At 41.6% G+C, this 141,858-nt stretch overlaps 1 protein-coding gene across 10 annotated transcripts; it reads right to left on the bottom strand.

Annotated features, from left to right (window-relative positions):
• Positions 1-22,793: 22,793 nt before the first annotated feature.
• MBNL2 (muscleblind like splicing regulator 2) lies at positions 22,794-135,487 on the bottom strand. 10 transcript variants are annotated; one of them, XM_069879016.1, is made up of 10 exons: positions 135,446-135,487; positions 96,594-97,450; positions 57,606-57,770; positions 54,404-54,604; positions 52,984-53,247; positions 47,325-47,378; positions 46,518-46,671; positions 43,170-43,205; positions 41,640-41,734; positions 22,794-25,752 (listed from the first exon to the last, which is right to left on the bottom strand). In XM_069879016.1, exons 2-10 carry the CDS (start codon positions 96,765-96,767, stop codon positions 25,738-25,740), a joined length of 1,158 nt encoding a protein of 385 aa, XP_069735117.1. In that variant the 5' UTR covers positions 96,768-97,450; positions 135,446-135,487; the 3' UTR covers positions 22,794-25,737. The 10 variants fall into 10 exon arrangements, with proteins under 10 accessions (XP_069735117.1, XP_069735125.1, XP_069735109.1 ...); XM_069879024.1 differs by lacking the exon at positions 135,446-135,487 and adding an exon at positions 122,726-123,033; XM_069879008.1 differs by lacking the exon at positions 135,446-135,487 and adding an exon at positions 118,247-118,476.
• Positions 135,488-141,858: the final 6,371 nt, after the last annotated feature.

Raw genomic sequence — 141,858 nt, 5'->3', positions numbered from 1 at the left:
GGGGTGCGGGGCGGTTGTCTTCCCACCCCCTCATCGTCCCAATAGGTGGGTGGGAGTGAGGGAGGCCTTCCCGAGATTCTACTCCCCGGCGTGCTAAGTTCCTGGTGCTTTGGTCCTGGCAGAAAGCGTGTGCAGAGAGCTCGAGGTCAGCGTGTTAATCCCATTCTTGTATACAAAAATAAACGGGGTACGTAAAATCTAACGCATCAATCCTGTCGTTGTTCCCTTGTGGCCTGTGGTTGTAAGGGATGCTGTTAGGAATTTGTTGGTGGGTGTCACCTGCTTATACTCTTCTGGTTGCAGCTGAGGGCTGGGAAAGATGGTGGTAAAGTTTGAGAAAAAATATGACAAATAAATAATAGCATGAATTAAGGTGGCTGATGAGGCAACATAAAAAACTTATGGCAAATGGTATCACTCTGGAAAGATGCTCGCATTTGTGTACTTGTCTTTTGACTAGGGCAGAGACCTTAACCCTTCTTGTTTTCTTTTCACTCAAACACCTTTGGTTGGAACGATTTGATATTGGAAGAAAAGACTTTATTTCCACTAGAGGCCTAAGGTTCAGTCAGAGCCATTGGTCTGCTGTTCAGATGAAATGTTAAGATTTTCTGCCTGAAAGCTGTCAAAAAAGGAGCTTGCTCCTGGGGTTGTGTTCTTATTGTACTGTCTTCCCCTTCGCATTGTTGTGTCTTCATCTTCGGTAAGGCCTAAGGTGTCAGCCTGCTTTCTAGGCAAGTCGAGGCCTGCTTCCTTGTGGGCATGTTTTCATGTTTCTGAACCTAACTGGGAATTTTTGAGTAGCAGATATATTTCTGGCATTTTGGAGCACATTTTTTTCTCTGAGTCTGTTGGTTAAGTGCTTGCCATGTGTGGTGCTTTGAGCTTTCTAGTGTTTTGCTTGGGCCTTCTGTTATAGTTTGGCTTTTCCTCTGTGTTTTGAGGGTACTTGGGGAGTTTTTTTGAACTGTAAAGGTTCAAAACAAGTTTGTCCTAGTGGGATGCCCATAGCTTTGGTCTGTGTAGAAGCAGAAACATTATTTGCTGGCTTCTTGTAATGCCCACAAAGCCAAAAACCACCAAAGCAAGCCCACACCCACACTCATTTGTGTGATGTAAATACATTCAACACCGAAGAGATAGACAGAATTTTTTATGGGACTGTCAGAATCCATTTGTAAATGTTGCAGAGCCTGGTCAGTCTAGTCAGTAATGAGTAATAATTTCAATGAATAATCTCACTTCTCTTGGTGAGTTGAGACCTTTGAGCAATAAAAACGAGCCTACAAGAACATGCAACAGCACAAAATGCAAGATACTGCATGTATGGATTAATAACTCTTTTGTTGCATAAATCCAGGAACCCTCTGGCAGAGGAATGGGAAAATACCTGTGTGTATCAGTTGACAATGAAAGGAAGCTGCCAATTTACTGTAGTTGTGAAAAAACAAATATGACTCTGGTGTGTGCAGAGTTGTGGGTGACTAGTGAGATGGTTCTGATAAGCCACGTCCAGGAAAGAGGAACTTGCACAGAAATACACCCAGGAGGGTTACTGGAAAAGAATAAAGCTTATCTGCAAGAGTACACTAATAATATTTGTCTGATTAACTTAGGAAAAGCAAATGCAGAGGAGGTTTGTGAGTAACTAACAAGCTGGGGTAGAGTCAAATGCAAGCAAGTAGGCATTTAAGCTGATGAACGACACTGATAGAAGAGCATAGATCTACTGATCATAATCTAATAAGAAAATTAAGAGCTATCTCAGAGGACTGAGGGTTTCGCCTTCCGTTAAGAACAGTGAAAGATGAACGTGTCTAACAGGCTTTAATATGTTTTGTTTTTCAGAACAGGAAGATGGTATACAATAATTCAAAATAGATTTAAGCGATTTATGATGAAAGGGGGAGATTTGGTCTTCCTTTCTTACTCATCCTGAGACTGGAGCAGTTTCCTGATGTTCCGTACTTCTCAGAAAGAAGCTGTCAACTGCCAGTTTGTGATGAGGATGATGATTAGAGTGAGAAGGCAATGGTTCAGAAGAAGGTAACAGGGATGTTCCCACTGGAAAGATTTACACCAGGTGTTAAAGCCTCATAGATTGCCAAATTTAATGGTCAGTGAAGCATTTTTTTTTTCACTTAATGATAGTGAGGTGGTGTGTGCAGGGACTGAAGAAACATGTACAACACTGAAATATAGAGGGACAGTATATATAGCATGGAGGTTAGAAGGAATGGCCATAAATGGATGATGACTGTTCCCTAGGATCTCAGCCACTTCATTGTTGAGGCTGAACACCTTACTATTGCTCTATTTTTCTAGCCTTCACCCTTGGCTGATTTTGATTAATCTGGGGAAAGGACAACATTGAAAAGTCAGGTGATACCTGCTGGAGGCTTGGCCCTAAAAACAAATACGGGGTTACTTATAGTGAGGTGGAGAACATGGGGCTATTTAAGTGCTGCCGGTCTTTCCTTTATGCACATTACTTAGTCTTTTGCTGTTTACCAAAGAGGTGGAGGGGTGGTGGTGGTGAATGAAGAAATTTTAGTGGAAGAGAAGCTTTCTGCCACGGAAGATTGAACTGGAGAAGGCTCGCCATGCAAATATCTCAGCCCACAGCTTGCCTTCCCAGCATGACATTCTTTGCAGCTTCTCACAGGATACTTGGGAGTCACCTAGTCCCTCTGTGCTGTAAAGTTTCTTCTGGCTTTGTGGGGTTCAGAAAATTCAGTTTTATTGCTCACTTCTCAAGTCTTTTTATGTCTTATATGGAGCTGTCTTATTTCAAACTTCAGCAGCCTGCAGCTAACCACACTGTCTTATGATAGGCTGGAGTTTCTCAATGAATATTGAATTTTTATCTTACGCAGAAACCAACACACTGTTTCCTGAGTTTTCTTGCTAGCTGTTGTAGCCTCTGACTATACAGTAGAGTATGTATATAAAAGAGGAACAAGGCTTTTAAGATCTATTTTCATTTCAAAGCCTGGGTCTGCCAATTCCTCAGTAGCAACAGTGCCAGTAGCAAGTTATAAACTGAAGCAACATGAAAAATAGGAAAATCTATAGCCCTCTCCCTCTGAAAGCTGATGATGATCTCCTGACACTGAAGCATAAGAGAATGTGTGAAATGGGTCCTGTCTACTCTTCTAGTATCTATTTGTTCTCCATAGTAAAGAGCTCTTTTAAGTGCATATGAGTAGGACAACAGGGATTTCCTATCTTTGCCTACTGTCATCTTTTTAAATCCAGGCTGGCAGTGCAATTCTGTCATCACATGGACTGCTCCTGACCATGTGTCATGACAGTATTTTCGGAAGTGCAGCCAGCGTTAAGGATTGCGATTACATTTAGTCTTTAATATTTCTTGCTAAATTAATTGTCTTATTTGAATTGCCTATGAAGTTGTTACCAAATTCAGGATGCAACTAACTGGAGTGAAGGTGGCTGACTTTACTTATGCTGCCCTTAGCATTTTCAGGTGATCACGCTGTTAATTGCTCTTTTACCCAGCAGTAAGATTGTGCCTTTTTTTTTTTTTAATACTGACTGCAAAATTGTAGGTGTTTGACATCTTTGTTCATGAAAGTATCTTCTCCCTAGAGAAGAGCAGGAACCACCAGAGAGCACTGGTAAAGAGATAGGAGGCTAGACCTTTCCGTCCTGTTTGGCAGCAGTTGGGTTGCAGCTCTGATGGCCCAAGAGCCCAACTGGTGACAGCAAGCACCATCTGTAGCCTGGTGGAGAGTGGAATGGATTTAACTCCCTGCACTGGAAAAGCATGTTATGGGAGCTAGGTTTCATTAACTTCATTGCTTGCAGACCAGTTTGGGTTTGTCAAGTTTTTTTCTTTTGTTCTTAGGGAAATCTGAGCCCTTGGTTTTGAAGGTATAGTAGGTGTGCTTTTGTTTTGTAGTTGTAAAGCCTAATGTAAGTGCTGAGGTGACTTTTGTGTCTGTATTAAGCCCTACTGAAGTAAGGGGTGCTCTGTGCAAAGAGGAGATAGCAGCTCTGCACAGACCTCATTGTAAGAGTCAAAATTTGCAGCTTTGAATTGCAGTTGTCAGTTGTCTGCATTGATTGGGGTAACAGTTCTCTAAGCACAAAGAGTTGCCGGTGTACTGTCCTGGGCTTGGCAACCCAAGCTGGTAAACTAGGGTGCATGGGGACTACATGAGTGTAGGTGATGAGCATTGCCGTGCTATTGTTCTGGTACCTGGTTTTGGGAAGACAATTCACAAAGCTGAGGTAAGTGCTGCAAAATTCTCGGCAGAATTGAGATTTTTGGCACTTGGATTCCCAGCAGTCAAGCATGCTGAGCAGGGAGATCTTAAACCAGCTGATCAGAAACGTTGCGTGGGCAGCCCTTTTCTCCTCAATTTAAATTACTTGCAGCCTTCATTTAAGCATGTTTAGCGTCAGGGAGCCAAAATCTGTATTGGTCTCTTGCATTTTCTGCGACTCTGTAGAGGTGTAAGCAGACCCTGCCTGCTTGCTGTGTTAGCTCCCCAGCAATACCTGAGCCCACAACGCCTTTCTCCTACTTATACCTGTTCTGGGCTATTTCAGCTCACTGAATTTGTAGAAAGTGAATCCAGACTAGAGATGCAAATCGTTTTATAATTGTTAGCTGCGAGGTACTCAACCATGAAAGAGGAACAGAGTTAATGTCATCCTCAGCTTGAAACAGTTTAACCCCCCCACCTATTGCTTCCCAAGAGACTGTTTTGTTTTGTGAAGGAAAACAAACTAGATTATATTCCAGCAGAACAAGATTCAATTAATGTGTTTTACCTTACAAGTAGAGAGGACAGCAAGTGCGAACACAATTACTTTGGCTCCACCGATAGATACTCGTTAAGTTGCCATACCTGCCACTTTAAATTGTGTGCTCCAGTCCCCAGGGTTTGGGATTTTTGTTTCTGACAGTTTGAAAGAGATGGAGGCAATAGGAGTAGGCATACTAATGTCTCCTCTCAGTCATAATTTAATTTTCTAACCAGAAAGGAGCATTAAGGCTTCAGTCCCGTGGGTTTATTTCCGAGGATGGCTAGTTTGGTAGCTCTGCAAACCAGGACAGCTTTCTATTGCTATTATCTCATTGATGTTCTTTCCTGACATTGCAAATTAACTGTTCAAAGGAAGGGGATCACTTGTTGAAAGGTAGGGCTGATGTTTTTTTAGCTACTTTATATGGTCAGATAGCCACCCCTGTCGTGTTGTAAGGTCATCATGTTTAATTGAAGATGGTGTTAAATTTAAAAAGAATAATTGCTCCTGGCTCTCTTTTTATTAAGAGTAAAAATTTGATTGAGCCATTCCCCAAAGCACCAAGAAATCCAAGTGAATATATTACAGTTTAGCTTGTGACCTGATTTTTATGTTTTTAGTGGAGTTTTGGTGGACTTCTGCTGATGTTTTATGGCATTTCAGGACAGAGTTGTCTTTGCTTCTCATGAAAGCAAACAGGAAACCCTGGTGGTGTTATTAATTTTAATGAAAAGCTTCCTTTGCATGTCTAACTTTTGTAAGAAATACGCATCTGCCAATAAAGTGTTAGATAGCTGTCGTTCAGATGTAGGTTCAAAACAAGGGAAGTCAGTTTCAGGATAGTAAAAAAAACAGTAAAATAAACTAAGAACAGCTAATTTATTATTCCATTTGACTCGTTGTTTCTCCTTATGATGTTCAAAAATAAATCAATTCAATCGCAAGACTTAAGAGAAAGTGAAGATAATAATAGTCTTTTTTATTAAGGTACAAAAGTCTTGCAATATCTGTCACAAGTCACACAACCATTTTTTTTCTGAGTCAGACTTGAAAGGAAATGAGTTTAACTCCTCCTTTTTAATAACCAGAGCACAAGCATCAGGGACTTGTCATTAGATTTTGTAGGCGTCAACACAAATTTAATATTGCAGTTACAATAATGTTTTCTTTTTACATGGTTATTTTGAACTGAGTTAAAGTTATTTCAGAACTGAATTAAATCATAAGATGCTTAATTGCCGAATTACACTGTAAATTAAAATAAGAGTTCCAATACACCTTTCACATATTTATTTCTTACATATGTATGTTTTTTAGAAGGGACGGCATTAATTCTTCACCTCATATAGTCAAATCATTACTGAGATCGGTTCTCTTCAGTATGTGTCCAAAAAACGAGTAGCGCATTTTGATGCACGTCCTAATAGGTGTGTTTGTCCTGGATGTTTGGGTTTCCATCATCTGTTCTAGGCGGTGAAGCTGGTTGCTCTGCAGAGCATCCAGATAAAACAACGAAAGACCCCTGAGAGGTCCCTGAGGAAGGTAGGTTTTAAGGACAGACCACAGAGAGGTAGGTTTTAAGGTGGCTGACGACTGCCTGAGGATGTGAGGTCTCCTGAAAAAGACTCGGCAACCAGTTTGTCAGTAAATGCTGACCGCATCTCCCTAGACAAATAGTGGGACAAGTGTGCCCAGCTCAGGCATGGGCCCAAACTCTCTCCCTCAGCACATGTGCTGATGTAGGTAGGAGGTGATTTGGGGATATGGGTGTGGGGAGGCAGGTCTCACCTGTAGGGTAACTTGTCTCTTTCTACCTGAAGGTCTTCTTCTGGAGTTCCCACTTCTGGGAGCTTGTTGAGCCCAGCCTATAATTAGCAGAGGAGGAGGTTTTAACTAAATGCTTCAGAATCATGAGTTTTCATTTATGATCTTTATCAGCATAGGAGTTGCTAGCTGCTGGCCTTCAAAGATAAACATTAAAGGCCTGAAAGTCATAAGGGTTTGTGTCCCAACACTGACTGTTGGATTTGCCTTTTGGTCTTTTGATATTGTTGCTTCTTTTCACTGCTTCCTTATGTGTTAAATGTGTGGGTTTTTTTAACAGAAGCCAGGAGTGTCCTGTTCTTGACTCCAGTAGATGGTGCTTTAAGAAGACCCGAACAAGAACAAGTCTTATGAGGAGCGGCTGAGGGAGCTGGAGTTGTTTAGCCTGGAGAAGAGGAGGCTGAGGGGAGACCTTATTGCTCTCTACAACTACCTGAAAGGAGGTTGTGGAAAGCACGGAGCTGGCCTCTTCTCCCAAGTGACAGGGGGCAGGACGAGAGGGAATGGCCTCAAGCTGCACCAGGGTAGGTTCAGGCTGGACATCAGAATCAGAAAAAAATTTTTCACAGGAAGGGTCATTGGGCACTGGCACAGGCTGCCCAGGGAGGTGGTTGAGTCACCTTCCCTGGAGGTATTTAAAAGACGGGTGGACGAGGTGCTGAGGGGTACAGTTTAGTGATTGATAGGAATGGTTTGACTCAATGATGCTGGGGGTCTTTTCCAACCTTGTGATTCTGTGATATCATGCATTCGTGATAAAATCAGAAGTTTTGGCAACATTGTCTATAGATGGAGTAAAAATAGCTCAGTAATCATTCTGAGCCTGGAGAAAAGATTCATGCAAGGGAAAACAAAAAAGAAACTGAATTTATGAGGTTTACAAAGCTCTCAGACTCTTCTTTAGGTCTTCGGTGCTGTACATGAATGCAACCCTGTGACTACTGCTTTTGAGTAAACTTTAAGAGCTGTGTTACAGTGGGAGGCCTATCCTACAAGCATGAGATAAATATATGCTACTTTAAAGAAGAGTTGCAGCTCATTTCTTGTGAAGAGAAGATCACAAAGAATTAGCTCCAGCCTCTTTGTATTTCCTTGTAGGTCTCCAGTTTGGGCTCGTATAATTGCAGATAGATTCTTTCAAAACAATTTGGGAGCAACTCAGGACACACCAAACAAATCCATAAAATTAGGTTTTCCAGAATTATTCAGAAGATTTCATGTAGATTTGATCCCACTGCACAGAGCGGAACTTCATCAGGATAGCTTTTGTGGGGCAGATTCCAACAAGATTTCCTCGTGGGTTTGGAATGAACATACTAGAAGACTGATGAATTTAACTGCTCAGTGACAGTCTTCTCAAGGCAGTCAGTGTCTGTTAGTTTCTCTCTGCTTCCTGGTTCTCCTGTCATCTTCCAAGTCAATACTTTTCTGACACTTTGGTCTCTTTTCCAGTTACTCAGCAGTGGGGGAAAAACTGCATAACATTTTGTATTTTTTTAAGGAAAGTGTTTGATGCAGCAGTGCAGCAAAGGGATTATCTCTTGGTCTTTTTTTTTTTTTGTGGTGTCATAATTCTCCGTTTTATACTTGCTGCAAACTTCCTCATGTGGCTTCTTCTTGGCTTCCTTCTCTTTTTAATGCAATGTCCTCACAACTCCTTTTCCCCAAGGCAATGCTTTCATGGTATGTTAGCTATGACAAGGAAACTAGATGACCAAATTATTACTCTTCCCCCGTAGCTACTCACCATATCATCCCCCAGCAATATCTCATCCAGTTAGCACAGAGCCTTTGGTCTCTACCACACCACAGCTCCTCCTCATTCAGTCACTGCCTGCAGGGCTATTGCTGCAGTTTGGGGAGTTTTAAGGATGAAATTGGTACTATTCTGTTTTTTTATTGTGATTGCATTTGTGATCGGTATTTTCTATCTTTTGGTACAAAAACCCCACCAACAATTTGATTAGTTCAGCATTTGCAAATTCTTTGGCTGTATCACACCATGATATCCCAGCCCTACAAACATTCACCAGTTCGTATAGCTCTTGGTGTCTGAAATCATCCATGAGGGGGACTACTTCTACCCCTACAGAGGGACAGCTCTGAAGTGCCTTACTCAGGAACGTTGACATCCTTGCCATGAGCAGCTACAACTGAAACAGATTGGAATTTCTGTAGAGGCACAGGGAAAAATAGGCTGATGAGTGGATTCTGAGATCACATAGGTCATGCTCTCCTGTAAGGCAGTTTGAGTGCATCAGGGTGAATCCTGATGAATGTCTTCACAGTTGCTTCCTAAAGACCTCATGCGATAGAGGTGCCAGACAGCCCTAAGCCTCTTCCTGTGCATTGCTGTCTGTGCTGTGCTAGTCTGAGGTCTGCCTTGAATCTCCCATTCTGTAGTTTAACACTGTTACACCTTGTCCAGTTCACTCAGATTGTGAAGCTGCATGTTCTCTTTTTGGCAGACTTTTAGGAACCTTAATAAAATCAGATCTTCAGGTCTTCTCCAGGATAAAAGTGCCATGAGCAATACTGTCTTGACCTCTGATCGAATTTACATCTTCACTGCAGTTTTTCTGACTACAGCGTCCTCCTCCTGAAGCAGAGCATCCCAGACTGGACATGGTACCTCAGCTGAGGCCTTCCCAGAGCGTGAGTAGGTAGGACTCACCTTATTGGCAGGGTAGGCTTCTACCTGTACCTACCAGTATAACCTGGAACTTCTCTTTACAACAAAACCAAGGTAGAATTAATTTGTGTTAAGCTTGTGATCTATAATTAACCTTCCCCACCCAGCAACTTCATGAAGAACTTTTGCTCATCTAGTTGCATCTCATCCTGGTTTTGTGAAGCTGATTATTTTTTATCATAGAATCATAGAATAGTTTGTGTTGGAAGGGACATTAAAGATCATCTCGTTCCAACCCTCTGCCATGGGTAGGGACACCTCCCCCTGGACCAGGCTGCTCAAGACCCCATCTAACCTGGCCTTGAACACCTCCAGGGATGGGGCAGCCACAACTTCCCTGGGCAACCTGTGCCAGTGCCTCACCACCCTCACGGTGAAGAAATTCTTTCTTATGTCTTACTTTTATGTAAGTGCAGTACCTTGCGTTTGTCTTCACTGAATTACATCGTGGTTTCTGTACTGTTTTTTCCCAATTTGACAAGACACTTTTTAATTCTAATTTATTCTCAAATGTACTTCTCAGCTTCTCAAGTCCTTCTCAGCTTTGTATCATCCTCGGATCCAGTAAGCATCATCTATTCCAATGGATGCAACACACCAATAAATGACTGGTTGCTGGATTGTTCCATAATCCACTAAGTATTTATTGTCTTTGCTGTTATTAACATAAAACACCTAGATTTTAGCAAGTCCAGCAGCAGTGTGTATCAGATACAGCTTAGAGGTATCTGCTCTGTGACCACAGAAGTGATGGCAATGCAGAGTACAGAGACCTGAGCCCCAGCATAGATAGCACATAAATATTTACTAACCTTGAAATAGAAATTAGTAGCACAATTTGCAGTTCCCCGTCTAATTCTCTAAGTAGTGGTGGGGTTGTTTTTTTCCCCAAGAAGCTATAAGCAAAACTTGCTGCCCATTTACGTACGGCTGCAGCATTGATCATGTGCCCACTGAAAAAAAAATCATTATTTAGTTAAAAATAGTGATGGCTCAGCTTTTTCATGGGATGGGACATATTTTGCCTCAATAGCCACATCCCATCCAGACAGCTGTTAGTAAAATATCATTGTTTAATAAAAGCTTAATTAATAATACATGTCACCATATAACTTTCTTGTGTTTACTTTTGCTTCCTAAAGTTTGCATTGCTGTGTCATCAAATGTACTCTTAATTCAAAGCTACTGATTGCTTACAAATCAAGTTATTTTGCATTCACACAAAAGAAAAAAGATCCTGAAAAAAAGTCCAGAGTTGCCTTTACCACTGTCTTTGTATAAAGATGTGAGTCTCCAGTGTGAATAGAGAGCGCCACAGAGACTTAAGGGAACCCTGTGGGAGACCCACACAGAGTCTGAAGACCTGTGAAGGTGGTTCAGGAGCCCCCAAGTCATTCAGGTGTTTGAAAGCCATTTTCCTATATAGGTTTTTGGCTACAGTCTCTAATGGGATGCAGCAGGGAATTTCTGTCCCTGAAGTAATTTAAAAGTTGTTTGGAACAAAACCCAGAAAATAACTGTTTAGGTCTCCAAAATAATTATTTGCAAGAAGAAATTGCTGAATTTAAACGTGGGAGGAAAAGAAACCAAGTCAGCAGTAGCTCCAAATCGACATCAAACAAATGTGCTGCATTTCAGATGGTGATACATCCTGCACAGCACGGTACCTATATGTCTCCACTGTGGTATAGATATGGTTGCAGTTGATATTGGGGCTAACTGTGCGTGTGGGAACTTTGGCCATGCAGCCGGGCACGTGTGTGTGTCCAAGGGAGGATAACTATGTCACCCCTGCTTCTCATCAGGTGCAGTGGGTCCTGGAGCTCCACCTCACTTGAAGGTGAGGTGGAAGTGTGTCTTTGTTAGCTGTGCTGTCTATGTGGCACTGTACTGCCATGCCCCACGCCTGTTTTAGAGAAAATACATTTCTATCAGGTAGCCTTAGATTTTTCTTTATACAGAGGGAGATACAAACGGTAAAAGTTACTGGTCACTGTAGTCATGACGTGCTGTAAATTATACAGATCAGCTTCTGCATATCTAGTTAAGCTTTTCATAAAATGGTCTTAAAAGCAAAGTTTGGAAATTATTAAAAGTGTGCTGGAAAAAACAAAATCAGCATTGTATTTTAAAAGGTGGTAATTCAATTTGCATGTATTACCTAAGCATCTGTGTGCATGTATGTGTAAGTGTAGTGGGAAGAGTATGTGTGTAAGTTAGTAAGTAAATGGGCTCACACTCCATGGAGTTTTATATAAACCAGGTTGTGATCCAGAATTGATTCGAGAGTCATTAATTCTTACCCATTTGAACCAGAAATATTTTTTTTCTCCTGTTCTGAATTAGATAGCTGTCCAGATAAAAATTATTATAATACTGTTAACACATGCAAACACAACCCAAATGCAAAGAAAAGACAAAGCAGTGTGTTTTGGTCAAATGGACTATTCATAACTCTTTCTGTGCTTTTTCATTATTTCCTTCATTTTGGTGTTTTAGTTAAGGCCTAGGAATTGGATTTTCTCTCATGCTGATACATCTTAACGCAGAGCCATTTGATTAGAAGAAGAAACGTCTATTTAGCAACACATAAAAGAAATTAAGGAGCAAGAACAGTATTTAGCTGCAGTATTTTCCGTGGCCTGGAAAACCTTCAGTCAGAGTCTCAGCTGCTATCAATTGGCATAAACTCTAATATCTTAAAGCTGCTTTGGTTTATGTGACCTCAGGAGATGGCCTCTGGGATTTGTGGGACCACTGTATAAATACCAGAGCTTTCTGCCTGCCAGGGTCAAAATAAATTATGTTTTTGGTCCATTCCTGGTTCCATGCTTACATGTCACTGCTTGATTTGAGCAGCAGAAGGGAGAGGGGAGCCTTCAGTGGCTCTGTGCTTCTCCCCAGCAAAACCCCTGCCAGGGTGTTGCCATTTTCATCTTTCAGATGAGGGAACTAACGAAGAGGAAAGCAGTTTTAGCTGAAGGGGTGAGGTGCTGCTCTTGTAGCGCCACAGCGCTCCCCTTGCAGCCACATGGATGATTCAGTCATGTGAAGTCAAAACAAATTGAATTGTTGCTCCCCCACCAGCTCTTCCCAGGCCGTCGTGCCCATCTGCAGTGGGTGGGCAGATGGGACACACAGGGACATGACTGGACAAGCTAAATTGTTAGGAATGTAAATGCCTGTGGAATGGGATTTTTTAATCATGTTACTTTTCCCCTGAGATAAAAGAGGCAATGATGAACTCAAACCGTGGGAGCTGAGGACTGGCAAAAGGTGCCACTTGGAGCTTTATCCAGAGAAAATAAGCAGCGACCTGTGAGGTGCCAGGGATGCTCCTGGCAGCAACGAGGAGCACAGAGCAATTCCTCCTCGCGGCAGGTTTGCTGTACCAGCAGGTATAGCTGCAGGCAGCTATCATCAACCTCCAGCTATTTTCATTTCCTAAAAACAAATGCAAAGTTTATCCCTAAACAGGTACAAAATGCTCTAAAAGGATCTTAGGCTTTTTTTCTGATGCTGGAAAGATGCAGTGAAGCAAGCCCTGCATCTTATACCTATGTGGGGAAGGTTTATGGAGGGATGCTGGGAAGGGCTGAAGAGCTTTTGCTGGGGACCTTGGTTGAAGCGGTGAAAACTGCTGAAGACATGAGCCTGTGTCACAGAATTGTCATAGAATGGTTTAGATAAGAAGGGACCTTAAAGATCATCCTTGTCCAACCCCGCCCCCTGCCATGGGCAGGGACACCTTCTGCTAGAGCAGGTTGTTCAATGCCTCATCCAACCTGGCCTTGAACACCTCCAGGCATGGGGCATCCAGAACTTCTCTGGGCAGTGTGTTGCAGTGCTTCACCACCCTCACAGTAAAGAATTTCTTCCTAATATGTAAACTAAATCTCCCCTCTTTCAGCTTAGAATCATTACCCTTTGTCCTATCACAGTAGTCCTTGAAAAGGAACCCCTCCCCAGCCTCCTGTAGCCCCCTTGCAGTACTGAAAGGCTACTATAAGGTCTTCTTGGAACCTTCTCTTCTTCAGGCTAGCTGTCTCAGCCTGTCTTCGGATGAGAAGTGCTCTGGCTTTCTGATCGTCTTTGTGGCCTCCTCTGGACTTGCTCTTACAGATCCACGTCCTGTGCTGAGGGCTCCAGAGCTGGATGCAATATGCCAGGTGAGATCTCACGAGAGTGGAGTAGAGGGGGAAAGTCCCCTCAACCATGCTGGTCACATTTCTCACGCAGCCCAGGATATGGTTGGCCTTCTGGGCTGTGAGCGCACATTGCCAGCTCACGTGGAGCTTCTAAGCCAGCAGCAACATCAAGTTCTTCTCTCCAGGGTTGCTCTCAATCCATTCTCTCTCTAACCTGTAGTTGTGCTTGGGATTGCCCTTCCCTTGGGGCAGGACCTTGCACTTGGCATAAAGACAGTAGGACAGTTGCAGGGTTGAGGGCATAGGGAAGGGGATCTGGAAAATACAAGGGAGTAGCCTGGGAAGAGGCTGGGGCAGCTTCGGTGCCTTACATGAAGCAAACATGCCGGTTGCAGTACGGAGCAGTTCAGACAGGGATGTGCCAGACAGGTCAGGCTGAAGACGTGTACCCTAGGCTGAGTCCTCTCCTCTGGGCCTGCCCCTTGCTTCCAGCTCCACCAGGACATTCCTCTAGTAAATCTAGCAGTCCAGCTGGTGGACAAAACTGCTCTCTTTCACTTGAGAACCTGTTGGGAACTTCCATGGCTTGTACGAATCCAACGTGGTCATCTGTGTGCTGATTGCCACAGACAGACACCGTGGGATCCTAAAAAAAATCTATTACACTTTAAAAGTTGAGATGCTTGCTTCCATTTTCAGCAGCCAGGGTACTTTTCACTGCAGAGCAGTAACCCACAGCTCCTACAGCGCATGAGGAAATGGGCAGTCTCCATAAATCCACACACTACCTTATCCTAATACCCTGCTCAAGTAACCCAGCCCAAGTTTGCTACTTTCAGCTGCACATTCAGGTCCAATGGTAAATTTCTAATCCCAGCAAAACACAGCTACCGAAGAGCCCCAACACATCTCAAGCTGGTTCAATGATCATCAGCCCCATTAACAAGAGCTCCTGACACCACAATGCTGCAGCATATATTTTTAGATAAAATTCATGGTGGGACAGGTTTCCATCCCTGAGAACAATGAAATCCAAGTTCTACAAATACCAGATCTTATCAAGGCTGGTTTCTTATCAGCTTTCTTGCAAACTGGCTCAAGTGTATGGACTCTGAAACGTGAAGCCACATGCAGTTATGTCTTAGAAAGAAGCTGAAAAATAAAGGAAAGGCAGCTGTTTATTGCTGCAGTATTTGTGAGGCAAGAATAGTAACAATAAAAGGAAGTAAAATAGAGCAGCTTCATTGTGACTTTTTTAAAAAAAGTAAGGGTTCAATTGGATATAAAATTATCATTGATTTTAGGCACTTTGATGGGCTAATGTTTGATTCTAACAGTCATTTTCTAAGAAGAGCAGAAAGAAAGCTGTGTTGAGAGGAACCAACCCTCACTTTGTACAGAGAGGTGCTGCTGAGTAGCACTGCCGGAGTCCTTTATTTAAACATGAATAATTATACTGCACAGGAAACTTGGATTCGAAAGCAGTTCCTCTGATAATTACTCCTGAAGAGGAATGTATCTACTACATTCACCAAAGCCTGAAGGCTGGTCTCGTATCACAGAGAATCATCTGCATTGTGGCTAAAATTAAAGTAAAGGGAGAGGAAGCAAACAAGAAAGCATATAAAACTCCCAAACGCCATGTCCAAAAAGAAGTCTTTTCCACCAAGAAGTGGTGAAATGTCTCATATACTGAACATCTCATGTAGGCAAAAGTGAGAGGCAAATAAGAGAATAATTATGTCAGATTTGGTTTCCACTTGAAAAGGAATCCCTACTGGCTCCCTGTTGTATGAAGGAGATTGTAGAGAGGAGGGAGCTGGCTTCTTCTCCCAAGTGACAGGGGACAGGACAAGAGGCAATGGCCTCAAGCTCCACCAGGGGAGGTTCAGGTTGGACATTAGGAAAAAAAAATTCACAGAAAGGGTCATTGGGCACTGGAACAGGCTGCCCAGGGAGGTGGTTGAGTCACCTTCCCTGGAAGTGTTTAAGGGACGGGTGGACGAGGTGCTGAGGGGCATGTTTAGTGTTTGATAGGAATGGTTGGACTCGATGATCCGGTGGGTCTCTTCCAACCTGGTGATTCTGTGATTCTATGTCTCTGCGCTGCTCTATGCCTTCTGCTTTCCATTGGGTTTCCACCGTACCAACTCATCAAAACCTTTCCTATGGACAGCATTCATTGTGAAAGATTGAAAATTCCTCTGGCCAAATACTTGTAAGCAGAGAGCTGCCTCTGCTGCTGAAGTGAGGTTTCTTTGCAGTCAGCCTGGATCACAGTTTGCCCTCTCCATCTTCTCCTTGATGTTAAAATGTGAGACAGAGCAGGTGAGGCACTGACTACATGAAAGTTGGATCCTCTCTCGGAAGGTTTAGACCACTCTACCTTCCATGCGAAGCAAATCCTTAATTAAATGATGCTTTAAATGCTCAGACTGTTGTGGTTTCCTGCTTTAGTTATGAAAAGGAAGACCATCTGGTCAGTCCCACTAGAAATGACTTTCACACAGGCTTTTGTAAGATTGCAAGGAACTTCCTTGCATGGTCAAGAACAGTGTGGCTTTTAATTTGGCTCCAAGGGCCTCCTGAGGAAGGCCAGCAGAATCAAATGGTTGAAGATGGAAGCCTCTGCACTCAGTTTATATCAGGGTTGGCTAATACTTCTTATAAGTAGCAATAAGACATTTCCCCCTGAAGGCACTTTGTGCAGTGAAGGGTTTGTATTAACGTGCATGTATAGTGGTGAGGAGAGGTATTTGATTACTGCAGAACAGGTCACACAAATCACTTCCTTGCCTTCCAGGCAGCACGATCAAACTGCTGGAAAGAGCAATCAATTCATTGCCACTAATAGGCCTAAATGACCTGTTCGAAGCACTGCGATGGCGCAAGAACCGAAACGTGCTCCTCAACCACGTTATGGCAAAAAAGCCTGTGTCATCTCTAGAGTGAAAAGAAGAAAAGAGGAACAAGAATCCTTAAAAGAAAAATGACCTTCAGACAAAAGTAAAGGCACAGAAGCTGGCAGGCAGAATGGTGCACATAGACTTAGAAGAGAAGCTCATGTGAAGGCCAGAGCAAGGAGGATGTGGCTCTGGGGGCACAGGCTCTGCCTGTACACAGAAAAGGATGCCAAGAAGAAAACAATCATACTGTTTAGGCAACGCATAGAAATACTGTGCTGCATCTGGCAAATGCAGTGGTTGTGTATGAGGTTCAACAAGGCCAAGTGCTGAGTTCTGCACCTGTGACACAACCCCATGCAGTGCTACGAGCTGCCCAGTTTAGTAATGGGCCGGTGTGGTTGGACTTGATGATCTCAAAGGTCTTCTCCAACCAAATGATTCTACGGTTCTAAGTAAGAGAGTGCAGAATTGGCTGATAATTTAATGTAATTTGGTTTCATTTCCTCTATAGGCTCTCTTCGTGTGTTATTATAAATTGTTTTTTGGATTGTCCTTCATAAAGCAGAATATTTGAAATGCCTTGCCGCAGAGTCAGTTCTGTGAAGAGCAAGAGGAACTGAACTGAAAGACAAATGAGCACATCTGAAATGTGCCTTTAAAGATGACTGAGGCAAACTTGAAATATAAGTAGTCTGGCCCTTCAAAATTGCAAAAGACACATGATCAATCTAACAAATAAGTTGGGGAGAAAAACACCTGCAAAAAATCCCTGTATAGACTGCCAATTCCAGGTAAAGCTGGACTGGAAGAAGTTCAGCCTCTCCCATCATCTGATTAAAAGGAAATAAAATGCAAAGGCCACAGGCCACCAGAGGTGTTGCCAGGGTGCTTCTGCTGCCGCCCATATGCACTTACTTTAAGTAAATAACTGACTTTAAGATGACAGCTGAGGAAAGGGCAGTGCCATCAGCTCAGGGACTTCTCCAGTGATTGGTCTGGATCTGAAAGTTCAAACTCATGGAGGAAGGCGCTGATTCCCTATTAGAAGAGTTCAAATCATTTATGTCCTTTAGGATAGCTGTAAAGTAATTACTTTTAAGGTCAGCAGAAAGGGAAAAAGCTTTTGATCACATCTTGTAGTTAGAAAGCCTACTAACATCTGATCAAGACTGACCATTGAGTCTTCCTTTACTCATATTTGCTTGCGTGGCTTTTCTTTGGATTATATTCAGCTTAAAGAGGACATAAAATAAGATTCTTTCACCTTTTATTTCAAATGTGGAAATGAATGTGTGGGCTCTACCCAAATGCCTGTCAAAGGACAGCTTGTTATCAAGCCTTACAGAGAGAGAAATTAAAACAACATAACTACATTGCCTAGAGTAGGGTATCATTGTTTCATGTGAAACATTTGAACATAACACTTTACTTGCATACAGGGCCAGTCTATCCCATTGCAGCTGCATTCAGACTAAGTTACACTCATAACAGGACACCTGTAATACGCTGGTATAATAGTAACTGAATAAAGCCCATGTGAAGATTAAGCCTGAAGAAATGCTATTACATACCAAAGGGTTACCCTATTTCTTCATTCCTCCCTATAACATGGTAAGAGATAAGAACAGGTTGAATTCACCACATCTGTAAAATAGGCGTTATCAATTTGGGAGACTTTCAAGAATGTTATGGGCAGCTCTTTACCTTCAAGAGCACATGGGCACCTTAGGTGACACGAAAAAATTTCTAGGCATAATTGGAGGAGAGAAAAAGCTTAAATATGCAAGAATGTACTCCAAATACCTCCAGAGATGAACATGGTTTTTAACTATCAAGGCAAATTCAGGATTTTGTGATTTTTTGGTGCATGAGCATTTTAAAACCCATCAAAACCATTGTTACCATTGGCAGTCCCTTGTGAAAATAGGTGGGATTCACTGACTAAATTCATTGGAGGTGTAGTGTTTCTGAGACACTTGCATGGGGCTGGCAGACTTAAGATATCCATCCAGACCTGTGCTCCTCCACAGCAGCAACTTTAAGCCAAGTGGGTACCCTGCAGAGCTTGAAATGATACTCAGAAGCTACTTTCTCTCTTTTCTACAGAGAGAAAGCTGGATCCCACTCTAACAGCTTTCCACGTGTGAAAAACTTGCTTGCTTGCAGTCCTGAACTGTGGTATCAGATACCAACTTTAGTGTCTCTGAAAGCTGGCATTCAGTGTGATGACTACAGACATAAAACAAGGAAATTAAAGTATTTCTTCCTTCTACCCCCCACACAAAGGAGAAGCATTCACGGCACATGTAAACACAGCTCAGGTTTAGCACAGGCATGCACCTGTGTGACTGTCCCTGGGGGCTCTTCCTACAAGATGAACCTCACGCTAATGTGGTCAACCTCATCACCACCATATCCTAGCGTATGCTTGGTCCAATGGTCCTCTGAGGAACCACCTACCATGCAGGCTACGCCCTGACTGTTTTGTGACAGTTAAGACTAAGGTAGACACTCACCAGAATTTGTTTTCCTTAAAAGTAGTATCCAAATCCAGCTCTTTGAAGATGAGAGGAGCCAGGCGTCTTTCCTGTAGTGATTTTCCTAAATCATGAAGTCACTTGTATTTTCCTTACTCTGCAAGAAGCTTTGGTGGAAATAATGCAACTGCAACAAAACGTTGCATAAGCAGCTCAGACCACTCTCTGCCTTTCACATCTCTGAGTGTCTTTTCTGCCGCTGCTCCAGCAGAAGGTATTTTCATAGAATCACAGAATGGTTTGAGTTGGAAGGGACCTTAAAGATCATCCAGTTCTAACCCCAAACCCCAAACGGGCAGGGACACCTTCCCTGTCCCCTCCCAGCTTTGATTAGGTTGCTCAATGCCCCATCCAGTCCAGCCTTGAACCCCTTCAGGCATGAGGCATCCAGAACTTCACTGAGCAACCTGTTCCAGTGCCTCACCACCTCACAGGAGAAAATTTCTTCCTAATATTTAATCTAAATCCCCCTCTTCGAGCTTGAAACCGTTACCCCTTGTCCTATCCCTGTACTCCCCGATAAAAAAACCCTCCTCATCTTTCCTGTAGGCTCCTTTTAAGTACTGGAAGGCTGATAGAAGGTCTACTGTGAGCCTTCTTTTCCCTAGGCTAAGCAAGCCCACCTCTCCCAGCCTGTCCTCATATGGGAGGTGCTCGAACCCTCTGATCATCTTCATGGCCCTCCCCTGGACTCTCTCCAATAGATCCATGTCCTTCCTGTGCTGAGAACGCTAGAACTGAACACAGTACTCCAGGGGAGATCTCATGAGAGTAGAGTATTTTCTAAAATTTCTGTGGTTTCTATAATTATGGAATGAGAGGAATACGAATTTAGAAGAAATTTCTGTACTTTATGCATTTATGGATAATCTAACTATATATCCATTACCATTCCATACCGGCAATGATAACTGCTTTAATGAAACAGCTGAGATGGTATTGTCCTCACACACACATCCACCCAGCAATAAAAAACATCTTGACCCATACAAAACACCTTCAGAACTGCCAATTATATGACACTAAAAAGGGAGGTTATTTGAAAAATAGCTTGATTAGAGAAATGATTGCAGGCATGAAGAGCATGGTATGCATACTGTGAGATGCCAAGGGAGGTTTTTGGCAATTTTAGGCAAGGCATTTCTTTTGGGTTCCATGAATTCATGCAATAATTGTCACTAGCAGAAGACTCAATACCCACACTGTCAAGCAGCTTTGCCCACAAATGCTTTATTCTGTCATCACCCACAATCCAGAAATGTCAGGTTGTTCCTAGGCTCTCTTCTGGAGCGAAACAACTCTTCCTGGAACAAAACTCAGCTGCTGTTCTGGTAACCTGCTCAACAGGCTCCCAACATGCAGCACGGACAAGGCTAAACCAGTTTTGGCTTCCTTTGCTACAAGATGTAAACATGCAAAGTTCTCCCAGCAGGTTCTCTTCCCTCAAATGTCACCCTTTTGTTTCATGCTGTTAATTCCAGTGGGCTGCAAATCCCCCAGCCCTCAGATTACTTCAGGCTTTTGAACTGAAAAACCAAGGAAAACACTGAAAGGAATAATTACGCGTTATGGTGACAGCTACACCCTGTGTGGCCAGAGGACATACATAGCCAAACGCCGCTAATGTGGACCTGGCTGGTCTGCTCTAGAGAAGGTTGATGTTGAACAATGTGAGGCATTGCTCCCTGAGGGCAGCAGCCTGTGGCATCAAATCTGTGGCCAGCGGCGTTCCTGATGGCATGTGTGGCTGAAGGAACACCAAAGGTTTCTAAAGCCTCTTCTCTAGAAGTATCTTGCTTTATTCTGGAAACACTGCTGTTACTTGGAGGGGGTACACCCTGCACACAGAGGTTTACAAAGATTGCGGGTTTGGTGTGGCTCCCCAAAGCTCACAGCTCCTACAAGCGCTTCTCCACTGCCTAAACTGTCCAGAAACAAAGCAGCTTTTAGACAAGAAAATCGACATATCCTGACCCTTTTCGGTAGCTGACAACTGTCCAGGGTGGGGTCTAACATATGAATCACAGAATCAGAGAATCATAGAATCACTAGGTTGGAAGAGACCCACAGGATCATCAAGTCCAACCATTCCTATCAAACACTAAACATGCCCCTCAGCACCTCATCCACCCGTCCCTTAAACACCTCCAGGGAAGGTGACTCAACCACCTCCCTGGGCAGCCTCTGCCAGTGCCCAATGACCCTTTCTGTGAAAATTTTTTTTCTAATGTTCAGCCTAAACCTCCCCTGGGGGAGCTTAAGGCCATTCCCTCTCGTCCTGTCCCCTGTCACTTGGGAGAAGAGGCCAGCACCCTCCTCTCCACAACCTCCTTTCAGGTAGTTATAGAGAGCAATGAGGTCTCCCCTCAGCCTCCTCTTCTCCAGGCTAAACAACCCCAGCTCTCTCAGCCGCTCCTCATAAGGCCTCATTCTCCAGCCCCTTCACCAGCTTTGTTGCTCTTCTCTGGACTCTCTCCAGAGCCTCAACATCCTTCTTGTGGTGAGGGGCCCAGAACTGAACACAGGATTTGAGGAACAGTCTCACCAGTGCCGAGTACAGAGGGAGAATAACCTCCCTGGACCTGCTGGTCACGCCGTTTCTGATCCAAGCCAAGATGCCATTGGCCTTCTTGGCCACCTGGGCACACTGCTGGCTCATGTTCAGTCGCTGTCAACCAACACCCCCAGGTCCCTCTCCTCCAGGCAGCTTTCTAGACAGACTTCTCCTAGTCTGTAGCACTGCATAGGGTTGTTGTGCCCCAAGTGCAGGACCCAGCATTTGGCCTTGTTAAACCTCATGCCATTGGTCTCAGCCCAGCGGTCCAGCCTGTTCAGATCCCTTTGCAGAGCCTCCCGACCCTCCAGCAGATCAACACTTCCACCCAGCTTAGTGTCATGATAAAGACACTGAGCAGGGCTGGACACAGCACTGAGCCCTGGGGAACACCACTTGTGACTGGCCTCCTGTGTGAACAGACAAGGTTTCTACTCCTGAACCATTAGGTGTTGAATAGGAATCCTTTGTTGCTTCTACTCTACAATGCCCTTGCAGCCCTCTGGTGCTTCAGTTCTTCTCTGTCTCTGCGAGTCATTTCTCTATCTCCTCTCCATCTCAGCTGCTTGTTCTCAGCAAGCTCCTGGCTCAGTAGTCTCGTGATGCAGCCAAATTGACTGGTTGACCCGGTGGTTTTCCACATCACTTGTGACCTTGGGCTCCTTTCAAACCGTGCCTGTGCTGATGCAATGTATGCAACTTTGTGGCACTAACTCTTCTCAATTCTGCAGGAATTTTATTTCCTTTCTTTAAAACATTAAAAAAAAATAAAAATGAGAGAATATTGTGTGAAGAAACCATGCAGCTGCAAGCCAAAGGTTTTAATCCCTCCTCTGTCACTAGCTTGCCATGCAATCTCTGCCCTTGGGCGTGCAACTCCTCTGCGATGCCACTCTCTCCTGAGGAATTAGTAGCTAACAGGGAATTATTTGATGGTGTAATACTGTTTGAGATGCAGGCAAGAAAAGAGGATGTGCCGGTGCTAAAATGCCCCAATAGTTAGTTATCTGTGAGCCACGCTGCTGAGATAACCACTGCCTGCCTGCCCCCCAGCAGCGTGGACAGGCAGAAAGGGCATAAAATAATGTTGTGCACTGTGGTGTCCTCAGTGCACTCTGTCCAGCAGGAGAAGAGTAAGTGCTTCCTCATCTTCCATCTGCGTGTGCTCCAAACGAGGGGATCACACTTAAGGATTTTGTGAAATTAAGGAAAAATAAAAGACTACACTAGACTAGACCGAAACTTTTAACAAATTAGATAATTTTTAAAAAATCCGCTTTCTTTTGACTCTTTTTGTTACTCCGCGTCCCTCTTCCCAGAGCCGTGACACAAGAAAGGATCGTCCCCACTCCGCTCTCATTTTAAAATGCTTCTTTTTATTTCAGTGGTTGTACATTGGGTGAATGAATTTAAACGTTACAACAGAAATAGAATGGCTATTTAACAGACCACTAGTAGTTATATGCTGAAAAAGAGTGAATGGAGGGGTTTCTTTTAACTGTTACCGAAATATTCATCGTACGCGTCGTCAATTATGCTGGATGAGAGAGGCAAACGAAAAGATATTTTGGTGAGGTGCTGTATTCTTTGAACAAAATAAATACTGAGACATCTCAAGTAACTTGAAACCATGTCCCAGCTACAGTATTCACTGTCTCTGTGTTGGCCCATCTCATGGTTCTTTTAGGGGGTTTTATTTGTTGAGGTGTTTTTTTTTTTTAATTAAACAAAGCATTTAAAATTTAATCATTTTCATTAGACTTTTCTGTTTTTAAAATATAAACAAAGTTTTGGCAAATAATATTTATACAGAAAAATAGTTTTAGATCTTCCCAAATTTTGAAATAGTCTATAAAATTACTTTATAAATAAATAAAATGCTGAATCTGTTGTACACGCATTTGCACATCTCTGTAATTGCCTCCTTACTGTTAGCATAGATTTGTACTTGTACAGTTTTCAGGAATATTACAAAGTCATAAAGTCGGAAAGTGGATCTCTTATTAAAAATACATTTTCTCTTTTTGTCTGTCAGTTTATCTGGATGAAAGACCTGATGTATCTGAAGCTTCGGCATCCATGGGCAAAAAATAGTAGTATTGGATTAATTGTAAAAAACATAGAATAACAGTTATTTCGAAACATAAAAAGTTCACACAAAACGATGTCTTGAAGAGTTATCTACATAAAATATTTAAACAACATGGATAATTTACCATTTAGTATTATACAATAAGCTACCCAAATGCCTAAATTAACTATTATAAAAAAATAAAAACAACTTTGACAGATATAGGCAAGTTGCAGTGTCAACTACCTAGTTATAATGACTGAGAAAGTCTACAAATATTAGTGTTTTAATAGTATATAATGGTGATACCTTAACTGCTAGAGTAACAAGTTAAGATATAGTATTTTTCCACAAATTAAAACTAACGCAACATTACAAGCACTATGTTAATTTTACAATCGAATTGTGATTATTTTTTTCCTTTCGGATGATCAAATCTCCAGCTTTATATATAAATAGATAGTAATTAGACATCGGACAAACAAGATTTAGCCTGGACAATAATTTCTTAGGCAAATAATTATATGGTTAGTGCCTTCAGTCGTTCAGAACAGGCAGTGCTGCCAAAGTTTCAAATAGTTTACAATCAATCTGAAGAGGTTAAGTTAAAATACTGCAATCACTAATAATGTCCACATAGAAAACTTATGCTGCAAACAATTATACATAATATCCACTTATAACAGCTGTCTTGTTTTTTTTTAAACAATAATTTAAAAACTATGTCATTTATGTGATACATGTGCAACATATAAAATGTGAAATATGAAATATTTGGTACAATAGTGCTTGAAACAATTTTCAACTCAAACAAATGAAATTTTAATTATACATATATAATTACCTTGTAAATCAACAAAGTATTTAAAAAAGTAAACAACATTAAAATCTGCTTCATCCATATATATGTATGTATGTATATATAATATGTATATAATTGTATTAAAGATATCTTCATACTTTTGTGACATAAAATATGTTTTTAAAGAAAAACAATTAAAAGAACTACTTTTTTTCTCCACTCTAATCTGGTTACAATCTTATAATCCAATTTAAAAAATGCAAATACAGTAATGATTTATTAAACTGAATCTCATTCTACATTCTTAGTGTTCAGTTAATAGCCTAGATTAAAGTCACCTATGACGTTTCAGTGACTCAACTGAAGTTTCATTAAATTAGAGTATCATACAAATCTCTCTATCTACAGCCTTCTTTTTTGCCTTTTCTTGCATTAGTTTGGTCTTTTGCTTGCTTGATTTTACACTTCTAGAAGGTACTTCTTAACAGCTTGGATCTTTTTGGTAACCTGACTAGGAGATTGAAGGATTATTTGCTTCTGGTGAGATTTGACTGTTGGCATCAGGCTCACTTCCATCAAGTCTGATGTGACAAAATTTAGGCACTTCTGCAAAGTCTCTTTTAAAAACATTATAAATATACTCGTAAAATAATATTCTCAAGACTTTTTTTCTTTTGGGGATTGAAAGGGGTATGAAGCTCATACTGTGCAAATCGTTTTGAATTTTCGTCTGCTATTCTGCTATGATTTGAATGCAACTTCTCCATACACGTCAGACACCAACCATGTGCATCTAAAGAATTTGTGCTTTACTTTGGACTTCTGGCTAAAAATATTCAGATTGGCAGGGTGATGTGCAGAACACTGGGCTGCGTTTCACTTTCTCTGTCTTGGATTTGACCCACTAGGGGAGCAAAACCAAGAGGCTTTTTTTTTAACCGAGAAGAAAAACCCCAAATTTAGTTCAGGTGAAAGTTAAACCTGCAACTGGGATTAAGTTTTTAGCCAATACAACTTAATTATTGCTGAGCTCGAGAGACTCATAAACCTTGAATCTCACGAGACTAACTTAACTGGACCATTTTGTTAGGTATAGTTATGGAGAAAAGATAGTATTTGCAAGAATTAAACTATGTTTAGAAAATCTTTAAACTAAATGTTACCCTTTATGTCTGGAAACATCACAGCTGGTATCAGGTAGTTAACTATTTTGGGTTGGAGTATAGTAAGCATACCATATTTAATATTCATATATGACATAGCAGCACTAGCTTTTTCGAGTTTGTGATTTGTCCGTAAGAACAAATTCTTGACTTAGCATGCAGTTTGTGGCAACTCTAGAGAGGAGGAGACGGGGTAGTATGTACAGTAGCCGTGCTTGGCCATCCGCAGGGAGGCTTCGTGACACTCTGTTCCGCTCCTGCCGGCTATTTCAGGATTATCTGTTAAAAGAAAGGAAAGCGTGATCACGCTTTTAGGTGACGCAAGGAGAACGGTTCGCCCAGATGGCCGGCGCTGGACTAACTAAGCTCGGGCACAGCTCGTACGGGACAGCATCGCGTATCCTCACGCTGCCTGGGAGGTGTTTGCATTTCACAAACCTGGTTGTCCTCCTCCCACGCACACGTGCTCACGTGCGCGGAAAACACGCTGAGGGGGTATTTTATGTGTCAAAATACTGGAGACTGCACTGAAGCCACAAAGGAAGGGCACTCTCAGTGCTCTGGCTGTCAGTGGATGGGGAAGCAGCCCCGTGCCTCTTGAGAAAGCTCAAAAGTGGTGCCTGGTGTGATTCTCCAGCTCCTGCCCTGCTCCCACAAAGTCAGGAACAACCAGGGCAAACACTGGAGGCAGGACCTCTTGCCCCTAACAAGTGAAAAAAAATAATGTACGGGACTGGGTGTTTTCAACAAGCTTTTCAATGCACTTTTAGCAGCTACTTATTCCCTGAGAAAATTATCTGCAGGTCAGCAAACTCAAGGGTTTTTTTCACGCTTCCTTATGCCAGGGGACCCAGGAGAATGATTGTAACAGTACCTCTGTGCACCTAGCTAGTCACTAACCTTGCTGCTTTACCTCCACAGTGTCTCAAACTGAGGGTGAAGTAACCATGTTACAGATGCAAACACTCACTATTCCGGTGCTGTGAAGGTTAAATGCACAAAGTGCCCAGGAACCACCTCAACCTGCTCACAGAATTGGAAAACAGTCCAGATTTCCATCACCTGCCTGAAAGGACTGTTGCTGAAAGTGATGTCAAAACCTGGGGTGCGATGTTTTATCACACCATGGCTAATCTGTACTCCAGACTAAAGCATGAGTCAAGGAATTAAGAGTGCACTGCCTGCTCTTCCTGTTTAATTTGGCACTCGACGTGTTTTTAAGCTGTATTTGTGGGTGGTATGCAAGACAGCCATGACAGCACTTTGACCTACTTGTGTATGACGAAGCTAGACCACTGCTTAATGCAATATTTATTTAAAAAGGAAAAATAAATCGTTGTGAAAATAACTTCAGCAACATACTACCTCTGACATACAGGTTGCCAAAAAGAAACACGCTCAGTTCTGCATGGAAGAATCATAGAGGAGAATCATAGAATGTCCTGAGTTGGAAGGGACCCTCAAGATCATCAAGGATGCTGACCCTAGAGAGGACAACCCCAAAATTCACACCATGTGTCTGAATGATTCTCAGCCAAATGCTTCTTGAATATTGTCAGGTTTGGCTCCATGACTGCTTCCCCGGGGAGCTGTTCTAGTGCTTCACCAACCTCTGGGTGAAGAATCTTTTCCCAATATCCAGCCTAAGCCTCCCCCGGCACATCTTCCTGCCACTCCCTTGGGCCCTATCACTGGTCACAAGAGAGGAGAGATCAGCACCTGCTCCTTCTCCTCCCCTTGTGAGGAAGCTGTAGACCGTGATGAAGTCTCCCCTCAAGTCTCCTCTTCTTCAGGCTGAACAGACCAAGTGACTTTAGCTGCTCCTCCCATGGCTTCCCCTTTAAACCCTTCACCAACTCTGTGGCCCTCCTCTGGACACTCTCCAGTAGCTTTATATCCATTTCATACCATGGTGCCTGCCTCATCACACCTGCAGCTACTGCATGAAGCCTGCTCTGAAAGCAGAGGGGATTGCTTTGTTCTAGGTACAGCATGGCCAAGCATGCCATCAAGACTCTTGACTTACACACACAACTGCCCAGAGACCTCAGTTCAACAAAAACACGGCCAACAGGATGAAGCATTTGTAGGAGAGATGTAAATCATAGAATCACCAGATTGGAAGAGACCCACTGGATCATCGAGTCCAACCATTCCTATCAATCACTAAACCATATCCCTCAGCACCTCGTCCACCCGTGCCTTAAACACCTCCAGGGAAGGTGACTCAACCACATCCCTGGGCAGCCTGTTCCAGTGCCCAATGACCCTTTCTGTGAAAATTTTTTTCCTGATGTCCAGCCTAAACCTCCCCTGGCTGAGCTTGAGGCCATTCCCCCTTGTCCTGTCTCCTGTCACATGGGAGAAGAGGCCAGCACCCTCCTCACCACAACTTCCTTTTAGGTAGTTGCTGTCACACCTGAGTGTTGCCCTCTCTTCTCTTGGAGAAGGAGGGAAAGAGCTCAGTTCTGGAAAGAGGTGCAATGTGCAAAACCTGTGAACCTCAATTCCTGCAGTGCCTTCTCCTTGACCTTGCCATCTGAATGACAGGAATGACACCTCCTGTTGCTCTGGGAGGCCATGGGATTGCCTCCACTGCTATTTGCTCGCTGTACACAAGTACCACCTCTCTGACCCCGCCTAAACTTGCTGGTGTGCCAAAAAGCCATCCTTGATTAACATCAGCACTGAAAAACTGGCGACACGCGAGGGCCCATTGTAATGACACTGTACAAACACCTGCTGCTCCAAAGGGCTTAACATCTAAATGCATCATACATACAACAAGGGCATATATTTTTAATGAACTTCCACCCATTGTGAGTTTGTTAGCTTATCACCCATCTTCTGTTTCCTATTGAAATAACAAAGAAATACCTCTGCTGAAATAATAAAGCCCTGCCTGTGATAACCCCGGTCCATCTACAGAACAGTAGTCGGACAGTACGTACAAAAAATATAGCTGTGCTGAAAATAAGAAGTGACCAAGATTATCAGCACTGATATTTTTAGCATATTACAACCCAACATGTCAATGTAATTAATTAAGCAGCTTTAGCTACACTGGGTTAGCCATAATCACACAAGTGTATTTAAGGGATCCTAAGGTCTAATTTAATGGGACACAACCTGAAATCTACTCAGTGTAAAAAAAAAAACCAACCAGAATTTCAGAGAGTGCAGCTGCCTACATTGTCTGCCAACTTTTAAGGGGATAAACTTGCCTTTTCCTATAGCTTTTTTCTCCCTATACAGGGAGACGTATCACTGTCCTTTATGCCGAGATGTTCTGAAAGGTCAAACACTCCCACAAGACTGATGCTCCCAGTTCCCCCAAAATGCGTGTCAGAGAAGGCAGGCAGCCTAATCTCAGGCTGTTTCTTGGGAAAAGGGTAGGACTATTCTTGGTGCTTTGAATAACCTAAGTGCAACTCATTGTGCTCTGTGCCAGGCAGGCTGGAGGGGCTCTGGGCAGCGTGGCGGAGCAGGGACCCCTTTTTCTCTGCCCTGGTCTGGAGAACGGCAGAGCTCAGGTTAGGACTTCAACCACCTCATCCCTACTCTTGCCTTTTTCTCCCCTCCTCCTGAATTTCAGGAAACAGTGGAGACAATGTAAACATTGTTCCTTTTGTGTATGAGTATGTCCTGTTTATGTGGCTGTGGGTGCAGGAGGAGCAGCTGGAGCTTCTCCCACCACCAGCAGTGATAGAGCTGGCTTGCTCCCACTGCATCGTACTCGCTGTGTCGCCGCTCGTGCAAGGGATGTAACTAGGGCATGTTGCAGCCTGGCTATTTCTAGTATGTGTAGGAGTCCTTGGAAAAAAAACCCTCAAGTTTCTCCTTCAGAACAACCTTCTCCAGTGTGGAGATACAGAACTGAGGACCAATGGGTTTTTTTTGTTTTTTTTTTTTTAACCCTAGCCACAAAGTGTAAAATGTATCCCGTAGCCTTTAATTATATGTTCACACCTTATTTCTCACAAGATATCACAACTCTGCCATAGCTACATACACATGTAGCAGCTTCTGCAACAGTTTTTTGCACTGTGTCTGACAGAAACATGAAATGCTAAACTACTTTACATGGAAAACACACTGTGAAACACTCCTGTTTAATCTACAAACAAACTAATAAACTGTGGTGGAAGACAGAGCCTACCTAAGTCTGCATCACTGCTAATTGCTCCTTCATTTGCATACTGAAAAAAGAGAAGTTGTACAGAACATACTGACCAAGGAACAGCCCTGCAAGCAGCTGTTACAGAATCTGCACTTCCTCCTTATTTTAAATAGGTCCAACAACCTTCGTGACTGCTATTGTTTGAAGAATTACATCTCAAACGTACATATGCATGACCTGTCATATTTGCAGTGGTACTAGTATATCATTTTAACATGGTTCATATACACACAAACCCCTGAAAAATAAGACTACACAATTAGCGGGGATTGTTCTGATGTACAAAGGTGTACAGGTCGAGCATGAGGAAAACATTTTCTTACGTTCTGTATGCATAAGATCTACAGGTATGGATACAGACATGCTAGAAAACATACCTCGTGCAGTAAGAGATCTAATAAAAACATTATTTCTAGCAGAAGTAGGATGGCCTGGCATTTACAGTCTGGGGTAGTAATGCACAGATGATTTAATAACAGGAAAGGGCATTTTTTTGAGGGAATCACAGACAGAGGCTACTTCTCCCTTGCCTTCTTGCTTGGTACCTGTTTGAAATGCCAGAAAGCTGGCTACCTTTTAGACTCAAATCACTAAAATTGTGCCGATGTTAGTTACTAGACCTCACTGAAACTGCAGATACATAGAGTGAACCCGAATTTCTGCAAACTACTTTCTACCTGCCAAGAAACATCTACCCTTCCAATTTTCCAGCTCTTCAGAGGTGGCATTTTCAGCTCCCAAATGCCACAACTTTCTCTCTTCTCTATCAGAGTGTGAATCTTTTAGACTTTTACCTTCAGGACCTCTGAATGACCACAGCCGTCATTAAGCCCTGTGTGTAACACAGAACATCCCTCAATTCATCCAGGAATGTTCCTAAGGGTGATACAGGTCTGCAGTGTGGTCCATGGGAATGACAACCAAGAGAGATGTTACTCCAGTGGTTTCAGCTTCTCACCAAACTACCAGCCCATGATAGGCAGCAGATGGACATCAGTTTGGTATTTTCCTCAGCAAAGATGGCTGTGACCAGTTATTGCCTCAAGAATACAGAGGTAAAATTGAGAATCTCTGTTAAATTAAGGTGGAAATTCCAACCTTGTGAGCTCTTTTCTGACACCCAGGTTATGTGCACTGCTTTACGTTCACAGAATTAACCAAATTACCTAGAATCACAACTGCGTACTATGAATTTAAAGAATATAATTTGACTTCAGATTTTCTGTTTTGAAGCTACAAATCGTAAAGCTTCTTTACTCCTTCTGCCTTAAATTCTGTTTCCAGCTGCAGATTTATTATACAATGATGAGTACAGAAAATTTACCATTCCGCATGAATTCAGTATACATGAACTCTTGTTCAACCAAAGACCTGTCAGAGTGGATCAGCTGGAGAACACGACTTTGTATCCACCTCTTGAGATGTTTTTCTTCCTGAAGTTTTGAAATTATTTCTCCAAATTACACTTGCTCTATAAGTGTTAATGCATTTTAAGGCGGGATTAAGGTCATATTCGACCTTCACACACATTGTGTGAAGGACTTATTCCTCCAAAAATGAGCTCATACACACTAAACATTTTAGACTGTTCAGCTTTTCATTTTAAGTGCAATGTAGTAATAGGAGTTTCTCATAGACAAGATTAATCTCAGCTGATCACCTTATTTTACATCTTCCTAGCCTACCTAAGGCAACTTATTTTAGCATGAGACAGATTATCAGCTCACGATGCTTTCCCTTTCTCCCTCCCAAATATAAGATTCTGTAGCAAACAGTTCACACTGAGGTATTTAGCTTTTAGACACCTGTGTCAGGGCAGATGAATCCCACCAAAGTGACAATTTCTATTTTCATGTTTTTCACATGAGCAGCAGACTGGTCAGATGTAGCTAGGGTATATATTAAAAATGATAGATATTTTCAGACAGCCGACTCATATCAGACTGTCTCGTAACTTCTCCCACTTTCTAAAAATAAAACTAACACCAAGTATTTCTTCCCTTTGACATGAAACTGAAGACTATTTATATTTCTCCATGCCTTTGGGAAATGCTTCCATCTCCTTATTTTTCATTTTCTCTTAGAATGCTCATTTGTGGCATGCGCCTTGTTCATTTTCTTCACAATAAAACAGTTGGTTTTTTTTTTAATCAAATTGGAAAAGGATGAATATATATTCAGGCATTTAATGAGACTATTCACTATTGTATTAGTTATGCTTGGTCCTAGTTAATCTTTACACAGCCTTACAGACAGACTTTTTTACCTTCTATTTCTCCATGGCTTCAGCAGCAGCACCGCCATGAAACACTAACCTGAGCTTTCCAATCCCCACCCCAGGACTCCCACCATCACTCTCCCAAGGGATGGGATTTGCCCCGTCCTCAACTGGCTGAGAGCTGAGCTGGCTCCAACTCTCGCTTGCATTAAAAGCAGCCTGCCTGCTCCCAACACTGAGGGTGGAAAGGTGTTTGGGTACACATGCCTCACCTCTCTCACCTTAGCTGTGGTCCTGGCACCTTTCCTGGCTCTGGCACTAGCTGTAATCCCCCAGGTTGTACTCTGGTAGAAATACTGACCAACTAAGCATTTTTTCTACAATCTGAAAAGAAAGACACTGAAAAGAAATAAACCCCAAAAATGTATCCCCCAACAAAAGCTAAAGGAACTAGTAATAAGGGTGGAGGGACCTGCTAAAAGCAACATTACCCCTGCTATCTCTGACAGTCACTTAATCACTTTTCATAAACACAGAGTTCCACCTTGTGTCGCTGGCTTCCTTCCTTTGCTACCACTCGTCTCCTGATGGCCAAAACCCCCATTCTCATTTCCAGCACATTATGATTTAATGTATATGAGCTTTGCTTTTATGACTAACTGTGGACCTCTCCACAATTCAGGAGTGAAGAAGGATTTTTACCTTATTGCTTCTTCATGATTCCAGTGCATCCCAAATACATCTGTCTAGTTTGCTCATCAATAAGGTGACCCCTGATTTGCATATAAAGGGTGGAAATGTCTGAGGGTCAGATGTCCGTGCTGAAGTGGACATGTCTCCTAGCACATTTTCTTTTCATCAGGCACAAGCTGTTGGCCATCAGGGCCATAAAGCTGATAAAGACCTTGCCTGAATATAGTGGGACATCCCTGCCCATGGCAGGGGGGTGGGAGCTAGATGATCTTTAAGGTCCTTTCCAACCCTAACTACTCTATGAATCCAGCTGTTCAAGATGATCTAAAGAAAAGATCAAGGCACCTATGGGATCCCAAAGGGCTCAAAGGTTCAGCAGCATCATTCTTCTCATTTAACATTCACGATGTCCTGAAAAAGAGTCCAAAGCCACTTGTGTTGCCAACTCTTTAGCATGCTTATGAGCTTCAGTACGTATTTACTCAAGTAATAACATATAATATTTAGGTTCAACTTAATAGGTATTTACTCACTCTGAAGAGTCAGGACTAGTTGTTTTAAAAATGAAAGCAATCTGGCTTTATTTATTCTTCTTTAAAGTAATAAATAATGCAGTACTAAAAATTGATCATAACATACTCTAATATATTCTACCAAAATCTATTTTTAACTAATCACACAGGCAGCAGACGGACTAGATAGAAATGAGAAAATCACAGCTCCTATATTTTTAGGAGAACCCATACAGTGACTGTTTTGAATAGCCACTCAATTTTATTTTTCAGCAGGGCTGAGTTACTGCAGTCATCTGTGGTTTTTAGTTTCTACTTTCGGGTCATTTTCATTCTCTTCTTGAATTTTAGAAATTTTATAAACTGCCAGAACAGTCTTTTGCAGAGGAACCAACAGCACAAAGGAGTAAAAGGCCAAGCACAAGTTGTGCGTTACCTGTGAACGTGCCTGCATTCCTCTGCTGTATTTTGAAACCTGCATTTTCTTAGGTGTCCTACCTAGTCTTTGGTTTTTTTCCTTCTTTTAACAAAACCTGTTTTATATCTTCCTTCTGAATGCAAAATAAGGTTGTCACTACACATGCAGCATCCTTTTAGGTGAACTCTACCACTGCATGTAGAGCAGGGCTACCACTTCTCTGGTAATCACCACACTGAAACTCCTCCTTTCCCAAAACCTGGCATGCCAATCCAGACTCCCTTCCACACAGGAGAGGGTCCACTGCAACATCCAGAACTTAATCTGAACGCAGTAAGGCACCAAATTTATGCTAATCAAGAATACTTATCTGACACCATGCTCATGTTGGTTTATAAAACTCACTAAATGTACAACTAATCTGTGGAAATCTTAATGTTCCTGACTTTTACTTGCTCACTGCTTCCCTAATTTTTTTCTTATCTGAATACTCACACATAAACAGACATATACACTATTGTGTGCCACTGCAGATAATATTGTGCCAAAATTAAGTGAGACAAAGCTAGTAAATCTCTGCCTCAAGCTGAAAGACACAACAGGTACAGCAAATAAATAAATAAACGTTTCCACTGCGGTTACATCAGCACACTCAAAGACTGGCATTTCTGGTGGGTAATAAATCATACACTGAGATAAAAATATGTTTAATTCAAGGGAAAACAGTTGGAGCAGTCAGAGATGTCCAGAGACAAGTATTTCAAAGAACAGAATCTCAAACAAGTACATCTGGAGCTCTGCACTGCTCTGTGTTGTTAAAATTTTGTGATGGAAAAAACCAGACTCACGTGAGTTGTGTGTACATGCTAAGCAGAATGAAACACTCATTTTTCCCCAATGCCTACAAAATCAGTTGACCTCAGAAAAATAATTCCTATGTTTAAATAATAAATATATGCCCCGAAAGACTTTTGCTCAACTTGTCAAAGTATCATTTGTCGAATAATTGAAAGCAAGAGCACAAACGGAAGTTATCATACCAAACACAAATGCATTTATTTAATTGCAATGATATGAAAGCTAAAGCTGTCTATAGCAGGAAAGGGAAATATGCCTTGCTTTTCGTTATATAAAAGAAATGAGTTTGCCTTTGCTGGCTGCTCATGTTATGTGATACTGCCATCTAGCAGGCTATCAGAGGAAGTCAGGTTTCAGCCTTTCAGTGTGTGAGGAATTTCTATGAAAAAAACCCACACCAAAACCTAAACAGATTTTTCCATTTCTTCCCATTGGTTTCTGTATAGGAACATATGATCTAAAACTCTGTATGTCAGCCTGCCAGAAGTCTTCATCTTCTACCCAGAAAACCCCCTCTATCTTAAGAGATCAAAAAATATTATCAAAAGTAAAACAAAGACTTGGGTAAAGTTCACATGAGACTTAAAATGCAGTTCTTCTGAATTTTTCAGGGTAATCTTTGGTTTTGCATATTTTCTACCTTAAAGGCTAAGAAATCAATGTTTTGCCACATATTTTGTAAGGTTAGTTGTTTCAAGGCAATTCAGAGGGTCTTTTCTTGACACCGCTCGAGATTAGTTGTGGCCTGTAAGACTAGAAACTCTCGCTTCTTGAGTCTGCAAACTGTTAATTCTGAAAATTACAGCTGATTACTCCTACCAAGTAGCTGTGTCTTCAGACAAGTTAACTTGATTGAATTGAGGCTTGTGATTCTTGGGTGTCTAGCATGAAAGACACATCAAGCAGTAAATCTGCCCTTCCCACCATGACAAGCTATTGCTATTCTAATACCTTTTCTAGAGAAATGACTCTTTATGATCAAGGATCGTTCAGATTCTTTTTTCCATTTTGGTGCGGGTACAAGGTGACATGCCCAGTCCTGCATCCCAGATGCCAAGGCTTGCCAGTGCCTCTTCGTGGAGCCGCATGGCACCATCCATGGGCAAGCCAGATGCTCAACGTTGTTCTGTTGAGTGCTTGTTCCCTGCAAGCATCCCCTCTGATAATATGCTTGAGAAAAGAACCTGTTCCTCCATCTCCTTTTTATGACTTGTTCATGTCGGATTCAAATTGCTCTTTCTGTTGTTAGAATATAATTTTCTATTAGAGTGTTTAACTTGGGACTATATGGAATTTTTAGACCAAAACTTTCAGTCGAAAAAAAAAAAGACAAAAATTGTTTAGATACTTACTGTTCACAGCAGAAGAACTTTCCTACTTGTTCCCTCATTCCCTTAGAAACTGCTTTTCAAACCACTAACAAGAATTTTGCATTCTGTTGCTTTATTCTGGCACTAAAGATGTAAATAACATTTATTTCCCCTTCCCACCTTCCTTCTCAAAAGCTTGCTTTTAACCAAAAAAATAAGGCAGTTTCCTACTACCTTCCAGATTTTTCAATTCTTTCTCTCTCAGTATATTGCTACTCTTCTAGCCATTTACAAGTTCAGCAGGTTTCCACAAGGAAGAAAGGGACTGTGAGGTAGAAGAAGCCTTGTCAGCAGAGCTGAGGACAGCCCTTTTGCCCTAGCAGAATTTCTGGGGTTAGAAGGGTAGACTGGAGAGGAAGCCCTTTTGGGGGACACCAGGGACTATTTGCAAGAGAGACCAACTGGTGCTTCTCCTTTCTGCAGGAGGAGAAATTAGCTTCAGTAGGTGCAACATGACATTTCATTCTAGAGAAGAATCTGCTCCCTTTGGGAGTGGCGGCTGCCTTTGCAGGCACCTTGGCAAGCAGAGATGGTCTGTTGCTGCACGTCCTGGCTCCCTTCCCTCCGTCCCAGGGGAGATGCTACACACAGCATCTCAAATCCCCACTAAACATTCAGTTTGTATTTTATGTTAACTACTTTTTAAATTCTGGGGCAAATATTTTACTTGTCCTTTTGTTTGTGGCATTTGAATGCAGTGTAACTATTTTTATTTTTACTTCATTGTATTTTTACAGATTTTGACAAAACTGAAGGCTACTGAAAGATTTCATAATTAATGTCTGCATAATTGCCACCTAATTTAGCGTGAACACTGGTGCATAATTTAAAACAGCTGTGCTAGATAATCACAAGCCCTAGCACAAGAGAGCCTGTTGGTCTTACATTTCTTTGCAGGCATGGCCTGTATTTAATTTTTCTACTGGATCTGCCTTTTAATTTTTCCTTCTTGGTTAACTGGCACATAACCAGGAGAAAAATGTTGTCACTAAATAACATCTTTAAGCAGCATTCCCTGTAATGCTATTTTTATACTGTTAGTCCTTGGCCCATTTTCATTGCTACAGAAAAGAAAGCCATGTACTGTTCTGCACTGAAAAGAAATGTGAGCAGACAATTTTTTTAAAAAATCTGAAATTTGGTAATTGCCCTGTAATAACCAAGAACTAAGGAAGCACCCAGGGAGATTAAGGACATAGATTAAGGCACAAAAATGCTGGTGTCTAACCTCCTCTCACAGTCAGTGGGGTGATAAAACCTAGTCAAGTAAGCCAGCAGAGCCTGGAGATCACATCATGCGATCACTCACTGCAGGCTCAGGTGATTTGCTTACCAGGCTTTTAGTACCACTGGGGCTAAGGTCTCCTACCTGTCGTCCAGGTGCCAGTTCAGAAGCGTGCAGACTTGTCTGTGAGTCCTGAGTTGCATCTTTTCAAGCTTGTAAAAATGTCTTAGATAATCTGGACATCCGAGGTTATTTTAGGACAATCGTAAACATCAGTAGACACGTGTATAGGCAACTGAACCAAGCCCCACATGACTTTTGAAGGGTGAGCCAGACTGTTCTCCTGACTTCATCTGACTGTGTTGATAACAACCTTCATAGTCTACAATAGGCACTTCTAGCTTGCATGTAGGCACCCATACTCAGACACCAACACTATTTAGATGTCTTAATTTTGGAGTGAGTCCTAACCTTTTAACTCTCGTAGGACTCGCCAATGTATATATGTAAAAGAGGCAATAGTAAGACTTTCTGCTTAGAAATTTCAAGGCCCCCCAAACAGGTGCTGGCATTATTCAAAACTGAAATTCAGTCCCAGAATTCAGAATAACACCTCTTACAAGCACTGTTGGGATAGATCATCCTCTGTGAAATCTTACGGCTACCTGTAAGCAAAGCTGAGCTGTTAACAGTTTCCTTTGCTCGAGTACTGCTAGTGCACTAGCGACAGGAGTAATAATTAAAATCTTTGTTACAGACCTCTGAAATATATAATTACACACAATTACTGTATTAATATTTTAAATAAGACGTTTTGTGTACCTCTGCCCACTTGTATGCACTAGAGGGAGCTAGGACCAAACTCTCAGTATCTGTGCCCTAATGCTGCTTCTCACCATCATTTCACACTTTTTTGAACGTTGCTGGTTCCATCCTCCAGAAAAACGTTGTCAGCATCCTCAAACAATGGAAGGTAAGTTCATTAAGGACCTAACCTTGAAGCAAGGTTAAGCACCTGTACCTTCCGGCCCCACTTTGGTGGGAATGGCTGGAGAAGTTGTGAAGGTGTGAGACGAAAAGGGAAAGAACCTCTCACATAGCTCTCTGGAAATCCACCTGCTTCTCACTGGAAATCTCAAACTGAAGTACTCCCTCACTCCCTCCCCTCTCACCACAGCCTGGCAGCTAAAGTAAGAGGGACACTCCTTCACAAGATGTCCACACACAGTGAACAGCAACACCACCAGCTCTCGCATCAACCAAATCAGTTTTTAATCAGGATTTGTAAACCAGAGTTTGCTAAAAGCACTTTTGTTCCCCCTTGGTTTCACTGCACTGAGCCAAAGTGGTTCTCCTCCCCTCTGAAGTACACTGCAAGAAAATCATTTTGGTTTTAAAACCTAGCTTCCAGAAGTCAGGAAAAGCGAGAGACTTCCAATTTTCCATATATTCCTACGTGGTGTCACCCAGCATGGACGTACTACTAGCCTTTAAACCTATGCAGCCTTCTCAGGTGCCTCGTGCCATACATGGAACATACAATGCGTAGAGGTACTGGCCAACCATGACCAACTGCACATGTGTCAATGTGCGCACATTTTGAGCTGCTACTCATGCTATTTTCAGAAAGAAAGGGCATGAAGAAGAGAGGAGACACAGTTCATCTTTTTTCAGAATACAAGCTGACAGCACACACTAAATAATTTACTGGACCTTACAGAGTTGTTAGGTTTTTTTAGCTGTCAGCTGAGACTCCATGAATTGTGGGATGTTGACTTTTCCTTCCACTGATGCTTCAAGGGCACTTGGATCACCACACTCAACACAAGGAAGTCCAGCAGTCTTTCTACAGGCCAGAAGACTAAACTAAATGATATTGAGTTGAATGATTAAGCCCTGCTACAACTTTCTTATCATGCCTGGCATGTGAGGAGAAGCCACGGTAGTTGAAATAGGATGAGCTGATGGCTGCAGGTTGATTTAAAATGTGTGATAGAGACACTGGAAAGAGGAAATCATATCCCACTGATAGGTAAAGCTGTGTGGCACAAACTAGGAAAGGAAATTTTATCTAGATGGGAATAAAAAAGCCCTTTTCTGAAATAAACAGGAGAGTTTAACAACTCAGGAAGGGAACAAAAGGGAACACACATAAAGGATGTTATGACCATGAACAAAGTCTTAAGTGAAGTTAATTACCTTCTCCCTCTGTTTCTTGGGCTAAAGAAACACTGAGAGTTAGGAGCAAAGAGTTACTATGGCACCTTTCCCAGTGTTGTAGCTTTGTCTCCAACTCTTAGGAAGTTGTAAATAACAGCAGACTTGGAGATTTGCCTCCTATAAAGAAGTAGGAACTACTACTTCTTTTCCTGCTTTCAAATACACAGTGTTTTACAGTAGCTTTTGAAGATTTGCAGTGACTAAAACAAAGACAATTGTGAGAAGAAAAACACAGCAATGGCGCACAGTACAGAACTAACAAGAAAAGCTGCTGGAGTGGGACTCATCTCCTCCATGTGCAGTGGTGCAGAGCTTCAGTTATGCACCGACGCTCCTTCTTCAGACAAGAGAAAGAGGCAGGACCCTCCAGGGCAATTTACCTTGCCTTAACATGGACTTTTAGAAAAGTGGATGAACTGGATGCTGAACTTCCAAACGGCTTAAGTTAAACAAGTGGAAACCCATCCCCATATTAAAACGTCCTTTAATTTCATCATGGAGTTATATGTATACACATACATAAATATATGCAACTAAATAAATACAAACAGACACTTCTTAAGACTCCTGTTAAATTTTAAATGCTCTACTCCTCCAGCACAAACAAAACCTGCACTGGGAAAGGAGGGGCTCAACCTGCCGTTCTGCTAGATGAGAAAGTACATTAAGGCCCACCTAGGTCTCCTTGGTGCCACTGGCTACTTGTGTGTAAGTATTCACGTTGTCTAGAAGGAAGACTGCTTGCTAGTCCTTTTGTAGGTGTATTTATTCTACTTCAGCCACAGCCAACCCCTGTGGAGCTGAGGAGTGTGGGTGGCAGAGCTGTCCCAGCAGCATTCCCATGCTGGAGAGGGTCTCCAGCCAACCCACTTCCCAAACTGCCCTCTTTTCTCATAGGCCCTTTGGCACCTTGAGGTCCCTCTGTCATCACCCTGGGATCACAAAACCATGCTGGATACCACCAAACAGTCTGTTCTGGGAAGAACAAGGAAATGCACCAGTTGCCTGCGGCCCTTTCCTCCTTTGTCCCAAGCATTTTTTCATTAAAACAAGCTAGCTCTCAGAAAAGAACATACACAAAGCAACAACTCTCTTTTGATGAAAATGCTAGAAGCACAAACATCGCAATATTGGCAAATGAGCCTTTAAAAAATAGAGAAAATGGCCTAGTTTGTGTTTCTTTAGAAAGTAGGGTGTATTTCAGAGGTAGTATATTTTTCCTAAATTATTATCAATAAACTCTTTCAGCAACTTCTATTTTTCCATGGGAAAGCTGAATACTTCTGGGACCAACAGTAAAAAAAAAAATAAATCTGCTGGTATAACATTATTAAGCAAAACATTTTCAACTGAATTCTTTGTAGTTCCTTGGCAGGTGGAGAAGAGTGGATCAATGGGTGAGTGCTCCTACTCAACCTGTAGCAGCTTGTTCGTCTGGCTAGGAGCAACACAAGTAAAGGTTTTGGGGGCATAGCCCTTTGCTTTCGCTTGGTGTGCCAATCTGCTTGCTCCTACTCACTTTGGCCTCTCAAAACCTGAGGGAAAACAGCTCTCAGGTGGAAGTGCTGAGTGTGGTCCCAAAGCAACAGAAAAGCCAGAGTGACCCAACTGCTGTGCAAACCCCTCTCCAGGCAGGTGCCAGGTGCAGCAGGGCAGGAATCTCTACAGCCCCAGTGAAAAGAGTCAAAGCTAAACGCTCAGAGCTGTAATAGATAGGTCCTCCGTGGGAATCAGGTCCTATAGAAGGAAGGGGAAACCCTACCAAAAAGAAAACTGCCTTTAACATAACAAACCACAGAAGAAAAGGAGAAAGTATCATCTTTCCTAGCCTGCTTCGGCCAATAACCCCCAGGGTTCTTTGTAACCATGTCCTTCCTCAGGGAAATATAATTCCCAGGTTGAAGATACACTTTCAAACATAAAGCAGGCTTAGTCATAAGTATCTCGGGTGCTGTTTTGATCCCTAGCATTTATGGAAACCTTTCAGTTTTGTTTCCCCATTTCTTTTTTCCAGCTACTTTGTCCCGCTTGTGATTTTAGCTTCCATGCTTACTAGTTGGTCAGTTCCACACACTGAATGGAGAAGACTACATGAACACACCTGAACGTTTGAAACCTGTGACGATATTCCTTTTGAACTTAGGAGTTAATAATAGACTTCAGTAAGTAGTCCAGTACTATGGTGATTCTAACTCCAGCTGGGTTAATTACACAGTAATTAGGTACAAACATCGCAACACAAAACACAGCTACATCATTATTTGCAACAAATGTTAACTCTAAATAAGTGCAACCTGTCCCACAAACACTTGCTATAAACGACTTAAAAATAAAAGTAAAATTTGATGGGGTAAACACAGAAAAAAAAAATTCTCCTGGAGAATTTTTTTTGTTAAAAAAAATTAAAATAAAAATCTCAGCACTCATTTAGAGTTCGGGATCTTGTGAAAGAAAGCTTTAAAAGGAGCAAACCTGATTTGCTGTGGCTGTTGCGGCGAAGGGAACACTTGTTGCAGGAGTTGTTGCTGCAGAGACAGTGGCGGCCGTAGCGTTGTGCATCATGGGTACTTTCAGGAGGGGAACCATGGAAGCAATGAACAGGAGGGTGCAGCATTATGGTAAGAGAAGTGGTATTTTTGGCATGGTGAATATCAAGAGCAGCAAGCCATCGTCATGGGTTAAACCGGCAGATGGCATGCAATCACAGTGCAAAGCAAGAAAGCGTGGCGGAGAAATAAAAAAAAAAAAAAAAAAAAAAAAAAGGGAAAATAGCTTATTACAAGTACAATTAAAGGAAGGTTGTCAACACAATCGGCGATTCCCAGAAAAAAGAGCAAGGACCATCGAAAAAGCGGGCATTACCTCTTAGAACAGGATTACTTGTGTAAACAGAGGCTCTACCAAAACAGCCTGTTACGTGAGAATTGTTACACGGACAATTTGCTTTACCCCACTATTGATATAAAGCACTGCAAAATAAAATTCTACTAAAAAAAAAACCCCAGTGGTTTATACTGGGAAGCAAACTGATAAACGTTTATCTTATTTTTTAAATACAATTACAAATGGAATTATTTTCATGTATCTTCATTTTTAAGTAAGCCAGACACTTGCTGTCTTCCTTTATAATGCAATTTATACATTTTTTTGTACTAGCACTGTATAACTCTTAGACTTTATCAGAGTTAAATTACCATCTGCTTTGAGGCAAAAATCAGGAGAAGGATGATAATAATTTTCCAGATTTAAATACTATTTTATTTGATCTAAAAAACCAAAGCTGATTTTGTGAAAGTCGCTGCTTTCACTCATTTTAAGAATGAATTTTAATCAGCACCTTCATGGGAGAATTATTAACTTGATGTTTTAAAGGCTTGATGTTTTTACTGCTTAGCTGAGTAGTCCCACAAAAAAAAAGTCACTGGGACAGGGCTATCGAATAGAAAAAAAATTACTTTTCTGTCTCAGAGGCTGTTGCATTGGGCTTCCATTTTGCACACCTTAAATGTTAATTCCAAGCTGCAAATAATTTTAAAGGAGGAGTCAGATTCAGACTAAGGGTTTCAACAGAATTTTTGTGGATCAAAGTAAGCATTTCTGGGAAACGCTGATAAAACTTTCTAACACACAGCAAAAAGGAGAAATAGGCACACCACTATGAAACTTCAAAACACTGATGAAATTTGCTGGCTTCTTCCAGTATTTTATGATTTTATAGTACTAGACAATATAAAATATAACGAGAAATAAAACTTTAAAAACTGAAAAGCAGACCAGAATTTATGGTATTATGCTTTTGCAGTGTAGTTGTTATAGCAGGTGATATTACATCTGAACTACAGCTTCCATCTACAAATCTAAACACTCTGCAAAGTCAACCGGAAGGGCAAGTGAACCTTTAATTCTAGCCAGTGTCTAAAATCTTGCCTAGGATTTTTGAAACAAGTGAATATACATCATAGACAGTATAAAAAGAGATCAATAAAGAAATTTGGAACCTACCAATACTGGTAGCGGGTGTCATGCACAAAACTGACCCTGCGTGTCATGCAATGATAGGTGAAAAAAGTGGATAAAGGGAAGAAACAGGTTAGCTGTTTAGAGTTAACATTCAAAGTGAGATTCAAGCATAACCACAGAGAAGTAAGTTAGTTAAATGAAACTGTAAGGTCATTCATAGTTTTGCTTTAATACAAAAAAGGCGATTATGTTCTTACTAAACTCCTACATGAGTATATTGTGCAACTTTTGGCATGTTTCTGTATACATGCAAGACACTTCATAAACTTTTTTACTTAGCACTTTTATCCTTTCACTTAGTACTTTTGCAGCAACAGGTTTTTGTTTACAGAAACGTTTGTGGTTAGATATCACATTATTTGGTGATTTTAGAAGTCATTGTGTAACTCAGCTCAACTTTGTGTAGATCAACTTTCACCGGCTTTTTGAAGTGCGGTACAGAATAAAGTTAAAATGGAATTAGCTGATAGCGCTCTGCAGGGGCTTAGACAAATTTGCGTTTGAAGTTAATGTAATCATTCTTAACACAACACCTGAGGTGGAGAAGTTCTTCTGACCAAAGAAAAGTGACAAGTCCCCAACCTAGACACTTCTGAGTGTGCAATGTTCCAGCAGAAGGCTCCCAGCACACCTCAAAGATGCTCTGGAAAGAATGCTCACCTACTGCAGTTTAGTTTTGGTGCCTGGTTCACCTGTAACCTTTCTGGGAAGACCAAATATAAAAAAAAATACACAGCACATTTTCAGTACAGTGTATATAGCAAGCTGGTGAAGGTGAGCACGTGAGAAGACTATTCCCACATACACAGATATTTGACACAAAGTTCCTGCTTGATTAGGACCACAGCCCCTTATCAGATCAGCACAGCAATGGTGTAACTATGAATGACCCTACCCAAGAACAGTCCCTGGAGAATACACAAAGTTCCTCCTCTAGAGGCTATAGAAACACTAACAAACAGCAATGGGAAGAGAGAAAAGATCTGTTGTTTTTAAGATCATTCACCAAACAATAAGGAGAAGGTGACAAAGCAATCAAACTGATGTAAAACAAACAAAGTGCAGAACTTTGGAGGTAAGCCATGCTAAGTCAAGCCCCACACTTTTTATTAGGGGAGCAAGTGGTTAAGAAAGCAGAAAGTTATATAAAACAATTAAGTTTTATATATATTCCAGCAGCAAAACTTGTCTTAAAATTTAACTTAATAAACACACACACACACACACACACACACACATAAGGAACACATTTGAAAATTATACCAGTTCAGAAAAATATCACATAGTCATTTAAAATTCAACAGATAATGTCATGCGTTGCTCCTTAGACCTGGGTAGCATGACAGGCCTTACACCCACCAAATCCAGCCTTCCCAGGAAACACGGGAATATCAGATGTAGCATCTTTGATGAAGAGCTCATGATACCCACTCATATAGTGGGGGTTCCCTTTTCCTAACCTCCTCCCGCACCCCACACCTCTCTCTAACTCCCCTTCTAGGTGCTGATGGTGTTCACAAAGAGCAGGAGGTTCAGCACTGTGAGAAAGGTTTTCTATGCCGGGCTTGGGCTCCATCTGCTATGTTATCCCTCTGTTTCTTCTTTTTTCATGCACCTGTTTTGGGGTCTGCCAACAGCCTGGCCCTTAAGGTTTGGTTCCAAGATAAACCCCTCCTACCATCAGAAATTTTCAAGATAAAACTGTAAATGTAACCATTAGTTGGAAAGAGGGATGGACAATAAAATGCACAAAGAACGAGCTACTTAAGGACGCATGAGCACTCCCGAAGTCTGGAAAATATCCAAAAGCTATTTCACTGAAAAAAGGTTTAGACTATTGTATTTTCCATAATTAATTAAAAAACTTTGGCAATTGCAAATAATACTGATAAGCCCTGGAAGGGAGTACTTAAGAGAAGGACGGATGCACATCATATTGCAAATTCTCAGGGTTACAGTGTAAAATAAATTTGTGGAAATTTCTGTACGTTTGTAAGCGCAGGGCAGTCTTCCAATCATATCCAAATATGTGGTCTCAGAATTTATTTATTTTTTTCAAACATTCATATAAATGTTAGTATGTTTTCTGCTACAGATATTCTGGTGCACCAACGTGCTAAAAATACAGAATGCTATAACTTGCTATTATAAATATAGGGGTAGGTTCCAAGGTTGTTACTCAGGCCTTATAGCAAAATTCCATGAAGTCAAAGCCATCTGTGTTTGGTTTTGCCTTTAAAAACATATGGGAATTCTGATAGATCAGCAAATCATCATGTATTGCATTTCATTCCTTGTTTAACTGACATTATTTCTATAAACTAAAATAACATCCTTGAAACGTGGAGTGCACTTGCATACACATAGCGTTAAATGATGCTGGAAGTTCACAGTTGATAACATAATATACTAAAATATGTAATTTGTTAATTACAGATGAAATCACAGAATTCATTAGGCAGGATATTTACCTCTGGGGAGTTTGGAGTGGAGGTGACTGACATAATTTAGAGCGCTACGGTGTTATTGTTTACACGAATACCTAGCACATTCTTTCTCTCTCAGTGTTAATGAGAAGCCCTGCCACCAGCCACGGTGTGGTTCAAGCCATCTCTGAATGCTCCGATTTTTACAGAGCTGTGCATGCTGAAATGCAAATTACATTCCGTTGTCTTCAGATCACCCCGATGCAGAACTACAACCCCAGCTATTAGCTGTAAATGCTTGGAAAAGTCCTCGTGGCATTCCAAAATGAAACCCACAAAAATGCATCTGATGCCTCAAAGCCCTTTTAGTGCATCTGCAGGAAGCTACGCGTTTTGCCAGTGCTTCCGTGCAGGCATTGACTGGAAGGTTCTAGCTGGTGCTCCCCTTCTTGCTCTGCTCGTGTGCAGCTGGGGTGATCCCCACAGGTGCAAAACAGCTCCCAAGGGAGCAGCAGGATCTGCCTTGCCCTCAGCACGCTTCCCGTGTCATCTCTGAAGTGTGATGCTTCTCCCAGCATTTTTGTTAGCAGACTTTCACCCCCTCGTCTCCTAGGAGAGCACTGGCAGATAAAAGTCAAAATAGAGCCAATTTAAAGTAGGAAAAAAAGAGGCAAACTCCGGACAGTGATGAACAAGGCTATGAGCACAAAAAGCAGCCTGACAGCATGTTGAAATTTCTGCTTGAGTTCTCATACTTTGCAGGAGGAATTAAAATCGTAAACATCTGTGCAGACTTCACCTCAAATGGGGCAGGGACCATAATGAAGCCTTCTGTGAAGTGCAACTGCCTGACATGGAGGCTACCCAAGGAACACAAAATTGGTTCAATGTGGGGAAAACATACCTGTTGGGATAAACGCTGCATGTTGCTGCAACTGAGCATTGGCAAGAGCCTGTTGATAGTGCAAGACACTGGGATTGAAAACGGCACTGGCACCATTGCTTTTTTCAAGTGCTTGTCTCTTTGGTAAAGGGTGAAGAACACCAGGAGGAAAGGCCTGTAAATAAGAAAGTTAGTTAAAATGGCATCCCTATTACGCCGCTGTCCGTAACATATACATAAATACAATAACTTATTATTTTTTTAAAGCAGCTAAAGATGCCTCGCCATGCATATTAACTCAAAGCACAGCAATGTAAAATGAGTGAAATTTTGTTATTGATAGCAAAAGCATGGTACTATTAACCTAAAACTGTAGCAGCACAACTACTGAAAAGAAAGGCCTTTAAAGCAACGAAAATGGCATTGCCTTTAAATAGGTTTTCAAATATTTACAGGGAGAAAAAACCACTTGTGTTTCATTGCCAAGTATTTTCTTTTTTAAATTTAAATGTCGTTTCCTATTATTATACAGATTAATGGATTACATTAAGCATTTTCAATTACAGAAGCAGTTTTATCTCAATTCAACTTTTCATGAGAGGATATTTAAAAAAATGAAACCATGTTAGGAACCAAACTAAATCATCTGCGTTTATTACATATGAGAATGAGATGGATAAATAGAGTTTCCGGTAAATTAACGAGTATGTGAAATCATTTCCGGTTGATGTTCAAAAGTAAAGCGATACAAATTTCATTAGTTGCTTCTCTGAGAAAAAAATAAAACCCAAAGCTACATGCAAAGCAAAAGGTGAAAGGTCAAAGTACCAGGTCTACAGTTGCTTCGAGAGGTCGCTTCATTGCTTTGGCAGTCGACTGAGTCTTTTAATAACAGGCAGCGAGCACATGATGGCAGTGGGCCAATGGGATTCAAGCGAATTAACATACAGGTAAACAGCAAGCAGAGGTGCATCATGGGAACGGCATTGCATTTGTGGATAGGTGAGAAGGAAAAAAATATTCTGAATGCAATATACAACATACAAAACACTAGGCATGCACAACAACAAAAATGTCTTCTAAAGAAATGAATATTACATTTTGAATTAGTACCGAAGCAAAAATGCATCTACTATACCTTAGTTAAAAGCATATAAGAGAGTAAAATATAGATGTTTGAAATTCAGGAAAGTTGAGTAAAACAGCAGCTTGCAGACACTATTAAGCATCGTATAAACACTTCACAGAGATGCAGAAAGTTTTAAGGATACGCCTATAAGAATTCCTGATAAGTTAGTTAAGTCACATTTTAAAGCAGAAAAATCAATTTGGAAGGCTACATTTTCAGATACAAAGCACTAGTGAAAGTTGTAATGCATTACAAATGCTATTAAGTATCAGTGCTTGCAAGGTGAGAGTCTTTTAATTAAGACAAGTACATCATTCAATAGATGAAACCAATGGGTTCAAAATGAGAGAGGTTCTCCTTTTGCGATAAAAAGCAGAATAAATAATACGTCTAGTTACACTAACTTATCATTAATTCCTTTTTTTCCCTACAGATGGGTCATTTATATTTTAATTTTTTTTCCTTGTAACTTACCACGTTACATTGAGAGGGAAAAAAATCTTTCAGGATTTAAAACATTTTCTAAATTTTGCTAAAACCTTCAGTACTAGCTTCAGTCAAGAGCAGGGAGTAAAAATACTGCTCTCAGTTTGTACGTGAACATTAACACATGAGTTACGATACTACTCCAGCATTACCAATTTTTTAAAAAGAAAATATTTAGGCATAGTACATAAGCATATACATTTATGTAGACTTCCGTAATAAGATCAAATTTATGGCTGATGTGTTGGTATTCTGTAAAAAGATCTTCTCAGAAAATACTTTCAAATTTTATAGCATAAATAATTCTTACAAACCTTTAGAAGGGAAAGGCAGACTTACTTAGAAATCAGATTTTTTTTTTATATAAACACAAACTGAATTTAGCTCTTTTTAGGATATGCAGATTATGTCTATCTTGCATCACTATGTGGAAATGGGGAACAAAAGGGGAAAAAGAGGATAAGAAACTAAATGTCTACAAATAGCTTATGGCCACAAGATCAGTTAGTGCTAACAGGGTATTTTGCAGAATCGCCCTTGCTTTGCTGATTCCTTGTTCCTGGCTCTGCTGCACCTATGTTGCATAAGGCTTCTCAGCACCCTCTCCATCTCTCCTTTAGCACATTTCTGGATTGCGTACCCTGACCTACAGGACCTCCTAATCCATCTGGGGTCCAGAACTCAGACATAACAAGGAACACTTGCTGCAAACTGAGGATCTGGAGAGCCTTCTTGTGTCTAAGCAGGACGTTGAGCAGCTGACACGTGGTAACCCCCAAGGGCACCCCCATGACAGATATCACTCTGTCTGCACAAGGCACAGCCTCATATCAACTCTGCATCCACCACAGATAGAAGTCTATATGGAGGTGAAGCATTACGACTGAACTCAGTATTATAGCATGATGAAGACCACAAATTCAAATTGACACCATGAAGAGTAAAGCGTTTCAGTTAATTATCTTTGTTATCCAAATGCAGATCATCTCTGGTCTCACTTGTTAACTTATTGTGTTATGATTGTCCTTCTCCATTTATTCTCCATGCTCTTCTTAACCTCACCTGCCTACTTTGAAGATCTTTGCTGTTTTTCCTCACATGTTTCACAGCAAGTTCAGTCTCACAGTTTTCTCAGCCTGAAGGCTTTAACTCGATCTATTTCTAGACCAACTCATCACATTTCCACGTAGCCTTCCTCTCTTCTCAGACTTTCAGACCGACTGTCCATTTTTCTCTTCCCACCTTAATTTTTTTCTTTCATTTTTTCCTGTTAGTAAAACCTTCTTCTCCTTTTTCTGTTCCATCAGGTAATCTCCTACTCAACATTCGATCTCCTACATAATTAACAACTAAAAATATCAATAGGTATAGACTGGAAATGAAATAAGAATAATAATATAAATGATCAAACATACTGAGGCATAGTATTTGCCACATATCACATTGGTACGCTATAATGCGCCCTGGAATACAAGCAAGATCCATGCAGTGGAGGCCTGTATGGATGTACAAGCTGCTCCTGACTAAACTCAAACACAGGAAGGGAAGTACAGAAGAGGTGGAAGCAGGGATGGATGGCCAGGATGAATAGGAACACAGCCTGAGCGTGCAGGGATAGGTTAGGAGAGCCAAAGCTAACCTGGAGGTGAAGCTAGTAAGGGATGTGAACGGCAGCAAGAGCTTCTACAGCAACAAAAGGAAGACTAGGGAAAACGTGGACCCACTGCTGAAAAGGGGAAGAGACCTAGGAAATTAAAAAGGCTGAGGTACCGAATATCTTCACCTCAGTGTTTACCAGTAAGACTGGCTTTCAGGTCACAGAGGGACCAGGGGGAAAGTCTGAAGTGAAGGTTTAAGCCTGGAAGTGGTAGATCAGTCTAAGGACATTTAAACAAACTGGATATACATAAACCCACAGGACCTGATAGGATGCACCAAAGGGTGCTGACGGAGCTTGTCAATGTCACTGTAAAACCATCCTTAATTATCTCTGAAAGGTCACTGTGACTGGGGGAATTTCTCAAAGACTTCAAGAAAGTAAATGATGCTACTGTCTTCAAAAAGGGCAAGAAGGATGGTCTGAGGAACGGCAGATTGGTAGCCTCATCTCAGTCCCTAGGAAACTGATAGAGCAAATCCTCCTGAAAACCACCTCCAAACACACGAAAGCAAAGAAGGTGGTGGGGAGTAATCAGCGTAAGCTTATGAAGGGGAGATTGTGCTTAATGAACCTGACAGCACTCTACGATGAGACTGGCTTGGTGAGTGAGAGGAGAGAAATGGATGTTGTTTCTCTTGACTTCAGAAATGTTTTCAATGTTGATTCCAATTTTATCCTCAGAGACGAACATATTTAGTATAGGCTAAATGTGAAACAGTGTGGTGGACTGAAAATTGGCTCAAATGCCAGGCTCAAAGGGTTGTGATCAGAAGACAAAGTTCAGCTGGAGGCCAGTTACTAGTGGTATAAAATTAGGGGGAGCGTTTGATATACAGGCTGGATTAATGGGCCGAGGTCAACTGTATGGGGTTCAATAAAGCTAAGTGTCGAGTCCTGCACCTGGGTCACAACAACCCCATGCAACTCTACAGGCTTGGGAACAAATAGCTGGAAAGTTGATGGCGGAAAAGGACCTGGGGGTATTGGTCAACAGCCAATATGAGCCAGCAGAGTGCCCAGGTGGCCAAGAAGGCCAATAACATCCTGGTTTGTACCAGAAATAGTGTGGTCAGCAGGACTATGGAAGTGATTGCGCCCTGTACTCAGTGCTGCTGAGGCCACACCTTGAATACTGTGTTCAGTTTTGGGCCCCTCACTACAAGAAAGATATTGAGGTGCTGAGGTGCATGCAAAGAAGGGCAACAAGGCTGGTGAAGCGTCAGGAGAACAAGTCTTACAAGGAGCGGCTGAGAGAAATATACAGAAATATAGACCGGGCATTTCCTGCTAGGTCCCAAGACATTCATTGACCTTTGATGGTCGTACAGATTTTGCCGATATTCACAATGCTCACCCATATGAGCACCCTCTGGACCAGAGCAATGGAGCCAGCTTTCCCAGGAAGACAAACCTCTTGGACACTATTTCAATCCGGGTGTAACCTGCAAGTCAATTCTACAAGGAAGTGTTTATATTTCTGCCTTACTTTTGCTCTCAAGGCCCAACTGAGCATTCTTGGTCATCCTTTGGTGGCCTTGCAGGCATGTGTTTTTCTACCACTACTTTGCTGTCATTGCCATTCCAGTGACTTCTCATTCACTTCATCTGATTGTTTCAAATAGTTATTAAACAAAAAGTAGTTGGCTGGTAAAGCATCTGTTCTGTTTGGTAGTCTAAATATGCTATTAAAATATTTTGTACATAATTTACTTCAAATAGTTACCCTGAATTATAGGTCCCTGCCCTCTTCTCCCGTGATATTAGAATGCTAACCTTTCAATTCTGTTTCCAAAGATCCTTCACCTTGCTTTGTGGCTAATGCAATTCCAATTACAATTTATTTAAAAACCACAGGATATATATCCAGCCATTGCTGAAACGCAAAAATAAATTAATCCCCTCAATCCTGTCCTTTCTTCTTTAGAATATTGCCTAGAAATAGTACATTCTCTAAATGGACAATAAATATTATACTATAGATGCTAATTAGAATTTAAAAAAACAATCTAATTTGCTTTAATTTCTAGATGGTATTCAATTTCTGCAAGCATAGGGAAGTTTAACTAAAAATCACCCAGTTTGAAAACAGTGACTGGGGATGCCATAAGAGAAAGAATATTAAAATTTAAGAAACATTATTCTGTTTGGAAGTTTACTTTCTTGCATAACTTACCCTTTGCCTCACAAAAAGTCTGGTCTTCGCTAATTTGCTAAATACAATAGTTTGGGGTAGTTATATACTGTACAGTATTGTGTTTCTGGTAGGCTTTTTACCCAGAGAATAACTGCATTGTCTGTAACCATTGTATGCAGTGCCCACAAGTCCACAAACCACATCTGCTTAATTATTCGTCCAATGCCAGCAATGAGGACAATGGTTCTTTGATTTGTCGCCAGCAATTTTGCTTCCCAAGTCAGATCCTGCATGCTCAATTTATTTAACTTTATCAATACCACTATATCTAAATTTATCAACTTCCCTGGTAGCAACCACATGAGATATCCAATACTGGTAGATAGATAGGCTGACTCTTCTGAGTAGTTTTCAGCAAGACCTTAAAATATTTGAAAATAGAAAGCCCTCAACCTCTTTTTTTTCTGACTACAGTTACTATGCTTTTTCTTAATGATTCCCATTTTAATTTACCACTTCTAAGCATTGTTTTTCTAACAGAAAAAATGCATCATAGAAAGAGATTCAAATTTCTTGCCCAAAACAGTGGGATAAGGTGAGGCAAGTTGAATCCTAATTCAGATTTTTTTTTCTAATACTGATCTCCAAGGCAAAAGCTCTGTCTTTGCTTTTCTTCCTTTTCTTCCAAATTTCCACATGTATACATGGAATCAAAGAGCTAAAACAGTGTATGTGCCCCTGTTTGCCAGGGACATTGAAGTTTATCAGCTTTACTTCTGGTTAGAAATGCTAGGGGCGAATTTAACATATAATCAAGGCAGAGAACAGAAGTGGTATAGAGCGTTATTTGCTTCACTGTCTTGGATAGAAATATAGCACTAAAACAAGGGTATAAAGAAAAAAAAGTGCTTCCTCCCATAAAGCAACAGTAATAATTTTATAGCTTCTTATAATTTACAAAAAAAAAAAAGAGGCAAAAGATAAAATAAAGTATAAGCAAACAGCATTAAATAGAAGCAAAATAGGCATCAAAGAGCTTCTGTCAAAAAAAAAGGCAGCCATATATGCCAGCACTTACCATCACAGTCGCAGCTGCCGCAGCTGCCTGGGCTGCCACCGCAGCCTGGTTGGCTTGGTGTTGCGCCGCTTTGATTTTGGCCTGCAAATGTGCAGGAGGGTGAAAATACTTGCATTTCTCCCTCATGCAACGACCTTTTATGTAATCCATACACACGGTTACGGTGTTGTCGTTTGTGTCAATCATTGTGCTGTCTGCTGGATGCGCAAAGCGGCAATCAGTCTCTCCACGCGCACAGTTTCCCCGCTGGAACTCCCTGCACACCTATGTGCGAAACAACACGCGTTGCAGGGGAAAAGCTTGGCGCAACGCGAAAGAGCAGGGAGAGCCCCACACCCCCAAAAGACAGACCTGCCCGGTTTCCCTGGTTAGTTCAAGATTTTCACCAAATTCAGTTTAATAAACCCTTCATCATCTTCTGTGAGAGGGAAATGCATCTACTGTAGCCTTAGGTGCTTGGCTCCTCAGGCAGCTCTGCAGTACAGCAGCTACATGAACTTGACATGCAACAGAAGCATTCACAAATGCTTTTCCTTTTTCCAGTACAGAAAACACCCGGGTAGGACACTTAAGTGAAGTAACTGTCTCTGCAACACTATCTGGGAACCACAAAACATTCAATTCTTTCCTGACTATATTTTATATTCTTGCAGCTCCACTGGTAGGGAAGGAGTTCCTCTTGCTGAGGCTCAGGGAAGATACGCACCAGATGCACTGTATTTTTTATGGAGTTTACAAACCAAATGGAAAGCCTCCTAAAAACAATTTTCAAAAATGCGCAGAATAAACACACCGATTTTCCTAAGAAGAAACATGCTCTAAACACTGGTGTTTAGGCTTTTGGGAAAGGACAATCATTTTTGCAAAAGCCATTTGACCTTCTTGTGTACTTGGATCACAGATTCCGCTGAGCCCAGCCATGTGGAGATCCATCAACACCAGAAAGGATCTGCACATACCTGGAGGCAACATTCAGTGTCTCCATTTGTAGCTCGAGGCTGAAGGGTTATACCAGTCCTCTAACATCACTATATAAGGCTATAAAATTCCCCTAATATCAATACATAAAAACTGGGACAGAACTAATATTGCAATACAAATGTGCTTGTTAGATATTTCAAGAAGGTATACCCTTACAGGCATGTGTGCTTGAGGTATTTTGGAGATCAGCTTTATAAAAGATGAAAATTCAAGTTGATGCCTGTGTATTAAATTTAAGCAAACACACTACTTTAAAAATAACAGTGTTTAATTACATTGGCTGCAAGTGTAGCGCAGAAATCCTGCCTGGTAACAAGGTCTGTATTTGCAGCAACTAAATTTACGCACAGTTTCTAAAACAATAGTTTTTTTCCCTCCAGCATCTTTCACACAGCCTAACAGAGGATTGTATTTACAGTCACGGCAGTGTCTACAGTACCTCCAGTTTATCAGTCCTGAGGAGTTTCTGGGTAGCAGTTGAACCGGGGACTGAAACCGGTGGACTTCCAGGAACAATGACAGGTGGCGTGGGTAAGATCTCAGTGGGGACTAAGCCAACTCCCGGTGTTACTGGCGTTAGGTAAGGAGCAAAGCTAATAGCCGTGTTCGTTCCTATTGTGGGACCCACTGGAAATGTGGGCTGCAAAAGGAAAACACAGACCAATATGAAAAAAACCAACCCCTTAATCAAGAGCTTATTAGTTGTCTTTTGTGTGTTCTTTCTGGTGCTGTTTTGTTTTCTTAAGGAAAAAAATTTAAACAGCTGGCAAAACACTTTCTTCTTTTAAAGATGTAACATATTCCAGCGGCATATGAAGAACCATCTTTGTAGCTCTATTACTGGAAAAGAGGCTGCTGATGCAAAGGAAGTCATACTTTGAACCTGAATCTCTATGGAGGTGCAGCTTACATTGCAGGCTTATTTTCACATGTAAAAGTAGAAATAACATAGACTTTATTGCTTTTTTTCAATACCTGTTTTCCCTGGGGAAACAGGCTATTTTTCATAGTACCAGATTTCATAGGTGAAGTGTTATTTAACTATATTAAAGCCATATTTCTACTAAAAGTATATATAATGAGCTCTTTGGCATGTAACTTCCATCTGTTTGCATGCTGGTTTTTGCCTTCTGCAATTATATATCACTATGGCTCACACATCGAAAAACCTCACCTTTGCAAATGTTTGTGTGCTCAGCTGTCACCAGCGGCAAGCAGAATAAATATTATAATCTCAGCTGGACACAATATTTAGAAAGAGATTATTCAGGCTTAGCTAGAGTTCATCTTCGAAAAACAATTTGATTGGAAGGAATGATACAGGTCTAAAAATCTGTTTCATGCCTTCCTACAGTGAGTCAGTGAAGTCATGACCAGAAGAAAGACCATTTGTGTGATGCTAAAAAGCAACCCTAGGAAGGCAGAGTGGTGGGTTTGTTACCATCAGCTCCATGGGGGTATAGGCAGAACATCACCATGGTCTGACCACGGTCAGACCTGGAAAGTGCTGATGTTTACCCCAGAGAGTGAAGCTGTAATAGTAAGTGAGGAAAAACCCATGGAGAAAAACAGGATGAATGGCAGATTAGCTTTGTCAGAAACTGTGTTCCCAAATAAGGTAGCAGCTAGAAATGAACCACACAACAGCAGGACACTAAGGGAAGACTTTAAAACATTTAATGAAGGAGGAATGTCTTTCTGATCAAAGTGGCCTGCGTGGTCTCTGTTGGAGAAGGGAAGCCAGCCACGCACAGTACGTAGAAAATATTCAAGAGAAAGCATACGAGCTAGAAAGTTTATTTCTATTTTGTTTTGGGTTTCTTGTTTTGTGTCTGTACAACCCATTAGCAAATTATAAATGAATATGACTTTTACCACGAAGATGTTTTGAGCAGCAGACTAGCCAAGACACCCAGAGGTACAGAAATGTCATCTACTTGCCCTAGAGAGTTAAAAGTGAATAATGTTCTGGTTTTACCCGAGATCAAAACTGCTTGATATCAAACAGCCCAGTTTATATGTCAAATGTGAGCTAAATTCTTTAGAGCATAATTATGAATATTTATACGAAACAATGGTTCAACTATGTTGAGAACGTGTGTTATGTAAAATATAAATAGCAGTTTTGTATCAGCTATAATTTTAAGAATAAATCCACATGTCAAATGACTTCTATGGAATTTTCTTTCACTTTTTATCCATTTGATCAAGGCTGAGTCATCTTAATCTGGCAATTTATGCAAGACAGAGAAATAAACCCCAGCACTTTTGCCACAGCAATCAGTACAGAAGGCATTGCGTCAATGAAACTGTAAAGTTCAAATGATGAAATGGGTGAGTAGAAAGAAGTATAACTGCCATTTCAATTTTTCTCATAACGCTAAGAAGTGGAATCTATTACTTCATCAACAATTTTTTTTCTGGTGAAAACTCAAGCAGTAAAACCCCCAGGAAATATCAAAACACATTATGTCAACATACCATGATACATTTTGATGAATGTGTAAAAGAAATTCAGGGACTCTTGAAATCCAATTTTTGTTCATGCCTCACACCTTACAGCAGATGTTTCAAGTGTAAAAACACATTTGAATATGGCATCTGGGGTGAGCTTCCTGTGACCAAATACAGATGTCTTCTTCTGAGATGCTTACACTTGGCTCTTGTGATAGCCCGTGCAAAGACAAAGGCACTTAAAAAACCAAATCACCTAAACCAAATGCAGACATCTGAGACCAGCCAAGCAAACAGTAATTAGAAGTGCCTATGACTTTGGTAAACTATAAATGGACCTTGGAAGCCCAATGCAGAAGTTGACGCCAACACTCCAGATGCCTCAAGTTAGAGAAAGAATTCCCACTCCAGTGGGATGCCTTACAATAGGCGTGCAGATTGAGAGAAGATTATTAGCAGCCACGTGTGAGAAGTTTAATTCAGATTACTTGCCTAACCATGCTCTGGAAGCCTGGTACAATGAGAAGCTCAACTATAGAGGCAGTCAAGAGCAACAGATCATTTTAATGTATATCCAAAGAAGCTGCGCATGCATGCAAAACTCTAGTTTTATGTCACCTTCAGGATTTGAAGTGTCCCAGGCACCATAGGTATTACCTTAAGATAAAAACTGCACTAGTGATTCCCTGTCTTATTCTGGGACACTTCAGATTTCAAGAGAGTAAGAAAATGCTACCCAGAACGACATCAACCTTTGCTACTGGTACCATGATTAAAGACTATTTTAAGCAATTGAAACCCATGGACTTCTGAGAAACTTGTATTCCTACTCAAATACCTTACTAGCAAATTATTAGTATTATATGATTTTTTACCTCCAAGATTATAGGTAAAAACCTTGTGAATCTAGACTAAACCTAACGTGAACTCAATGAAGGGAAAAAAACGGAGAGGGGAAAAAATTGCAAATTATTCTGGGATTAAAAAATATACCAAAGCTACAGTAACACTCCATTATATCTTCAAATGGAAATACAAACACAAATATCTCCAGCACCAAGGCAATCCCTTAAGTCAACAGACTGGGGCTATTTTTGTTGATACTAGCTTAAAGAACTTGTGCAGGTCAATATAGTTTTCAGCTTCAACTTTACTTACCATTGACACCACCAGAGAAATATACTTACCACTGGCTGTAGTGGTGTCCCTGGAAACATGAACTGCATTTGCTGGGCAAGCATTGCTGCTGCAGTTTTTTGTTGGATTAAGTTGTTCCTGCCATTGATTTCCAGTTGAGTTTTTAAATGCGTTGGTGGATGAAGGTACTTGCAGTTCTCCCTTGTACAACGACCCTGGAAAAAGAAGTCACACTAATTGGTCTGCTGCTTTTGATGATGGTTTAATGCCTCCAAGCAAAATATTACACCACAAACTAAGCAAGAACTAAAGAAATATAGGGTGTTTCCTGGGAACTGTGTAGCAGGCTGGGAGGAGCTGATGGCCTTGAGCTCTGCCTCAGCTCACCACCTCTGAATGATCATTAAGGTTATTAACCACAGCAACAAAGAGAAACGCTCTGAAACAGCATTCTCATTGTTAAGTACAGATCACTGCTATACAATTCATACTCAGAGTATTATCTGGATTGCCTAAACTGCCTCTCATGCTGCCCAAAGTATCTAGTGTTAGTATAACATAAATGTTTTTTATAAATGACCCTATATTATGAATAACAAATCTAACCCTTCTTTAAGAGAAACATAGCTTTAAAGTACATTATATTAAAAAATAATTGCCTGTTCATGGCAGTAAGGATCTAGAGCAGCCAGTCTCTGCTTGTGTTCTCTCATACACTCACCCTTATTCCAGTTCACTGCCTTCTGGCCTCCTGTTTTTATTACATCAGCAAAACTTTGAACTATTTCCATTCAAGTATAAAAGAACAGAAGTCAAGCTGGTACTTTCGCAACCTAAATTTAGAAGCGGTGCACAGAGCTAAATCTGAAGGTACACAGCAAGAGGAGAGCTCCCTATGCATTGGAAAGAAGGAATTTTTAGACAGTTACGAGACAAGAATAAAAATATGGGTGGGCAGTCATCTCTGAGGTGTCTTGAGTTGGAAGAGATGGACATGGAAAACACCTCTACAAGCGGTACATGCTGATAAGCTTTCCCTCGGATAGGGCAGTCGTTGGGTGCACCAGCAGGTTGTGCAGCTGCAGGGCTGGACCTGCTGCAATCAGAAGCTCCTCGATGACCCAGCTCACAAACAGCCATGAATTTTTAAGAGCTGTCACCAAAGGATCCAGAGCATTAGTCAAACTGCAGTTGACACACTCAATATGTGGAAGGTACGTTTCCAAACTGAGGCTTTTAAAACTTTCCATTCACTGGTATAATGGCTTACAACTTGTAGTCAAGCAGGAATACCCTCCTATAGCTAAGAAAATATTAAGATCCCTATGCAAGAACATCACACAGTACACGTGTATGCTAACTCCGTAAGCATACGCACGCAAACACATTGCTACAAAACCTTCAGTATTTTTTCAAAAGTCCCCAAATAATTTTACTAACATTATGCTTTTTTACTCAGACACCAAAACACTGCTGATTCTGCCCCTTATCTACTATAAGGATTCAATAACTACCTGCTCAAGAGTCAGATAAACATGTTCAGGAAGGTTCTCCTGCACCAAGGCCGATGGGAATGCAAACATCTATTTCCACACTGTTGAACTATCCAGAACAGTGCTTGGCCACTACTCAGGAGTATGCTAAAAGGCAGAAGCCAGAAGAGTTCAAGAAAGCTACACATTTAAGAAATTGGTTTTGGCACTCAGGAACACTTCTTGAAGCCTTCTTAACTTGCTAGTGTAGATGCAGCCATTTTCAGGACATCATGCCTTCCTGCTGAATTCTGTTGAGCGAGTCACTAGTGCTGTCTGGTTAAACGGAGTACACAAAAGGAACATTACTTTGTCAGTTGGCACGAGCAGAACCAGAAATAGTCATGATCTGATAGGCATAGAAAAAGGCTGGCTCTTCCATTTAGGGGGAACAAGGCCATCATTGCCTTCATAATTTAAAATTGGAGCACGCTCAACGCAGCCAATTACCGTACATTTTTGTGTTGGCTGATGAGGACAACTGATTAGGAAATTTTTACCCGAGATCTAGTTAATCTTAATCTATTTATTATATGAATGGTTCATACAGCAAATCTGAAAATAAAAACAGCAAAATCAAATAAAACTACTCTACCTGATGGAAATATCTACCTAATGGAAATAAAAGTGCTCCTCAAACAAGGATTGAGGGCAACTCTCAACCACGGTGGCTTTTGAAGTACCTTAAACCTGAAGACTGTCTTCAGCAAGCCCTCTACTCTCACCTCTGAAAGCACACGGCTTCCATATACCATTACTTCAAGCTCTGCAAAGCAAGCCACAGTGCACAGAAGATTGGTTATTTCAGAAAGCTTTCCAAAATAATCCAACCATACAAAAATGTACTGTCCTCTCTAAAGTTATTCATGTCTGTGCCTCATTTACTAGATTTTTGAGCTCCTGGTTAGCAATGAATGTATTATAAAAGAACTGTGTGGCCGTCACGCTACTATAGAAAGCGCTGTAAACAGATCAAGCCTTGTTGAAATTAAATGACCCAAAATAAACCGCATTGGAATGAGCACTGAAAATAGGGAGCAGATTAATCCAGCTCTTGCTACCAAAATTAAATAAATTCTGAGACCGGCTTTCACTTTTGGACCTTTTGGATTGTGGGAAAATGTCTACAAGCAACTTTTCATTCCTTTTTTAATAAATGCTCCATGTCCCTGTGAACTCCTGATGAGATTAGTTTCAGAGAGGAACTGAGCTGATTCCCAGCTACTGATCATTGCATGAATAAAAATTCAAACTTGTAGCATCATCTCAGTCAAATGGAACCCTGAGGGTTTTTGTTTACTAAAAAGTCAGCTATGAAGTCCACCTGAGATGTCAGCACATACCAACCAAATAGCAGAACAGGCAACTGTACAAAACATGCAGAGGTATTCAACATGTTGGTTGGGTCAACATCTACAGGCAGAGTCCATTTTAGATTCTTGCAAAAAAAACTACAGCTCTTAAAACCACAGGAGTTCAGTGGCTGCTCCAAAAACATTCATTCATCCCAGCACATCACGGTGGCACCAACTCTGTCAGCAGGATGAAGCCAGTTGCAGGGAAAAAAATTATAGAATTGTAGAATGGTTTGGGTTGGAAGGGACCTTAAAGATCATCCACTTCCAACTCCCTTGCCACAGGCAGGGACACCTTCCACTACGTCAGGTTGCTCAAAGCCCCACCCAAGCTGGCCTTGAACACCTCCACCGATGCGGCTTCCACTACTTCTCTGGGCAACCTGTTCCAGTGCCTCATCACCCTCGCAGTAAAAAAACTTGCTTTATGCAACTTTGAAACTGCTCCCACATATGAGTCAGAGTCCTGAAACTCAGGGTGCAGTGATTGGTGGTCTCTAGAAACTCCTGTCACCCATGCTGCGAAGGTTATCAACAAGCACATCATAAGCTGTCGTGCACTTCCCATGTGAGTCTACCCGACAAAAAATGACTTCCACTGATCTGCCTCCTTATCTGCAATGGATAGTAACAATGAATAGATGTCAGATTACATTTGCAGCACTCTGTTACTCCCTTCATGCTGCAAGGATGGGACCTACCTTTGATCTTCAATTTCTCTGCCTTTGTACTCTATAACTAACGCACAAGGCCACTTTTCAAGCTGGTTATGGAAAGTTTTAGCAGAAAAACTCCTTTTCTATTGCTAATTATCCAGACTGGGAGTATGCTGTGGCTTGTGTCAAGGGTGTGCCACAAGCCTTGTTACAGTTAAAAAGTAGGAGAGGGAAAGCGTGCACCAAGGAGCAAGGAAAAAGACTCCAGTGCTCATCACCAAGGCATAGCAGTGAAAGGCTCCACTTCTGCTGGGGCAATGGTTTCAGGAATTGCTGTCTGCCTGTCTTAATGACAAAACCACATCCCTTAACAAGCTGTGTCACAACATTGACTTTTTGTTTAAAATCAATAGATTTCCCTATGAAGAGCAATAGGCAGTTTGCCTACAATCAATGGCACAAGACAGCCCACAGAGGGGAGTATATTAAAAAGCCAGGCATGTGCTAAGAATTATAATTTTAAAATAAACAAAATGAGGCAAGTGCAGAAGTAACACCCCATAACTTTGCTTATTATATAATTAAGAATCCATTCGCTGTCTACAAGTTGTATCGCCACTTCTCTGTTTTGACTATTTTATAAATCCACAGCTTTCTTCAGAATTTTACTATTGCTATAACAGTAAAACAAATAATAATAATTCCAGGCCCAGGCTTATGCATAATAATGAGTTAGTTTTCATGTGCTAAAATGACCTTTACCTTCCATAAAAATAAGACGTCTTAATTAAAGGAAAAGCAAATCAATGCTGCTTTTGTCTGTTACAATAAGAATCAACTAATGCGTTCACAACCATTTCACTCAGGTACTGAATTCTTCTTTTAAGACAGGGGTCAATACATATTCTTAGCACGGTTATCATAAAAGGTATCATAAAAGGCACTGGTCATAAAAGGCATAATCATAAAAGGCACTGGTGAGACCGCTCCTTGAATCCTGTGTTCAGTTCTGGGCCCCTCACCACAAGAAGGATGTCGAGGCTCTGGAATGAGTCCAGAGAAGAGCAACAAAGCTGGTGAGGGGGCTGGACAGCAGGTCTTACGAGGAGTGGGTGAGAGACCTGGGGTTGTTTAGCCTGGAGAAGAGGAGGCTGAGGGGAGACCTCATTGCCCTCTACAACTGCCTGAAAGGAGGTTGTAGAGAGGAGGGTGCTGGCCTCTTCTCCCAAGTGACAGGGGACAGGACAAGAGGGAATGGCCTCAAGCTCCACCAGGGGAGGTTTAGGCTGGACATTAGGAAAAAATTCTTTACAGAAAGGGTCATTGGGCACTGGCAGAGGCTGCCCAGGGAGGTGGTTGATTCACCTTCCCTGGAGGTGTTTAAGGCACGGGTGGATGAGGTGCTAAGGGGCATGGTTTAGTGTTTGATAGGAATGGTTGGACTCGATGATCCGGTGGGTCTCTTCCAACCTGGTTATTCCATGATTCTATGATTCTATGAAAAGTCCTGCTAGTAAATGTAACAACCCCAATCTATAAAGTCAATCCAAGTCTGTTGTATGACATTTTTCTGCCACACAAGGTAGTGGTGGGTTTTTGGCAAAAGGGGAGGCTAAATCAGGTTAGAAGGGACCTTGAGGGGTTCCCAGTCCTGCCTGCTTAGAGCAAGGTCAGCCAGGTTGCTCCAGCCAGGTCTTGGAAACCTCCATAGGTGAAGGCTGCACAAGCTCTTTGAGCAATCTGATCTACTGCTTGGCTGTCCTCATGATGAAGACTGTTTTCCTTCTATTTGGTTGGAATCCATGTGGTTTTGGCTTACGCTGGCTGCCTCGTGTCCTCCCACCGTGCACAGCTGTGAGGAGCTGGGCTGCACCAGTGGACAACCTCCTTATCCTTGAAGGCTGCTCTTCAGGACAATGTTGTTATGTTGTCTTTCGTTAGTGCGCCTGTCTGAGGTTTGAACCCTGATGAGAGATGCATTTTAGTTTTTTTAAAACCACACCAGCTAAATTAAGACTCTCTCTATGCTTTACCTCATACTTTGGGAAGGCAGCAGCCATGGTTACCCGCCATCCGATCGAAGCAGCAGTGTTAACTATCATCAAGCCAAACAAATTACTTATATTTTCCTTAAATAGCTGAAATGAGGAAAGTCTAGCTTGAAACTGAGCATACAAATCCAAAGGTAATTGCAGCAATAGCCCAATATCTGACAAGGGACACCCCATCACCTTTAAAAGGCAGGTTATTTGACGAAGAGCAGAAACAAGGAGGCCTACTTCCTTGCAGACATCTGGCTCTTGTTCCCAATCTTGCTCCCCAGGGTGCTTCCAGTTTCGCCCACCCACCTCTGTCCTCCCTAAACCCTTGGCTTCCTCCTGCACCCCACCTCCCTCCTTCCTTCTCCTTCAAAGCACCCTCCTACCTCTCCTATCTTTAGACCAGGAAACAACTCACATGATAAATATAACTTGCTCAAGCTGTGCGTGTCCTGAAGGGCCAGTCGAAATGTGCACGTGGCTGGCAGATCATGCTCAGGAGCAGCTCAGTGCATGCTTCAGCCTTTTCCTTAATGGGGCAATAATTTGCACCTCTCTCTTCTACCCAGACACTGATTTTTGCATAACCGGTAAGAGCTTTGCAATATGTCTTTGAAATTTCTGCTTCTAGCAACTTTGCTTGAACTTGGCCAGTGTGTCCAAAAGTTATTGGGGTGCAAGGATGATGCTGGCAAAAAAAAAAAAAAAAGGTAGTGCAATTATGCAAAACTTGCTTCATTAAGAAAATAAGCTAGAACTAACACATGCAGATGCAATTGTAGATCTCTCAGGATTAAATATTCAGTCCTATAGAAAAAAAAGCCAAAAGAAGTAAATGACTTCCAAGGCACGAATAGTTTTAGAAAGTATCTGAGTAACTGGTTTGTCAAGGATTTTCTTGTTTCTAGCTAGACACTCTGAGATTCAAACATCTGCTGGAGCTAGAAAAGCCACACCAAAACAACAGGTTTTTTTTTAAAAAAGAGAAATAATCATGAGATGCCACAACCACTTCTCCTAGTGGAAAAGATAAATTGCAAATTTCTGTATCATGCAGCTTCAGCAAACTCACACACGCGCGTGAAGATCAGATCATATTTTTAACAAACTGATGCACCTGCCACTGTGGGCATGCTGGTTAGCTAGACATCACCTGCTTGATATTGATATTGGATACCTGAAGCTATTACATACTGTTCAAACCTTGGCAGAGCCTAAGCTAGCACAGGCCACTGTCTGGGGTGGTGGCGACACAGCAAGAATAGCCACAGAGACAGCAGTGTCAGCAGCAGTGGAGGTACCTAAGCTGTAAATATTCCTCTGGCGGAGTTTCCGACAAAAGCAGAAAGCGGTTCCTTCTCCTTTGGGATTCCTCCTCAGCAGCCCTTCAGCAAATTCTGGTTGGAAACATGTGTGGTCTCATCCAATCAATTTAACAATTTTACCACTGCATAAATCAGGAACTTCTCAGTTCCAATAATCCTTGGCTCCCTGGAGCTAAAAATAGACTCAGTCAATAGGAGGGCAGGGTATTTTGAGATACTTAAGCTTCTGCTCCATAGACAGCCACGCTAACTCTACCACCCCAAAACACCCAGTTCAAATGTTATTTTTCAAATGCAGAAATACCAAAAAGAAAAAAAAAAAATCTAAAGAAAACACTGACTGCGTACTCATATGCAGAGAGGGATGATTCCTCGTGTTCTACAGGACTTGCATTTATGCATTTCCGTGTGTATTTTAGGACATGAGAGCTCAATCACCAATGGCATTTTCATCACTTAAGGAAAACACTAGGCTTCAGTTTGGGCTGAGTTAAAAATAATTTTCCATCTAGGACCACAATCTGGGAATTCAATTTTCCTGTGTGGGTCTATATGCTTCCCAACTTCTCTCAGAAAGTAAAAGAATAGATACCTCACCTCCCTTAAAGTATTCCCTTTGCATTTGCTATGACTTTGTACCATCTCACGCAATCTGTAGGAATACAAATGCCCGTAGAATTAAGTATATGTGCAAGGACTTATGGGATTTAGTTAAGCCTTAAGAATGACTAGTCAGAGATTTTTTAAAATGTAACTTAGCATCTTATTTATTCCTTAAGGTATACAAAAAAGCTGCAAGTGTTTTTTGAATTTTACATAATTTCACATCTAGAGTATGTTGACTTGCAAATATACATGCTTATGAAAAGACAATTCCTTTAGCCTAAGTAGAATCTTATCTAGTTTTATAGAAAGAGAGATCAGAATAAGATGCCTTATCTTGAAAATGAGACATACTTGAATTATTTAAGAAAAAGAAAGATCAGAAATAAGGACAAAACTGTACTACGAACAGAATATTAAGCTTTTGATGGAGACTCCAAATGCCTCAAACTTTACGTGTTGCTATACACCTTACCAGCTCAAAGACCTAAAGAAAAAATATTGTATTTCAAATATCTAGAAGCACCTCTTACGTTATTGAAATATGTCAGCCATTGGATCTGTTTCCCTGGAAAAAAACCACAACAAACAAACAAAAGCCACCAACAGAAACAGCTTAGAAACTTTACTGAGAAATTAATTCTGCATTTCTAAAGCCACCTTGCAAGTCCACCCACCAAAGTTAGTGAGTGTGCATACATATTTATACGCACCTACACATTTCCGTTTCAAAAAAAAGTAGAGGGCAAATTAATTTTCTTACTTTAAAGTAGAAAAGGAAAAGCAGGCAAAAAATTCTCAGGTGACTTCAGCTTGATTCAGTTTCCACCAGGCTAAGAAAACCTATTAGCTGCTCTTCTAATGATTTCAATTCTTTGCAAGAAAATAAAAACTGGTAAAATGAAAACCATCATTTTATTCATAAAATTAGAGAACAAGAACCACCTGTAATCGACAGAAAAAAATAGAAAAATATTGAAGAAGAATGGAAGTCATACAAAAAGGTGGAATGTCTAAATGATGTAGGAGTCTTAACACTAAAGACTTAATAGGAGATATTTATTTAAATGGAAAAAGACAAAATGTTCTACTGAAGAGCACATTTGCAATGCACAAAGAGCTCCAAGTCTCTCAAGATGCTCTTTCAAACAAATGTTGAGAAGGATGGTTGTAGAGAATGGTTTAATAATTTGCCTTGCAATATCAAGGGAAGTGTACTCAATATTAAATTGCTCAGAAGAGAAAGAACTGAAGCAGATATTGCAGACACAAAAAAAAAACCCCAGACACTTACGAAATTGTAAGTTGTTTGACAAACATCCTCAAGATTGCTCTAACAAATAAGACAAAGAAAACTCAGATAAAGAAACAGCAATTTAAACTAATATCAATTTATTTTATTTCTGTGTTTATTGCCTTGAAAATAATTTGAGAATAATAGGGAAACAAAAATTATTTCTTCTCCACTTACGTAGCTCCTTTTTGTTTCCAGTTTTTCCCCCTCCCTGTCATTCAAAATCTAAACCAGTTATTTTTCTTAGCTTCATGTTTGGCTGCCAGCATGAATCTGTATGTCACAAGCAAATGTGGCCAATACTTTAAAAAAGTCTTCACTCAGGGCACTCAGTTGCTCATAGGCAACTTTCATGGAGTGAGAGGCAGGCAATGCATAGTATAGGTGAAGACTCCTATGGAACAAACATAAAGAAAGCAAAGGGAAGCAATGACCTCATTTAGCTAAAATCCCTCACATGTCTGATTTCTATGACATGAGTCTCACAGGATGTGAAGATGCCTTGTGCAGGGCTTTAACAAATATACAGCTCCTCAAATGGCCTCAAGCTGCACCAGGGGAGGTTTAGATTGGATATTAGGAAAAATTTATTTACTGGACAAGTGGTGAAACACTGAAAGAGGCTGCCCAGGGAAGTGGTGGAGTCTCCATCCTTGGAGGTGTCCAAAAAACCTGTTGATGTGACACTTCGGGACATGCTTCAGTAGGCATGGTGGTGGTGGACTTTGTGATCTCAGAGGTCTTTTCCAACCTTAATGATGCTATTCTGTGATTTCCATGGAAGGACTAGATGCAGCCTGCCATGTGACTCAAAATGGGTTGTAGTAGCAGAGCGGTAATTTAAGCCCTCAACTCTGCCTGTCTGGGGAAATCAACGTATTCACACTTTCCTGCATCACAGAAAAAAAATGCCAAAACCCTTTACGGTATTTCATAATACAGCATTACACACAGGTAGCTGATGGCTGGGCAGCTTTAGCACACCCACTCATCACAAGGATTGAGTGTTTTTCTGGAAGACAGAAGAGAGCCATGAAAAATGCAGGTGGGACCACTCAGTAACTCAAAGTGACATGGATTTTTTATGGTAAACAACATACTCCATCATTAAGTTTAACTTGACTGAACTATAAAATAAGATAAGAGCTTGGAAAGATGCAATCTTCTTCAACTTTTCTCAGCATCTCAAAAGTAGACAAATACAGCCATTCCAGAAGTAATACCAGTAAAGGAAGGTAAGCTGTTTGACTGCAGGTCAGCTGGCAAGAGAAAAGGCAACAGTGGTGTAGCAGAAGAACAGCAGAAGACCAAGCAAGAAGATGGGCACGGCATGGCGTGATTTCCTGATATATCTCTTTTCTCACATCTTTTGCAATTCCCATAAAAGCCTTCAAGCAGACATATAAACAGGACTGGGATTAACCTCCCTTGGTTTGGAAACTTGACTTTTCAGTGAAGAGGTAGGCAAAAATAACTGCAGAACTGCTAGTCAAACCCTGAGACAACTTATTTCTCTCCTGATGGCCTGTGAAGGAAAGCCACCACATCTTAGCATACTGACTACACTCTCCAACATAAATACCATATCTCATCCACTGTAACCAGCTTAGAAAAGAGCAAATTGTGAGGAAAAGTCTTTGCTGCTGAGATGCCCATAAGCCCAAGTGGTGAGCAGCCCAGCAAGGACAAGGCAATGGGCCAGTACGCTGATAGCAGTTCCCTCAACAACACAGTAGGAATCTTAATGTACATCAGAAAAAGCCACAAAATCAGTTACACAGCATCAAAAAGGAGCATAAGTCGTGCCTTGGCAGTGAAGAGCCTGGCTGACCAGATCAGAAGTAAATGGGAGGAGAGAGCTATAAAACCAACCATGTTAGCCTCCTACAGTGAGTCATCTGCCTAAGGAAGCCTCGAGAGGGTGCTTCATTTGAGAGCTGCAGTGGATGAAAAGAGATTTGGAAAAGGCCCATTATTTGGAAGAGTCCCACCATACGGGAAAGTTCATCCACATGGTGTAGCAAGTCTATTGCATCCCAAGGGATCCCACCGGTGTGCTGAGGAGAAGGGCTGACCTAATGTACCAGAAACAAGTGATCACCTTGGCCACCACTGTGTCACAGCCCCCAGCTCTCGAGCTGGATGCCCAGCAGCCAAGAACTGCTGGGAGGGTGATCTAATCTGCCATCAGTGAGTCCCTCTGTTGCTTCTTGCAGGGACAATTTCACCCCGAGCCAGGGCACCCTGCACCCATATATATGCCAAACAATGCACCAGATCTCCGAATCCAGCTGGGGCTTGCTGGGCCACTTCCCTGTTGGGGGTTTTCACGCTTCCTTGACCAACTGCTTTACCCACATAAGGAAAAAAGCAAGGGCTGAGTTAAACACACAAACGGCCAAGGACACCTTATGTAATTGCAGAGGTGAAAAGTACACTGTCTTGTCCCTCTGCAGAGGAGGAGTGTTTATCCGCCCTCAGCAGCAGTGCTGGAACTGCAGCTGCGTTATTAATAAATCATCTGCTTCACTCCTGGGATGAGCCAGGGATGGATGGAGTCTGACACCAGCTCTCAATTCACTGGGAAGTTGCGGAAAACACACAGAAACTTCTCGGTGTTTTAGAAACTCCACGTATTGAACTGCATTAAAAAGCACAAATTAAAGAAGAAAAACCTAAAAATTAAAATATATTTGCATTTCCAAAGAAGAATGACACAGAAAACCCCCCGTGCTATCTATAACCGCATGAGAAGCAGCAGTGTTGTAGAGATGAAAGGACTCTGCATCACTATGGGATCACCTACAGACAGCAACCAAGTGTGACCTACTGGAAAAGCAAAAGGTCAGCAGGCATCTTTCCTACCCTTTTTCTACATCCAGTCCATGCTCCTCCTCTTCTGGGAACTGGTTTCTTAACATCAGTGATATATTTCAGTTTCTATCTTTTCCTGCAATCTGACAGACCTCAAATTTCCCTCTTCAGGGAATGGGAAAACAGCACTACTAGCTGGAGGAGCAGTGAGACTCCTGCCCTGAAGCAGCAGGACATGAGAGTTACCAGTTAGAAATACCCAGAGAATCTACTAGACCAGCTTAAAAAAAAACAGGAGAGGAGAGTGGCAAGAGGTCCAGAAATTCAGGCAAGAGGAAAGAATGAAGCCCTGGCACCGTAATAACGTCCCAAACCTCCTCTCTTTTTACTGAAAGGTTATCTGTTCCCCTCCATCCCGTATTAAGAAGCTTCCAGATCTAGCAAAAATAGCAAGAAGTATAATGCAATTACATTTAACTCAAATGGTAGCTTACAGAATTAGGTAGCTAAATCACAGTTATGAGAAAAGATAAGACACATTAGGATGTCTTATTACTTTCCTTGAGTGCTATATTAATCTAAGAACTAGAATATGCGATTGTGGTTTTGAGAGTGCTTATACCTTCTCAATATTGGGTTGAAGGAGATATAATTATTCTCTTCCTTGAGACAGACTCAGCACCAACTAAATAAAATTATAGGTTAATCTCAAATTAAAATACTTCCTCTAGTTTTTCCAAGCCATGTACTCGTGACTTTCAGGGGAACGCACACACCAGACTCCCTACCATCTATTATACTGCAACAAAATCACCAGTGTATTCCGATGTCCATGGTACCTGTCTTCATCAGTGTCATGAGCAGATGGGGTGATCCCAACCTCAATTAAATGACTGCATCTACTATTTCACACAGTCTCCTTCCCCAGACAGTGAATAGGCAGTCATTGTATTTCTTTTAGTGCTGACAATCAGTAGGTAGCAGCACTCTAATGTATGTCCATCTATCTCCAGGCCTGAATGCAAGATATTCACTTCCTTTTGGGTCTGTCCATAGGGCTGGTTCTATAAGATCATAAAAGGAATGGCTCCATCATTAATGGATTTCTCGGTCGTCTTGTGAGACCAGACAGCATGCTCCCACTCTACACAAAACAAACTGCGTCCAAATATGGTTAAAGGGTTGGGAAGTGCCTGCCTTTTTTTGGCTGCAGATCTCTGCTCTCCTCCCACTTAACCACTGCATCCGCATGGCACATGCAGGTGCTCCACTAGACTCCTGCTGGCCTTGGATTTTGGGAGTTCAACCATGTAAGGGTAGCGGTGGAGATGACAGTTTCAGGGACTTGCCCGTTGGTCAACAAAGGAGCAGTGAACGCGTGACCAGGAGGCCACCTCCTGCCAACTCTGCCACTGCCCACCTTGCTTGCTGCACCAGCAGCCTTTGGATGGAGTTACATGCCATCCCCTCTCCAGAAAGCTGTCTGTGATGTGCATCCACTGGGGCAGAGGAAAATACCGAACTGTAAGAGAGTGCAAACTAACATTACCTGGATAGCACATCTCCCGTATGCTTTCCTCAACTCTCAGCTCCCACTCAAGTTCACCTGAGCGACTCCCAACTCGTCTCAGCTCTCTTCTTCCTCTGCCTGTCCCCACCTTCAGCAACACCTCTTTGCTGCTTCTGGCACCAGCACCTGACACCAGATGGAGCAAACGCAGAGACAGCTATGCTCGGCCCTCAGTCTGAAGCCTGCTCAGTGCATACAGAGCCTGTGTGATCTACACGCCAGCCCGCGCACAGCCTCTGCTAGGCATCCATAGATGATAAATTTTCACACTTACAAAATGACCAAATTTGGACGAAATTTCACAAAAATAACACGAGGCAATTTTTTGATATCAGAGCAATCCTTCTGCTAGCAGATCTTGAGGTTCAGCTGTGAACAACGAGAAACCAAGTTCATTATTGAACCAGTTTCAACACTTAAGAAGGAAAAACAAGGTATTTACATCTCAGCTGTTTCTCTAAAAATGCCTGAAGTGTTTCAATGAAACTTTAAATAAACACTGAGTCAGTCACTCACATGTTTCAGCCCAGATAATTGCATTTTGAGAGACTTACAAACCACAGGAAAAGAGGATTTTGTTTGGAAATTTGTGGGCAAGATTAAATCCAAATGATGATGATGGCACGCTGTTGGCACACTCATGCGTGCCTCATCAACACGCCCAACCAAAGGCTAATGATTGCAGGATGGTTTAGTGTTTGATAGGAATGGTTGGACTCGGTGATCCGGTGGGTCTCTTCCAACCTGGTTATTCTATGATTCTATGAATTCCAAGAACTTACGGAAAAACACAAGTATTCAAACATGACAGTAAACAAAAGATTCAGTAACATGTTAAAAATGAAATCTGGTGGACCATTTGTCCAGAAATACTTTAATGCAAGCAGCCATCATGACCCAGCTCATGCACTCTATGGACAAAATAAGAGTTACCAAATATTTTGGAGAATATAATGCTTATAATCATGTAAACTTTATTGCAGGGTATTGTTATACCTCAAATTGTATCAAAAGGGATGGTTCCAAGTGTACCAAGTCTTCCAGTATCACAGCAAAGCCCTAACGATGTATGCAGAAAGAAAAAAAAAACAACCCACGACCATTTGACTTGAACAAGGACTCCCGTGATTTGTTTTCTTCAGCGGTTTAAAGATGATATCTTCACACCCTAACTCTTAGTGGGTAAAAGAAATTCATCAATTATTGACAGGCTATTACGAGATCATCTATAAAATGTGCGAACCCACTTGGATAAAGGAAGCACCTTTTGTGACTTGTTCTTCCTTCCCCTTAAAGTTTCTACAGGAGACAAGTGGGCTCCACTGCAACAGTGACAAACAGATTGCTTTCAGCGTCTGTCTCCTGGAAGCCTTCACAGGTTTGGCACCACTGTCATCTGTTTCTCCTGAGAAACTAACACAAGGCCTGAAACACTGTTCTCCAAACAGGAACCAAAGGACCACAGAATTTATGGCTTTCCTTTGTGGGTAAAGTGTTTTCACTGCCTGCATCTTATCTGAGCAGCAGTCACAAGGCAGAGACTCCCATCAAACAACTTTTTGTCAAATGCTTCCCTTTGTTTGGATGCCAAGAAGGAAAAGGCAGGATGCGGTCAAAAGCCAAGGCCACAGCCAAGGCTTCCGTCACTGCTTCTCATGCCAAAGTGACAACAACAACCAAGTGAGAAACTCTAGGTGAATATTACATCAGCTGTGGTTGACAGACCTTTTCCCTCTCTACTCCTGGGCAGCAACGGAGAGAAGTGCTGAGAACTTCCTGGAGCAGGATAGAGGAGACAACCACAACCACCAAGTCCTCAAAATCGCACTCAGACTTCAAGAAAATATCCGGCTCACCACCAGGTTTGGAAGCAAAGCTGAATCATGTCTTAATCATTCCCAGGAGAATCTTTCATCACAGCCACATTGCAGGACTTGGGTTTAAATATTCTTTATAAATGTCACAAAGCAGAAGAACATACGAGACTAAAACTTCACAAACCAAACCAATGTTTTATGGAACAAAAAAAACCCCATAATGATCTCATGCTTTTCATAAAAGCGTCTCTTTCACAGCTAGGAACCATGAAGTATTTGTTTGTATTTTCAATTTTTATTTGTCTGATACACACATCATAAAGGGATAATGATTGCCATGGCACGTCAAATTCAATCTGAGGGACATTCCGGTTAAAAAGTTGTACAGTATGAACTGTTAATCATAATTGAAACAAATCTTGATTCAGAATTTTCAAAAAGCTTTTTTAATTGCAGATAGTCTGGAAAAGAAGTATTTAAATGGCCAAATCAGTGTTGTTTCCCATCCTGCTGCTTTTCAGTGAAAAAAATAATGTGATGGATGAGTACCATTCATCAGGAGAAATAGTCAAAATATGAGATCACTAACCAGCATCCAGACAGAATTTAACCAACTCCCTTGTTTAATCATTGGGGATTCAGTGTCTGGATGGAGACAAGGCGGGAGAGAGTTTAGATGATTATACAAATTTAACACTAGTGCATTAAAATAATTTTAAAACATTTAACCATTTTAACTAGCCTGTAGTACCTAGTGATATTCATCATGAGTTTCCAGTGCAGCAGTGAGAGGACTCTCTCAATCAACAGTGATCATACAAAGGCCAGTGGATGTAGCACTAAGAGCTATTTTGCCACGTTAAAAGACAAAGGCTAGAGCTAGGTTTTCTTTGTCAAATGTAATGTAAAATCATGCTCAATGATAAAGCTGGTGAAACAAGCCGTTATTTACCTCCTACTGCTCATTCACAAGGCAGCCTTGAGGCTATTAACCACTCTTGAGGCTATTAAATCTCTGTGCTATACTACTTTGTAAATAAATAAAACAATAAAAGCAAATAGATCGACTTTCAAAGAAGTTTTCATATCTTCAGGGTAACAACACACACAGTACGGGAATCAAAAACTCATTAGGGATCCTCTGAAAGACCTATGAGCCAGATGGAGCATCTCCATCCAAGGGTAAGCTCCGACCCTAGGCACTGCCAAATAGGTTGCAAGAACACAGATCAAAGATGGAAGGACTGCACTCATCTCCTCTCACTGGCAGGGAAGCCGCACACTATAGGATATGGGGATTATATATATAGGCAGACCAATCACACAAAAAAAAAGTGAGATCTTTGTAAAGATATCTCTGTACTTCTGATGATACAGCCTCTGATGTAAAGATTGCTTTGGAGATGACTTAAACTGATTAGAAGTATCTTGCCTTTCTACATCACATCATGTAGAATCTAGTAAATAATCTCAATCTTCCTTGGCAAGCAACTTCAGTAGAAAGGAAGTAACTGCCAACAGGGAAAAAAATCTTTTAATGAATTTTAAATTAACATTAAGACTACAGCAGCACTGTTAAGATTTTTCAAGAAAATTGTTTCCTCCAGTAGATGTCACTGGGCTTTTTGTTTACTTTACTATCCCAGTGTTTCATCAGCAAGTATTTATCTGAGTTTTTCTCAGCAATGGTAGTCCCAGTCTCAAAGTTTCAGTGAACACAGAATGCCAAATTAGCTCAAAAGGTCAAATCTGCTTTAAGAAGAAAAAACAGTGAATTTTAAAGGTATTGAGGCCTCAGCAGAAGGCTCATGATACGTACAGCCACCCACTGTACCGTAGACCATGCTTTATTAGTTTTCCCATGCTGTAATCCTGAGAACAATGAAATAGAGAGACAGCAAAGAATGGACGTGCATGCCCGAAGGATTCCCTTGGCTGGCTGTATTCAACAAATAAAGTGTTCAGTATTAACTATTTACGAAACATTTGATTAGCATATCATAGCAAACCCAAAGAAGAAGTAAGAGCTATGAGAAACCTTTTCAAATATCAAGCAGAAATGAACAAGCTTATAAATACAGTTGCCTGCAAGCAAACAATTTCTGGAATGCACTAGGGGAAGCAAAGGAGAATCCCACAACAAAGGAGATTACAAAAGCCAACCCAGTTTAACAAGTGGAATTACCAGTTTGTAGACTATAGGGAAATAATGCAAACCCACCAGCAAGTCTGATACAAAGAACTTTCCTCAGCATTTAACAAAACACCCAACCAAAAGCTCAATATAAAGGCCAACGCAAAAAATAGTCACTAGGTAATTAAACATGGCTCTTTGGAAATATAAAGCCTTACACAGAGCTAACTACTCATGGAATATAAGAGTTAATGAGTAACTGAAGGTCTCTCAGACTAAAGCTGAACAATTTCACATACATCCGATTACAGCTGGAAAATGTGAAGCTATTTGTGTAGCAGACAACTACTTACATGTCATCAAACAGCTGTCTGACAATTTATCATGTACTTCTTGCAGACACACAAAGAGCTGGTAACCTGTGAAGATCTCTAAAACATGATTCTAAAGCTTTAACCTTTTGAGCTTGCTATTAAATACAAACTTACACGCACACTCAATCCTAGATGAACAATGAAGTATGTTTCAGATTTCTCTGCAGATAAAAGGATGATGACAACCCTTCCGTGATGGCTACCACTGCTCTCCAGCACTCTAGAAGAACCCACAAGCCCTCTAATGTTGTAGGGGAGTATGAGTAATTTGAGAATTCACCAGCCTGGGAAAGAGAGTTATTTTGTGGCATTTCTCTGTGCCTGTGCATGGCCCAAGCAGGCACTGTGGCTCGTGGATTCAAGCAGCGAGCTGTTTACGGTGGCCAGCAGAGTCCCTCAGCTCTTGGACAACAAAACATACTCCACAGCAATATTCAATACCCCCAGTTCCCACTGCCTCTTCCCACATGGACACAGGGATTATCCAGGATGCTGCACTGGGAGGCGCAGGATTGCTGGTGCTGTCTACAAGCCAATGCCCATCTCTGAGGGCCCATCAGGAAAGACAGCAAAGAACCCTATCCAACCCAACACTCTTCACCTTAGCACTGGCAGATCCCACAAAACATGGAGTGACCCAGCCTGAGCTTGTGTATTTAAGCTTGTGTATATAATCAGCACTTACTTACACATAAGCAGTTATTTAATGGTCTTCAGATAAACATCATCTTCCATCTGGAAAGGTAACTGTAATATACAACACAAACTGCATCTGGTCTTTTCTTTTGCCCATATTCATGAATAAATTAGGGGTTAACACAAGTATTTCTATAACACTCTTGCTGCTGTATAGTTAGGAAAAAAAAATCATATTCCAGAAGTTTGAATTTTTTAAACCTAAAATAAAAATACACGTTGGCATTCCTCAAAATGAAAGTGCTCCAAGGACACTTGAGTCAGATGAATATACATTGCCCTTTGGCTAGTCCATGATAACTGGAGAAGTGAAAACTGCTATTCCAAGTACCACAGGCTGGAAGTATTTAGGACGGATATTCAGCCAACTTTAACTAACTCCTGAGCAACAAGTCAAGAAAGTCCAGTATCTGTAAATGCTCTGACAATTTATAACATAAAAATCAGGACGAAGGTTTGCAAAACTTCTCATTCTTTTTAAAAATATGCAGGAGAATGTACGAGTAGAAGTGAATGCACCAAACAATGAAATTTCAAAAAACAGTACGTGAAAAACACTAACCTTGGGGAAAATCATTAACTCGGATGATAGTGCGCTTAACTATAAAATCAGTTCTGATGATTAAATGGGTAGAAGTACAGTGAAAGTAAAATATAAGACTAACTTTGATGTCCAAATGTAGAAATTGGTTGGAAATTCCGTGAACACAAATTAAATGCCCAGGAATCTCAAAAGACTTCACTCTGAGGCTGTCATTGTAAAACCATCTTCCTTAGTCCACTGCCAGTATTTCTATGATTCCCAGCCACATCTGGGCTCACTGCAGCATACCAGAAACCTGTTATTGACTTTGGTGGTATATGAATTAGGAATACAAAGGAAAATGAACATTACAACGAAACAGAGCTCAAATTTATTATTATACATATTATAAGGGAAAATATTTAAGGATCAAAATTAATGTTAAAATGTCCAAGCTTCAAAAAGAAGGTGTGAAAGCACAAGATGGACATGGAGCTGTTGGAGCAGGTCCAGAGGAGGGCCATGAAGAAGATCTGAAGGCTTGAGCACCTCTCCTTCTATGAGGACAGACTGAGAAGTGGCCTTATTCAGACTGGAAAAGAGAAAGCTCCAGGGAGACCTCATAGTGACCTTCCAGTACTTAAAGTGGAAAGATAGAATCATCGAACAACCAGGTTGGAAGAGACCCACTGGATCATCGAGTCCAACCATTCCTATCAAACACTAAACCATGCCCCTTAGCACCTCATCCACCCGTGCCTTAAACACCTCCAGGGAAGGTGAATCAACCACCTCCCTGGGCAGCCTCTGCCAGTGCCCAATGACCCTTTCTGTAAAGAATTTTTCCTAATGTCCAGCCTAAACCTCCCCTGGTGGAGCTTGAGGCCATTCCCTCTTGTCCTGTCCCCTGTCACTTGGGAGAAGAGGCCAGCACCCTCCTCTCCACAACCTCCTTTCAGGTAGTTGTAGAGAGCAATGAGGTCTCCCCTCAGCCTCCTCTTCTCCAGGCTAAACAACCCCAGATGGGGACACGCTTTTCAGCAAGATCTATCATAACAGGCAGGATAAGGAGTAATAGTTTTAAACTAAGGAGGAGTAGATTCAGACTGGATGTAAGGAAGACATTTTTACAATGAGAGTGCTGAAACACTGGAACAGGTTGCCCAAGGAGGTAGTGGAGGCTACATCCGTGGAAACATTCAGGGCCAGGCTGGATGGGGCTCTAAGCAACATGATCGAGTTTAAGATATCCCTGCCCACGGCAGGTGGGTTCGACTAGATGACCTGTAAAGGCCCCTTCCCACCCAAAACATTCTATGATTCTATGAAAAGTTGTAGTTGTGTGCCTTGAAGTTTTGCTAAACTGACTATTCACCAAAACATTAACTCCCAACATTTTTGTAAGGTATTATAGAACTTGGGCACCGTCCACCCCCTAGTTCTCTCCTATTCCCTTTCCCCAAGTCACCAAGTTTCAGGTAGATTTTGTGGTTCTCTGGAACCTTTTACTTCCCCCCAGAGTCCAAGCTGGGGCTCCGGCTTTTCTCCGCCTCAAACATCCAGACCTTTTGCAAGTTCCATATTTCATTGCAACACACACTTACTGCCTCTGCATTTGGCAGAAGGTCACAATTAGGAACACTTCTGGAATTACTTAGATGAGCTGTTGTACACCTCTGAATTTGTCTTCTTATTCTCAAGAGCAAACCACAGACTTCTCAAGAGCCACTGCAGCTGCATACAAGTAAATAAATAAAAATCACTTTTTTTTTTCTGACAAATGATTCAGCGTTTACGAAAATAAAACCAGCTGTACTGTGTTAGACCAAGGTCCATCCAGCCCAGTATCCTGTTTCCAAAAGCAGCCAGCAGCAGATGCCTAGGGAGTAGTGTAAGAACAAGGAAACCATTTAATGATATATATTGAAAATATTTTTCACATTTCCTTGATGGAAAACAGAGATGGAATTTTGACAGAAGAGGGGAAAAAAGCAAAAGTAAACAAAGAGCCCAATACACACACCCCTTGCAAAAGCATGAAACATTCCTTTCAAAATAAAAAGAGAACTGAGGGGAAAATAAATCTTACAGATTTCCTTTTTTTTTAAAAAAAAAAAGCCCACAGGAGCAAGAGAAAAATAGAATCTTACTTACTATTCACAGAAACAGCATAAGCACATATGGATGCACATCACTGCCACTGGCCAGATAATTTTTAAGAACCCTTGACAGTGTGTCAGTGGCTTTTCTCTTCCAAAAAGGTCCTCACAGAAGCCTACAGGTAGGTTTTTATATTGTGATATCACAGCTGATACCTCCAGAAGTATTTAAATTAATTGATTTATAAATACAGCTTCAAAAAGTACATACCTGAGGCAGAGGGAAAACCTGTTCCACAACAGGGAACAACCCTAAAATCATAGAATCATTAAGGCTGGAAAAGACCTCTAAGATCATCCAGTCCAACCATCAATGCAATACCAACATGCATGCTGAACCATGCCCTGAAGCACCACATCTACACATCTTTTGAACACCTCCAAAGACGGTGACTCCACTGCTTCCCTGGGCAGACTGTTACAATGCTTCGTCACTCTTTCTGTCGAGATGTTTTTCCTAATATCCAATCTAAACCTCCCTTGGCACAACTTAAGGCCGTTTCCTCTCATCCTATCACTTGTTACTCGGGAGAAGACACCAACACCCACCTCGCTACAACCTCCTTTCAGACAGTAGTAAAGAGCAATCAGGTTGCCCCTCAGCCTCCTCTTCTCCAGGCTAAACAACCCCAGCTCCCTCAGCTGCTCCTCGCAAGACTTGTGCTCCAGACCCTTCACTAGCTTTGTTGCCCTCCTCTATACATGCTCCAGCAGCTTGATATTCTTGTACTGAGAGGCCCCAAACTGAAAACAGTATTTAAGGTGCAACAATTAAGTGTCCCGTGTAATCAGCTGGAGGTTTACAACCAGCTTAGTTGGACATGGGATCACTCCTGGGAGAAATCATCCATAGGGACAGAGGCTGGAGGAGCTACAAAGCCACAGACGCAGAAACCAGCCACTTTGATTACACTGTTTAAGCTTCACACCTCTGGGACAGCAGATCTGTTGGGTTTTTTTTCAGAAGCTCCAGATAAGCTAATAAAACGCACCGATGACTCAAGCTTACTTAGCAATGGGAAGAGAGGATAATCATGGTATGATAGACAACGACCTTGAAATACAGAGAATGAGAACAGTATGAAAGAATAAAGTCTTTCCAGTCAGTGACATGAATCATAGAATCATAGAATCACCAGGTTGGAAGAGACCCACCAGATCATTGAGTCCAACCATTAAGCCCACCCATCAATTCTGACACAGATAGGAAAATATTTGTCTGTAACCTGGGGACAGAGCTGGCTGCTCCAGAGCAGATGGAGAATCATGGATACTTTGACTGGTGGTGGAGACACCACTGCGACAAACCATGGAAAAGGTAATCATAATCGCAAGGATGTAACAAGCAAGGACTGTCTAGGAAAGGCAGTAAGCTCCTATGGCAAGGCTTCTTCTCTCAAGGTGAATCTCTACTTGCAATGCTTCATGTATTTCTGGTCGCCAACATCCAAATAAGGCCTGGAGTGGGCACAGGCAAGGGCTACCAAGGTGACCAAAGGAAAGGAAAGCCTGTCTTACAAGTACTGAAATAGCATGCACTGGGGTTTTTTTGGCTAAGTAAAACATGCCTTTTTACAGTGTACGCCTGTTTCCAGGGAATGCCCTGCAAGAATTTGGGGTGGCAGGGTAGGGGATGAATGGTGGCAAGGTGGAACGTCATTGCTTCAGCTGCAGAATAACAGCGGCATTCAGCTGAATGGAGGTAAACTGGCAGTTAATAAATCCACGTTCAAAAGTAGAAGAATGCACATGAGAAGTGAAGGAATAGGCGAAACTTCTGATGGAAGCAGGAAAAAAAAATCCTACCAAAAAACCCACCCACGCGTAGTATGGAGATAGTAAATAACTTCAGCAAGAACGTAGTGTGGCTGCCCATGAAAAAAAAAGAAAAAAAAAAAGCACAGAAATCTCTGACTTCCACAACTCCCTTGGAGCTATCTTTCTAACCTGTTATTAATAAAATAGGTATCTGGTAATGTTCAGGAATGGTATCAGGAATCCAAGGAGTCCTTGCTCCACAGAACACTAATAAGCAAAGTACTTGGGTGGGCTCAGGTCTCTCTGGCCTTAGCAAAGCACTGAGTGTAAAATGCTGCAGCAGGATGCTGCAGGGAAATCCTTTGCTGAGAAGCAGGTGACGTGAGGCATAGATATATAGATTAGATTTCACACACATATACACAAATACATGTTTAAAAAAAAAGACAAGCCCAGTAATGATGCCTCACTCCCTGCAGAAGCAGACATTAGTCTCTTCCTGTCCAAATCAGCACTTGTAATTACTTTCTGCAAAGCCTTCAGCGTAGCGCCTGGCTGTGGGTGCAGCTGCAAGGCAGCTGAGACATGTCCCTCACCGAAGCGTTCTTTTCATACAACCTGCTTCCACATTGGGGAGCCCAAATTTAAACACCTCAGCAAACAGCTCAAAAGGAAGAGACCCAATTTTAGGTACTATGTCCAAAATATTAAATTAATGATTTATTTTTCTCCTGAGCATCAGATTCCAACGACCAAACTGCCAGAGGTACACAAAAGTCCCTCTGACATCTTGGGTATGAATCTGTTCTCTGAGCTGCAGAAGCAAATCTATGGTATTCTTAATTCCTCTTAATTCCACTCTTTCACCTTAATATACCAAGTCTGGGGATGTGAGGACCCGCAGGCAAACTGCCATTGTACTGCAGGAGTGACTCTATGTCCAATGCATTCTCGATCCACCAACTCTAGAGCATAGCACATGCATGTATATAAATATATATAATATAAATATCCCACGCCTACATATATACATACACACACACACATATGTGATCTATGCATTCATGGACTACCAAGTGAATAATAAGTTGAATTATAGATGCAATGTTTCCCTAATACTTTAAAATGCAATTTTTTTTGCATGAGTGAGCACTGACAGGCACGCTTTGTAGTTCCGAGACACTCTATAATTATCTATAGATATGACCCAAAGGAAGGGTTGTGAGCACAAAAGTTTGTCTTTGTTTTCAGCAAGTCTAAAAGAAAGTATTGTCTCTCCCTACTAACCCTCAACAGCTTATTAATTTCTCCTACTTCTAAAAAAGAGAGAGTAAGCAAAAAAAAACCTGAGTTGCATCCCTTTTACAAAAGAGATAAAAAGCACAAGGATGGTAAACAATTTGCTACAAATAACGCAGCACTTCATGTCAAAAGCTATCATTTCAATAAACTTCTAATATTCAAGGTTATCAATTTGTTATCCACTAGAGGTCTGCTATGACGTGAGTGATGACTATGACTTGTAGACTGAAGACTTACTATTTCAGCTCAAAACAGGAAGATACAAGTATTCTGAAAGCAGTGGTGTGCCTAAATATACATATAAAGATTGGTATCTTCTGATATACCACTAACTAATTTGAAAATTAGTATAAGAGGAAGACGTACCCATATTAGATGTATAACTAAAGAAAGACTTAGAAATCCTGTAAACTTTAGACAGATTTTTAAATTATCGTCAGACAAATGCAGCCTTATAAAGTAAACAGAAAAAATACTATATTTAATAAATTGTAATTAAATAAAATTTAAGCATTAGCTCCTCCACTTGCTTTGGGGAAGAGAAAGCACATTAAAAGTATTGTATTATATTGATAAATTATGGTTATCTAGTTCAACTAGAGTCTTAACTGCACACAGTATGCATATAAGAAATGCAAAAATAAAAATCAAACTCATCAATTTTAATAACGACAAATCAATTTCAATTAACACTGTTCTGCAAGCCAGTCTGAACTAAACAGCCAAGTCAGGGAACACATGGTTCTGCCTGAACACCATGATAGCCACTTTGCCACTCTTGTACTCTCTATACCTGCTAGTCTTTATCACCAGACCAGAAGAAAATGAGTTTTGAGAGTAAGTTCCTTCATGTTTCATGCAACAGCAGCACACAGTTCTACCCGCAGTGTTCCCCTTTCTGTGAGTTTGCCTTATTCTTACAAATATCACTGAAAAATCAGCCCAGCATTTTCCAAACTGCGCTGTCCCCACTGTGGTCCCCTCCGGGCAGCAATGCAGGACATCACTGTCTACTACTGGACCTCGCTACCTCAGGAAGGCCACTTTTTTCCTTTGGGCTGCTCCACTTGCACCTTATTTCAAGCAATAAAGCAGACTAAGATCACAAGCGTGATCAACAAAACCCATTAGATTGCATCAGCTAATTAACATCCGTTGAAGAGAACCAAAAATCAATTTGCCATAATTTCTGTATTGCATCTAAAGGAGCTACATATTTATTAACTTACTGCACTATTTTTTCATTTAATATTTCCACATCTATATTAATAAGCAAACCCACTAAGTAGAATTTGGCCACGTATACAGACATGTTAGGAATTATGTGACCTTGACTTCCTACTTAATTAGCCAGTGATAATATTTCTCATTTCACACAGAAACCTCACTGACAACTTTCACACCCCCGATTCTCATGTGCACAGCTGCTTTATAGCAAATCAAAGCACACCAAGACACAATTGACACAAATCACAGCGGATCTTTTTGCAACATCCAGGACTGAAAGGCAAATAACTAATTAGAAAAAACAGCATTATTCAATTACCTAATAACAAACCCCTGCTCATTAAACACACTGCATATATCGTAACAGCTGGCATGCCGAAATATCTGATGAAGGAAAACTTGCTTATAGTATTGTTGGTGCTTTAGGGAAAGCTGGCTAAATCTGGTTTTGTTATAGCTGTACTTGTTTAAAAGATCATCTTTGCATGGAACAGTGAAGGACTTAATTACACCACAAAACCATCAAGTTTAGGGGAAGAAACACATAGCAAACATCTCTTAGGCCAGCCCTGAGTAATGCTGGAGATCAATTTATTCCTGCACCAGGACACAGGAGAAACCTTGTCGGCTGCTGCCCTGAAAATAAAACAAGATGCTAAGGGCTCAGGACAAAATAGCATATGGTTCTTACATAAAATGTAGTCACCTCTGCTCCCAGGACAGTTTTCAGGGTTTTTTTGAGCAACTTTCTAAAGAAAAAATGCCTCAAGAAACCTAGCAGCAGAAATGGCAACCTGCAAACTCCCTCATTCCAGAGGAGCTCTAACATAGCCCATAGAGAGCTACACCTCTTCTTGCTTTCTCCTACTGCCTTCTGTAATTCCTGTGGTGCTTTCCAGCTTCAGTGAGAGCTGTTACTGCTGACCTTCCCCATCTATCATCCCGGATTCTTTCCACACCCAGCTAAAACAAGACCTAAACCTGCATTACTAAGGGCAATTCACATCCCCTTGAAGAAAAATAAGTAAAGGTAAGTACCAACAATTCAGTAAGATAGTTGCGCAATTTGAAAAGTTGGAAAAATAAAGAAATCATGAAAACTACGCGTAACAAGCAAGCGAAGGTACAAGGTAAGAGGGAATGCCTTCAACCAGCCCTCTGTAATAGCTGCTGCTCAAAGACTGCGAGCATCATTAAACAGGTAGTGCTGTGAGCGCCTGCACAAATGAAGGTGGAAGTTTTACGCATCTGACTGCAAATCCCAAAAGCCAGCTTCTTTGTCGTTAACAGCATTTTAAAGATCTCCTCTTCCCTGTGCGCTCTGAGAATGTCTTCTTTCATTTGTGAGGACTTAGAGGCCTCTCTCTCTTTCTTCACACTATTTGGCTGCTTGTTTTTACTAAACTTGCAGGAACGTAATTATCCTTGAGACCATGATCTCTTTGTCAAACTTGGCTGAAACCAGCCAGTGGGTTCACAAGTTAGTGGGGGAGGAGGGAATGGCAGGCAGCCTGACTGCATAAGCCTAGATTCCTCAAGAACCCAGGCTAAAAACAATAATAGCCAGAAGGTTCAATTAAAGAAAGAAAACCGTAGACTTTTCCTGCACTTTGAACTCTAACTGGTTCATGCATGCTAATCACCTAACACTGCTCTCACTGAACTAATGAGCTTCGCAGCAAATTAATATTTGTATTAATTTATACCAAGGACCGTCACAGGCTAGAACTTTGATGGCATCAACGTGTTCAGAATCATAGAAATCATAGAATCACTAGGTTGGAAAGGACCCACTGGATCATCGAGTCCAACCATTCCTATCAATCACTAAACCATATCCCTCAGCACCTCATCCACCCATCTTTTAAACACCTCAAGGGAAGGTGAAAAACAAAATCACCTTCATATCAACACTATGATTTAACACATGCTCACAGTATATCCAAAGCTATAACCACATGCCTCCACTCTTAATAACATTGACATATATTGTATGACCAGTGCTATGAAGCACACAGGCAGGACAAAATGCATTTGGGGAGTAGCCTGCATTTTCATAACGTTCATTATTATCCACTATCTTAGGAAAAGAACCATTAAGATACTCTTTGAAAAGCAAATATTTTTTCCCATTTTGTATCAGAAACCAACAACATGCAAATTTGATGGCACTTGACATATGTTCACATCTGCAAATGAAGTAATGGAGAACACTTCAGGGGATTTCTTTGTTGTCGCTGCCACAGTTTTTCAAATGTATAGGCCATATCGTGGTTACTTTCTAGCTTTAAAATCTTCATTAAGAGGTCGTTAGGGTTGCTATTCTATTGAAATTTGCAAAAGGTTGCCCATCTTTTTATTTTTAAACAGACTTGAGTCCACAGTCATAACATTCCTGTATCTAGAAAGATTTTCTTTCTTGTCATAGATAGCAAAATATGAGGCCAGTTATATGGGTTGCATCTATTTCAAATTAATTAGTTTACATTAGCTGTTGGCATTACTAATAGTGAACTATAAAACACGCTGAAAATATTCATCTCTCCTCTTGGGCTCCACAAGGGCATTCTTCTGCTACAGAAAACAGTTTCTTCTGGGTTTGGCCTATACCCCAGCTTTCCTCTTAGCCAGGTCATCACTGTGGCAAATGCACTGTCCAGCCCTTTTACTCAAAGCACTTGACGTCAGAGTCTCCAATCAGTACAACAGCTAACGCTGCCTGCCAAGAAGGGCTTCACTGTGTTGCCATAGAGAAATCAGCAGGACCATTTGGAGCACCCTGGGACATCCTGGACCTCTGCATGGTGCCAGCAGATATGACACACTCCTCTAACATGTCACTGGAAAACCACCAAAAGCACTCTTGGGCATCTCAAATACCTCTCCTTGGGCAACTGAATGAAGCCAAATGACTCGGATACTATACACAGCAAATAAATGCATAATAATTAAATTTAATGTGATGGCCTAATCTAGAAAGTGATATTAGAAAAAAAAAGCATTATAAGCCTCTTGATTTCTACATCTTATCTAGTTGAAAAAAGTTGATTCGTGTTAAGTTTTTTACTTGGCGGGGGGGAATGTTTGACAAAAGCGAGCGTGGCTTAGTCTAGTGTCTGACACAGAGGATTTTCTTTTCTTTTGGTTCAGCGTGAACCAACAGAGAAGGTCCCAGCAGCTCTGTTAGCTTCTCAATTACAACTGAGCTTTTCTTAGAGCCACTGCATTATCTTCACTGGTGCCACCAGACTGACACTCGGTAAGCTCCTCTCCTGAATACGCATAAGATTGTATATAAGCCCATTCAGTCAGAGGTACATCTTCACCAAGGACTGCTCAAGGACCAAACTGAATTTCAAACAGAAGCAAATAAATTAGGTTTTCACAAAGCTTAAAAGGTACCTGGCCAATGGCATGTGCAGGTGAGATGCCAACAGCACACCTGGTGGGTTGCTAGCCCAGCCATCCATGGAGCTCTCACAATGCTGTGCCCCACAGTTCCTTTCTCATTCAAGCCAAGTGAACTTGAGAGTAAGCAAGGGCTGAAAACTTGCAACATCTCATGAAAAAGGGTACATCTACACTGTGGCAACAGCACCAAGTAATCTTTCAATCAGAAGCGCGGCACCAAACGCGTTGGGCAGAAAGCAGGAGTCTGCAAGCTTACAGCTGCCCAGTGAGACTGGGATGGCTCCATTGACCCCTTCAGTCATCAAATGCACATGAGGGTGTTGCACCACCATTGCTCTGTCTCTCATGTTTTCGTGCAGTTTCCTACTGATTGTCTACTGCTTTCTTTTTACTGCTCAATGATCTGTCTTCCCAAGCATTGGGGCTATCTGAACTTTAAGGCATTGCTCACAAAACCTCGCCATAGAGCTTACAGACAAAGCAGATGAGAAGGCAGTTTCTTTTCACTATTATTACTTTCTTCTTTGTTGTGGTCAAGAACTTGCAGGAATCTAATCCTGGATGGCACGGCATGCCCACAGCCACAAGAAACACAATGTGGAAGGAAACAGATGCTTATGATTTTCTCTTGCATTTCAGTTGTGCGACTGGTACCTCACAGCAGGCTTTCAATGATGTGTTCCAACATTCCTAAAACCACAACAGCTTTCCTTTTATTGCAATGAGTTTCCAATAGAATCCACCTCCTCAAAAACAAGGTGCCAGTCTTCATATGAGATGAGAGTTAGGAGACGTGTGCAGTTGTCAAACAGACTTGCAAATAAACTCCCCAATTTTTGTTGTGTTTGGGTTTTTTAGATTTAAAATATCTTTCCAGTGTTGGTGATGACCTGGACTGACAGGAACACAAGTCATGTCTCTGGCTAAGCATCACCATGTATCAGGGAGCTCCTGGTATCTGAGTACAACGCTGTATTTTTTATTGACAATGCAGTTGAAGTATAACAGCTTGAGAAGAACAGCTGATGCCTAAGCTGAGAGAAAGCTACATACTAAGGGCCAAGAGTAAAAAAAGGCTGGAATGAAAGAGGAACCACCTGCCAGAAAAAAAAAGAAAAAAAAAAAGAGTAGGTGTGGAGACCTGGAGAGCAAGCCTGTGGGAACAGAGACCTGAGTTAATAGGGAGCATGGGGGAGGAGTGGGCAGCGAGCAATTGCTTTTGTGTTCGAAATCCTAGTGATGGGATGAGTCAGAGACTCTGATTGAATTCTGCCTTCACTACACCCACAGACTGGTTATTATAAACCTTAAGCGAGCATGGGTTGGTGCAGCAACAAAAACTACACAGTCAATCAATGGGCATACGAAGTACCCCTGAGTGCCTGAAAATCTGAAGAACATCTGCCAAACACCATGCCCTTCTACACAAGGTTTCCTGCAGCGCTAACCAGTCTGCCTAGCTGCTGTTCTTTGTGTAATAAGACTTATTACGAGGAATGGCTGAGAGAGCTGGGGTTGTTTAGCCTGGAGAAGAGGAGGCTGAGGGGAGACCTCATTGCTCTCTATAACTACCTGAAAGGAGGTTGTAGAGAGGAGGGTGCTGGCCTCTTCTCCCAAGTGACGGGGGACAGGACAAGAGGGAATGGCCTCAAGCTCCGCCAGGGGAGATTTAGGCTGGATATTAGGAAAAAATTCTTCACAGAAAGGGTCATTGGACACTGGAACAGGCTGCCCAGGGAGGTGGTTGAGTCACCTTCCCTGGAGGTGTTTAAGGCACGGGTGGACAAGGTGCTAAGGGGCATGGTTTAGTGTTTGATAGGAATGGTTGAACTCGATGATCCGGTGGGTCTCTTCCAACCTGGTGATTCTATGATTCTATGATTAGATTGAAAATGGAGTGGTGGCTCCATCCCAGATAAAGGGGTATGGCACACTACTAGGGAATGCTCTTCATGAGTACCTGCTGGGGCTTCCGTAAGTGGCAAGCTGCAGGAATTAACACGACCCAGCAAGACCACTGCCCAGGAACTACTAACTACTCTTATAGTCAGTCCCTTGGGATGACACAATTCAGTGAACAAGATGTATTTTATTACATCTTCTAGTTATTGTTCTGCTCATCCTTCTCCCTAGGCTTAGGGCCAGGTGACCTGCTCAGCAAGTTCTACTGTACTGAAAAAGACAGTGAAAACTGCCAGTAAACACCCACTCACATCAGGCAGTCCTAACAGGCCAAAGGAGGCACAAGCTGTTGTAACAGGTCTCCAGCTTGTGAAAGGCATCTGTTTTGATCACCAAGATGCTTTGTCGCTGAACCATGCAACTGGGAAGAGGGGTTTCCCATGCCTTCAGAAGGAAGGACAATTAGGGTAGCTCAGTCATCAAGTGTCCCACTGGGCTCTCCTTTGAGAATATAACTTACAGCAAGTTTAAACTAGGTGCCCAGGTCTAAAATCAGGCAGGTCAGGTGGTGATGGGCAATGCCAGTGACAGCCAGGATGGCTTTGTGCTCCCAGTGCTGCTGCTGAGAGAGATTAATGAGGAAACAAAACAGGGCTTGAAGCAACACCCAGCTTTTCTAACCGCCTACATAATGAACTTCAACTGGTTCAACTTCTCTGCTTTGCATAGTTTGAGTTTAAGGGCAGAGAGTGTCAGCAGGTTAGGACTTGCTCCTCCGCATTGACTAGACAGATAGTGCCCCTCTGGTGCCAGGGCCAGCCCTCTGCTCAGCCCTGGCAGCTCGCTGGGACTCCTGCCCCTGCACGCTCCCACAGGCTGAACACCAGGGGTGGTGGGGCTCAGCTACACATGCAGATTTTGCTCCGAAAGAGAAAGGTCCCTTTCAAAAGAGGGTCAAATCCTAGCGAAAGGCACAGCCCCCTCGGCAGTGCAAAAATGTCCGTTGCTTTTATAAAGTTTACTTAAAAAAAAAAACCAAGCTAAACATCATGTAACACAGTAGCAGTTAAAGGCTTGTTTCACTTTATTTTCACTCTCTCAACCAATTTAAGCCAAGCTCACAGATTTTTAAGTTGCCAAACAAACAGTTTGGCAACTTGGTTTTTAACCTTGCCCTTTAGTTAAACTAAAAGAGTCGGCACAGAGACAGCCATGTGAATAGACAGGAGGGAGGCAAACAAAATAGCAGTGTTGAAGGCACTTGTGTGTGCTGGGAGAACTACAGGAGACAACTTGAAAATAAAACCAGGTTTTTTGCAGAAAACAAACAAGAATTGATGATTGACAACACAGGGAATATTGAGAGTCCCTAAACTCAGACAAAAGGGAGTCTTCAGAAAGACATTATCTTTTCCTAAACACCACTGTATTTCAACTCAGTCTAGATTATCTGCCTGAATTCATAGCTTCGTCTTACATTTAATGCTGTTCTTCCCTTTCCTTTGGATCAGCTACAACAAGTTACATGGCTGCACAATCACTTGAACAGAGATAACAAAGGGTAGCTAATGCGATAGGACACAGACTTGATGTAACCATCTCTTTTTAGCAGCAGCTTATGGTTGCACAGGTTGGGTATGAGGTGAAATATTGTCTCCGGAAATAGAAGGGTATAATTTCATGCAATATTTGACCCCTTGCACTTTATTCCCAGCCAAAAAATTCCCATTGCCTGAAAGAGCAGGTCCTTCAGTAATAATACCAGTCCTGAGAACAGTATTTTCATGGGTATTTTAAAACAATAAGTCTTGAGATTCCTTTTAACCCACTGAGAGAAATATGCCCCTTCCAGAGATAAGTCAGTGGAAAAAACCCACCCAGATTCATCCTTAAGAAAATTTACAGAAGATTCTCTTCTGCTTTTCCAGTACAAGAACTGGGTGTATCCATGAGATGAGGAGGGTTGAGATGAACAACTGAAGTTGATTTCCTGACTGTGTGTAATGAAGTTGTGTAAGTCCTTGCTGCAGCACGCTGTGAGTGCTGAAGGTGTGCACAGTTCAAAAAGCAGCAGGACAAATCCAGGCGAAGGATGGTCACCAAGAGTTATTCACAATCACACCTTACCTGGCTCTCAATGTCCCTGAGCAGCACATCACTTGGAGCTCGGAAAGCACACGAGGAACCCATTGCATGTTTGCACATCGGCTCCTAAATATTCACTATTGGCCATTACAAGGTCATTTGGCTAAATGGGGCTTTGGTCTGACCCACAGTAGCCACTGCTAATCTGTATACAGAGGGAGCCTACAGAGTTAATTCACAGTCATTTAAAACTGGCCTTGATTGACACTTTCTTTGCATGACCACACTTCAAAGCAACTGAGAAACAGGGAAGGTTCAGCCAGGTGGTGTTCTCAGCTACCTGTAATTTACTGGACTTTCTTAAAATCTGGATTCTGCATCCCCCACCAGGGAAGTTTCAGCCTGCAACTTCCACATCCCCAGAGTCCACTGAAAGGAGGGGCAGCCGACTCCCCTATCCTGCTGAAACTGGGTCACCGTGCAGCAAAGCAGGCAAAATTCATGGGCCCAGAAGGAATAAGCCATTCTGTCACCTCAGAGACATGAGTTTGCCCGTTTCACTCTTCCCCACCAGCTATAGGCACAGCCCTTGAACTCACCTTGTCTTTGAACACTGTCACACAACATAACTGGATAACGGGCAGAAATTCAGCCAACTAGGACACTATAAACACCCATTTAAATATTTTTCTAGTATAGACAAAACTAGCCAATCCCCTCAGCATATGGTACTCATCTACAGTCTGTCCAGACAGCCTTGCCTGCCAAGCGAGAGCAGGAATAACCTACTTCAAAGTCTGAGAGGATCCCAAGTCCTTGATGTTTGTAAAACATTTAGAGACCCATGAAAGAATTGCAGGAAGGCAAATGACTACCTATTGCATCGCAACTCTGTGCTCACTCTCTTACAAACAGGCTGCTCACTTTACATAAAGACTTTTTTCCTTTTCTAAATAAAGCTGAGTCTATCTTGAAGAGATTATTTTCAGTTCCAGGTATTTCAACAAAGTGGTTATTCCTAAATTCCTTTTTTTGTTTTCCCGGAACCGTTTTAACTTGGTAAATGGGTCTCTGTGTACAACTTTCAATTACCTTTTATTCTGTGGTGCCAAATGAGACCAGATAGGCATATTCTTAAGAGGCTTTTATGAGAATGCAAATGAACAGTTCACACTAGTCGGCTGGCTCAATAAATAGAACAGTTCGAAGTGTTTAGACACTAGTAAACAGATAAAAAATACAGAAAAAGCCATCTGTAGCCCTAAAGAAGCTTTCGTTTTCTTGTTACCACCATAAAACTTGCAATGACAGTATCTTTAAGATAGCTGCCTTTGTTATCTGCGTTAGCTTAGACTACATAACCTTCCAGTAGCTGATCTGCAGAAAGGGTATAAATCTGAGTCAAGAGAAATAAGAGCAGAAATAAAAAAACAGACTTGCCTGCAAACTTCCACTATAACGCTCATGATCATATTTTCTTATCTGCCATGCTTTTCCCCTCTTGCCATCACAGACATCACCATTCATTTTAATGCTTTATTTTTGGTTTGAGTTATTTGTTTGTTTATTTGTTTTTAATCCAGCTCAAATATAGCAAAGTATTGTGTGTTATTATTCCTAGACATTACATATTAACATTCATTTGAAAGGATTTTGTTCTTTACTGCTAGCAGGACAAGAAAACCTTGAAAGCAGGCTTGCACAGTGTCCAGTTTGGAAGGATCTAAATGCCATATTAAGTGTTATATATCCAGATTCCTCGTTTTTAAATTAAGCTACTTGAATCCAGCAAGAAGTATCAAAATATAAACAGAGCAGCTCCCAAAATACAGACGTGTTTAGACAGGCCTCTTCACAGACCCTCCCCACTGCAAAAACACCGCAGCACCCAAGGGGGAGCCTGTAAGGGCCCCCAAAAAGGCTTTGGGAGGGTTTGGGAGGTCAGCAGACTAGGTTTTGGCTCTGGCAGTGCTTCCTCAGCATCCTCTCGCTTTCCCATCCACTGGCAGGGCAATGCACCTGGCTATGGAAGTATCCCATCACCCATACCAAGCACAGTCAACCAGATTAGCTCAGAGACACTTTCATCCTCACATTAAGCTCATTGAGGTCACTTGCCTGGTACCATTTCAGGTGTGCCTGCATAGCCACACCAGCTGACTGAGTTATCAGGGGCTTCTGCTGGAGAGAGACCCACTGCTGGAGATGATGCTATGACCAGCTAACAGGCACGAGCCCAGCCAACTGCAGCATCCATCATCTATCAGGTGCACAGGAATGACCCATCCGCAACCTTTCCTAACACCTCAAAAGTGCCATGTACACGACAGGACAGGCTCTGTCCTTCATCAAAGAGAGAAACAAATGCTAAGCCACATCTCAGAAGCCCATGCAGCAGAACCTGGATTGAAATCAGCAAGTTTCTGGCCTGAATCTGAACTGGGCTCATTAGTTTTTAGCTATTTCTGTCTAGCCTGGAGCATCTCACATATGAAGGATATTTTGAGCCCAGACAGTCTTGAACAGTGAACATTTTAGATCCTCAAAACTGTAAACAGTCCAATGGGTTGTTGCTGCAACTTTTGCTGGGCTTAAAGTCAATTGCTGCAAGAACAGGTATTCAGAGCCAAAAATCCCTTCCAAGTTAAAAGCAAACAGTGTATGTTAAAGTCTGTTGATCTCTTACTGGCAACCAAAAGACCTACAAATATATCCCTTTCATGCAGGAAAGTTTGGATTCTGATGCAATCATATTACTCCAGAAACCTGGCCTAAGGCCACAGCGCTGTCACCAGCAGAAGTAACCCAGAGCTCTGCTGGTCCCACATAACCCCTCTCCCTTCTGTCAGCAGCAGCTTAAACAACTACTTAGGTTTAACCACAATCAATTTCCCAAGCTGGTGCACCACACAATCACAAAGACACCGGTGGGAACACAAAGGAGGATGTGGCACAGCCTGAAGGCATGTGTTCCTGGCTTGCATTATTTCCTTCAGCCCCAATGCCAGCTTTTGCTAGCTTAGAACAACCCTGAGGCTGCGAGCAAGTCAGCGTGAAGATGCTCCTGGTTACAGACTCGCAGAATAGCTGAATGTGGAAGAGACCTCTGGACGTCATCTGATCCAATCTCCTGCTCAAACAAGGCCACGTAGAGCCAGCTGTCCAAGGACCATGTCCAGATGGCTTTTGGTATCTCCAAGGATGGAGCATCCATAATCTCCCTGAGCAACCTGTGCTGGTGCTCGGTCACCCTCACAGTGAACAGGTGTCACATTTCATGCTTCAGGTTGTACCCACTGCGCCTCTGGTCCTGTCACTGGGCACCGCAGCAAAAACCTTGTCTGTGTCCTCTTTGCACCCTCCCTTCAGTGTTTATAAACACTGATGAGATCCCCCCGAGTCTTCTCTTTTCCAGGCTGAACAGTCCCAGCTCTCTCAGCCTCTCCTCACAGGAAGGATGCTCCAGACCTTGTGGTCTCCAGATCCTTGTGGCCCTTCGCTGGGCTTTGTCCCATAGCTCCATGGCAGTGTTCTGGCAGTCTGATCCAGCTGGCAGATAATGAAACCATGCTCCCTCATGTACGCTGGAAATCTGGAAAGAAGGAGGCATGCAAGACAGCATGTGTCCCTCTCTGAAAAAGGGGCTCTTTTGCTCAATCAGCACATAAAGGAGAGCCTGCTTCAGAGTGCTGTATCTTGTGTTTGACTGATTTCTCAGGGAGCAGGTGTAGCTACCAGGCACCACCTAAATCTGAGTTTACCTCAATCTGAGACTAAAAAAATTCTTGGTCTTCCCTGGGTAGGAAGATGTTTATTCAAAGAGACTTGATGCTATAATTTACTTTTACAGCAGGTACACCAAATCAAGACAGTTAAAATGCTAAGTCTCCAAAGCTCTAGATATTATGTAAATAAACCCTAAATAATTGCCTGCATTAAAATGTAGTTCAGTGTTCAGCAAGGAAAACAGCTCTTGGTTTTTTTAATTAAATTCTGATTTTATCTGTAATTCTAGACTGTTCTGTTTATTTACATGAAAAGCTATCCTGTTTGTTGAGTGCCAAAGCCTTATTCTGAAATTGTATGATTAACACCAGCATTGCCAAGAGCTACACATCAAATAGATTTATGTGACTAATGACATAAGTCCCTCAGCCCTGGCAGTATAAGCAAATTGAGCTAAGCAGGCACATTCTTGCTGTACATACGGTGACACTCTTCTGAATAACGGAGATAATGACCCTGAGGATACCAGTTAATACAGCCAAGAGCCATGCACTTGCAATGATCCCTAACAGAGCTTTTCATGCACTTCAGGGTCAGGCAGCTCACCAAAACACACGGCTTCAACTCATGCTCAGCAGCAAGGAGCTGCAATTGAAGACACTGTCATTCTGTCACGGGCTCTCCCTCTGTCTGCAGCAAGATTGGTGGGGAAAAAACCCTGCACCTCTGCCTCTGCTGCTTCAGGCCACTGTCTGACTTCTTGGTATAATCCCATCTTTACCAGAAACTTAACCCAATAGACTCAACTATAAAATGAAAGATGGGATTCCAGGTAAACATTCCCTTCTGCCAGTGGGGAAGGGGGTAATGATGGGCAATCAAAAGGAGCAGCACCGCTTCAGCCACCAGAGCTGAGCAGGACTCAGAGCAGATGCCTTCTGACACTACGACAAAACATGCCTGCTTGTTTTGACTATATTTTTTACATTATTTTAGGTTTCTCTTCACTGAGCAATGATGCTGGTAGTCAGTAAGTTATGCGCAGTGATCCCTCAGGATTTTTCTTCACGGTTTTATTAGCTTAGGCTGTGACACCAGTTTTGATTCTCTGACAAAACCATCCCTGCACAAAAGCCTCCAGCTTGGATAGTTGGCATCTCTATTGCGAGTGCACTACACTGTCAGGGAGAGCAATGCTCTCATGCAGCAAGGACAGATGCATCACTGCTTTGGCCAGGATGATGTAGCATCAGCATCAGCAGCACGTCTTGCACTGCAAACCCCTTGCCCAGCCAGCACAAGGGTGACCGAGCCCTGTTGCTTGCCTCCAGCCTCCCAGTCACAGCCCTAAGTCTTTACAATAGTTAAAAATTGCATTTGAACTGCCACTGACTTGCTTATTTTCCATAAAAGCTGGTTATTACCCATTTAAAGAAAAAATTACCCCACTGGCAGGCAACCGATCTACAAGAACACCTACCACAAAGCTGTTACAGTTTATTATGCAGTAATACATGGATTAAGGTCATTAATAGCACTTGGTCACATACTGCCATGACACCAAAGGTGCTGATCTGGCTTGCAGAATATACAGAACATAACCCCCTCACAAACACTTCTTCTTAGCTGCTTTCTTCTAAATTTTCAAAAGAAGAGTAGAACAGAGAAAACCCAAAAGAAAGATACATAGCACAACCTCTTGCATTGCACCGAAGAAGTTATAATCCAAACAACACCGATTTTCCTTCTCATTCACAGATTCACACAGTAACAGAGCACTTGGTGAGCAACCCAAATTTTGATCTACAGAGCTAAATTTAAAAAGCAAAGCAAGACATTCTCTCGTGACCAAAAGACAAAACCACAACTACAACTTCCAAAGTAAAATCTGAAATACTCAATTTTGTCCTTTAATTATTTATATCAAATAAGCTTTTTCCCTTCTGTTGACATGAGAACACAAATGTATCATCATATAAAACACTGTGTACTCCTCCCAAGATCCCATGGGGTCATTAATCTTCTTTTATGCAGTACACGAAGTATTTTCACAGAACTTTTAAAATAGCTTTCTAAAGCATGACTGATGTCATTAGGAAGTCAGAAGTTGTTGATAGCCTCAAAACATAACTGCTAAATACCCTCCAAAGGAGAGAGTCTCTTCACTCTGTTGCTAACTTACGCTGCAACTTGCACTATCCATACATGCACTTACCACTGGTATTAATTTACCTGAGAGTCCCCAATACCAAGGGTAAGTAATTTGCTGTGTCAAAAATTGAACTAATGGACACACTTTCCTTACTTTTGATGATTTAAATGAAAAAACCTCCACTCTTTCTGCATGATTTATTTCATCAGGACTCTGGCAATGGCCTAGGACTGTGCCACCGTGTACTTTCATTTGCCATGAAACAACAATAATTTACAAAACATACTGAGGAGAATACAATTGTCCCACCAGCTGCAAACAATCCTGGATTCCACAGTCATATGCAATTTTTGTAAACATATTTACATTGGAAAAGAAAATCCTTAGAAAGAAATCTTTTCAAAGCTTCAACAAATAAAAAGATATGACAAGTAACATTTGTATTAATACACATCTTACCAAGAACAAATCCCTTTCTGATTAACTTGGTTTAGTTGTAACTCATCATTTCACGTTTTACTTTCAGTACAATGCAGTAGCATTTTCAATACACGTGGTAGTTGTTTGGGGTTTTTTTTTCTTACCTTTAAGGAATCAAAGCAGGCAATAACTCTTCCATTTTCAACCTGGCAACTTTTAGGGGGGTGTGCAAATTTGCATTCTTCATCAGAGCGTGAACAAGTTCCCCTCTGAAATTGCCTGCACACTTCTAATGTTAGCCATTTTGTATCTCTTACAGGAGCAACATTCAAAGCCATGATGAAAAGCTGATTTCAAACTGGCAAATTGCTGTCAAGTGAATTGCTGAAGAAATTTCCAAAACTAATGACAAAAGGGAGAGCAAAAAAAAAAAAAAAAGGACACAAAAAAACCCCCAAAAAAGCCCAGAAATAATAATTTCAATTCCAATTGAAAAGAAAGTTAAAAAAAAAAAATGCGGGGGGATGATTAACGACGTCCAGCGCACACAAAGCAGAATAAACAGAGGAAGTTTGTCAGCAAGCAGTCACTCATCAATCATTAAGTCCCACTTGTAGACTTTTGGCTGGGATAAAACATGCTCAGTTGCATTTCTGTCTGCAAAGCACGTGGGCTTTTTGATTGTATCACAGATGTACCAGTTTTAAGCCAAGGTCCTTCAATGCAATGGCACTCCTTGACAGAATAGTGATTCTCTGACCGTTGCTTGCTGGTATTGATTACACACGAAAAGCAATGCAGTCATTTGTTCATGTCCCAGGAATAACAATAATTATTCTTCCTCTTTTTCTGCTTTCAGTTTCCCATCAACTAATTGGCAAACGGAGACAGCTGAGGTATCTTCTGCCAGGAGTAAGATGAAGGCAATGTCTGGCTGGCGAAGACAGGATTTTGAGAACACAGGCGTAGAAGTCCTCGCTCATAAAAGTGACTTGGCAAAGGCACTTTTTAAGTCACTGACCTGACAAAACAAATACAGTATCAGTTCACATGCAACTTACTCAATTCCACATTACAAAACCTATCATCCCTTTTTATCAGATACTGTAAACATACTGCCAAAGCTCACTGTATTCCTTTTTCTTTTTTTTCCCAAACAAAAGGAGCCTCCTTCGTGAAGTTATGCATGACAAGGAAATAACCAGTTGAAACACATATTGCGGTATTCTTCTAGGCAGCAATCCAAAAGTTGGGAATAATTTAAATAGATGAATGTGGCAGACACAATAATTAGGCTGTGAAACAATTGGTTTGTGAAACAAATTTGGTTGTGAAACGATTCAATCCAATGTGTTTACTGTCCAAAACCATATTTAAGAATCCATTTCCATTATTTTATCATTTGGCCCTTAAGATTGTGTAAGTATATTATAACCTGTTACTTGTTATTTTTTTCTTCCTTAGAAATGATGATGGTAGTTTTCTGTTTAGATTTTTAGTCTCTCCCTCTGTTTCTCAAGGAAAAAAAACCAACAAAACCCACCAAAATTTGTCATTCCAAAATTACAGGGCAATATATCCTTCCATATCCAGAAAACAGATTTAGTTCCCCTGTTAAGCTAAAGGCTTTATGGAAGGGCTCACTGCTAAGTCATCATCCTCTAATGACTTCTTTCTAATATGAAGTAGTCTTGATCTAAATTTTCCTTTGATTAAATTAGCTTTCATGTTCCTTTATAAATACATGACTCAGCATCAAAATCTAAGACTTAAATACAGAACTTAAGCTATCTGAGAACTAAAAAATACCCAGGATATTTTGTAGATAAACAGATGTGAAAAATCAAAGCATGAGATATTATAGATATTTTTAATGTATTACTGTATCTTATACATAGATAATGAAGCCACAGACACAATGTTTCCTTCTATTCAGTTTCAAAGGAACACAACTTTTAGTTTGCAGATAGCAGCCAGAAACAGTTGATGGATTATTTTTGTGCAAGAGTAAAGAAGAGGAGTAAGGACTGGAATAAGTGAGGTTTTAAAGTGAATACATCAATAAAACTAGCTCCAAAAAACACTGTCAGCTTTCCCATGCCAGAACAATTACAATTCTGTGCTCCGATTCATCTGATTTCATTGAAGTCAGTACTGTTAGTAATGCAAGTAAGAATTACTCACACCATTTCAGATCTCAATTCTGCCTTACAGGTCTTCACATCAAAAGGCTTTTCTGTTACTTAACAATGCTACCACATAAAGGGTTTTACTACGTGACTGATGTCTACACCAAAACTTGCTACTGCTAGCATGAATAAAGGTAACGTAATGCTAATTGCTCAAAAATTCAGTTTCAAGTCCAACATGCAATAAGATATGTGTGGATGATACTTAACTAGCTTTACCTAGTCATCAAGACTAACAAGTTGCAAGAGAATTAGTACATTTTTAAATAATTCTACACAATCATAGTATGGTACGGTATATAAATTAAATACTCTTCAAATTAAATATTCCATCAATCTTGTTCCACAGCATCCATGAAGAGCGAGGTTGAACTGACAAAGAGGTGAGAAAATACTCATAACTGATGAAAAGGAGATAGAGGTGGAAAGACAAGGAGACATTCTCTGTAAGAGCTTGTTGAGCTGATACTTGCTGGGCTGATGACTTAGCTGGCAAAATGTAAAAGAGGAAATATTCTCCCTAGAGCCATCCATTCCAATTCAGAAATGTCAGTAACGGTTTTCAGTCATAGATGTATGAGACAGACGGAAATTTTGGGAAAAGGGTAAATGTTCTAACCACACGCTGCTGAAAGTCACAAGTAGTAATACTCTGCTGAGTTGCACGCTACTAAAAATGACAAAGTTGTTTGTCAAGTAGTAGGTGGCAAAGCAAATAGCACATGTGAAGTAAAAGGTTGTAGGCATGGCTTTAAAAAATGCGCGCAACAGGATCACATATGAGATTCATTAGACAGCAGCAAGAATTAATACTGAAAAGCATTTAAGGTGCAGAGGGTACAAGAGGAATGAAATATACCATCATCCTATTTCTTATCTTCTTACTACATGAAGATTTTCTGAAGGAAGGGAAGCATGAAAAGTTCATCTCACAAATCTGCATCTTGTAAAAAATGGCAACACTATCTGATTTCTCCAGAGGCATCGAGTGCTCAGCAGTTTCTACTGACACAGGCTTAGGAGACACAGAGCAGAGACCTTTCTGAAGGAGAAGGCAGGCACAGACATGGTGGGGACAGAAGGATTTTGAGCGCTTCATCTCCGACACAGCCCGAGTACTCACAGCCGCATCCTAGGTGGCTGCCATACATCCTCTGCCCATCACCTTCACCAGGAGAGTAAAGGTAGAGATGTCGCTAGGAGAATCTGTATGTGAATGGGAAGCAACATGAGGAGAAGGAAGAGGAAAGAAACTGAGGAAAAAAAACTATGGGAGAAACCAAAGAAAGCAGAATTCAAGATATGAGGAATATGCTTAAGAGAAGGAAAAAAAACAGAAAGCAAAGAAAGTGAAATGGCCAGTTGGAGAATATAAAACAACAGTAGTAAACCAGATTCAATAAAATGTCTCCAAGGCTACAGGCCATTACAACCACCACAGCCCACTCTGACCTTGTGTATTCCAAAACCCACCCATATACGAAGAACACCAAAGCCTGCAGCAAGTGTGAACTCTCCTTTCCACCACTTCTCACTTCTATTTGTGTCTCAACATATCAGGCAAAGTCAGCTGTCCTGTCAAAAGCAATGAGATCTTGCCAGCCTAGAGCCCTCAGCATCAATAGGTTCCCTTATACAGGTAAAAGGTTTGGTTTTTGCTTTGCTTGGGGATTTTGTTTAGTTGTTTTTTTATCAATGATTCCAACTTGAGCCTAGACTCTCCACTGTAGCTAACAAACTACTGAAACTTTACACATTGACAACTGAGATGCAAAATATTCTTATTGCAGCTCAACATAAGTATAAAAACTACTTTTGTTTGTTTACAGCTATTGCTGTTTATTTTCAGTCTCCACACATTTGGATCAGTGGAATTGATCCAGAATACACCTGTAGAAATGCATTTTTCTGTAAGCTAAGTAAAACAAATTATTAGCCACGTATTTGTAAAAACTGCTTAGCTTCAGACTTCTCTTTTCAGATAAGCATCACTTCCCTTTTGTGGAAAGCTAACAAGGCATGGAGGAGTAGGAGGCTTTTGCCAATATCACATTCTCCTGAGAGAGTAGCAAAGAACCTGTGTTAGGCTCCAGATCATCTTTCTGCAGTTTCAACAAGTAAGCAAAAAAAACCAAAACAAAACCACAACAAACCAAAAAACAACTCATTTTAAAAAATCATTTTTATTATTAAGCAAGGCAAAACACAAATGTGCTAAGACCCCTGAGAAAAGATTCTCATTCTGAGGAACACTAGGAAGCCAGTATCTTCAGAAGTTGAAACTGAGCACAAAGCCCTGCCCTATTACGAATCAGGTGGATCTCTCAGCTGAAAAATAGGAGCTCCTGCTAAATACAAAACATTGGCTGCTCTGGTACAGTTGTTTTACTTATAAGATAGATTATGTGGCAATGTTTTCTGTAGTATCTATCTAATGGAGGAGCTGAGGCTTACTGAACATGATGTTTTTATGCTTCACTAGATAATGCGTAGTAATGAGCAAAGACCACATCTTCAACAACTCAACTCCACAGGTAATGACTTCCAGAAATGAAGCAAAGCCCTCTATGTGGTCCCAACATAGAGCTTTAGTGGAACCATGAAGTTAACTCAAAAGGTGATAAAATGGTTTTTCACTTTACTCATAGAGAATTAAGTATTCCGAATTATTCATCACATTAAAATCTTCAGTAAAAGATGTCAAGACTGGGGCTCAATTTGTTGCTCCTACTGTGAAAGCTTATCAACATGATCCACTTTTCTTCTACATATACACCAGCAACTCAAGGACTGAAAAATTAGAAAGCCCTCAGCTGTACCTAAAAGGGATTACAGTTTAAAGTAGACAAACTCTTCTTTCCCAGTAAGCCAGAAGAGATGTGCTAAATATACATAGCTTTGCAAGTTTGATCATTACAATGATCTGTTTTAAAAATAAGGAATTAAAAAAAATAAAATACAAAGACTCACTATGCTGTGGCATCAGCGTGTTCCTCCTTTAGGTCACTAGCAGGGCAGAAACCTGCTGACTGTCAGAATAGATTGCTGCTCAAATTCAGTTAAACAGCTGAATTCAGGTGGGTTAAAAGTCACCTTCAGGAACTAGCTACAGTCACCAAAATTTACCTGCTTGATACTCTAATCCCAAGAGTAAATCTTGAGAACTTAGATTTCAAATCCAACATGCATATACTGCAATTCCTCAGAGAGAAACGTAGGAAGACTTTTAAGAGAACCAAAGTCACATCTCTAATGCCAGGGAGATGGTACTGGCCTATTTTAAGCCCCTGACCAAGTTGCTACTGCAACTTTTATACACTTACATGTAAACACATTCACATTGCTTTCTTCCAGAAAACCATGTCCCCAGTCCTAAATTCACTTTGGGAATCTTGAACAAAGAAAAAAAACAATGACCCTGCAGTAGTCAGGCTGAAATTTTACGCTCTGGCTGGGAGTTGTAAACAGCAGAAAACAGACTCTCTACTCTTACCTTACACACAGTTAACCATAAGGATCAGTGGCTTCACACTCCACAACACAAGTTCACAAACCCACAACATCTTAACCGCATCACACCTTAACTCAAGTTCTCATGATGTTTCTATTTGTCCAGGAGAGAAACTCACCTATAATACCCTTGGTTTAGCCACTTCCTTCAGCCTTGACTTACTAGTTTTGAGTCAGTGATTTTACCTTAGACACACAATGTGGGACAAAATACAACCATTCTCAGATATCCCTGGACATCCCAAGCACAAAGATTAACAAGTGAGCCCCACTCTATACATGCAGCTTCAGACTACTGACAAGCACTGTGTTCCTTCAAAAAGCTGCCGCTCCTTCAGAAGCTGACCACATTTGCAAAGGAAACTTGCTTTGCAGTTCACTGTATTTATAGCCAAATACAAATAGTGGAAAGAGTCCCAGTACTAATCTGACATGTAGAGATCCTTCTATAACCATATCAAATACCTTGAGCATTCACTATGGAAATACAGATATTTGATGATTACTGAACCATCAGCCCTAAGGCCAGGAGAAGGTATCTGAACTCCACCAGGTCATACTTCTTGTTTGGAGTTGCAAAGTGGACTCCACTTTCAAAGCACTCAGGACACAACCACACATGTAGGAGACACTGCCAGGTGCTTTAATTCAAAAGATGCTGTGACTCTGCTTTACTTTTTCAACAAAACCTCAGAGATACGATCTTTTGAGTGTCATTTTTCTGCATTGTTTGTGCTTTATATAACATTCAAGGCCTCCAAAACAAAAAGAAGCTGCACACCAAAGGTCTGCCACGACCCTACAAGCACACCCAACCATTGTTTTCAATTCCAGCTACCTGCATTTGCTTGACTCCCCACCACTGTTTTCTCTGACCCTCCTCCAGACTCCCTGATGAGGAAAGCAAGGCTGCAGCTTAATCCCAGGCTAAAGCTAGATCCATTATGATCTGCCTCCCCAGGTGCAGAATAAAGCCAACACAGCAGCATAAAGTACCCTACATCACGTGTGCTGGCCAACTCAACTGAGATGTGCCCACATGTCTGCACCCCACACCTGACGGAGTAAAAAGCAGAGCAGCCCATTCCCTCCCCTGCACTTCACCTGCAGCAGGCATAGCTCCTTGTTGCAATTACCTGTAATTACAAGGCTCTATCCCATGGTATATGCTCCCTGTCCCTGGAAAGCACAGCTGACTCAGTCATAACATGCTAATTTAAGCCTCACCATGCAGAATCTCCTGCTAACCAGTACAGACATGATCTTATTTCAAGTGTTGCTAACATGAATGAAAAAAAAAAAAAGTAATTTTACAGACAAATAATATGACAGTCGGCACGTCGGTTTAAGAAAGTCATTTATTCAAATGTCATTAAGAGAGAATATGCAAGAAATTTGTGTCGTGGACAGGCTTTTCTCACTCCATCAGCCCACCAGATCAGGAAACAAGACCAGAAAGCGATGCAACAGCACAGAGGTACCATTCATCAGTAAGTACTACACCAGGTTCATAATCTTCTCTTGTACCAATTTCTAACATCTCAATCATATTTCTGATATGTAACCTAAAACTAGATATCTGGTAAGACTTAAGAATGTACAGAGATGTCTTTGTGTAGTTGAGCAAAATTACGGCATCAAATCAAGAATCAGGCTTCTGGCTCTTTTCTAAACTTTTGTTAAGTCACAAAAAAAAAATATTCCCTATATTCAAGAAACAAGAGGAAAGCGATAGACTTCCATGAAACATTATCCATTCTTTGACAGCAAATAAGAATAGAAAAAACCTTTCTACCACCATAACATTAAAAAAACCCATTCAATTACTGTAGACAAATGCAATTTTCTTCCACAAATTTCAAGTGAACCTTGTGAACTCCTTTAATCATTTTGAGGGTTTGTTTCACTTTAAGATGTTAAGCAGCTTCTCTTTTGCATCGAGCAAACCAGTATTGCTCAAACAAGGAAAAAAATTCAGAACTGCCCTATTAGAAAAGCGGCCCACTAGTTTTAACCAGGTGGCCAGGAGCCAAAAATACTAAAATTCTAATCCCAGTTCCTGAATTATAATTCAACATGAACACTGCTGAAATCAAGAGTCCCAGTTTACGAGAGAAACATTATTTATTTTGTTTGCTTGACTTGGAGGTAACTATTGCAACATCTCTCTTTGCCTGTTATATAACCAGAGATGAACGCTTGTCAACTGTAATTCAGATGAGCACTTTACACACAGTCAATCGTAACTATTTTAGTTAAGATGAGAGAAGTCCAAGGACAAGTTAGAAAGCACTGGTCTGTTTCATTTAAACTAAGCATGACCTCCAAGAATCAGCTTTGCTGAATGAGCCATATTCTCCTTGTCAAGATCACTAAGTGCCAGATTCGGCGTGGGACATACTAAAAAGCGTATATACAGTATGGCAATGAGCTTCTTATTAAAACCTACTATCTGACTTTGACGCTGGCTTTACGATATCATAACAGTTATGTCCTTTGTCCCCAGGGAAGCAGGTGAGGAGGAAGGTGTAACACCAACTGCAAAACAACAAGCACAGCTCGGGACCATTTTAGTGATCCACTGTACTATGCTAATGGACCATGAAATATTTCTGCTGAACTTTTTAGTCTGTAGATGACTGAGGCCCACAAGAGTATTTTCTAACATCAAAGTGTTTCAAAGTCATGCTGATAAAACTAATGCTCGTGCTTCAGTTAAAATGCAATTGCAAAAAACAGTTTTTCTTCTTCCAGCAAACTTTTTTTAAAAAAAAAAAAAATCCAAGCAATTATTTTGATCCCACTCCACTGAACTTTCTCTTCTCTTGGTCTGTACCTTCTCTCATAGTCTGTAACTGAAACACCTCTTGTTTCTAAGTCCAAAGAAAACTGATTTTACTCTCTAGATGTACGAATTTCACACACAAAATTCTGTTCTCACCTTGACAAGAGGATGAAAGCAATTTCTGTGCCTCTGCAAGCAGAGTTAATCATCCCCGGCAGCAATGACGTTATCACTTGGCCTCTTGTGGACACAAATGTTTTGCTGTTGGCAGAGGGCACCACGTAACAGTTATTAATCAAACCCAGTTCCCCAGGGAAGGGTACCCCATTGCATTAGGAGCTTCTACTCACATTCAGCTGCAGACATGTTTTGTATTTATGGTTGTTTTAGTGCTGTAAAATATTTATAGAAAAGCATGCTTACGTACTGTGAAATTTTTATAGACCAGCATGGAAGGAACACGTGATCAAACAACTGTTCTCACCTGCCAAAGGACTGATAACATGCTGTTACACAGGAGCACAATTTAAATGAGCTCAGGCTGTTGTCAGCTTTCTTTTTTTCTGTACTCTGGTTTTGCACTAAGCCAAGGAGGCAGAAATCATACCAAGGTATTTGTTTATGTAACAAAAACAGTGTCCCTCTGCAGTGAATGACAAGGATAGGTGTGAATAAACCAAGGACTCCACGTAAATTAAGATTTGTTGAACTGGCAAGCTGAAAATACGTTTAAGACTGCCAACAGCATTGTTAATAATATACTCCAACATATTATCCAGCTGTGGGAAGTTGCACACACATCCAAACAAAGCTCCTGAGGCGAGGGCAGCAAGAGCAGTACCTAATGCTATTAACTCCGACCGCCTCTTAAGCACTAAATCCATTCTGCTGAACAGATTCTCTGCACAAAATCCAAGCAGCATTGCTGTTTGTTCTGAGATAAAATAGCTGCATTTCTGTGCTGTCCTCTCCATTTGCATTTTCCTTGAGAACAGGATACCAAAGTACACAAGGATAAGTTTAGCAGGTCAGCCAAGAAGTCCACCTCACCCAATATCCAGTCTCCAATCACAGCAAACATCAGATGCCTACAGAAGCGTGCAAACCTGGGGCAGAAAGCGTGATAATTTCCATGCATCTTCTCCCAGCAACCTGTAACTGATGTCTTATATTTAATAGGCCTCACTGGATTTTTCTTCCATAGATTCACCCACTCTCCTTTCTGAATGCTGCTCTGTCAGAAGTGTCTTTCAACATGTGCACAGAAAGTAGGATACCGAAAGGGAGCCTGAATGGTTTTCACAATTGTTGACAAAAGCCTGGACTCTCAGGAGAGGAGCGTGGATATGGAAACAAATACTTCAGGACTTCTGAGATTTGCAAAATTTGAGAACAGCAAATGGAGCTAGGGAGTAAGACGACCGATTACAAACCCGTGAAGTAAATCTGTGTTGTTACTGGCTTTTTATTATCCTTGAATGGTTTACCATAAGAGAAAACATACCTTTTCCTTCCAGCAAAGTAGAGCTTGAAGAAAAGCACTTTTAAAATGTATCAGAAAAGGAAGAAACACCACAACCCCTTCTTCTGCACCCCAAGCTGCACCACCTAGGAGTGTTCCTACAAACTATGTTTTCTTGGCCATCCAATGGAGAAGGAGGAAAACCCAAGACTGTGCGAAAAGGAGCCTTCTCAAGGCGATCAATTGTTTTCTGCCACAACTAGAGCACTTCACAGGCATCTCAAACGCATTTTGGAAGCAGCAACTCATCACAATGGGAAAGCGCTTCCAAAAGGGCAGAAAAAACCCTGATAGTTTCTTTACTTCTCACAGGGTTGCCCAAGCAAGTCTTCATCAGCATCCATTTGATTGCACAGATTCAATTCCCCTTTTTCTCTCTGTTATTAGTGCACACGTAACACAACACCAACTTCATTTACACCCAAAGCTAAAGAAATCCTCACGAAGCAGAACATATGTGAGTGCTTTACTACTTATGCATCTCAAGGGACATACTGCAAAGCCAGATTAAGTATCTATGTCAGAATACTTTAAAAGGACAGAATGTCAACCTAACTTTAACTGCTGCAAGATATAAAGTCATCTACGGAAGAGCAGACTGTTATAAACTACCTTCAAAGGAAATATTTTTTTAAAATAATGTTTTTATGCTAAAATTCAGACAGCAATGTTTTATATAACAGCTGATTTCTTTCATTAAAAGAGATTTTTCAAAGACCCTTCCCCAGTCAAGAAGAAACAGTAATGGGATTTTTTTTTTGTACAGCTCTGGAGAAAAAAAAACCCAATGTAGTATTCAAGAGGTTTTTGGTCTCTTCTGAAGGCAGGATGCTTTGTTGTGTTTTGAACAGATATTGCTTCTTACCTGATTATTTTTGGTCCTCCAAGGTAAATGAAATCACCTAATCAAGCTCAACATGGAGATGACAGTAAAAGACTTTCTTCAAAACTCATGCCAATTATCTGTCAAAGAAACCCGAAACTCCAAACTCCAAATCAACCAACATTTAAAACTTCAGAGGCCACCTGTTTTGTGTTTGACAATAAATAATTATTTTTCTCCCTGGAATAAAATAAATTTGCATTTAGTAGACCACTATTCTGTGGTCAAATAGGTATCATGAGTTCAGAAAGAGAATGCTTTTCTGCTAAAATTGGTTTTGTAGCTGGTGACAGAAAAACATGGAAGAATTCTTCTCAGAGTACTCACAAATTCTGGTAAATTTTTGTTTTCCTGAAAATCTTGAAAGCTTCTATTTAATCCTGAGGCAAATAATGGAGTTACAACTGGAAGGAGTGCACATAACTGTCCACAGATACTGCCTGTTAAACACTTATCTTTTTCTGATCACTGGGATTGGGTTTGGTATGCAGTACCACTACTGACTTTCCCTTCTGCTGGAGCTCTGATTAAGAAGCACTGACCCAATAAAAATGGGTCATATCGATCGGTTGTTTTAATTGCTGCAATGCATCTCCCCTGGTCCAAAAAGCTCACCACCCCTTGCCACTCAAAGAAAGTTACTTTTTAACCCAGTTTCACTTTAGAAAATAAACTTTTTTTAATAAGTAACAGAAGACAAAGTACTTAAAACAAGGCACAGAGAGGATACACAGAAACAAAGTTTATCAGCCTACAGTAAGGACATCAAATGAGTTCATATTCATTTTTCTGCCATGTGCCCAGTTCAGTTCGTCTGCAACAGTAAGAGGGAACATAAACTACATTCAGATTTCTTGAAGGATAGAAAACCCCAAACCTGCCCAGTATCTTGCCAAAGCAACTTTAACATACAGAGCCCTCCTTCCCATTTCTGTTAGCTTAAAAGATGAAAAAGGAATGGATTTGGGCAGCAATACTGACTGATTAGGCAGCGTTAGTCTAGTACTCCTACGTCCTAGACCTAGGCACATCCCTACCTTAAACCAAAAATTTCCTCAATACTTAAATAACAACCCTCCTCTATTTTAACTCAGCTATTTAATATGGAAAGAGAGCAATAGGAAAAATAAGTCTTTCCTACTCTCACTAGGTATTTTTGAAAACTTTCCTGGAAGAAATTTCAGCACCTCAATGTCTCCCCCGACTAAAAAGTAAAAATATTGGGAGGGGAAGTATAAGTATTTTAGCAATACTAAAACAATTCTGCCTCAACACTTTATTCTCATATGGTTGAATTATTTGATCATAACTTAAGTATCATGGATAAGCACACAGTCACAGCTAGTCAGAAACACACTGTAAACAGGAAAGCTGAAAAAGGATTCTTTTGTCCTTTGACACAATGAATTGTTGTATTTTTGCAGTGAAAATCGAATACATTTCCCAGAAATGTTTTGACAGATCACTTTTCCAGACCTTTTTCTAATATCTCTGCTTACCTGTAACCACAGAGATTTGTCCCTCCTGCTGGGGACAGCAGTACTGCTACGCACAGCCTGGCGTTCACCAGTGCTTCCAAAGCAATCGATACGCTTGTGACACTAAGTATGAGCAACTGGCTTTTGGCAAGAGAGAGTTTTCTGCTCACACTGCAGGGGAAAGTATTAGACTGGTCAAAATAAGTCTCGACACTTTTATCCTTTTCAAAGGTTTAATTCATTTGTTGTACTCCAGGCTTAGTCTCAAATGGGTGTTTAAAGCCACATTTTGTTTTGCACTGTAGGATTTATATTGTCTTGCACAACTTTTCTGCTAAATTGTAATTCAAAACTTCCTTTAACCCTGGATAAATCTCACCTTGAAAGATAATGTCAAATTTATTGTGTTACAAAGTCAATAAACAACACAAAAAAATTGTGTATTTGGCCAAATAAATAACATCAACAACAATATTCAGAGATTAAAAGATATCCATGCTGCTGCCCTTATGCTTCCCACGTTTTATTCCAAAAAACAACTTTTCAAAACTTACTTAAACACCTGTGTTGAATGTGCCTCCTTTTAATGCAATATTTGCTTAGCTTACAACTAAGAGATCTTAAATCTTCTACTCTCCAGCCAGGTACACACATTGGCCCCTGACATTTGATAGGACTTTTCCATTACATACAGCGTTTCCAGAACAAAGCAGGTGAGAGACCAAAATCAAACCAGAACAGAAAAACAACCCGAAAACAAATTAACCAGCTTTCTCTCAGCCAAAATTATGCCCTCCAGTAATCCTCTGTACCTTTATGGGCTGCAACATGACCAACATTTGGCTTTCACAGAGATATCCAAAACAGACTCTAGAAAACCTACTTCAAAGGCCCTTCTCCATATTTATCACTCTGTCCACCATCTGAAATAGTAGTAACCGTGGTACCACTTTACAGCAACTGAACAGAATTCCCTGTCCGCTACCAAAAAAAAAGACCACTATTATACTCTGAAAAGGCTGGGAGAAAGAAAAACAGAAGATAAAATTAAAATAGAACTTAAAATGCAACGATACTAGAGTCTTATGCTTTTAGCATTTCTTACAAACAAAAGTTCACTCCATTTACATGTTAAGAGCATTTGTTATTTTTTTTAAAATGTAATTATTACGCTTCTGTAAAGCTGGATGGAAATCCACAATTTAGGGTTCCAGGTTTTTTATGGCTTCATTATCATCATTCACCAGACAAGCAAGGCCCATTAGGAAAACTTTAAAGAACAATCCCTGCTGATGCAGAAGCCACAATGCAATCTAAATTTTGTAACAGCAGAACTAGAGTCAATACAGGCACACAAATGAGGTTCAGTATTTTTAAATCAGGATAATAGATACTTGCTGTTTGCAAAGTCCTATTTCAGGGCAGTAAATGTTGCACTGCAGTGAAGCACTCCACAGGTGAACATGATCACACTTTACCTATTCCCTAAGTGAAGTTTACTAATGTTTTGGTGTCTGGAGTTCAAGAATGCCAAGATACAGATGGTTATCTTTACCAAAGCAGACCATTACTACTATGTCTGTTTCAATTTCATTTCTAAGAAGAAAAAAACCAAAAAACCACACACCTATATTGATTCCTAGACCATGAAACTTCAAGTTAAAGGTCCCACTACAAAGTCCTGTTGCAGCACCTCCCACCCATTTCACTGGAAGCCTGAAAACATCAAATGCATTTCATAAAGCCTTATCATTTACCTGTTTACAAGGAACTGTTAGTTTTCATTGACTACAATCCTGGCAAACATAGAGAAGAGCTATAAAATACAAAGCCTACAAGCTCAAAATTAAGCGAAATAAAAGCAAATGAAACATCTCACCTTTGCAAGCTGATGATTTTTGTGGGACCTAGTTCTTGCGATGACAAGTCTTATGGATAATACATTTAATTTAAAAGGATAGCTAAAAGGGCTAAGCATTGGCAGATGGCATAGACTGACATCAGAGCAGAAGTTCAGGGTTAACAAATTCTACAAAAGTCCCCCAAACCCCAAAATCACATGGTAAAATATAATGCTTTTATTTCTAATAATCTGCTGCAATTTTCATATTTAAGTCTACCAACACAGTTGTCATCCTCCACTTTGCAATATAGCCATAAACAATAAAAGACAGTTTGTAGCTAACAGAAAAAAAATTTGCCAAGTCATGTCTGAAGCCAAGAGTTACAAAAAGATCTCATGATAAAGTGTATACTGGATGATAACATGACCTAAGAGTCTAAGACAAAAATAGGCAAAATAACACAGATGGAGGGGGGAAGAAAAGTAATAAACAGTACACACAAAACACTAGGTTCAAACAGGATACTACTACAGAGGATAGATCTCGTGGACATTATGGACAATGCAATGAAAATTCCAGAAAAGAAACTCAGCAGCTGACGGAGTATAAAGCAAGGAGAAAATCTGGCAATATCAAAGGAAAACAGAAAGGAATTACGCTACTAGATATAGTCATGGAGCATGTTAACTATTGAGTGCTAAATCAATCCCCCTATTTCAAAGGGATCACTGCAGAGCTAGAAAAGAGAGGGAAACCAGCAACATCATCAGTGCTACAGAAAGGCTTACACATACAAGAAGGCAACGGCAAGGCTTTTGACAACAGAAAGACATGATATTCATACAGACTGATGATAAGGAGCAGTAAATTTTGACTTGGAGGCAGGGGACACTCGTTGAATTACTGGTTGGGAAGCTACACGACATGAAGTTATCTTTGCATAAAACAAAAATAGTCACTAGAGTCACCAGTGGCTACTAAATTCAATGGTTGAGAAGGAAAGTCCTCATCAGAAAACCTCTCACTCCTGGTGATTAACAGCTAGAGTCATGCGCCAGTCAAGGTATGTACTCCTGTCCTCAGCTTACCCTTTGCCTTCTCTGCAGCTCCTTACAAGCTAACTACAAATCCATAGGGACAAGTTGATCCTCAAGCCCTCCCCATAAGAAACTCAACACTCTCATCTCTTATTTCAAACAAACAGATTTCAGATATGGCGGACTTGGTCCATCTATCTTCAGGCACTCAAATTTGTCACTGGCAACAAAAAACCACCTTCATCGTCCTTGTGCCAAAGGGGAGACAGGCACCTCCAGAACATGAAGGCACAGCTTTATCTCCTGAGGCCACCAAGAAAGAATGGCCTCAAGCTCCACCAGGGGAGGTTTAGGCTGGATATTAGGAAAAAATTTTTCACAGAAAGGGTCACTGGGCACTGGAACAGGCTGCCCAGGGAGGTGGTTGAGTCACCTTCCCAGGAGGTGTTTAAGGCACGGGTGGACGAGGTGCTAAGGGGCATGTTTTAGTGTTTGATAGGAATGGTTGGACTCGATGATCCGGTGGGTCTCTTCCAACCTGGCGATTCTATGATTCTATGAAAGTCAACAACCTACTTGGACAGACACATGCCAACAAGGACCGGCAGATCACACAAGTGACTGTCACCTGCTCTACGCTCCAGAGGAATGATTTACCAACTTGAGAAGGCAAAATAACCCTTGCAGAAACACGTTTGTTCTCAGGCCTCACTGCCTCGTCCTTCAGTGGTTGTGTCCTGCTCCTCAAGATACTAGGGAGAGAAGTGGGGACAGAAAGAGATCGAGAAATTGGAGATAAAGCGGGGGACTGGGTCCCTCACATCCTACAGAAATGTCAAACCACTTCCACCTCCACAGGTGAGGCTCAGGTCTAGGAGATTAATTTAGTTAAAGGTATTGCTCTCCAGCTTCACTCCTTGAGGTGGATGTTGTGGGCTTCTTACCCTCAGGACCATTTACACCAAGGATTAAGCCACGGGCTTGTCCTTTGCTAGTGTTTCCACTTCAAAGAGCTGGTACCGTGACTACTAAAGCCTTTGAAAGTGGCCTGACCACACAAAGTCGTGAGCATTAAATGAGATCTTTAAAAAAAAAAGGGGGGGGGGGGAACTCCCTGCACTGGCTTTATATAACACATCAGTGCAGCCACTTTCAAAGCCTTTCATGCCTTTCCCACTGCTGCAAAGATAATCTTAGGGTTTTCCAGCTTCCCCCCACCTCCTCAAAATTATGGCAATAAAGTAATCCTGCCCCAAAGCGTGTCCCAGGATTAGCAGAGAGGGACTAAAATATACCAAGGAACTGTAAAAAAAAAAAAAAAGAAAAAAAAAAAGAAAAGAAAATATGATATGATACACATCAAGAGAAAAGTTTTGAAACGCAAGTGCTGGAGCTCCAGGACAGCGGCGCGCCGTGCTGCTGGCGCATGTTCAGCATGCCAATAAGGACTGCAGCACTGCGAGCCCTAGCAGAGGCTGCCCACACACCAGCGTCCTCCTCCTCCTCCTCCGCAAGAGCCTCCGACAGCCAGACAGAGGAGGTGACCTCAGCCCCACAGCTTCTGGGCTGCAGAGTGGAAAGCGAGGAAGTTGGCGTCAGTCTCTCAACAGCGGTCAAGAGGCTGTATCTGGGGATACTGTGGCACGGGCAAACACAGCCACCAGGGAAATCCCGTACATGTTATCACAGCCTTTTAAATAAATAAAAAGAAGGCAGTGCTGAGGTCCTGAATCATTAACTGGGCACAGAAGCATGCTCCTTCCAGCAAAGGGATGCCAAAGGCACAGCCAGAGGTGTTTGGTGACAAGCCAGTGCGGCTGTAGGGCTGAAATATGCACATAGCTGCTTGCTAACGGCACCGCAGGCCACAAGAAAAATGGGAAGGAGTACCCAAAAAAGGATAAAAATGGACTGAAACTAGGATATGATATCCTACAAGGCACCCACTTGGCCCACCTTGATATGAGGAGAAATGACCCCCTAGAAAGCTTCTGGAGGAGTGTGTTGAGGCATAAATCTAACATGCTGAAACTCAACACTGAAAAATGAAATATACCAAAAATAAACTGAAGTCTTGCCACTTTGCAATTTAAGGTTGCTTTAGATCAAATTCAGAACGCTGCACTTAATACCTATAAAGTGCAAAAAATCATGACAGATTGAGAAAACTGGGGGCTGAGCATTTGAAAAAAAAAAAAACGCAAACAACATAAAATTCCTCAGAAACCCCAAGAGAAAATACTACAGGGTTAAAATAAATAAATAGAAATATTGGCTAGGCCTATCCCTTAAAACTGATCACAGATAAATGCATACTGAAAAATTGCCTTCAGAATTCAGAAAAAAATAATTTAAAAAGGCATTTCTAACTTGGTCCTAGCTTCCTTCCCTAAAACTACAGAGGGAAAACACTTCTGTATTTTTCCCCATCTGTATTCTCCAATTCTGCCTTTCGTCAGAGGTGCTGTACTCTCTGCAGGAGAGAAGTTTTACAGCACCTGGACCTTCAGATTGACCTTATCTCTGCAAGGTGAGCAACGTGCGACACCTAGACCTTCCTGAAACACCATTTATCATCCACTCAGAAACTGATAAAAAAAATAATTGATCTAAAACAGAAAAGCATAATAGACTGGTATGAACCATCTGTTCCTATTTCTTGATCCATTTCTTTATGCAACAACTGTACCACTAAATCCCTCCTACAGTCTTTATTAGCTATTGGGTTTGCATTACAAAAATCACAAAACTAAAAAGATATTTTTAGGGGTGTGTGTATATTACAAACGTGTGCATGCATTTGTGGGCATACATCAAGGTGTAAAAATGAGATGGGGGAAGAAAAAGTGTGGAACTATGTGTTTATCCCTTTTGTTGACCAGAACTAGAGCTGAGCTCTTCTAACTTGCAAAGTTTAGGGTTTCACAAGCCCCTCAGCTCCTTTGCCAGACTTACAGCTCCAGGAATCCTACAGGTCTTCTGCAGAAGCAGCAAGACACACACTGGCAGTTCTCAACAGCTTTAACAATCATCACTGGCACAAAAGGTCTTGTACTTAATCTGCATTTCTTTGTATTAGTTATAAGGATTTTGCATTTAACCTCCTGTTGTGTAGGCTCTTCAGTTTTCAAAGCCTCAAAGTTTTCCTTTTTTAGTGTGCCCAAAATACTGGAATAAGAACATTACATCGCCACCATTGTGAGAGACAGTGCTGTGTTTTAATGGCCTTATTAATAATTTTTTAAAAATGGAGAGATTAAAAAGTTGGCAGATTCTAGAAAGAGGATGCAGGATTTCTTTCTCCTCACTCACCCTCTATCCCAAATACAGCTGAACAGTTTGTTTTTCAAAGAAGACTTTGGACTTTGTATATCAATAACCAACAACTGTCACTGCATTTGCTAATTATGTTTAAGAAGATTAGTTTAATTAGTCAAGCAGTTAATACTACTATTTGAACTAGTTTTCAGCACTGACATCCCCTTGAAATTAGTTTTATTTTCTTCAGGCTATAATTTCAGCCTGTTTACAGACCAGTTTCCTAGGACTGGTTCCCATTAGTTAGCCACAACACATTGGAATAAACATATCAAATTAGCTTTGAAATAAAAGGCTGGAAAATGGTTATAAAAAGAAAAGATATACTAATAAATTCTAAACCAAGTGACATTGTTCTCTTTTGCTAAAATTTTCTAACAGCCATGGATTTTAGCCACAAAAAGGGGAAATAAATCATAGGCTTATAAAAAAAAAAGTGTTTCTTCCCTGAAGGAGCAAAAACTCCTCCAAGTCAGAATTTTCTATTAACACTGGGAAACAAGTTATTATTAATAGCTATTATGTGAAATTTAAATCTTAGCAATAGTCTAATTAATTGTTTAGGAAATTAAAAACATGTGAAATCATTAATGAGGAATTTCATTTGAACACTGTATTTCTCGTCTCTCAATACTAGAAAAACTGAACAGTTTGGAGCTTTTAACAAATACAGTACAGATTATTCCTAACATACTTAAAAGCACAGCAGAAAAATATTTTTAAAAAAAAGTAGCACACGATTACTTTATATTTCTGTAAAATACATGCTTACAAATAAAGAACTTGATTTTGCTTTATAAACACTCTGTAGTCACAACACTCTACTTCAGGACAAACAACTCATTAGTAAACCCTACCTTAGGAAAATACATAAATTAATTCTAAACAGAGTAATGATTCCTTAAAAACAGACGGACTGCACACAGCAAGACCTTACAGCACAAAGAAATCCACAGAGCAATTAAGAGGAAAAGGTACTACTAAAAGAAAAGAGGTACCAGAGTCTGGTCCAAAACGCATTTATTACCAACTATTTATATAAGGAATGTAGATATAGGATATTTACTGACATCTCTGCCTTCCAAAGCAAAAGCACACCTACCAATCTATAGAAAGTATTCCTCGAGAAGGAAAACTTTCTTTTTAATCCTTTTGTCATTTGATTCGCCTGTCAATAGATGGGGACAAACTATTTGATTAAGTGATGAATGCAAATTTTCACTCTGTAATGTACAGAATTATGCTACTTATGACTAGATCAACAATCTCAGTTTAATTATCTGCAAGGAAGAGACAAGTCTCCAAACACGAGGTTTCCTCTGTAAGCTGTGCATGAAAATGATTTTATTTGCAAATATTAAAAATTCAGCTCACATTTTATAGGTTGGGAAAGATTATTTTGACTTTTAACACCACATATAAACATCAACAGTGACAAATATTTAAACATATGTATCCATAACCCAAGGATTTTTAATAATAATGCTCTATATGGCGTCAGTTTAACTTGTCAACAGAGTTTGAAATTCTCAGAAGACACGAGGTTGATTTTACTCAGTAAAGTGTAGCTTTTAAAAATAACCAGTTCATAAACTGAAGATGTGCCAACAACCCAGCCACAGGTCTTCAGCAAATATTTAGCCAGGGGAGGAGGAAATTTGAATCAACCTCTTCTGAGCAGAATCACCTGCAAGGGAGCCAGTAGGTGACACTGGGAGTTTTGAGCCCATGCTCTGTATTCCTCCTCAGAAATGCAGAAGGCCAGTTGGTCTAGGAGGGCCTATTTAATGCAATACTTTTTAAACTAGTATAACTTGTTCCTGGGGAGAGGAACAAGAGAGGAAGTCTTAAAACATTCCCCAAAAATTACACCATTCAAAGCTTTTCTAGGCAGTAAAAGGTTCTTCTACCTAATTTCTTCTTTAAGACTTTGACCTTTAGTCCTCCTCAGCTCATACACTTAGCTTCTCTACACCCATCCTATCGGAATACACGTATTTACATACAATGCTCATGGCTGTTATAGGAGAAATAAGATAATAGCATTTTCTTGCTGTTTCACCAACAGTTAGCCTTGAAAAGGAAAATTTAAAAAAAAAATCTATATTATGTACTGTACATACACACAATGCTGCTATAACACAACTGAAGACAGCATGCTAATCTGGGTTGCTAATTGGGTGGGATCCTGAAAGGTACGAAGCACCATCAATATATATGGCAGTCTAAGAAAGTTGAAAAGGCTTCAGCATGTCACAGGATGAGGCAATGTCCTCAGATCTTCCCCCTTCCATATGATGATAAAGTTTGCTTCCAATCTAACTCCTAATAATTAATAACTCCTCTATTCTTCCAGAATTCTACACACTTCTGCCTAAACAACTCTCTCCCTTCTCTCCAGAGCATTCAACATAATTCTTCTCCATTCCTTCCTGAGGCTCCTCCTCAGCAAGAAAGTTGATGAGTCTCAGCATAGTAAAATCATTGCTCTAAAAGCCAGCCTGCTCATTAAATTATTCTGCTAGCTGTGTGTTCTCTCATTAAAAAAATATAAAGATCACATAATTGCAGCACCTATTATTAACCTTGTTTGCCATGTTTTTGTGGATGGGTTCTATTTTGCTACCAAGACAAAGACCTGGAAAGAGCAGGGGAAATGTTTGGCTAAACTACAATACAAAAAACTCTTCCGACTTGCTTTCAAGAGCATAAGGAATCCTGGTGCAGTCAAAATTGCCCATACTTTTATAACGGGGTAAAATACTGTAACCTCATTGTACGGCTCCTACAAGTCTAAGACAGGCAGCCTTTGCTTTAAAGCCTCCAATAGGGAATTATTTAGATCAGCCAGTTTAATTCACCTAAATCTTCAAATATCTCTGCTATAAATTTCACAGATTTCCAGGTTGACTCCTTCTCTTTCTTAAAGCTAGGAAGCACTACCAGACAACAACCCAGCTAAAAATCCAATTAGGGTAACAGCACTTCTGAAACACACTGACCTATTTCTTTTTTTAACTTGCGTTATTTTAATATGTGTATACTCGCATTCTATTTCTGAAGAGAGTTATTTATGTTGGGAATTAATTTCCTGTGATAACAAGTTACCATAAAATCCACCTACTGCACCCAAACAGAATATATTCACCGGAGAAAAACTGTTTCCCTGACTCCCCAGAGCAACACATACAGTATGCAGCACACTGCAGCAAACTCTTTAAACGTTCAATAAAAGACAACGATCCTCCTACCTTGTTTAGCTCTGTCTATTCGGCACATTCCCACCATGAAAAGGAACATCCAACATAAACAAACAGCCATATCTTCCCCATCGCATCATGGTAAGTGATTTTCACATGAAACAATGAACAGCCAGTATTTTTTTTTTTATTTTCGTGCTCGGAAAGCCTTGTGCCTTATCTAGGGATTTTTCCTCAGATGATGAAGCAAAGACACAGCCTAAACTCTGTTGCTGACTGCAGCCCTTCCTTCTCCCAGAGCCCTCCCAGCATATGGCAGCCAATCACATCCAGCTTCGTCAGCCCTACCGCTCTTAAACTGATCCTAACGGGATGATTGACATGGCAACACGGCACTTCTAATGTGTAAAAACAATGCATCCATACTGATGAACTCGGAATTTCCCTCGCATTGGGAAGTGGTTTTCCTGGTGAGGTAAAGCGATACCTCCATGAATTAAGATATGCAGTAAAAACCAAACAACTCCCTTCCCCAGCACTGCAACAGCAGCCACACCATTTCTTGCACAAGAATTTTTGAAGCTTTTGCTAATCATAAATGCTTGCACAAACAACATTTCCAAAACTGCTGAACTGCAATGATGCTGGTTTGGTTGTAAAGGTGAGCTGTGTATGATAGACCAAACAATCTATCCTTTATTTCAACATACAGCCGAAATACACTCAGATTCAGGCAGTAACCTTCTCATTTTAATACTGTATAATCTTATTGTGCAGCATTTGCATTTAACAGCAATACATGTCTTCACAAATATTTGAAACCAGTTGTTAGGGACTGCAGGCATGGGATGCTTCTGATGAAAACATAATCTATATGATGGTGTTTTAATACCCTTGGGAGACAGATCACATCAGCAACATCCAAGCTGTGGTTCCTGTGATTAGCTTACGACTGATGTTCATTTGTACCAAAGCTCTGGCATAAGGACTATAATAACCAGTTGCCGTTTTCAAGTCAGAGCAGCTCGATATGCTGGGTACAAAAGGCTGCTGTCAATCAGTTTTCCCACAAATTTTGCTGAAGTTTTTAAAACAAGAGAACAAAGCAGCCGAGGATTATTGAACATGAATTGCAATTAAGAAAAATACAAAAAGGAGCTTAAGCTGAAAGTCAATCTTTACCTAGAAAGTGATATAGATCACAGTGCAATACTCCTTCAGACAGCAGTTGATGCAATTCAAGCCATTACTGAAAAAAATGTGTAAAATGTATTTAAAATGCCACTAAAAGTTTAGAAATATGAATAGACAAGAGGAAAACAAAGCTCTCATTCACTGGCAGCTCTGTCCCAAGGCCCCATTGTTTCCTATGGGCTGCTTTGCATATTACAAATACAGCTTCCCAAAAATCCATTATTCCTCTATCCTGCAAGCAAAAACTCTCCTTCGGGCTCCACCATCTCCCATCCAATTTGTGAATAACCTCCCCTCCCTGGCACGGCTGAAATGTTCTCCTGTCGAGGAGGCTCCTGCCAGCCAGCCCTTCCACTATGCTCGATTCTGTCCTATGTAAGAAACAAAACACAAACACACACACACCACCCCAAAAAAGCCACCCCAAAATAGCTGATTCCGGTGGGTCTCAGGAGACTCCGGGGACAGGAGCGGTAACTCCATCTGTTATTAAAGTGGTCTCGTGCATTTGACAGTGTTTTCCACATTCTTTTGACTTTGCCAAACTAGAGCTGCCTGTGTTAAAATTTTTCCATGCTGGACATCTGCTACAGGATTTATTTACTTCCTGCCAAAACGCAGTTTGCCCATTTCTGAGATAGCTTAGACAAAACCACGTTGCTCTGCCGCCCCTGTAACTCACTCACTGGGGAACTGGCTCCCCTGCCCGTGTTGGGGCAGTCTTGAAATTTGGCAGAAGGATGACCCTTTGCTTTTTTAGTTGGTTTTTTTGTTAAATCAAGGCTACATTTTTTCCCCTATACTCAAGAAAATATTTTCCTACTTGACAAAGCTTAAAAACCTGCTAGAATTCAGCTGGTAGACACCATCTTTTTTGATTTGTTTTCCGATCCCTACAGCGCAAACCTCAAAACGTTCTGCAGTCAGCGGCCACCGCCTCCTCCAGCCGTCCATCCGTATGTGGCTGGAAAGGTACCAGCCCTACAGTGCGACTGAGCATGTAATGGGCTCAAGTTACAGGAGATTAGCAGGATTTCCCCTGTAACTGCTGCTCCCATCTGCCAGAGACCAGACATTGGAGCTGACAGCAGGAAGACAAACTCGCCTGTTGCTTTCATGACCCTTTGGACGGTGCCCCATGGACGTGCAGGAGACAAGCCCTTGGAGAGTGCACTGCAGAGTGGGTGTGAGAAAGGTCAGGTGGACTAAAACGTCACACAGAGCTGGGCAGAAGAGGGAGAGGCAGCAAGGAGAGAGAGAGAAGAGACACAGCAGCCAGAGTCTGGAAATCCTGGGTCTGGTCGAGCAGAAGGTTACAACAGGGAAGAAAATGGTGCCAAAGCCGGAGGAGGAGCTGGAGAGAGTAAGCGGCACAGGCACCACCACCAGTCAACCCTCCCCACAGACCATATGCATACTCATACAGCAACACGTGCGGAGAGCTGGTTATCACGGTTTAACCCCAACTGGCTTTTGTGGTCGGTTAATTTGCTTCTAAAGGGTGAGGAAACTTGCAAGTTATCCCAGAAAGAAAACTCCACAAACCCAAGACAAGTCACTAACACAATCCCTTAAAAGGACAAGGTTCAGCACTGTCAGCACAACCCTATTTCAGCATCACCGCTTCACCATGCATATGCCAGTCTTCCGACACTGCAGAGCTTTAACTGCAGTCAAACAGGGTTGAGGTGCTTCTAGACATCATTCCTAGGACTTTCAAACTGGGAACATAAAGCTAGCAACCATGTGCCCACTCAGCTCCTCATGTGGGTTACTACATTTTAGTTCCTCCCTGGCCAAAGGACCAGGAACCCCTCAACTCAAGAAGACACGCTAAAAACAAATCATGTCACATTTGTGAAACCTTCAGCTGGGCCCCATTATAAAGCTCCAGAGAAAACACATGATCTTTCTCAAAAATGGTGCTTGAGTAGTGTGCAGCAAATAAAGCATGAGTTCACAGACTGAAGAAAAATCTGTTTTTAAAAATATCTGCTCTGTACATTGAGAAGTAAGGGCTTCAGAAGTAAAAGATCTCAAATTGAATGTGCCCGTGAGCCCATTCATTTTTCATATCAGTTACAAAGAAAAAGGTCAGGATTTCAAATTTCAGGCCAATTTATACAATCCTACTATATGTTTAATTGCGAAGTGACATCATCTTATAGACGCAGAGAAATTGAGATGTCAAACATAGAATCATAGAATCACAGAATCATAGAATAACCAGGTAGGAAGAGACCCACCGGATCATCGAGTCCAACTATTCCTATCAAACACTAAACCATGCCCCTTAGCACCATATATAACCATATATAACATCACATAACTAAGAATAACAAATAAAGTTAAATTCCCAACTCAAAAGATGTCATCTGCCCTGCTTGACATGCCCTATAATTAATGAATCAATGGAAAAATGCTGCTAAAGGGACTATTACACACAACTTCCTCAAGGGTGTAGATATAACTTTTCTCCAAAAGTACATTACTTTGGAAATAATAAAGAGGAGGAGAACTAGAACAGGCAGAACCTGCATAGTCGCTTTTCTTATTTGTCCCTGAATCATAGTGATTAGGTTTAGTCATAGAAACAACAAAACTTCTCGATTTGAAGGGAGTTTTGCAAGAAGCATGGAATATATGTAAGAGTGACATTGAAGACACCAAGCAACTTACGTGACATTCATTACAGCAGAAGCCTTGAGCCTTGCATAGATGACCTATGGCAACAGTGACATTTTGCTAAGTTCAGCAACAGCAAGAACGATTTCAAAACTATTTCTTGTGTCAGTAATAGACTCTTCCTTTAGTAACTTCCCACAACTGCTACTAGCAGTAATCCAACCTTGGTAGCTATGCTCTGAGTAACAGCATAAAGAAAAGTCTAGGCAGCTGCCAAGATTTTAAAACTAGGCACACTAGATGTATTCATGCATAACACCACTGATTCCAGGCTTCGCGAAATACCTCACTCTCTCCCTCTATTGGAGCTGAAGCGATGGTAAAAATCATTAAGTTACAAAAATAAAAAGTAATCCCAAAATCCAACTTGCTAACTGGAAGCAGGTATGCTGTTCTGAAAGGACGTTGCTAGGTCTAAATTTTGGGTTTAAAAATATGCTTATCAGAATAACTCTTAAGTCCGGGATTTCAGCTGTTTCAAACTTCCACATACCAAACATCTCCCTAAACCTAGGAAAAGGGGAGATTGATTGTGCACGGACATGAAAACAAGGCTATTCTATTTTCATGATATATGCTGACAGAAATATGAAATGAAAACACCACAGAAGCAAGCATATATTCAAGTTACACGTTAGGATTCAATCTTACCAAAATTAAGGTGGCTTCTGGAAGCCTTCCAAATCCCCGTTCTTCTTCCACTGGTTGCACAAGGAATTTAAGCCATGTCTAAACTGTGAGATCCAAACACATGGGTTCAGGCACACATCCAGTTTGCATCCTGACTTTATTTTGGGATGACAACAATTCCCCATCAAGATGAAAACTGAGCACACGTGCACTGTTCCCTCACAGGGTGGTTCCATTTGGGAAAGGTGATGAAAGCCCCAGCAGAGGAGAGCTCAGTACCCTCCAAACAGACTTTGTAGCTGAACATTTGAGACGCATCTTGGGTTCCACAAAGAGCTGAGCTGCTTCTGAATTGTAGCCTTATGCGCTTAGCTTGAAATATATTTGACCAAATATAAACAACCACATCTCACTGAGTCACTCTACTCCCCCTGTCTCTTTATAGTCACTGAAGAGAAATAGGCATTTGTGGGCTGTGATTCATCCTATCCCAAAGTAGCTATTCTAAAAGATTCTATCATATCCTAAAAGCATCTGCATTTCTCTGTTGGTTACTTGAGATAATCACCCTTAGGCTCCTTCTATCATGTCTTTCATTAAACATATAAGAGGTGAAATGTTACTACAAAAGAAGCTTTATTAGGAACATAAATACTTAGACACTTAAGTTACATGCACTAGATAGAACTTTTCATTTTCAAATTAATTTACAATAACTGCAGACATTAACATATCACTAAAGAACATCTGTACTTTGACAATGCACAGTTAAAGCTTTGGTGTAAATCCCCAGCTTGCTATAAGCATGTTCCATCTATGTTGCCATATAAGCTACATCAGCTTGTTCTCTAAGCTATGCTGAACATGTTCCAGGGGCTTTTTTTTTTTTTACTCCGACTGAACATCAATCCTTGCACTCACGCTTTCTTCCTCTGAACAACTGATTGACATCAAATTAACCTAAGAGGAGTTGGACTGGGATCCTTCTCCTGATTTTTTGTTTGTTTTGGAGGGGAGCATTTTTGGAGGAAGGGAAGGCTAGGAAAACAACCAGTATTTTGCTGACTCTGCCTTTATAAACCGGGTTGTATAAACTGGTAAAATAATAAACTAGGTAAAATAAATTGGCAAACCACCTGTATTGCCTTAGTCTTAGAACACAGATTTATGCTAAAGTTTTTTTCAGGAAAGTTACTCTACTTTTCTCCATGGCAGCTAAAAACCAAAAAAACAAAGCTGTTTGCAATTTGCTGATCTGAAATACCAAATCACAGAAGTATTAAAATATTAACATGTAAATGTTAGTCATCCAAATCCAGATATTTAGTGCCTTCTTAGATGCATTACAGAATTCCTGTTGTCCTCCAGTGGCTACTGCTAGAAAGACTGGGTTAAAGGTATGTCCTGGCTTACATCTGCCAGCCTCTTGGAGATGTCCCAGATATAAAGTGGTCTAGCGTCATTTTAGATGCCATATATTCAGGTACCTGAACCCATCCAAAAACGCAAATTACTTTGCCAATACATATCAGTATAGATCTTCCCAGCTCTTTCAGTAGAATATAAATGGGTTACACAGAAAACAAACTCTTTCTCTTAAACTGCTGAGTCCAACTCAGAATAGATGTTTTATGAATCATGAGAAATCATGGGGTAAAAGCACAAGCACTATTGAAGGTAGCAACATATATCATAAATTCAAGATAAATCCTTCTCTTCACGTCCCCTATTTTGTACAGCATCCACCACAATCAGGGAATCTTCTGATGGAACTCTCCCAAGCCTCTCATTCCAGCTGAAATAAAGACCAAACACTTAAGCCTCTTTAAAAATGTATTTTGAATCCATCTGGTTATGAAAAATACTTCCGAAATACGTCAAATTAAGAAGTCTTTAATATCCACTGCGAAGTTACAAACCACCAGCACTCACTAATACCTAAATTATCTCTAGCAAGACCCCTGTGTGTTGGGAAGTTCTTCCATTGCTGATAAAAACATGCTCCTTCCTCCTCAAATCCCTCCATGACTAATTTCCTCCATAGCTATTGTTCTGGCCTCGGGCTTGGAGTAGCTCCTATTCAAATGCACAACAGGAGGAAACCATCTGATAAATCACCTTGTCAGTGAACCTACTAACCTCAGCCACAAAGCCACATGGGCACAGGAAAAATCTTATGGTTCAGGGAGCATAGGTGGAGGATGAACATACCAAACCACTACCCCTTATCCTGAGATCTGCTGGTTTATGGCATAACCAACCTACTAGGAAGATGCAAGGGCAATATTTGGCCTTTAAAAAGTTCCTAAATTACCAAAAATAATATTTGACATAACTGCATGAGAAAAGTATTCCAATTATGTTTTCTGCAGGTAAATCAAATATTGTTTAAGCTTCAGTTATCAGCCTCTAATATGTCCCAAGCCCTGCATATAATTCAAGCAATGGCTGCAAATAATAAATCTTCTGACCACTGATGTAACGAGGGCTCTCTAATTATCCCTTAAACCAAAAAGCTCTATTTTATAAACCCAGTGGGAAAAAGATGCCACCAAAACTAAGCTACTGTTAGAATTTTCCTATCTTCAATTAGCGCAAAAATCATTCAGCTTAGTCTTTCAAATCCATTAAAATTATCCTGTTGGTTTTGCACACCACTGCAATACAGGTGCAAAACATCCCATTGCTATTTAACAGGTAACACTAGTTGCTGCTTCCTTACAAGCTGCTACTTAACAGCCTGAGTCTTCAGGGTAGATGCTCACGGGCATGCAGCAAAATCAGCAAGCATGCTCCACTGTAAGCAGAGAAAATAAGCTCCAGGAGACTTCACAGAAAAGGAGAGCCAATTGGATAATTTTTGTTTTTTAAAAACACTAAGAGTAGGATTCAATCTCTAGCCCTTTTACAGCAATTAATAACCTGCACATGTAAGAGCAGAGGACTCCATATAATTAACAAAGCATTACTTTGGCAAGTAGGGAAGGCCTGGAGTATATAAGTACAGGGTTTTATTTCTTTCTGTGAAGTATGGATGACAGGTAGGAGAAGGCTATGCCAAGTGAACTGCTGGCAAGCAACTAGTCTGCTGATTAGCAGGCAGCTCTGTTTTGTGAAGTCTATGGGATTGCGTTCGCATAGGCAGGCTTTTCTTTAAACATCAGCCTTACATGCATTCAAAGAGGCATGAGTTTTGCATCAAATTTCCATCTTCACCCCAAAAAGGTTGTTTTGTTTCAGCTTGCTCTCTGATGAATGTGAAGTGTCAGAAACACTTTTATCTTTATAATGTTTTTAAACATTACATGTGGATCTTTGTTCGATTACTCTGCCACATAATGCTATAAACAGGATCATTAACCTTTATTTTTCCCAATGTCATGTCACAAAAACAAAAAAATAAGTAGCTGTATACACAGAAAGAAACAAGGATTGCTTTCACTCAGGAAAAATAAGCAAACAAGTAAGAGTAATGAAGGGCAAGAAACGTGGTTCTCTAGCAGAAGCACCAGGTGTGGGATAAAATGGCATCCAAAAACCTGATCTCTTGCAACAGCATATTTCAAGCAGTGCACACCAAGATTTAATCCCATCACCTCAAAGATTAAGTAAATTATAGAAAGAATGTCTCAAAAATAAATTGCACACAGGGCTTCATTCACCAGAGGTCCAAAGATAGAATGGAGAGTTTATTTGTAGGGAAAAAGTCTGTAACAGGATAACATACAGCTTCCTAACATTGCATACTTCACCTCTTCTGAATTCTTCTCTGACTCTCCTCTCCCTTCCTCTCTCTCTCAAAAAAAGTGTTATAAAATTGATAAAGCCATCCATTTGGCTATTCCCCCCATATAATATAACTCTAATAAAGACAAAATATGAGCACGAATACATATTAGTAGAGCAAAAAAAGATTAGAAGGCATCCTGTCTGCTACTTTTGGCTTACTTAGAGGTTGTACCAGGCAAAGGGGACTGCAGAGGAAAAGTACAAGATGAAGATTAAGCAGATCCTTTGCTGTGGGGTATAAAATCTCATGAACTTGAGGCCAATTTCACTGGCCAATTTCACTGCAGTCCACCTGCCCTCTTGGCAACTGTAATGGCATCTCATCCTCTAAAGCCACCTTTGGCAGGTCCCCGAGGAAGGGTTTACCTGTTTGGGCAGTATTAACCAGAGTGATGCCCCTTCCCTCTGAGCCAAGTGAGACCAAAACAAACCTGTAAGACAAAAACAACTTGCAGGTTCCTCTAGTTATAAACACTTAGGCCAACAACTCCGACCCCAGTATTGGTCACTGAAACGTTATTATATGAACTAGAAAAGCTGTATTGAGGACACAAAATTGAGCTCACCACCAATCATCCTACAGTAGCTGCTCAGCTCTGTTCAAAGTTCATTTTGGAGGGATCTGAGCCAGTGGCCTATGAACTTTGGGGAAAAAAAACCAAACTCAGGAAGTTACCTATTATAGCCTTTGACTGAAAACAAGACTATCACCACCAGCAGATCAGACCAGCTGTAGCACTGCCTCGACAAGTCCTGAAAAGCTTCTCTGGATGACCCACCGCAGTGCTGCACTACCCTCCTATTAACAGGATTTTTCCAAACGTCCAACTTCAACCTCCAAAGCAACAATTTATTGTCATTATCCCCCCACTGTCTGGCACTACTAAGTAGAGTTTGACCCAATTATCTTCATAGCTATCCTCTAGTAGCCGTGGACAGCTACTGGGTTGCCCCTTAGCCTCCTTTTCATCCAATCGAAGTCCAGCTCTCTCAACCTAGATCCCTATTAGCTCTTCACTGGATCTAGACAGGGCAACATGACTTCGTCTGAGCTAGAAGTACTGTTTTTGCAATAGCAGTGCCTGTGTGCTCAGTTCCCCGTGGAGGAACTAGACACACTTCTAGTTTTATCTCTTCCCTTTACTGTTGGCAGCATATACAAGGGAATATCACTCATATGTTTCGCATTTGCTTCTTCTCATTCTTCTTTGAACTGCTGACAGAAGGGAAACTTAAGAGGTCTGGATCTTTCACTGAATTTTAGACTTCACTATTTCAGTCCTCTTGGATATTTTGCATATTGAACGCACTACCATTTTACAAACACATCTATGACCAATCCACCTAACAACAAAAAATGAAGTTACCAGTGCTTCCTTTCTAGGAGAGTTCTTTACAGGTCCTTCAAAATCTAAAATTTGACACAGATGCTTTCAATTAAGGCCATCTCAAATGATTTCTTTTTGAGACAATGTAACTTCCAAGTGTATTGGCAGCTCCCAAAAAAACTCCCAATCTTAATGACATCCCATTCTTCCTGCTTCTTTTATTCAGTCTATTATGCAGAAAGCAACAAATGACTATGAACCCGCTGACAAAATCCTGCTGAAGTAAGCAAAGTGAAACTACAACAGCTCCAATCATTCCTCTCGTTTAGAAAACTCATCGTCTCAATCCTAAAAGCCTTCTGCACAGTTTGACACAAACAGATATTCTTCCCCTTTCTGGTTTGTTTCCAGCAGCTGACTTCAGGAGGGATCCAGCAGCATCAGGGACGAGCTCTAGCAGGTTTGGGACTGCTGGTACCACATAAGAAAAAGTGCTTCATTCTTATTTACACATTTCAAAGGTGATTGAAGTAAGCTTTCTAGAAAGCAAGAACAATGCTGTAATCATCCTCCTGCCAGCACAAGGGCCATTGCCACAATTCAGATGACCAAACTGCTGTGCTGCTTCATGGTCTCTTCCAACCTGGTTATTCTATGATTCTATGTGGGAGGGAGTATTGAGCTCCACCCAGGTCTGCCCTCAAGTTATTGCCAGGCTATTAGTCATGAGGCCTCTTTGGAGCTCAGAAAGTGTATTGACTTTTCTTACCCCTTCTTCTAATTCACAACAGCAACGACAACTTATTTCAAGAAAATTACTAACTGAAGCCTCCATCAACACCACCTTCTAGTGGAATGCACCCTAATATTACTATCATGCATTCACCTTTCCTGTCCACACTCACCACTACTCCCACAGGATGCATAACCAGCTCTAACCATTACCAGGATTCAAGGGAGTGCACCTCCAGAAAGAAGCATAGGCTGTCCATGCCTCTCCTGCAGCACCCAGCAATCCAAATGGCACAGCCCACTCCATCTGCCATCGTATAAACTGGAACGGGCAGTTCAGTGAATTAGGAAAAGAAACAGAGAAATTAGATAACTTCTAAAAGCTGCAAGTAGCAGGAAAAACACGCTCCACCACAAACAGGAAGCAAAAAGCATCAGGTATTATAAAATTAGGTGAATGAATTGAGTAACATAAGGCCTACCTCTAATTGTCAATGGGCAACAGACAAGCCCAAGAGTGAAATCCCTGATATGCATTGCATCATCCAAAGCTGTCTAGATGAGATCTAAATCCCATGTCTTTCCCTGCCCACACTTCCCCCTCCCATCCATCCTGAGTCAAAGACTCTGGCGTAAGCAGATGGTAGGAAGCACCTTGATCACCTGTTCTGCCAACATGAAATCTAAGGTGCCTCCAGTAAGGCATCTTTATTAGATTTCATTAATTTGAAAAGCTAAAGCTAACATTTAACATTTACTCACTTAAAGACAACAAGTAACAATGGATTTAGAAAGGCTGACACTAATACCTTTTAGGGGATGACACCAAAATGCCTTAGAATAATAAATCTGGGGAATTTCAACAAATACATTAACAAAGCTAAACACACAGAAGTCTCCAAAATCCAGCTTTTCATTTTCTGTATGAGAAGACAGTTTCTTCATCGTTCCTTTAGCACCTTCACAGGTCACCACTGGTCCAGCCTGTGGAGTTGGTCATATTTGGACGTGTACCCTGACGAATTTGAAGATTAAGGATATTGCAATGCTACTGCTGTTTCAAACAAACAAGTGAAAGAATGTCCAGTATCCCAGAACCCAAGAAAGCCTCAGTAGGGGAAAGACCAAGAAACTCCAAAATCTTTTCCAGCTCACAGACGGCCTCAGCAAGGCTGAGGCTCAGGGAACCACTAACTGGTACCACCAGCAATGACCAAAAATAGTCAGCTCCTAACAACAACTGCTCCCATAACACACTTCAAAATCACCTTGATATTTTCACATTTCTCCATATACACATACAATAGAAATTCCATATTTGAGAATGGCAAATAAAGGCCAAAACAATTAAGGCACCAAAACCTTTGCCACGACCTTCACTGCTCAGAGTTTACGATGTCCATACAGACATCGCACACTGCATGGAAATGCTCTGCTTTGTGAAAACCTTATGCACTTGAAAAGTCTTCTGAGTTAAGAAGAATGTACCACCAGCAGCCTTACACAACCTAAGCCGAGTACATTTAGATACCCCTGTATAGTAAAATGCGGGGGCAGGGGGGCGGGTTCTCCTAACTCCTTTTTCATGCCATGAGCCACGAAATATTTGTCTCTCACAGGGGTTGGGGGGCAGGGACACTTCATGAGTGCCCACAAAAATATGGTCAACAGTCTGAGGGCTTCCTGGATAAACTAGGAGCAGCGGGGAAACAAGCAGCAGGACAATCTAGTCGCAGTGGGAAGGTGCTCCCCTGTCACTCGATCCTTCCCCTGTGGAGACCTACAAAGCTCAATTCCTTGTACACTGCTTTCTATCATCAGTGTCAAACCCCCAGGTGAAAGTCTCAAATTTTCTGAGTAGCTGAAGTTAAATCTAAACCTGGAATTCAATGGCGAGCAGAGGAAAATACCGTCAAGAGTTTGCAGCCACAGACAGACTGTGGTTTTGTTGCTTTAAGATACATGATCCCAACTGGTCATAGGTCAGAAGTATTTCTGGACTTCGAACTGACATTATACTTTCGTACTGGAACATTACTCAATGGCAGCATTGCTGTCTCAGCTCTACCTAGGCAAAGAGTGACCTGCATCTCCAGTATGCTGCAGACAGCTCATACAGTCTAGAAAATCCAATTACTCCAGAACGTGCTACGCCTTTCCTCAGCAATACATCTGCATACCATCATCCTTCATCTTCCATGCTGCAAACTCACAGTGCTCAAACACCTGCCTGCAATCTTACAGTTCTCTGTGGCCTCAGGCTGGGGCAGCAAAAGGTCTAGCTTGGGTTCTCCAGAGGAACAGTCCCTCACAGTCATCATCATCAGTCACACAACGTGAGCCAACGTGTCAGTGTGCAGCAAGTCAGGATAAACTGTTGAGCTAGTCAGTACTTTAAGCTCTTTGAAGAACTTGACTTTTCCTTCATACCTGTAGTTTACTAAGCCACACCGACTACAGTTTTATTCCAAATTTAGTAAAGCATTTCAGTATTGCGTTTCTCTGAAGCCGTAAGCCAATCAATTGTGTCAAACCCAGTTATCAGAAATAATCCAACTACAAAAAGCGCAGGGGAAATATCACCGGTAGCAGAAAAGGAGATTGTTTTTGGTTTTAAAGGTTTAGTCACCAGAAATGAATGACTCAAAACTGAAAAGCATTTTTGATCAATGCTTTTCCTGACTTTCACTTCAATAACATTTTAATGAACACCTTCTAACTAGCTCTACTTATGTAAAGTTGCAAATGAATGTGGGAGAACACTGAAGAAAGGTAAGGGGCGGGGGGGAGATGAGTGGGGAGAAGAAAATTCCATCAGGTATTTTATTTCTTGGATACCTCTGAGAAAATGAATAGCAGTTCATCTGACGAAAAGTGATCCAGCAAACATTTGACTGGTAAAACACATCTGGAAAGACAATAAGTAGACAGAAAGAGTCTGAATTATAACAGAGGGGCATGAAGAAAGATATAGCGAGATCTGGAAGCCAATTAGGTTACTTTGTAATTCTGCAAAGATGAAGGTAGCACATTCACATCTGTCCTGAGTACTTTAGCCCCAGACAGCCAACAATAAACTGCCAGAGAAAAATTTATAGAAGAGCAGTAAATGTGATTGTAGGACTGGCTGGAGCCATTTGAAGCAAGATTTCTACCCTGATAACTGACAGTTTGAAAATACCTTCTTCAATAACAGATTTAACATGGTTCATAGTTCTTTATTTCTGTTTTTACTGGCAGGTTAGACCGAATTCTGAAACCTTCCAGTAGAACCACAATAAGACCTCTGAGGACCTATTAAAAGTGTGGGGGGAAAGGCAGTATAAAACAAGTAGATTGTTCATTCACCTAGCATGGCACGTGTTTCAGTGAGAACATGCCAAACCTAAATAAATTAGGCTGTATAATTTCACTCAGCAGCGCAAGGAGTAAAATACTCATGCAGTGTTGCTGAGTTTCCAAGAGCTACCCAGAGGATGCAAAAACATCTAACACCATCAGGCAGCAATGGGAATACCAATTTAATAAGCTTTTTCTTCTTCCTGCCATAAATTTTTAACAGAACTTTTTACAGTGTCTCGTAGCCAAGCTATTAACCCAAGCAAAAGCAAAACTAACTTAGAATGTTCCCAAAGTGGAAGTCACAGGCCACTGGTGGCAGGATTCACATACTACTTCTGCTAAGGTAAGTATACCACAGTTTAAGAATCCCTAGGTTAGTAAGAAAAAGTAGTCTATTTAGTACTGCATACTACAATTCTAGAGCCTCTACAACCAGCAGAGAAACTACAGAAGAGCTGTAATAGAAGAGATGAAAATTTTACAAACCAAGTGTGAGCAGGAAGGAGATTTTATTTTTAATCCTCCTAAGACAACTGTTGTTTTGTAAAAGCCAAATTGAAGAAAGTGATGCTCAAATGAAGATTTTCAGACTCACAATCCCAAGCATACCAATGCCAAAGATTTGAGATTTTGGCAGGTCTGCTCATGCCTAAAAAACCAGGCCATTTCTGCAGAGAGAGGGCAATAAATAACAGAGACTGGTTTCAGAAGGAAAAGTATTCTGAGGTGGCACTTGTCATGCACCCACCTATCTGCACAACACCAAAGTACCACTCCTGTGGTGACAGCAGGGATACCACCACAAAACAGCCCATCTCCTTGGCTAAAGGAAAACACGACTGTATAGCCACCATCCTGCAAGTTATTTTGGATGGACAGACAGATCCTTACACTAGTGTAAATCATCACGATAGCCTTCTGCTATTCCAAATTGCTCTCATGTGTAGGTGTGAGCCATAGCACACACCAGCAATTATGGCAAGTGCCAAAGACTGACATGCCCCAGCTCAGAGCTACAGCCTCTGTCAGAAGTTTTGTTGCTAATATCTCCAAGGAGAAATACCATCTGGTACCCCTCAAACACCTTACCACAGGAGAGAGAAATCACAGGGCTCTACCCAGGGTTCATACACCCTCTAAAAAAGCATACAAAATTGACACTACACAAAAGGGCCTTGTCCACAGCAAGAAGAACTACATGCCTCTCGGCAGCAGTATCAGCCATACTGGAACTATGCAAATAGCATTAATTCCAAACACAAGTTACAAATTGGCGTCATGGAAGCTGAAGCAACTTTCTTTTCAAAAACTACACTCGAAGACTATACTGAAGAAGCTTTCAACTAGCCTTTGATGGTAACTTTAGAGCATCTCCCGGGTGAGTTTAAATAAACAGTTGGCCCTAAAGCTTACTACAGGTACCATTTCCATCTGCACAGTGTGGTATTATGCACACACGAAGGGAAGAGGGAGGACAGATGACTAAATATATGCCTATTTATCAAGGTATGAATACCACATTAAAATCATAAAGCGCTAGGCCAAGTCACATATTTAAAATTAATTACACTTCCACTACTACCTACAAGTGCACACTGCTTTAAAAATCTACAAGTCTGAACAAGATACGTCAGCATGACATGATCACTGAAGTATATTAATCCCACATGGATATCCTCTGCTGCTGAATCAAAGGCACACAAGTTGTTCCATGCTACTGTTCAAATACATATTCAGCAACATCGCTGCTGCCCATTCCCCTCCCAGCAGAAATGCAAACACGCCTAGAAGAGACAGAAAGCAAAACATTTGGAAACAGAAGCCTATAGGCAACATTCTTATAGGTCAGAACATATGTGTCTATTTCTAAGTATACATAAACATCCACATATGTGTATACAAGGAAAAAATATATGGGGTTTCTGCACAAAACCAGGGACCTTAAAGATCATTCAATCCCACCCCCTGCCACCTGCAGGGACACCTTCCTCTGGATCAGGTTGCTCAAAGCCCCATCCAGCCTGGCCTTGGGCACATCCAGGGATGGCACATCCACAACTTCCCTAGGCAACTTGTTTCAGTGCTTCACCCTCACAGAAAAAAAAAAATTCTTCCTAACACGTCATCTAAATCTCCCCTCTTCTGGCTTAAAACCATTAGCCCTCATCCTATCCCTGCACTCCCTGATAAAAATACCCACCCCAGCTCTCCTGTGGACCCCCTCCAGTACTGGAAGGCTGCTACAAGGTCTCCCCAGAGCCTCCCCTAGGCTGAAGAAGCCCAACTGTCTCAACTTGTCCTCCTAAGGGAGGTTCTCCAGCCCCCTGATCACCTTCGTGGCTCCCTCCAGACTCGCTCCAACAGATCCCTGTCTCTCCTGCGTCGAGGACTCCAGAACTGGACTCCAGGTGAGGTGTCACCAGAGCAGAGTAGAGGGGGACAATCACCTCCCCCGACCTGCTGGTTGCAAACCTCCCCACCCCAAAACCTGCCGTTCTCTGCTGACCCACGGGAGCAGAACACGGAGCAGGGGAGAGGGAGGGACTGGGAGGAACCCGCTGGGGACCCCTTTTGTTTTTCTCCCTTCCAGAAGTCACATAAACTTAGGGCTCCGGCTCGCTGCTGCTCCCCGCGAGCGCGACGTGCCAAATGCTGAGTTAACAAAAACCATAAATCACCGCGGAGCCAGATGCGAAGGGGCAGCGGCACCAGCGCCGCCTCCTCCTCCTCCTGCTGCCCCGTCCCACGCCGGCTGCCCCCGAAAAACCAAGGGGGGAAGAAGCCGGGGGGGAACCCGAACAGGAGCCGGGCTCGGGGCAACAGCACCGGGAGGGGAAGGAGGGGAAGGAGGGGGGCGACCCGAACAAGCAGCAGCATCAGGACAAGGAAAGGGGAAACTCGAACAAGAGCCGGGCTCGGGGCAGCAGCATCGGAGGGAGAAGGAGGGGAAGGAAAGGGGGTAACGCGAACAAGTGCCGGGCTTGGGGCAGCAGCGTCAGGAGAAGGGGGGGTGAATCTGAACCCCAAACAGGAGCCGGGCTCAGGGCAGCAGCACCGGGAAGCGAAAATACGGACACGAGGAGACGGGACAGCCGAGCGAGCGCCAGGCTGGGGGCAGCAGCAGTGGGAGGAGAGAGGAAGGAGGCGCGGGGGGGGTGGAAATCGAGGAGAAGTAGGAAGGAGAAGGAGGGGAACCCGAAGGAGCGCCGGGAGGAGAAGGAAGGGGGAGGGAAGGGTCTCGGGGCAGCGGCACCAGGTGCGGCGGGGCGCCGGCCGCGCAGGGAGGCGCTGCGGGAGCCGCCGCTGCCCGCAGGCTCGGCCGGGGCCGCGGCTCCTCCCCCGCCGCGCTCCCGCAGCGTCCCCGCCCGGCTCGGGGAAAGAACGCGGGACCCGCCGCCGCCGCCGCCGCCGCCCGTGTGCCCCCCCCCCCCACCCCTCGCCGTGCCCGGCCGCCTCACCTCGCCGCGGGGGCAGGGACGGCGGGGCAGACACGCACGACGCTCGCTTCTCCCGCCCGGGCGGAGGCGGCTCCGCGCAGCTGCTTTCTCACGTCTCCCGCCGCGATCGCGGCGGCGGCGGCGGCTGCTCCCGGAGGGGCGGTCCGGGCCCTCCCCGCCGGGGCTGAGCGCCGCCCCGGGGCCGCCAGGCACCTCCCACCCCGGCGGGGGGAAAGCGCGGCCCGGGGCCAGCGGGGGCGTGGGATGCGGGAAACAGCGCGGGGTACGAAATATCGGGGTTTGCGGCGTGTTGCTCTGGTTCATTTTTATTCATTTCGGTTGTTTGATTGGCAGTCGGCTGAACATGAGCCAGCAGGGTGCCCAGGTGGCCAAGAAGGCCAATGGCATCTTGGGTTGTATCAGAAACGGTGTGACCAGCAGGTCCAGGGAGGTTATCCTCCCTCTGTATTCGGCACTGGTGAGACCGCTCCTCGAATCCTGTGTTCAGTTCTGGGCCCCTCACCACAAGAAGGATGTTGAGGCTCTGGAGCGAGTCCAGAGAAGAGCAACGAAGCTGGTGAAGGGGCTGGAGAACAGGCCTTATGAGGAACGGCTGAGAGAGCTGGGGTTGTTTAGCCTGGAGAAGAGGAGGCTGAGGGGAGACCTCATTGCTCTCTACAACTACCTGAAAGGAGGTTGTGGAGAGGAGGGTGCTGGCCTCTTCTCCCAAGTGACAGGGGACAGGACAAGGGGCAATGGCCTCAAGCTGCACCAGGAGAGGTTCAGACTGGATATCAGGAAAAAAAATTCATGGAAAGGATCATTGGGCACTAGCAGAAGCTGTGTGGAGAGGTAGTTGAGTCACCTTCCCTGGAGGTATTTAAAAGATGAGTAGACGAGATGCTGAGGGACATGGTTTAGTGATTGATAGGAATAGTTGGACTTGGTGATCCAAGAGGTCTTTTCCAATCTGGTCATTCTATGAGTCTATGATTCTATTGCTGGAGCTATGGTGTGTCAACACCATTGCTGTAGCCGATTTATTGATTTATTTATTTATTTATTTATTTATTTATTTCCCTGGAGGAAACGAATGCGTGATTTGGCTCCCAGAGCTCATTTTTTCCCAGATTTGACCTTAAAGCCTGAGCAGTTTCTGTGCCCTGTAAGTAACATTCACGAGCAAATGAGCACTCCCTCCTCACCCGCAGCAGCCGGCACAGCCCCGTGGTGCCGCTCAGTCCTCCAGCAAGCAGCTCTCCCGTGGGCCACGGTTGGTTTCTTTCCCTAAAGCCTCACCAAATATCCTCAGCCAGAGAGATGGGGAAGATGCAATGGTTCTTAGCTTGCCATCAAACTGTTCTTGTACTGTGCCAGGTGAAGCTAAAAGTGGGCTTCAGCAGAAATGTCGGGGCGTTGCCGGCTCCAGCTGTGTGTCTCTTGGCATCCTCTTTGCTCTCCACAATCTCAGCTCACCCCTGCTCTTGGGGCTGGAAGGGATGAAGTGTCATCTGACGAAGCCCACAATTAATTTCCAGGCAGTTTAGGTCCCTGAGCAGGCTCTCCAGAAAGTCAGGCAACCAGGAGATGGTCAGGCACCACCAGCAAGGAGGCCACAGCTGCCTCACCCTAAGTGGACCTAAACTGCATCTCAGTGTATGGGGTGTGTGTGTTTGATAAATCAGAAAGCACCTGCACTTCAGTTTTAACTGAATTCCTTTAGTCCACCCCTGAGGTCTTCTGCAACAATCAGTAACTGAACTTACAGATTTCTGCTAGCACAAAATGCGTTATGTTTTGAGAAAAAGGATGAGCTTTTCAACTTAGCCACCTCCTTTGGCATTCGGAGGCTGAAAAAGACAAAAAAAGAAATCCTTTTTGCTCTGAAGCAATGAGCAAAGTGATGAATTAATATTTTAAGACTAATTGGAAACCAGTTCTAAGCAGTCTGTTCAAGGCGACCCTGGGCATAAAGGTGTTGGATATAACCAATGAGAAGTATGTTAATTTTCCTTTACTTTGCAAGGGAAATATAGTAAATGGAATAAATACAATGCTCAGCCAGTGCCTAGCTGAGAATGCCACCAAGTACAATAAGCACCCTTCCCCAGTTCGTAGGAGGAGAGGATGGCTTTGAAAATGGGGAAAAATAATAATAATAAAATCAGCTGCTGCTACTCCAGCTTAACCCACTGCTGAAGACAGGAGTCCCCAGGCAACCAGGAACATCAACAACACACCTATACGTGTTACTTCCCTCTGAATGTACAATTTTGGTCTCGGTGAATGGCAGTTCTGTGAAGGAAAGTAAGTGAGATTGTGAGAACAATTCCTGACACACTGTTTTTTAATCTTCATTAAGTGAGAGAAGGTAGAACTGAAAAATACTTGTTAAGTATGCAAAACACCTCAACAGGATGTTCCATCAATAAGGCTTTAATACACAGCTGATATCATGCAGGATCTCCTGAGGTCTTCTATTAAGCACCTACTCACAGCGAAGCAGGATTAAATATATTTCATGCCAAATCCAAGATGTTTTTTTACCTTACTTTTAGGAACCTCAAGTGAAGCTCCTGTTCTCTTCAAGCAACTTCTTGTTCCTATTAACTCTATTTTGCACAATCCCTCTTTCTGCAAATTAATCCAATTTATTTTTTTCTTCCTCTTGTGATTGTGGAGGACAACTAATGTTATCCTGTTTACAACACTCTTCTACGTGTAAATGTAATATGAGGTGTATGTCCCATTCAGACCTCACTTTTTGATCAAAATCGTGATATTTTCCCAAACGTAATTTTTTTTCCCAAACTTTTATCATCCTTGTTGCTCTCTTCAGGACACTTGAATGTAACTACAGATCAGCCAAGCCTCACCACTAATGAAAAAAGTACAATAATTAGCAGTCTTACATATAAGGTTGTTTAGCCTGGAGAAGAGGAGGCTGAGGGGAGACCTCATTGCTCTCTACAACTACCTGAAAGGACGTTGTAGAGAGGAGGGTGCTGGCCTCTTCTCCCAAGTGACAGGGGACAGGACAAGAGGGAATGGCCTCAAGCTCCACCAGGGGAGGTTTAGGCTAGAAAAAGGTTAGGAAAGGAAAGAAAAAGGTTAGGAAAGGTTAGGTTAGGAAAAAATTCTTTACAGAAAGGGTCATTAGGCACTGGAACAGGCTGCCCAGGGAGGTGGTTGAGTCACCTTCCCTGGAGGTGTTTAAGGCACGGGTGGATGAGGTGCTGAGGGATATGGTTTAGTGTTTGATAGGAACGGTTGGACTCGATGATCCGGTGGGTCTCTTCCAACCTGGTTATTCTGTGATTCTGTGATATAGCTTATTTCCCAACAATTCCCTTAATTAGATTTGTTCTTATTGCAATGGCAACTTCATATTGACTCATGGAACAGAGGGAGGGTGCCAGCAGCACCCTTTCTTCACCAGCTCTTCCCTGTATGAATTTCATGCCTTCCTGAGTGTCTACCCAGCACTTGTCCTCATCTTATTAACTTTGGGTACTCTCCATCAGTGGAGAGTATTTTTTAGTAGCAGTAGTTTATCAACATGCGTTTTGACGTGGCTTGTTGATACTAGAACATGGATAGTTAATTTTGCATTTTTCTTTAAAAAAATAATTTCTAAATTAGTTTAATGAGGCTTAGTCAATATTATACTACTTTGAAAGGTGCAACCTAGAAAATTGATGAGAAAGCAAGACAAAGTTAAATACCATTATCTCTTTAATATATACAGAGTTGCTTGGCTTGTCTGTACTCTTGCTTTTTACTAAGAGCATGCCTCAAAGGCTCAGGGCATCTTGCCAGCAAAACAAGCTCTATGAATTCTGTTCATATTTTACAAAACGATAGCACAATCAGAAATTTTCAGAAATTTCCAAAAAAAAGTCAGAAATTTTGAGTAACTTAAAGCCAATCTGTCAAATCTTTTAACAGAGCCTAAGACCCCATTCTTGTGGTCCCCACTCTGTGCTCCCCTACTGCAACACCAGCACCTCAGAGGCTTACCCTAAGGGCACCAGCCTTTCCTCTGCCTGAAGTATAGGAGTATCATAGGTCATACAAGCTAGCCTGCAGAAGGTACCCGTGGACATCAATTTGTCCACCACCCAGTGGTGCCCTCATGTGTCTCCACATGTGAATTTCAAACATCTGGATTCCAGGAAATGTTCCATTTTTTACATAACGTGGGAAGTCTGGTGTAACCCATCTGTACGCTGTACAGCCCCTTTCTCTGGGGTCTCAGATAGGTTTGGAAATTTCATACAAGGGAAGATGTGGGGACTGAAATAACTCATACGCACATAAACTGTGCTTACAATCACAGAATCATAGAATCACAGAAGAGTTTGGGTTGGAAGGGACCTTAAATATCACTTAGTTCGAACCCTGTTGCCATGGGCAGGGACATCCCACTAGATCAGGCTGCCCAGGGCCACATCCAACCTGGCCTTGAACACCTCCAGGGATGGGGCATCCACAACTTCCCTGGGCAAGCTGTGCCAGTGCCTCACTACTCTCATGGTGAAGAAATTCTTCCTAATATCTAGTCTAAATCTGCCCTTCTCCAGTTTATACCCATTGCCCCTATTCCTGTCACTACAAGCCTTTGTGAACAGTCCCTCCCCAGCTTTCTTGTAGCCCCTTCAGGTGCTGGAAGGTCCCTATAAGGTCTCCTCAGAGCCTTCTCTTCTCCAGGCTGAACAACCCCAACTCTTTCAGCCTGTCCTCATACGGGAGGTGCTCCAGCCCTCTGATCATCTTTGTAGACTCCTCTGGACCCGTTCCAACAGCTCCACCTCCTTCTTATATTGAGGATTCCAGAACTGGACACAGTACTCCAGATGAGGTCTCACAAGAGAGGAACAGAGGGGCAGAATCACCCCCCTTGACCTGCTGGCCATGCTTCTTTTGATGCAGCCCAGGATACAGTTGGCCTTCTGCACTGTGAGCACACATTGCCAGCTCATGTCAAGCTTCTCATTGACCAGCACCTCCAAGTCCTTCTCTGCAGGGCAGCTCTCAATCACGTCATCCCCTACCTTGCACTGAAATCAGGTATTGCCTTGACCGGAGTGTAGAACCTTGCACTTGGCCTTGTTGAATCTCATGAGGTTCTCACAGGCCCATTTCTCCAACCTGTCCAGGTCCCTCTGGATTACATCCCGTCCAATAAAACGTCTGCACCAATAAAATCCAGTGACTTGTTTTAGATCATGGCAGACTCTTAAGTTCAGACATGGATCCTCTTTGCCCCTTAATTTTCAAGGCTACTAGCAAAGGGTAACTTTGAAAAAGATCCTTTTTAGTGTCTATATGTTTGCATGCTGCTGCTGGGGAAAGCTGGCATGCTTTCACTGCCTTAGGCCTGTCTACACAAGTTGAGATTAAATTGTTGTTTCAAAGGCAGTCAAGTCAGTTCAGCCTTATCTCATTTTTTTAAAGAACAGAAAAATTCAGCTGAGTATGAAGGTTTTGTGTATGTGGACACCGATGTGCACATACAGAGGCCATTAGGATTCACAGCCAGTGCTAAAACTTGTTCTTGTCTTTCCCTTTTTCTTCGTATATTAAAGAGAAAGCATGAAATTTAACCTATGAACTCATGCAAGTTAATTGAACAAATATTTAATGCTGGAGCATCAGGCTTCTACAAAGAATTTTCCCCAAACTTGTGCAATGCCATCATCCAGAGAAACTAAATCTGTAAGCTGCTGCTTCTGCACAAGTTTTGCAATGCCTTTTTTTTGTGTGTGCAACACTAAATTTGTTCATAAGATGACTGGGGCATCTGCTCCATCTGTTCAGGATGCTTTTTGGAAGTAATACTTCAAATATCTTCACAATATATTTATTAGGAAGTTTTAAACTAAAGGAGGGTAGATTTAGGCTGGATATAAGGAAGACATTTTTTACGTTGAGGGTGGTGAAACACTGGAACAGGTTGCCTAGGGAAGTAGTGGAGGCCCCATCCCTGGAAACATTCAAGGTCGGGTTGGATGGGTCTCTGAGCAGCCTGATCTAGTTAAACTTGTCCCTGCGCCTGCTGGGGGCCTGAACTAGATGACATGTAAAGGTCCCCTTCAACCCAAAGTATTCTATGATTCTATGATTCATAGGCCTTCAGTATTTCAGCACTTAGGGCCATGGTGGATCAATATATTACAGACACCACGTACCACATGCTATTAGATTTTCTCAAGACACAGCCACAGAGAGCTAGTCCAATGACTTTGTTACTCATCTTCAGCAGTCACAGCAGAAGCTGTCTCATCCAACAGCAGACGTGCTTTGCATGCTATGCTCAAAGAAAAGGAGAAACTAAGGTTGACCAATTGCCTGGTAAGGGCTGACATCTTTAAGTTGCAGTGATACCATGCCTCCGGGTGATGCTAACAGAAAACCCATGCCGTGTGCTCCAACAGAAGATAGAATCCTCCTGACTTGGAAGCATATCCTTTCCTATTTATAAATCTGTTGAACACTAGCACTTTGTTCATGGTGCGGAAAAGCT

This window comes from Phaenicophaeus curvirostris, chromosome 1 (genome assembly GCF_032191515.1).
Source record: "Phaenicophaeus curvirostris isolate KB17595 chromosome 1, BPBGC_Pcur_1.0, whole genome shotgun sequence".
In the NCBI taxonomy this organism is placed as follows: Eukaryota; Metazoa; Chordata; class Aves; order Cuculiformes; family Cuculidae; genus Phaenicophaeus; species Phaenicophaeus curvirostris.
Note: the sequence above shows the minus strand (reverse complement) of the source record. Positions and strands in the feature narration are given on the sequence as shown.

Bases quoted from the DNA above. Each gene is read 5' to 3' on its own strand.
- MBNL2 (XM_069879016.1), bottom strand. From the start codon at position 96,767: ATGGCTTTGAATGTTGCTCCTGTAAGAGATACAAAATGGCTAACATTA. The intron at 54,605-57,605 runs GTAAGTATATTT...TTCCTTTTGCAG, and splicing joins GGACACCACTACAGCCAGTG to CCCACATTTCCAGTGGGTCC. The intron at 41,735-43,169 runs GTAGGTTCCAAA...CCCTCCTGAAAG, and splicing joins GACACCCGCTACCAGTATTG to TACCCATGATGCACAACGCT.